This window comes from Podarcis bocagei (assembly GCF_964188305.1).
Source record: "Podarcis bocagei genome assembly, chromosome: 2".
In the NCBI taxonomy this organism is placed as follows: domain Eukaryota; kingdom Metazoa; phylum Chordata; class Lepidosauria; order Squamata; family Lacertidae; genus Podarcis; species Podarcis bocagei.
In genome coordinates this window covers 61,179,196-61,315,974 of record NC_138126.1, presented here as the reverse complement: position 1 = coordinate 61,315,974, position 136,779 = coordinate 61,179,196, and the positions used below count along the sequence as shown (strand labels likewise).

The 136,779-nt window shown below is 42.9% G+C and overlaps 3 protein-coding genes and 2 long non-coding RNA genes across 9 annotated transcripts; 3 read left to right on the top strand and 2 right to left on the bottom strand.

The window, feature by feature from the left end:
* Positions 1-7,615: 7,615 nt before the first annotated feature.
* On the bottom strand, positions 7,616-20,600 carry MON1A (MON1 homolog A, secretory trafficking associated). Of its 2 annotated transcripts, none has more exons than XM_081180196.1 (6): positions 20,074-20,600; positions 14,876-15,046; positions 12,117-12,584; positions 9,484-10,249; positions 8,422-8,569; positions 7,616-7,958 (listed from the first exon to the last, which is right to left on the bottom strand). In XM_081180196.1, exons 2-6 carry the CDS (start codon positions 14,997-14,999, stop codon positions 7,818-7,820), a joined length of 1,647 nt encoding a protein of 548 aa, XP_081036322.1. In that variant the 5' UTR covers positions 15,000-15,046; positions 20,074-20,600; the 3' UTR covers positions 7,616-7,817. The 2 variants fall into 2 exon arrangements, with proteins under 2 accessions (XP_081036322.1, XP_081036321.1); XM_081180195.1 differs by having other exon boundaries at positions 14,876-15,020; positions 20,074-20,599.
* An 8,166-nt stretch (positions 20,601-28,766) lies between these two features.
* RBM6 (RNA binding motif protein 6) lies at positions 28,767-90,328 on the top strand. 4 transcript variants are annotated; one of them, XM_081185826.1, is made up of 21 exons: positions 28,767-28,908; positions 32,729-32,836; positions 34,297-35,611; positions 36,003-36,092; positions 36,836-36,905; positions 45,736-45,809; positions 75,220-75,294; positions 77,383-77,443; positions 78,116-78,397; positions 78,669-78,829; positions 79,679-79,776; positions 81,712-81,754; positions 82,220-82,277; positions 83,776-83,867; positions 83,957-84,109; positions 85,376-85,465; positions 86,341-86,601; positions 87,503-87,577; positions 88,559-88,656; positions 89,054-89,183; positions 90,067-90,328. In XM_081185826.1, the coding sequence occupies exons 2-21, from the start codon at positions 32,793-32,795 to the stop codon at positions 90,190-90,192; spliced, it is 3,396 nt and encodes a 1,131-aa protein (XP_081041952.1). In that variant the 5' UTR covers positions 28,767-28,908; positions 32,729-32,792; the 3' UTR covers positions 90,193-90,328. The 4 variants fall into 4 exon arrangements, with proteins under 4 accessions (XP_081041952.1, XP_081041953.1, XP_081041951.1 ...); XM_081185827.1 differs by having other exon boundaries at positions 28,802-28,908; positions 32,788-32,836; XM_081185825.1 differs by lacking the exon at positions 28,767-28,908 and adding an exon at positions 28,955-28,973 and having other exon boundaries at positions 32,788-32,836; positions 78,122-78,397.
* LOC308582616 lies at positions 64,767-75,212 on the top strand. Its single transcript, XR_014005760.1, has 3 exons — positions 64,767-67,726; positions 67,783-67,892; positions 72,268-75,212. It is a non-coding gene; the product is annotated as an uncharacterized lncRNA (long non-coding RNA).
* A 2,871-nt stretch (positions 90,329-93,199) lies between the features above and the next one.
* On the top strand, positions 93,200-114,997 carry RBM5 (RNA binding motif protein 5). The gene is made up of 25 exons (XM_081185834.1): positions 93,200-93,355; positions 94,289-94,344; positions 98,299-98,524; positions 98,987-99,148; positions 99,283-99,352; positions 99,787-99,860; positions 101,964-102,047; positions 102,850-102,910; positions 103,065-103,130; positions 104,248-104,408; positions 104,830-104,927; positions 105,124-105,211; positions 105,350-105,427; positions 106,302-106,374; positions 106,754-106,842; positions 107,226-107,304; positions 107,775-107,866; positions 108,490-108,651; positions 109,120-109,266; positions 109,345-109,419; positions 110,084-110,263; positions 110,902-110,976; positions 111,689-111,786; positions 111,872-112,001; positions 114,357-114,997. Exons 2-25 carry the CDS (start codon positions 94,328-94,330, stop codon positions 114,480-114,482), a joined length of 2,511 nt encoding a protein of 836 aa, XP_081041960.1. The 5' UTR covers positions 93,200-93,355; positions 94,289-94,327; the 3' UTR covers positions 114,483-114,997.
* Positions 114,934-132,647, bottom strand: LOC308582624. The gene is made up of 2 exons (XR_014005776.1): positions 132,499-132,647; positions 114,934-115,533 (listed from the first exon to the last, which is right to left on the bottom strand). It is a non-coding gene; the product is annotated as an uncharacterized lncRNA (long non-coding RNA).
* Between the last annotated feature and the right edge of the window lie 4,132 nt (positions 132,648-136,779).

Here is a 136,779-nt window from a genome sequence, read left to right as displayed (position 1 = left end):
AGATTCATTTTGGGGGTGCTTTAAATGTATGATGTGTATACATCCTGATTAATACTTTCCACTCCTGCCACCTTGCAGCTCAAAATCGCCTTCTCCCATTGGTTTTCTCACAGGTGAGGGAGAAAAGGGACACTTCTAAAACATTTTGCTGCCTGAGGAGAAATAGCAATGTCTCCCCCTTACCCCTCCCCATCCCCAGTCAAGAAGCATAGTAGTCATTCAAGGCCAACTTAGCTATTTGGCTCCTGAAAACTTTACAAGCAGCCTCTCGCTGAGGCTGCTTGTAAAGGCATTAATATAAATAAGGAACAATTCACTGCGCTTTTACTACACCCCAAATCAGCTGCCTCTTGTCTCATGCTGCCCAACAGAAGGCAAAGCGGTTCTTGTTTTTGAAATATGCAGTGGTAAATACAGAATGGATGGGTAGGTGGGCTGCTACTGTGTAATATGGGTAAGGTAAAGACCCACACATGGATCCTAAAGTTGATCGGTGTTATTCCCTCCCTTGCACACTTCCTCCCACCCAGGCACAGTCTGCCAGACAAGGCAGAGCCAGAACCTGAGAGTTGCACTCTGTGCAGCAAGTAATATCTCCAGGTGAATAACGTATTACCATAATGTTCACAAGAGAAACACACCTGGCAGGTTGACATGCATCTGTATGCTCACAAGCCCACATGCCCTCAATGGCCTGGTGGACTACATAATGCTAGATTCAGCAACAGCAGCATCATGGGGGAAGAGGGTACAAGTACGAGGGGAAGATTATTCTGTGTTTTGAAATCATGAGAGGGGTCCGTCTACAACCTACCGTCTTTGTGCATAGGGAGCAGAGTTGCTTTCAGCGAACAGAAGGAAACAGTTCTAACTTTAAGATGGCTTGCGGGAACACTTTTTATTTACAGTATTACCTCAGGTTAAGAACTTAATTCGTTCTGGATGTCTGTCTGGGTTAGCGGAGTCTGTAACCTGAGGCATCTGTAACCCGAGGTACCACTGTACTGGGCTCTAAAAATCTAGCACATTTTATGAAAGAAGAGAACTATCAAAGAGGAGGGTCACCCAGGCATCTCAAACCATTATTTTTAGCAATTTTCTTTTCCTATATGGTAGTAGATTTTTAAATAACTAGTATTAATGCAACATGACTGCATCTTATGACCCATAAATCAAATTGCATCTTATCAGTCTTTATTTCTCTGTTTTCCTGATTATTTCTGACCCATTTCCTTTTTGGCTTTTTACCCCTGTTGCCTTTCCACATACAGTATATATTTTTATTATCTCTATTGTGCTTTTGTAAATGAATTATTTGCATCTCCCACAAATGTCATGTGACAGCAGCCATTCCAATAGGCGGCTGCCTGCCTTTGTGGGCGAGATGGGAGCAGGCCCCATTCCATTGGCTTTGCTGGAAGGCCAGCTCCACTAGGTTCCCCTTCCCCCAACCCATTTCTGAATTCTCCATTCCTGAGCTAGTACTTATAAGAACCGCTATTTAAGAATTGGTGCCTGAGTTTGCTTTCCCTCTTCCTTTAGTGTTGTGCATTTTTGTAAGCCCACAGGAAGGGGCTGTCTTCCTTTATTCCACATAAGCTGCATTGAAAGGTTTTTGTGGTGAGGACTGAGAGGCTGCAAGGTAGACATGCTCTAAATAAATAAAGAAACCTTACAGATCTGGGATTGCTTTCTCCCACACACGGCAGACACTAATTCCCATCATCTTACCATAACAGTAACTGTATCCCAAAAGGTATAAACGTTTTAGTTATCAACTGATCTGCAAAGAGTTTCACAATCTTGCCCTACATTTTTCTTAACAAAGCTTATTAAAATGTGATTTGTGTTGAGAAGATTTAAATAAGTCAATGTAAGGGTTGTTAAAGTTGACAACTATTTTACAAAAGGCATCAAGAGCTTTCTACACAGGAATTGGGTGAAAGTTACAGATAGGTAGCCGTGTTGGTCTGCCATAGTCAAAATAAAAAAATTCCTTCCTGTAGCACCTTAAAGACCAACTAAGTTAGTTCTTGGTATAAGCTTTCGTGTGCATGCACACTTCTTCTTTTTATTTTGAAATGGGTGAAATTTATTGAAACCCTAATAATTGCTCTAGTACAGTACATATGGGGTGCAGGTGGTGCTGTGGTCTAAACCACAGAGCCTAGAACTTGCCTATCAGAAGGTCAGTGGTTCGAATCCCCACGACGGGGTGAGTGCCCGTTGCTCGGTCCCTGCTCTTGCCAACCTAGCAGTTCGAAAGCACGTCAAAGTGCAAGTAGATAAATAGGTACCGCTCCAGCAGGAAGGTAAACGGCATTTCCATGCTTTGCTCTGGTTCACCAGAATCAGCTTAGTCATGCTGGCAACATGAAGCTGTCTGCGGACAAACGCCAGCTCCCTCAGCCAGTAAGATGAGCGGCGCAACCCCAGAGTCATCTGCAACTGGACTTAGCGGTCAGGGGTCCCTTTACCTTTTTATAGTACATATGGTCATGGAGCCAACCAGAGGGCAGCACCCTGGGCTTAATATTTGGTGGTGCCCAGAACCTGCTGCAGGCTATAAGTGTTGCTGAACCAATTGGGAGCAGTGACCATAGCACTATTAAAGTAAACATACCTGTAAATGGCAAATTGCCAAGAAAATTCAACATGGTCACATTTGTCAAAAGAGAAAACTTCCCAAAAATGAGGGGATCAATAAAAAGGAAGCTGAAAGTCAAAGTCAATAAGGTTTTTTCACTCCAAAATGGCAGGGTGTTGTTGAAAAATACAATATTAGAAGCTCAACTGAAATGTATACTACAGGTCAGGAAAAGAGCAAGAGGATGCCAGTGGGGTTAACAAATAGTCAAATGAGCTATTAGAGGCAGAAGTCTTCCTTCAAAAACTGGAAGTTTTGTCCAAATGAGAAGAGAACAAAAAGGAACACAAACTTTCGCAAAAGAACTGCAAGCAGGGGTGTGCATAAGGGATGAACAGCAAAACTTCTCTTACACTCTTTTGGAATTGATATCTTTGCCTAATCCTAAAGCAAGCCCTATCTGGGCTGGCTCACCCTTGATACGACATGTACCAACTGCAAGTTGCACAACCTAACAACGAAAGTAACAATTTTACTGCAAATTTCCTGAAACCAAATGGTTTACGGTAATTAGCAAAAGGTTAGGTAAGGTTAGGGGAGATGTTATCCAGAAAACTCAAATGATGTACTTTGGATTAATGAAAGAACTATTTAGAGAGATTTGACATGATATCTGAAGGACAAAAATGAGGGTGGATTAAGTAGGATTTTTAGTTGGGTAATTGAGGTTTTCTCAATGGAGGTTCCAATATACTGAAAATGAAAGTTAAAAGTTATTAAGGAATTGATCACGAATATTGTAACTGTGGGACGCGGGTGGCGCTGTGGGTTAAACCACAGAGCCTAGGACTTGCCGATCAGAAGGTTGGCGGTTCGAATCCCCGCGACGGGGTGAGCTCCCGTTGCTTGGTCCCTGCTCCTGCCAACCTAGCAGTTGAAAGCACGTCAAAGTGCAAGTACAGTGGTACCCCGCAAGACGAACGCCTCGCGAGACGAAAAACTCGCAAAACGAAAGGTTTTTTCGTTTTCGAGTTGCCTCGCAAGACGAATTTCCCTATGGGCTTGCTTCGCAAAACGAAGCTTGCCCCGGGGACAGCGGGTCTTCTCTTTTGAAGCAAGGGGCGGCGGGGAGAAGCGATCTTCTCCCTGCAGCCCCAGGTCCGGGGACAGCGGGAAGCGCTTCCCGCTGCCCCTGGACCTCTTTTGAAGCAAGGGGCTGCGGGGAGATCGCTTCTCCCCACCGCCCCTTGCTTCAAAAGAGGTCCGGGGGCAGCGGCAAGCGCTTCCCGCTGCCCCCGGACCTCTTTTGAAGCAAGGGGCTGCGGGGAGATCGCTTCTCCCCACTGCCCCTTGCTTCAAAAGAGGTCCCGGGGCAGCGCGAAGCGCTTCCCGCTGTCCCCGGACCTGGGGCTGCGGGGAGAAGATCGCTTCTCCCCGCCGCTCCTTGCTTCAAAAGAGGTCCGGGGGCAGCGGCAAGCGCTTCCCGCTGTCCCCGGACCTGGGGCTGCGGGGAGAAGATCGCTTCTCCCCGCCGCCCCTTGCTTCAAAAGAGGTTCGGGGGAAGCGGCAAGCGCTTCCCGCTGCCCCCGGACCTCTTTTGAAGCAAGGGGCTGCGGGGAGATCGCTTCTCCCGGTGCTCCGAAGCGGGGCGGGGGGGTGGGAACACCTTCCCCCACCGCCCGGCTTCGGAACGGTGCTCCGAAGCGGGGCGGGGGGGTGGGAACACCTTCCCCCACCGCCCGGCTTCGGAACGGTGCTCCGAAGCGGGGCGGGGGGGTGGGAACACCTTCCCCCACCGCCCCGCTTCGGAACGGTGCTCCGAAGCGGGGCGGGGGGGTGGGAACACCTTCCCCCACCGCCCGGCTTCGGAACGGTGCTCCGAAGCGGGGCGGGGGGTGGGAACACCTTCTGAAGGCTGGCGGGGGGCAAAAGTCTTTGTCCCCCCTGCCTGCCTTCCCAGGGGCTTTTAAATCGCCCTGGACAGCGGAGAAGTCCTCCGCTGTCCCGGGGTTTTTTAAAATGCTGGGGGTGGGAAGAAAAGCCCTTATCACCCCCCCCAGCCTTCAGAAGAGGTCCGGGGACAGACTGTCCCCGGACCTGGTCTGAAGGCGGTTTCCCTAGGAACGCATTAATTGATTTTCAATGCATTCCTATGGGAAACCGTGCATCGCAAGACGAAAAACTCGCAAGACGAAGAGACTTGCGGAACGAATTAATTTCGTCTTGCGAGGCACCACTGTAGATAAATAGGTACCGCTCCGGCGGGAAGGTAAACAGCGTTTCCGTGCGCTGCTCTGGTTTGCCAGAAGCGGCTTAGTCATGCTGGTCACATGACCCGGAAGCTGTACACCGGCTCCTTCAGCCAGTAAAGCGAGATGAGCGCCGCAACCCCAGAGTCGGTCACGACTGGACCTAATGGTCAGGGGTTCCTTTACCTTTACTATTGTAACTGTCGAAATCTAAAGCAACTATATGACTTTCTAATTCACATGTGTAGCAGAAGATGTGACCTTGGACTCACACACTGTCAGCACAGGAAATTTGTTCATTTTTAAAATTCCATTTGGATCGATTTCTTGTTTGTGTTGTCACTGCCCTGATCAGTAAGAAAGCTTTCACACTGCTGACCCTTTGCTGCCACCCTGTGGCTGTCGTGTTCCCAGCCTTTTAGAGACAGGAGTTGACGCAATGCTTTTGCTCATTTGCTTTAATGAATTACATTGCTATTGGTATGTCACATTACCCTTCTCTCCCCCCACCATCCCCCGTCTCTCACACAAGCTTAAACAAGCTTAAAGTATTGAGTTCCTACAAAGTCTCACATCTAAGCCTGGGGTCACATGGAGACAGTGAACTTGGGCCTAGGGCTGTACAACTGCAGCATGCATGCAAAAACTGAATATCATTCCAAAAAAACATCATTCACATGGAAAACTGGATGTCAGGGAGAAGAGGTCCAGCCTGGCCTTCTCCCTTACATGCTATTTCTCCATGTGCCCAAAAATGTTATATTCCTTTTGTACAAAGGAATGTTTGGTCACGTGAGCACCCCCCCCGCCTGCAATCTGAGGTGGTACAACCCAGGTAAAGGTTTACTATCTGTCTGAGATCATGGCCACGGATAAATAATGCCCAGTATTTGGTTGAGGTAAATGAGACTTTAGAATAACTGTATGGTCTTCTCTCTGTGCATATTACAGAGGTCAACCCGAGAGAGAGAATTCTCTTTGCTGATCTACTTTGGAACTTGGAAGACCTAAGCACAATCCTTTGTATTCTCCCAAACCTCTCAAATGTAGTCCACACCTTCTTTCCTGATTTTGTTGTTTGCTATGTTTCTTGCTGCGTAGAATATCAGCTATACATGTGCCTCCCTCCAGATCTGTCTCTACATTTCTTATAATGAAGCAATTACAGAGTGGACTGCAAGCACAATTGCCACTTCCATATGTATGCTTTTCACTAGACTATTTGTTATTCCTGGAGCACATGGCATTCTTTAATTATGTGTATACGGTATGTGGAATGCGATTGCTTCACCATGGATGGGAATAATCTCCTGTTACATCACAGATGTGTTGGGCATGGGGAGTAGAACTTAGCTCCTTTGTCGCCCGTGAAATTTGCAAGTCTGCCTCCTGAGTAGACTGCATAGCCTCCGAGCATTCCTATAACACGAGGCCAAAAAAGCATCTCTGTCTTTTCTCTTCCTATTTGCACCTTGTAGGAATGTTATTAACGAAAGTACAGAATGCAAAATATAATTGCAGACAGATGTAAGAAAAAGGTGGTTTAAGCTTGATGTGGAAAACACCTTTGCCTTTTTGTCATCTAACAGTGTAAATCATTCTGTCCTTGGGATGGATAAAATCTGAGCTTTTGATTTTTTTCTGGTATGTCCTCAGTCTGAAAGTGATCAGTTTAAACAATTGTTAAACAATTAAAAGAGTCTTGCATTATCCACACCTATCCTTGAACTTGCAGCTTTCCTTTGTGGTTGAAATTATGAGTAATCTAATAAAGAAAAGTCTATTGGGCACCCAGAGCCGTGCAACTGGGCACACGCCGTGCATCTGGGGGTGGTGCAATCCGCCCAAGGGGGTGATCGGTGCAGTGGCGATCCACCCAGGGAGGATTTTGTCACCCCCCCCCGGGATGACACCCGGGGTAGTCCGCCCCCCCTACACCCCTGTCTATGTGGGCAGCATGTGGAGTATAACAGCAGAGGTGTGGATACATCAGAGCTTTGCAAACTAGGAACTTGCATAAAAACTAGAAGGAATCAGTGACCTAAGCCAATCCCAAAGGGAACTGTGCAGCAGGGAGCTAGACTGTTCATAAAATGCTCTCTTTGCTCCCCAGTACGTGCTCCTTTGATGACCCACTGCTTGAGGTGAAAGGCAGCGTGGCACAGGTTGGACACAGAGGGCATTTGGGAAGTCATTAAAGATTAGGGAAGCCATGGGCAATGAAGTACACTGGACTCCTTGATGCATTGGCTTGGGCAACAATATAGGAAAACAATTGCCTGATAGAAGCTTGTTAGGAGAGGAGGGGAGATGTGGACAAGATTTGGTTTAAGACAATCTAAAAAAAAAAAAGTGACAGAAATTACATTCTATGTTTGGGATTGTCAGGGAACTGCCATCAGTACTGGAGGGGGAGAGTGAAAGCCAGAGGGATTCCAGAGAGCGTCCAGGGATCAGGAGGAGCAGCCCATCTTCTGGGGAAGAGAATCAGCGTAGCACCAGTGGAGAAGGGGAGCAGCTGGGGGAAGTGGCGAGGCGGTCTCATGACTCCTTGCCTGGGACCAGCGGGGAGAGTAGGGGTCCTCCGTTGCCCATGCCCTCCCTGTGCAGAAGGCTTTCGCGCAGAGAGGGTAGGCGGGGACTAGGCGTCGAAGAACTTCTTTGCTGGAAGAAGTTTAAGAAACGCCCACTCACGGATTCTGCCAGCGATTGAGTCAGCCACGGGTGAGTGGCTGTCCGGACAGAAAAGGTTCACTTTGGCAACCCAGCCAGGTGTTTAAAATGTAGTACAAACTGAAATGCAAGTCTCCTTCCCAGATGCTCCCTGTAGGCACAAAACTCTGTTCTTCTCAGACCCACCTTTTCTCCTCCTCCTCCCATTTCTGCTTGGGGAGGGAATCTCTGAGAGAGGATCTAGTCTCCCCAGAGGCAAGAGGACGTCCCTTTGGGCATTCACTGGCAGAGGACACAGGCCGCAGCAGTCAGTAAGTCTGGGGTGTTAATATAAAGAGCCGGTCTTCTTCCTTGCGGATCCACCTCATAAGTTTGTTGACAGCGCTGACAGCTGCTGCTTTGGTTCCCAGGGGGCTGAAGCATACGTAGAGCTCAAAGGCACTAGTTACCTGAAGAAAGGAAATGTTAAAGCTCCGTTACAACATGCCAACAGTGCAAGCCCACTCTTCTAGAAGAATTGTTGCCGTGGTGGTTGCCAAGATTGAGGTTTTGGTATTTTTCACTGGTTCAGATGTTGTTGGTGAGAGAGGATGTTAATAAGAAGAAATGAGAAGAAATCTGATGTGAATTATTTGCTGCTTTAAATCTTGCATGCTCTTTTATCCATCACACTTACCATGCAATTTTTAAAGATTAAGTTAATGGACATTGGGAAATGAACCCAGAGGACAGACCCGCAAAGAGCAAATGTACAAAAAAAAAAGCATTTGTTGCAATACAAGCTAGCATCCAATTCTGATCTTATAATTCTAAATTGATGAACCTAGATAATAAGCTAGTACATCCAGTTACAGCCCCAGGTTTTGCTTTTACTGTGATTTTTCTAGCAACTGCCGCTGAGGTGTAACTTACCCAAGCCAGGAGATTTTCATTAGATCCAGTGTAATAGATGTAGCTCAGAGGACGGGAAGAATTATGGGCCCGGCTGTGTAAGTACTGATACAATCCCAGAAGTCTCTCTTTTTCCTCCTCAGTGATGTAGGGAGCATCAATCTCTGGGCTGGAAAAATAAATTTCCCCTTAGTTAAACCTCTCGTCATGAATGGAAATGGACTACAGCAGAATAGCTTCTTTTCATAGGACAAAAGGAAAACTATTCAGAAATTCAGAAACAAGTTCAGAAAGAAAAAGATCTGGGGCAGAAGACAGAGCTAAGGAACTAGCTAAATGTATTCCTGGTTATCAGATGAGCTGTCACCGAAACAGAATTCTTGCAGTTCAAAGTCTGGACTCACTTTTGATTCTAGAGGTAAAGCCAGTGGGCCATGCAGTGTCGCAGCGATATGTTATGCATCCTATGAGCTAAACATGGAGGCCATCCTGACTGGTATTGACTATTGTGCCACAGAGAAGGGTAGACCAGTCAGAACAAGGTTACCTGAAAGACCACCTGCCCTTGAATATTATTATTATTATTATTATTATTATTATTATTATTATTATTATTAATTTTTTTGATCGCCTTCTACACAATTGTCTTTAAGGCACAAAACCAGCAAACCCTCCCAAACAGCAAATATATTTAAAGCAAAATTAAAACAATACAAAATAGGCCCTTTCCCTGACCCATAAAATTGGGCCCTGTACTGAATTCCTGTTTTTATAATACTGGGGTTTTTTTATTCTGTATCTCTGGGTTGTATCCAAGCAACTTTTACTCAGAGTTACTCTGTCCATTAATTTCAATGGGTCCACTCTGTGAACGACTAACATTGCCTACAACTCTGTTTTTACGATTCTGTCCTATTGTTTCTGTGTTGCATTTCATATATCACTTAGATATCTTTTAATGCTTAAGTCATTTAGAAATGCTTTTAAATAAATAGATAAATCCCACTCACCCTTGCCACTTAGCAAAGCATCAGCTAATATTTATGAGCTGAAAGAAAGATGCGACCCAAAACAGCTTCTCACCTGGTGAAGAGTCCTGAGCTCTTCGATTTGTAGATGAAGTGTCGGAGGTCTGGGATTCCCACCTGGGAGACAGTGTAGAAAGGAGTGCACAGCGCCTCCACAAGGGCATGATAAACACCGCGCTTCTTCAGCCGTTCCTGGAACCTGCGCTTGCAGTCAGACGCTGTGAAGAAGTCCTCACGGTCAGTGGAGATCAGAAGGAGACACAAATCCGTGTCCTGCGCCAAGTAGGAAATGTGAGCATGGAAGAAACCGCTGGAGTTGAACTTGGGCAGGCAGATGGGAGTCCAGGCTTCTCCTTCTCTAAAGGAGGAGGATGAACTGATGAGGTTGAAGAGTAAGTGAAGGTCAATCGGATGCAGGAACTGGTCCTTTTTTCTCACCAGAGATACCAGCTGGTTCTTGGATAAGAGGATGGAGAAGACCAGGCTTTTAGCTTTGGCTTGCTGGAGGCAGGAGCTCACGGCATCCCTGACTCCAGCAGCCATAGGGAGGCAACGTGCAGCCCCCATCAGAAAGCTTGGGTCCCTCGCCATCAGGTCTAGCAAGTTGTCCGTGATGCGCTCGGAGCCTGCCAGCAGCCTCCTCAGGTCATAGTTCTGCTTCTGCTGGAAGATACGGCTGAGCTGGGTCCACGTCAAGAGACTAAGGATCTGGTAGTAGATATAAAGAAGCTCCTGAGCAATTTCTTGTTCTGACTGCCGTGTCTGAGCCACAGCAACCAGCACCAGGGGGCTCCTGCGCACAAACACCACCTTGTACCCATCTGCCAAGAAGGCAAGGATGGGGAGGGAGAAAGCGAGAAGAAGCACATCAGTTTCTTTAGAACACAGTGGGAAGTCCTGAACACAAAGGAGCTATGGTTCTTTTGAGGCAACTTCTCTGAATCCATAGATCACTTGTGGGGGAATCTCTGGCCTGCAGGCCTAACTAGGCTTGGCAGGGGTCCTAATTTGGTCTTGGAGTCTGTTTTCCACAAGCCACTCCCACCTATCCCACAGTCTGCAGCAAGCCCCTTTCAAGTTGTCACCTGATGCCATAATGATGTCAGATGATTGACAGGTGAGATGTCCCACCCGCCTATCAAAGTTGGCCCATGTCAAGTGGGGCAAGGAAGACTCCAGCCCATTGGCCAGACTTAGTTCCCTAACCTTATTATAGATGGAGGGAAGAAAATCAATTTCCTTAAAAAGCAAATTTCCTTGAAACAGTGTGATAAAAAGCCTACACTCTCCTGGAAACCCAGTGTTTAAAACCTAACAAAGAATAGGAAATACAGAACTCTATCGCGTATGCAGTTAGCAAGGTTGCCTTGCTATGGCATAAGGAAACCATCTTTACCAGGGGATCATATTTTAACTTCATAGAGTGACTTCCCATTCTTAAATATCTACTTCTCACCAGGTTGGTCAATTTGCATCTGAGCTCTACTACTTCAGATTGCAGGTGAGGGTTCGTGTGACTGACAGCTACTCTACTAAAAAAAGCTCCTATACATAAAAGAAAAACCCTAGACGTCATGGAGAAGGGTTCTAACCTAGCCTTCTCTCTGGTGTGTGTGTGTGTGTGTGTGTGTGTGCGCGCGCACGCGCATGTGTATTTAACATGCATGGGTTTTTTGTGATCCCCATCAGCAATTTAAAATGATATGGTCCAAGCTTGGATTTCCCTGCTCAATGAGAATTAGGGGTAAGAAAACAATAAAAGAAGGCAGGGAGAGCATCTAAGGTAATTGCTAATGGTTAGGGCAGTGATTGTCAGGATTTAAGGATGCATACTTATAGAATAGGGACGCGGGTGGCACTGTGGTCTAAACCACAGAGCCTAGGACTTGTCGATCAGAAGGTCGGCGGTTTGAATCCCTGCGACAGGCTGAGCTCTCGTTGCTCAGTCCCTGTTCCTGCCAACCTAGCAGTCCAAGAGCACGTCAAATGCAAGTAGATAAATAGGTAGCGCTCCAGCGGGAAGGTAAACAGCGTTTCTGTGTGCTGCTCTGGTTCACCAGAAGCGGCTTAGTCATGCTGGCCACATGACCCAGAAGCTGTCTGCGGACAAACGCTGGCCAGTAAAGCGAGATGAGCGGCGCAACCCCAGAGTTGTCCGCAACTGGAGCTAATGGTCAGGGGTCCCTTTACCTTTACTTATAGAATATTGCCTTTGACTGGTATCTACATGTAGATTCCCCATCCCAGAGACTGCAGCACTGTCAACATGGTTATCAACATCCATAGCTAGCAGTCTGGAAAGGCTCTCTTGACCAAACATTGATTTAGATAATCATTTTTACTACACTTTGGCTTGAGACTTGCCTTTCAAATAAATCTATAGCTTCCTTCTCTGGCTTAGTTTTGAAGCATTTTCTAAATGGAATGTGAAAATGGCATATTGTTCTCTTCTGATTATTCTGTGTACAAGTTGGGACTTGCAATCGGATATTCGATGACATCTCATATTTCCTAAAGCTGCTGGGTTAGAAAGGAGCATAATAAAAACATGTCCCCATGCCACTCTGGCAGGGGGCTATCCTGGGGAAAGATCATTCGCACTCCTTGCTCCTGTTTCTCAGGTTCTTTTCAAAATGGTAAGATAGCGGTCTCTTGGGAAGAAACCCTGTCAGTGTGACTCCTAAGTACCTGCATGAATAGACCTGATGGAATTCTTCTGTGCTTCAAGGAAGGACACCAGAGCCATCATCACACCCATGGTGCTGGACAGTGCCTCTTCAGACCCATAGCGGGAATACACCGGCTTGCCTGCCTCACTCAGAACAAAGACATGCTTCTGGTGCATGCGCCAGGCATCCATGGTCACATCTTCTTCCTCCTTCCCAGACAGCACAGAGTCTCGGCGCGAGGCCTGCGGCAAGAGCTCCAACTTGTCTTCTTTGCTGTGCCTTATCTCTTCCTCCAAATCCAGGGCTATGCCAGTGAGCTGGGTGCTCAGTTCACTGAAGTCCTTGCTGATCTCCTCCATCTTTGCCTGCTCACCTTGGCGCTCTTCGCTTTCCTCCGGGCTCTGGGGAGTCGCATCCTGATTCTCGGTGCTGGTCAGGTCTTCATAGGACTTGGCATGAACAAACATGGCTCCCTCCTGGCCTGCCCCTTGTAAACAACATGCCAGAACAAATACTGAGTTACTCCCTGGAAGGAGCAGATAAAAAGCTACAACAATGGCATCATCAAAGAGTGAGTAGGAAAACTCATAAATGCCCACAAGACACATACGATGGCAAAAATCTCCCAACATTTTACTTAACCTTATGCCAGAGTTTTTGTTCCTGTGCTCCTCATCTAGTGGGTTACAAGCTGAAAACCGCAGATTGCAATGGTTGTGCCATGCTGTAAGGAAATATCCTTTGGTTAAATAGCATGCATGCTTCCTAATCCATAATGAATGCTCCTCCTTAGAAAGCACTCCAATTCTATAGCTTTCTTTAGAACACATAGGGCCTTTCATTTTAACATTTTGATGTGGTAACTGCACTGTGGGATAGCAGGAAATTGAGGTCCTTGTACCCAAAACCCTTTGACTCCCATCTAAGTATCTGATATTCATTATCTTCCATGCTAAAGCAGAGCATGTGCATTCTTTAGGTACATTCACTATCTATCACAAAGGAACTGCTTCACTGAGCCTTTTGTAGTAGTTTTACAAAGAAAGAAATGAGAAAACAATTCTCCACAAGCAGCTGAAAAGTACATGCAGGTTAAAGATGTATTCCTAGGAGCACTTTCTTGGAGTAAGTCCCATCAATAAGTGGAATTTACATTACGAAGTAAGCATGTTTGGGATTGGCTACTTGTTGATTACAAAGCTGACCTCAGACAGGTTTATTCTCACCATACAGCCATGTTGAACCTGCAACAGGTCTATTGGTCTATATCCGGTTCTGTGCAGACAGAAGAAACACCTTGGTGCATCTGTAACAGCAAAACCAGATGCTTTCATCTGTCCCAGCTGCAACAAAACATGTCTCTCCCATATCGGTCTCCACAGTCACTGTAGGCACTGTAACTCAACAATGGTTTCACTTTACCCCCAGTGGTGCCTCTTCTCTCGAGACAGACGAATGACAACAACTGTTCTGGATTACCTCTTGCTTTCCAGCAGTGCAGAATTTAGTTAGCTCTGTTTTGTGTCCTCTCCTTGTTTTGATCAAGGGAATATGACATTTATTATTGCTGGCATAAGGTGTGGGCGGTCAGGAAATGCTGCCTAAGGAACAGGTCGACAGCTTCTGGTTTTGTCATTATGACACAGTCTGTGTTTATGCCAGCCTCAGATGAGCGCTGTTGGCTGGAGATTTTTTTTTTTTTGTCAGTCCACAGAGTTGATCAGATAATGGTGCCTGACTATAAGTTCATAACAATTTTGGGAAGTGGGGTGGAGAGATCAGCAGGCAGTGAAGAGCCCAAATTACAGAAAAAATGTTTTTGTGTATATGATGTATACTTGATTGAAAATAGATTTGAATACGAATTTCCAATTTTAAACCAAATTCGGACTCAGCTTAAAAAGTAGGAGACTTATAAACCACTTAATCAAAGAGGTCTCAAAGGGTGTGTTCCCATTACCCCCTTAGACTACAGGGGTCAGCAAACCTTTTCAGCCGTGGGCCGGTCCACTGTCCCTCAGACCTTGTGGGGGGGCAGACTATATTTTCCTGGGGTGGGGGGAAATGAACGAATTCCTATGCCCCACAAATATCCCAGATGTACATTTTAAATAAAAGGACACATTCTACTCATGTAAAAACACGCTGATTCCCGGACCATCTGCAGGCCGGATTTAGAAGGCGATTGGGCCGGATCCAGCCCCCAGGTCTTAGTTTGCCTACCCATCCCTTAGATTAGAGGATAGTGATGTTGATTTCCCCCCTGGTGCATTTCACACCTCTTGCCTCCCTAGCTGTTCACATCAGCACAGTTTCCTTAGTGTCAATTTGTTTCTGTTCACACCAGGGAGCGGAATAGGTATTCGCAAGAGGTGTGAAGCTTGAGAAACAATGCATCGAAGAGTAGTATTTTATAACCAAGTACAGGATAACATGCATTTGGATAATTTCGTGTGAACACAGATTAAAAACCCAGTACTGAAAAGGCAGTGAGTGCATAGGAAATAGCAGGGGGAACACAGTATAAGCGGTGCACAAAGAAAATTGTAGATTAAACACAGCACCCTTTTGCATTGCCACTCCGCTGTAAGCGTGCCAACTGTGGAACTGACAAAAACAGGTGTCGTGGGAGGGGAAAGCGCTAAAACACTGGCCCCAAATAAAGGGGAATGGGACAGAGAACAGCCCCACCTGCCTGGCAAAGCTTTGGATTGGGTGGTCCCTCTTCCTTTGCTTCGCCCTCCCCAGCCCCCTCTAAATTGCTCTGCCCACACCTACCTGGTTCTGTTCCCTGCATGAGACCTGGGGTAGGACTCTCTGACCTCTCAGCCTGCTTTCTGTCGCATGGGACCAATGAGCCATTGGGCACATCTCCATCCTTCTTGTGAACATCAGCAGCCATCCCTTGGAAGCTTGTGGGGACCTGCAAACAAGCAAACAAAAAAAGACCTGCTAGCTTTTATTCCCCAAAGCAGTGCAAATCTTATGCAGTTACCTAACCTGAGTGACAAAACAAGTGCATTGGAGCACCTCCATAGCATCGGATTTATATGAAGCAGGACGTCAGCCTGGAAATGCTTCGGGTTTAATTACACCATAGTTATCCCATATAGAGTGAGCATTTTCTAACTGCGTAGTGCAGCGTTTGTTTCTTCTCAACACCTCCCTATGAGAAAAGTTACTATCATTTTCACTTTACAAATGGAGAAGGGAGGCTAAGATACAGTGGCTTGCCCCAAAACCACCCTCTGAATCCATGACTGAGCAGATATTTGAACTCAACAATGCTCTCAAGACCTGGAAGTATGGCTCTGGCCAGCAAGCAATGGGGACAGATGTTTCAACAGCAACGGCACTAAAACCACATGATTCAAGTGTTTGGTAGGGATGGCTAGATCTGTTGATCCCGTAGTAAAATGGTCAGTCTTTTCCTGCAATGTGTAACAATCGAACAGGAAGCAGGGGCAGTGGTCCTTATTCACAGGACAATTAAAGTATCATATGTACAGAATAATGTTTTTATTTGAAACCGTGAAGCGCAGGAGGGTTTGGTAATGTACTCAGTTATACTGTATATCTCTCCTTACTGATGAACAGTCTGCTTCTGCAAGAGACTCCTCATGTTAACACCAGCTCAATAAAAATGTGTCTTTTTCATATTGATTGGTTAAATGTCAACCATGTCCCATCGGTGTTTGCCTGTGGTTGTTAAAATCAAATGATAACGGAGGAGTCAAATCTTTATGAGATTAGGTGGACAAATCACAAAAAGACTCAAAAGCAAATGAAAATGGGTTCTTTCATTTGCCTTTAGGTTTCACAGCTATTAAAGCACACGACTTCCATATTTTCAAACTTTTGACGGCACACACAGGATGGGAAAGACATTCTGGTTATTTCAGTTAAAGCAGAATTGGTTACAAGCTGCATGCTTTTAGTCTTCAAACATCTAGGCACATAATGAAATAAATTAAATGGTAAGAGCTGGTAGCACTGAACACCCTTTTTCGTTCCATCCCAGATACCTTGCTATCCATAGCATGTTGAAGAACTTTACACACTGGGGAATTTTCACCTCCTGATGATGTAAAAAAAAGTGCCATGTATGAAGATGGGTGTTTATGTTAAGTTGGTTGGCAGCAGGGTGTTTATTTTATTTTAACATATGTCCCTTGTAGTTACTTATTTTTAATCTCTGTCATCTACCACAAGACTTTGGGATCTGCTGAGCTAACTTGTTACAGTGCAACCTAAACCTATGTACTGTGAAATAAGTGATACAGAGTTCAATGGTTCTTACTCCTAGGTAAGCAAGTATAGGATTGGCTGGGGAAACCCAGCCAGATGGACAGGGTATAAATAATCCTATTATTATTATTATTATTATTATTATTATTATTATTATTATTATTATTATTATTATTATTGGATTACAGCTTGAATAAACTCATGCTACCATCTGACACACTTTTTCTGGGTGTTAATCCCAATGAACACAGTGGAAATTATTTCTGAGTCAAGGTGCACAGGATCTGCAAGTGGTTAACAAAATAAATAAAGTTATTATAGATCAGTGCTGAACTGAATTTAATTTCAACTGCATTGCTTTTAAAAGAGGGGGGAAATTCCCACTAAACAAGATTAAAAAATAGGTAGAAATGGAAATCCAGAACTAAATTTGTACTTGACTGTTGGTATGAGTTAAGCTGATCTGTTTCCTTACCACCTTGTCCCTTTCTCCTGCTCTCTCAGCCATCTTCCTGGAACAATGGTTAACTGACTTGAGCCATTACCCCACCTGCTTTTGTGACTGGTTTGCTTTTTTCCCTTGTGCAGCAATGTAAATTTTCAGCACAAATTTGTGCAATCCTATGCATATATTTGGAAGTAAGACCCAGCGATTTCAGTAGAATTTACTTCTGAATAAACATGCAAAGGTTTGGACTGCATGCTATTTCAGAATTCTAGGTCTGCAAACCAATGGCACATAGCCAGCTGTACGCTTTGAAGTGATGCTTGGCCCGAGGAAACACTGCTAAACAACAAAAACCAAAACACAACTAGCTTAAATGCTAATAGGCTTTAATGAAAGATAACATATTAAAGAATTTGAGTAAAATACAATGAAAATTTAAGCATGAATTTTACTAAAATCTATCAAGGTTTAAAATATTTAATGACATACAGAGAAAGATAAAATAATATACACAATATATATTAAAAACAAATAGCTACATTAAAAAAGTTCTTGGCAAAACAGAGCAACACAAAATTCAGCAAATGAAAAGAGCAACTATTTAATAGGTGTTTGGTTCAGAATACATACTTAATCTGCATGTATTAGTATGGTGGAAAAGTCACGGGTTCTGCATTTTTTGTTAGAAATTGGGCTTTTGTGGTTTAACCCAGGAATAGGGAACAAGTCATAGGTTAGCAACATCTGGTTCCCTATTCCTGTATTAGACAAGAGAACTCCATTCTTACAAAAAAAGAAAAGAAAAAGCAGAACCAGTGACTCCCATCAATCCTGGCTATTAACCATGCTAGCGATGGCTGCTGGGAGCTGGAGTGCAACATCATCTAGAGGTCAGAGGTTCCCCTCTGGTCTATCAGATAAATCATATGACAGATGTTTGTCTCTTTTTAGAGAGGAAGTATTATTCCATACAATAACTCTGGGTGATGTGCGAGAAGCATAGTGAAGAGATACCAGGAGCTAGGAATTCCTCCAACGTCCCTAGGTGTGTTTTACCTACATTCTGCAATTAGTTCCCACGACACACCTTTCAGAGGGTGGTTTTGGACGGCCTGCAGCTTAATTTATTTATTTATAAAAATATTTATATACCACTGTATCATAAAGATACACGTAAAGATCACAGCAAATTTCAACAATATAAAAACATACAACCAAACAATAAAATTTACTGATGAGCTGAAGTATCTTCAGCAGACCACTAATTAAGATAATTGTAGCTTATGATTATTTCTTAACAACCTTGAAGGGCTTGCAAGTTTGAGATTCTATAAACTGTAATTAATCAAGCCGTAACATTTTATCAGGCCAACTAACTCCTTATTTAGAAATTACCAAAATGTTTATTTCAACAGGACAGAGATGAGAGGAAACAATCCCTGTCTCTATTCCAAGACGTTTGGATCACCCCAATTTGTATCCCCAGTTGCATCAAACTTTTTTTCTTTACATAAAAGAAACTCACTGTCTTATGTAGCACAAAGTAAATGGTCCCCAACTGGCCAGACTTGGGGTGGTGGTGAGAACCTGCCCATCCACCCAGATTTTGTTATCAACATGGGCAAGCTAAGACACACGCCCAATTTTATTCCATTTTGCCTCCCAAGGTTCTCAGTGCAACACACATGATATTCTCTCCTCTTTAATCCTCATCACAACCCTGGGAGGTTGGTTAAGCTGAGAGATAGTGACTGGCCCAAGGTCACACAGTGAGTTTGTGGTTGACTGTGACTAAACTCACAAACCCAGTGAGTTTGTGGTTTAAACTGGACCTCCCTGGCTCTAGTCTGACACTCCAGCTACACAACACTGGCTTTACTTTCTCCTGGGTGAGCTGCCATTCACCCACAAAGACCTGGGAGACCTGAGTTCTGTTCTTACCATTGCTACAGAGCAGCATTTGAAATCTGCCAGGTGCATTTTGCACCTGGCTATCGGTCACTTGCGATCAAGTGAAGATGCCCGGGTGCCAGGATGGCACCTGATGTCTCCACCATCTGGAGGTGCATGCCTGGGGATCCTTGGACCTGGTCTGTTTTCACACACTGGCAACACATCCTGTAGAATTCGATCCATGATATTTTATCTGCACAATCAGAATGAATTACAGGAACCAAAAAGTCATACAGTGGTACCTCAGGTTAAGTACTTAATTCGTTCCGGAGATCCGTTCTTAACCTGAAACTGTTCTTAACCTGAAGCACCACTTTAGCTAATGGGGACTGCCGCTGCGCCGCCGGAGCCCGATTTCTGTTCTTATCCTGAAGCAAAGTTCTTAACCTGAAGCACTATTTCTGGGTTAGCGGAGTCTGTAACCTGAAGCGTATGTAACCTGAAGTGTATGTAACCTGAGGTACCATTGTATTGAAAAATACAACTTTTGAGCCGCCTGGCCCCAAAATGGCAACTAGGCATTCCGTTTTGGCAACTGTAACCCTGGTTTAAGGAGCCATTTGGTGCTGAGCATATATACGTATTGGAGTTTCTCACACTGCTACAGAGTACAGACTGAGTGTGTGGACTTGGACAAGCTACTCCTCTTTCAGGCTCAGTCGTTTCCCTATACAATGACAATAATGGCCATTTATAACAATGAAAGGTATCAGCATGATAATGGTTATAAAGTGCTTTTGCAGCTGTAAAGCGTAACATAGGCATTTTGATATCAGTATTACAGCCTTTTGCTCTAGGGTGAGGAGGCACACAGGGCCACAGGTTTGATCTGCTGCTACTTGGTAGAGTTAATTGCTCTGCAGACAGACATTCAGCCCAGCACATTGCTCTAAATCAAATAATTATTTATGCTTTTGTACAACTTCTAAGCCACACTGAGAGCACCAGCACACAATTTAAGTATGGGGACATAGCCAGCCCTTCTCAAGAAATGTCCCTGACTTTTACTTTTGCTACATTTCCTCCTGGGCTGTCTCTCTCTGTCGGAGAAGAATCTCCTAGGGAGCACAGTGTGATCCCAAACCACTCTGGTTCCTTTGCTTCTGGTTTCCTGAGGAACCTTATCGTCGTTGGCTTTGGTAGTACAGCAGCCGGATTTGTACAAAATCCAGTTTGGAAGAATTTCAGTTTCCCCGATTCCACAGCGGGCCATTGATGTTGCTCAAATAACGTGGAATATATATGCAAGGCTGAAGAAAGAAATCCACAGGCCCAGCCCCTGTATGTGCCTTCCTGTTTGGTCTAGCAGCACACAAAGGATACTTACAGCTTTGACAGGAACAGCCTGCGGAGGAGTGGAAAGCGCCAGTGAGTGTCTGCTTCTGCAGCTGCCTTGCCGGTGATGTCTAAGCAGAAAGGGAAGAGCATGAGCCTCCAGGGGAAGAGGAGAGGGGGTTCTGCATGCTGCTATCTCCTCTGGAGACTCTGATGCTGCACAGTCACAGGCATGCTTCCCAGTCTAGCCAGCTGAGTCTGCCCTCGCCAGCTATAGCCAGGAAGGTACAGTGCACTACCTACTTTTCCTTTCAAAGGTCACTTTCTGGGCCACAAGTCCCAGTGCATCTTGGGGAATGTAGTTCCAAACTCTGCAGTTACGGTGCTTCAGTGGACAAAATACGATCTCTACAGAAAATGGAAGAGACTTCTGGTTGATGCACATCTGCCTAGATGTGAAAATCTGTGAAGATTTAAGCTTTCTCTCAACATAGGAAACCTTGGTGTCTGTGTTTGATGGTAAAAATAGGAGTGATTTAAGTATCACTTAGTTCAAAGCACTCTACATGCATTCTATCTTGAATCCTTATGACAGCCTCGTAAGGTCAGCTGGCACTATTAATCTCATGATGAAGATGGGGAAATGGAGAGGAAGTCCTGTTTCAAACTATTAAATCCTGTAAAATGTTCTGTTGTAATGTTTTTATTAGGTCACATCACATTTTTAAATGTTAAGGAGGAAAAAAAGCCGTAACAAACATGTGGCATGTTTTTTCAGAAGTCTCGCTGGGTTTTATTCCCAAATAAATATGTTTGTGATTACAGCCATGCTGCCACATTACTTAGAACTGAATTCTCCTGTGTTCATTCAGATTTACTCCTAGAGAAGCATGTATGATCGAGTCTGCTACAAAAATAAGTTGAAGGGCTTTGAGCTGTATGCATTAAGATCTGTAAATCAGAATGTTCACATTCAGCCAGTGTACTGTAGTGGTTTGAGTTCTGGACAAGGACCTGGAAGACCATGGTTCAAAACTCCACTCAGTCATGACGCTCACTGGCCGACCTTGGGCCAGTCACTGACTCTCAGCCTAACCTACCACAATGGGCTGTTGTGATTAAATGAGAAGAACCATGTATAGCATCTTAAGCTCCTTGGGGGGAAAGGTGTGATATAAATGCAATAAATAAATAAATTTAGCTCAGTTAACTCAACCTTGGTAGTCCTTACAACTTCCATAATCACAGTTCACACAACTTTTCAGTTCAGGTTTATACAGAGGTAAACCACATCCAATACAATGGGACTTACCCCCAAGTAAGTATGTGTGGAATGGCAGTCATAGCTATTTCCTTGCACCAGTTCCAAATTATGATCTGTGAAATAACCTCCACAGCATGTTGCTCTTGAATGATCCCCACCCCGCAAAAAACCTATTGTGTTTGTCCTTATAGCACTATTTTGGAAATCACAGTAATTAGGCACTTTAGGGCTGGTGCAGAAAAACTGGTGGAGGTAGGCAAGATTCTATCAATTGAAGATGCAGAATTGCAACATCTGGTGTGAAAATGCTTAAGAACTTAAGGATCAGACCAAAGGCCCATTTAGTTTAGAATCCCTTTCCCTACAGTGGTCAACTAGATGCCCCTGGGAAGCACAAAAGCAGGCAATAGGTCTCTCTCTGTTTCTCTCCCAGAAACTGGCATTTGGAGGTCTGCTGCCATTAAGTGGTTTAAAAGAATGAACGTAACATTTTATGAACATGCCACTAGTATCTCATTCTCGAACTTGGAAACTGGTGACAATGCTTCCTTACCTCTGCTTGACAAAATAGTTCAGAATAGTTAATTACATTGAGAATATGAATGTCTTGTCAAACCCACATTTAAGAAAGACTAGGTGTACGCCTTTCAAGAGAGACAGGTAAAGTGTGAAATGCTTATTGAGGAGCCTAAAGTGGAGGGGAAAGGAAACATAGTTCTACTGTTATAGCCATTTCCATCACCTCTGTGATGAAAGGGCAGGGCTTGGCCTACTGGTTTCTGGGGGAGATGTGTGTGCATTCCACCCCACAACTTTACACATTCAAGCCTCCATCAGCACAATGAAACCAAAGGACAGGGACAGGTTTACTGGGCCTTCTCCTGCCCTGTGCTTGATAAGGCTGAAGGCCTCCTCCACTTCCTGTGTCTTAGTGCCGCCTTCCCTTCTGGTTTGCAAACCTAACTGCATTCTGCTAACTATGCTTACTTGCACAACCCAGACCCATCTCCAAGTCATGGTAGTGTGTGACTAATACACAAACCCTCCACAAGTGTTATTAAGTGTTATTTTGTTACTCTCCACCCCCTTTTTCCAAGGTACTTAAACAAATATATATAAAATGTAAGGTAGCACTGCAACAATTAAAGTGTTCAGTTTCGGTTTCAGTTTCTGTTAATTGGTTCTCGTGAGAAACTTGCAGATTCTAGCTTCACCAATTAACTCCAGCTGGTGTCAATTTACTCTTGGCAGAAAGCCCAGGTCTGCTTGACCTAGAAACTACTCACTCTGATTGGTTAACGAGCAGCACTCAACTCTGTTATCTAGGGATTGCTAGCACAGTTGATGTGAGGTGTGTTAGGAGTTAGAAGTGCTGTGTATGGTTATGAGAGAGAGAGAGAGAGAGAGAAAGAAAGATAGGATTTATTTTGCTTTTATTTGTATGCAGAAACTCTGCTGGTTTTATTTTTTCCTTTTAATAAATCCTGTAAATAGTTATTCTGAGTCTAGCTGACTAGTCATTACCGCCGCGACTAGCTTCCTCGCTGTGCAGGAAAACTCTGCTACGTTTGGGCTAAAGCCAATAGGGCTATGCCTGACACTCCAAAGTTCCATGAGGTTATGGGCATTGTGCTGCCAGCCTGAGTTGCGGTGGTGTCAGCATCAACGGCGTTGGTTCCAGTAGTTCCAGAAGTTGTTGTTCTCTGGCTGGTTCCTGACCGTGGTGAGCTGGTGACGCAGCGGACAGAAGGACAACAGCTGCAGCGTGTGAGTGCTGGGTGCTGTGGTTCCTGTTTTCTCTCTCGGTGGTCGTGAGTAGCTGGTTCCGGGTTCCAGGGACATCGCTCTCAAGATGGCCTCACAACCAGTTCAGATGGCTTTTGAGCGTCTGAATGACTCCAATTACTTGCTGTGGTCGGAACGCATGCAGGCAGTGCTGCAGAGGGATCATCTCTGGCAAGTGGTGAGTAAGTTTCCTACGAAGCCTGATGATGAAGACCTCGATAAAGACCAAAGAGCAAGGGCCACAATTGTCTTGGGGCTGGAAGATTCCCAGTTGCCGTATGTGAGGGGAATCAAGACAGCTAGAGGTGTGTGGCAAGCACTTAAAGAACTCCATGTGCGTGAGACAGCGGTTTCCAAGCTGTTCATTCGCAAGGCATTGTACAAGGCAATGTTACAGCCTGGGGTTACAATGCAGGAACACCTACACAGTTTACAGTTAAAGTTTTCTGCGCTACAGGAAAGAGACTGTGCGTTAGACCAGCAGGAGAAGGTGGCTATCATTTTGAGTTCTCTCCCGGAAAGCTGGGATAATTTAGTTTTGTCTCTAGAAGGCATGCAGGAGCATGATTTATCAGTCAGTTACGTTACTGGGCGTTTGATTGAAGAATGGCAGAAGAGGCAAGAAAGGTCGTTGGCTGCAGAGGCTTCTACAGGTGGGCGGTTTGGAAGGAGTTCTCATGCCGTGCCAGAGGTGGAGCAAAAGCAGCGTACTGGTGAGGAGTCAGCGTTTGCTGTTAGGCGTTGTTTCCGATGTGGGTCTTCAGCGCATCTAAAACGACAATGTCCGGAGTTGGTCAAGTCTCAGTTGCCGGTGCAGGAGCAGAGACGAGATCAGCAGCAGCAGCAGTGTAAAAAGAAATTCTTCAAACGAAAACAGTCGGCTCAGCTGGTGACCGGCGAGGTCAAGATTGCTGATGAGAAACAAGCGGTCTGGGTGGTCGATTCGGGAGCATCTCGCCACATCGTGAACTCAGATGACTTGTTTGTTTCCAAGAACTCAGCACAGCGCAGCCAGGTGGCTCTAGCAGACGGAAGTACTTCCGAAGTGATTTCGGGGGGTGCAGTTTTTGTTCCTTGTCTTCGTGAATGCCTGCAAAATGTACTTTGTGTGCCGTCATTAAGGAGCAATCTGATGTCTGTAGATTGTTTGCTGAAAGCTGGGTTTAAAGTGTATTTTGAAGGAGACAGTTGCATTATTAAGAAGGCTGGTGAGATTTTAGGCACTGCTAAGTCAGAGGGAGGCTTGTTTTGGCTTAAAGCAGGATCTCAAGTTGCAGCAGTAGTCAGTAAATCTCAGCCTGCTAACAAAGCTATACATGACAACTGTGTGCACTTATTGCATAGGAAAATGGGGCATGCTTGCTGGAAAAGTGTACTAAAAATGTCTGAATTGGCTGATGGGGGTAATTTAAAGAGTTGTAACAAGTACCTTGATTGTAATGTCTGTAAAAAGGTTAAAACCCACAGAGTCTCTTACCCCAGAAGTGACAGAGTTAGTGAGTCACCGCTACAGCTGGTTCACATGGACGTAATTGGTCCATTTGCTGTAAGCAGGGGTGGATCGCGTTTTTCACTAACAATTGTGGATGACGCCACGCGTTATTCTTGGGTTTTTCCCATGAAGAATAAGGGTGACGTGTTCACTAAGTTTAAAGGCTGGGTGGCATCTGTGGAAAGATTTCTGTCTGTTAAACTCAAAAGGATACAGACGGACAGAGGTGGCGAATTTATGTCAAATGCCTTTAGAGATTGGTTGCAAAAGCGTGGCATTGGGCATAGAAAAACAAACAATTGTTGTTTTTTCCCCAGAGGAGAATGGCGTTGCAGAGCGAAAAAACAGATCTTTACAGGATATGATGTTTGCCATGCTTGAAGATGCTGATTTGCCCATGTCTTATTGGGGGGAGAGCATGCTCACCGCGTGTTATCTCCAAAACAGGCTCTTTCACCAAACAATAGGTACAACCCCATACTTTAAATTGTTTCAGAAAAAACCTAAAATTGACCATTTGCATGTGTTTGGATCAAAAGCCTGGGTATTAATTCCGAAACAAATGAGAAAGAAGGGAGATCCTAAGACCAAACAGTTAGTGTTTGTGGGTTACCAGGAGCTGGGAAAAGGTTTCCGCTTTGCTGAAGGGACAAATGGCATTGTGATCTCCAGGAATGCCAGTTTTTGTGAACATAGTGGCTGGGAGAGACTACATGCCAATACTGAGGTTTGGTTTGAACCTTCCCAGGAGCTTCATGACTCTGAAGGTAGACACAGAGAGTCAGAGTCTGAGGGGGAGGAAAGTTCAGATAAGAGCTCTCAAGAAAGTGGAGTTAGCCAAAGACCAGTTGCTAAGCAACAAAAGAGGGGTCATAGTTCTGAGGAGGAAAGTGGGTCAGAAGAAAAATTTTCTCCCAGAAGATCTAAAAGACAAAACAAAGGAGTGCCTCCAGTGCGTTTTTCCCCAGATACTGCAAATGTGTTTAGTGTAAGTGCAGAACCCAAGAGTTTTCAGGAGGTGTTAAAGTTACCAAAGGAGGAGGCAGAGCTCTGGAAACAGGCAATGGAGGAAGAGATGTCCTCTCTGAATGAGCACAAGGTCTTTACACCAGTAGCAGCGCCTGAGGGGGCAAAGGTTGTAGGCTGCAGGTGGGTGTACAAAAGACTTAGGCCCGGTTAGGACACATCTAGGGTTGGAAGTGTGCTGGGCCCAAGATGGCAGCTGCCTAATTAGTCAGCAGAACAAAGTTAAACAACTACTGACTACATACAGGATGCAGGATTGCAAAGGGGCAGCGGTGCCTATGGATCCAGGTTTCATAAAAACACTTCACATAGATGAGAGTCCTGAATTTGAACATCCTGATTTATATCACTCTGTAATTGGAAGTTTATTGTATCTAGCACAGTGGTCCAGACCTGATATTAGCTATGCAGTAGGCATATTAAGTAGATTGGTCTCAAAACCCACACTAAATGCCTGGAAAGGGGTAAAACAAGTTCTGAGGTATCTCAAACAGACAATTGGCTATATGTTACAATTAAATTCTTCCGAGGACGAAATGTTGAGTTGCTACTGTGATAGTGACTGGGGAAATTTGCCAGATAGAAAATCTGTCACAGGACTAGTCATAATGGTCGGTGGAGCTTTAATCAGCTGGCGGTCACGCAAGCAAGACGTTGTAAGTGTGTCATCAACGGAATCTGAGTACGCCGCATTGAGTGAATTGTGCAACGAGGTGATTTATTTCAAGCATTTGTTAGCAGATTTAAATGTAAATTGTGGAGAACCAGTACAAGTTTACATTGATAATCAAGCTTGTATAACCTTAAGTAAAACAGAGGGTTTCAAATCGCGTTCCAAACATATCTCTGTAAAATACCAAAATGTACGTTGCAGTGTACAAGACAATGTAATCACCTGTACTTATGTGTCAAGTGAAGAAAATGTAGCAGATGTGTTAACTAAACCATTGGCAAAGGTAAAGAACAAGCGAATGTGCAAGGGTTTAGGTTTGCTGGAAAAATAATCTCCTACATAGGTGTACTTGGTGTTAATTGTTCAGCAGAATCTGTGAGGGGGTGTTCAGTTTCGGTTTCAGTTTCTGTTAATTGGTTCTCGTGAGAAACTTGCAGATTCTAGCTTCACCAATTAACTCCAGCTGGTGTCAATTTACTCTTGGCAGAAAGCCCAGGTCTGCTTGACCTAGAAACTACTCACTCTGACTGGTTAACGAGCAGCACTCAACTCTGTTATCTAGGGATTGCTAGCACAGTTGATGTGAGGTGTGTTAGGAGTTAGAAGTGCTGTGTATGGTTATGAGAGAGAGAGAGAGAGAGAGAAAGAAAGATAGGATTTATTTTGCTTTTATTTGTATGCAGAAACTCTGCTGGTTTTATTTTTTCCTTTTAATAAATCCTGTAAATAGTTATTCTGAGTCTAGCTGACTAGTCATTACCGCCGCGACTAGCTTCCTCGCTGTGCAGGAAAACTCTGCTACGTTTGGGCTAAAGCCAATAGGGCTATGCCTGACACTCCAAAGTTCCAAACCAAATACTGAGTGCAACTTCATTAAGCATGCCTTAGTTTATCAGTTTTATTGAAAAAATAAAAAGACGGTGAAAGAAGAGTCTTGAGGTCAGCCTCCAAACATATTCAGTGAGAAGCCTTGTCCAAACAACACGTGGAATAACAACAAAAGTGTTTCAGGTCATGTGTAGAATACCCGCCCAAACTTTGATATATTATGATAACTTTATCAGAAAGCTTCACATAAAATTCTGCTATTCTTCAAAATAAATCTGCTTCAGCCCTTCTTCTATACGACTGGAATGTTTATACAACCGCAGTACTGACCAACTTTATCAACAGCACAAATCTTGTCGTTGCCGTCATCGTTCTTACAGGCTCAAACCATGAATATAAAGCTGCAAGTCCCAGCATTACACAGCGACGATAGAGAAAAGGAGGAAGTGGGTTGCGGAGCATCCTGGGAAATGTAGTTATAAGACATACACTCCTCCGCATTGAGCAAGTGAGTTCTTTTTCTTTATTTCCTCTTTCCAAGCAGAGCATTTAGGGCGTATAGGAGCATTATAAAAATACAAATATTAGAATTACAATTCAGTTGTCTGATGATTGATTTCCCGAGTCCTTCTGTAGCTATCTTTTTCATATTCCATGGGGCATAAGTGAGAGCTGTCCACACAAAACAAGTGGGACCGGACCTGCAACAAAATGTTAATTAATTTATGGATTTACATTTACTTGCTCTTCACCATATTCTAGTTCAGAGTGATCTTGTTCACGGTTCAACCCAGCCTTCGTCCACGAAACTCCATTGCATTTCCCTACCCCTGTAACAATCGATCAGCGTCCTGCAGCTACTGATGCTCAGTCCTCACTAGGTTGACTTCTTATTTCCCCCAGGGTTTTCTTTTGCCTTTTTTGCGTGTGTGCTTTTTCAAACCTTGGGATTACTCCGAGTACCCTCTTGTACGTGGCTGCTGTCTGGTAGCAGCACGCAGATAACAAAATTGGGATATAGAATAAAGAAATCCAGGATTTTGGCGTAGCTGTGATTTGGTAGCAGCAGCAGCAGCACTTTCTCCACCTCCAGCACCCGACAGCAAATCACGCCTTTTCTAACTTAGAGCTATTATTATTATTATTAAGCTTTAAGACAGTTAAAGGTTCATTTCTTTTTGTTGATGAAATTTGTATACCACTGACTGTAAGAAAAACTTTTAAAGCGGTTCCCATGCCAGTGCATTGTTTCCAAATTGAAGAGCGTGCAACTTATACCCGTTTTAGTGCAGCTCCCTACTAATATTTTCAGTGAAAGGCGGGCTGACATTGCTCTAGCATTCTTGCAACAAAGGGCTACCTACGTTAATAAGCCCCACCCAGCATCCTACTGCATAGCTTCATTGACTTGACTACAGACCCGTTGGGCTTTAAAGTTTGAAAGCACTCGACCAAAAAAATAAAATAAAAAGAAAATTCGGCAAGAAAGCTTGCTTTTTAAAAATTTTTGGCTGCCACACGCAGCCCAAACCCAGCGACGCTAAAATCCTGGATTTCTCCATTGTTTTCTTTGGGCAGCTCCCACTTCCGCCTCTTGGAGAGACCCCCAAAGATGGCTTCCGAAGCTATCTGGGAACCGCTCTATCCGCCTTAAGTCTATGGTTAGCCGTATAGGCCGCTGCGCGCGTGCCCTGGGATGGCTGGGTGCGCTTTGCAAGGTCACATGGTTGAGCGCACCGGAATTTCCGGTTTCTTCTGGCTCGGCGTTGTGGCTTCGCTGTGGAGGCCCAGAGTGGCCGAGCTGCCCGCCTTGCTTGTGGTGGGTATCTCTCCTTCGCGCTCCCGCTCTTTCTCTGGCACGGAAGGCCCCGCCTGCCTCGCTGGGCTTGTGCGGCCGACTACAGTCCGCCTTGGGTCGTGAGGGAGGCGGGTAGGGAAAGCCCCCCCCCTTTGTCCCTTTTGGAGCAGCGAGACCGCACGCGGGAAACGCGCCTGGCGCTGACAGGGCCGCGGGGGGCAGGGCGGCGGGGAGGGGAGCCTCTTGCCAGGGGTACCGGTGACTCGGACGCATCCTCAGCTCGTGGCATTTGCTGGGTGGGGGGCAAGAAGAGGGGGGCGTTTGGGCCGTATAAATGCTCTCCCGGCAGGGGGGGGGGCTGGAGGGGTGTCCGCTTGTTAACAGTGAAGGAGGTAGACCCAAGTTCTGCACCCGGCGACGGCGAGGACTGTTGGTTTATTATGTTTTTTGTGTCCTTTTTCTGTAGTTTTGTGTTGTGAACCGCCCTGTGATCTTCGGGTGAAGGGCGGTATGCACATTAAATTGACAAATACGTAAATAACTGGGGGTTGCGATGGGTTTCAAGCTTCCTGTGAGAACGCCTTTGGAAGGTTCCCCTTCAGTTACTGGTATCTTCAGTTGATAGGGTTGTTCAGAGGCCTCTCTTCCTTGGCACTTTGGCGAGCTGCTGCCAGTGTAGGCTAAGCTGGAGGATGTACTATGGGATTGGCTTGTGTAGTAAGATTTCCTGTGCTGTTAAACTCTGTCAGGGAGATGTGGGGCGCTTGCAGATTTGTGGTCCAGAAGTATGATTGGAACTGAAGGTGCAGAAACAAAAATAAAACCCCTGGCTCTAGGAATAATTGTGCAAGCATCTGGGAAGGAAATGAAAAGTTAGTAAATTTAAATGATCTCAGGAAAGCGTTTTTATTTTTAAAAACGTGTTCATTGTTTTATATAGTTAATTGTGAAAACAGCAGATATCACCGGCTATCTTAAAAGGGAGCCTCCCACCTTCCCATGTCTCACACGCCAGAATGCTAGCAGTAACACACACATACACATATGCATTGCAGGGTGTTGGACTGTATGACCCCCGAGGTCCCTTCCAGCTCTACAGTTCTATAATTCTATGATAATCTAAAAAGCTAGTGCTCTTCCCTTTTAAAAATATTTTAATTTTATGTGAAGTTGTGCAGATGTAATCATATCATTTTTACACCTCATCCCTAACTGGCCTGTTGGGAGGAAGAGTGGGATAGAAATTTAATAAGTTAAATACAACTGTCTGCTTGGAAGCTACTTCTGTTGAACTCAATTGTATCTACCCCCAAGATGGTAGAATTAGGAGTGTGGCCTTAATTAATTGGCTATGAGTAATGACTGTAGTCTTGGAATCAAAGCAAATGTGGTTACACTTTGTTCCAGTGACATGTTGTTGCTGCAGGCAACACATAAATGAATGACAGATTCTAATTATGCAAACCATCAATAACCCTTTACCTCTCCCTGAGCTCCTTAGAGTATGAGTGGGATACAGAAATGAAATAAATAAAAACTATTTGGCATTTCCCCCATTATATTTACTGAATATCTGGAAAGACTTGTTGATGGATATAGAGCATATTATTGTTTTTATTAGTTTTAATATGGTAGAATTTTTATTCAGAACACACTATTTGAGTATTGGCTTAGGAACACCTAATTCTGTAGCCATATTTTAATTTTGTTACAGCTGCACTTATATGCTGCCAGAAGACACCCATTCCAAACTGGCTTTAAGCAATTTAATATAATAAATAACTGAAAATGCAAATAAACAAAAGAACCAGTTTTAAAACAAGCATTAATTATTACAAATCATCAGCATCAAAAACACTCAAAATAAGGAAATCAATATATTGAACACTTTTTAAAGTATAATTATTATTTTAAAAGTTATATTTTTTAAAATAACATTGCATCACATTGAGTTCTTGGAAAACAAAGGACATACCTCTACAAATAGTTTGTCTGCCATTAAAAATTGTTGTTGTTTTTTAAAAAAGTTGTGTGCTTTCAGGGCAAAAATGGAATATCATTGGATTGAAATATTCACCTAGTTTCTCTTGTGCTGCCATTTCTAATCGCTGCTTTCTGTCCTTTCATTGTTGTGCAGAAAATATCCTGTTTGTCCTGTGTAAACTATAGCAGTTCATTGTTGCAAGTGATGGAAAGTTGTTTGCCATTGTCAGAAAATGTAGTAATTGGTTGTTGCTAGGATAACATGCAGTTAGTTATCAGTTCAGTAGTTATTCTTATAATGCTCAAATCAATGCAAGTCATAAGGTTATTTGTGACTTTCTTTCAATACAAACTGTTCACAGGCTAGTTGAGGCACAGAACATGTATAGGAAGTGACACATAAAGAGAGGGTTTGTTTATCCTGCTGCTCAGTCTTTTCTTTCCAGACTGCTCCACCCTAATACTCAGCTGTGCTGTTTTGCAATTTATCTTTGTTAATTCTACCTATAATTCAGGTAGAAATGTATACTAAATATGTTTTTTCCCCAGTGCACTTGTGTTCAAGGTATCTAGAACTCAGCACATTTTTGCTTTAGTTTACTACATTATCATATTTACTTCCCCATCTATAAAAAGACAAGTTTCCATGCAGAATTAATGCTAGAGCAGGGTTTTTTTTTTACTTATCAGTATCAGATTAATAATATTTATTCCCTGCACTGGAATATGTATTGTATTAAGTGAAAACCCGCCCATTGGTTGTGGAATTCATATTTATAGATTTATTTTTAAAGCCAAGCCCTAGAATGTATGCTGGAAACAAAAGTTTTTTTGATATAAACATTGGAAACAGCCCAATTGGACAATGTGGCATAGTGCTGGCCACATATTTGCCCATTTTGAGTCATATTATTCATTTGCAGAGTTCTTCTGAGGAAGACATAATGCAGCTAGTATCATGGTTGTTCCCGTATGATTAATAGTGGTGGATCTGATCTTTCTTCTTCTTTCACCTTCAACATATTGTACATCGATTTAAATTGGGATACATACAGACTTTTGTTCTTTATAGAGTGGGTGTTTAAGGCAAATTGTGGTGGAGTTCAGGAAGTGCTGTACATTTGCCAATATCCAGAATAAAGAGCATCTTGCTAGTGTTTTTGGCAAAACACAGGTGATTTATTTGTGGGCAGTTAGGATGGACTGGAAGTGGCTCTGAATTTCAGGTATGCTGGATGTGTGTAAAGTTCAGTGAAGATTAGATAAGAACTCCTCTCTCTGATGTGCAATGTGTTTTGCTGGGCCTCCTTCCTTACTCTTACTTCCTCTTCCTCTGCTCTTTCCACTCTCCATATCTCATCTCCTTTGACACTTATGGAGCAACTTCACACAATAAATTAGCACCTGTTGCTTTTCTTTGGATATGACCCATGTTGTGGTATTGATGCTATGTTTTAAATTGCTCTAATCAGAATGGGCTTATTTTATAATTCTGATTGAGTTAAATGCTGTCTGTAGATGTGCAGGATTCACTGAGATGTTGAAAGACCTGATGAACGTTCTAGACTGTCATTGATTTAACCACTCTTGTGAAACATAGGACCTTGCAAACCTCTTATCAGTAGAGGTGATGGGGAAATGTTTTGATTTAGAATAGTTAAATCTCACAGTTTGCAATGGAAATTCGCACTGTTTTTCAGTTGCACAGTGGTCAACTGCTTAGCTTTTGACTCTTACCTTGTAGGTTCAAATAATTCAAGAAGTTGAACTGGGTAATATTTGCTGGTTTAAAAGATAAAATTTATTAGCCAGAAGAATGCTAATTTAGTTGGCTTTTTATCATACTTGTATCTTGTAGAAAACACAGCTGCAGTTTGACAAAAACAAGAACTCTTTCTTCTGTTTGTCTTATCACAGACAAAATGTGGGGAAACCCTCGACCAGCCAACAGAATGGGTCCTTTTCGGTAAGTGTTTAACATGAAATAAGTTTTTGTGTTTATATCTGTCATGCATTAGGCTAGTTACCATGTAATAAGATGACACAAAATCTCTGTTTCATAATTGGTAACCACTTGTGACAACCCACTTGCACAGCATCCTTACAGGGCTTGCCCTTCCCCTCCACCAGCTCCTTCCCAAGGTTTCCTAGTGCTGCTTTTTATGTAGTCAAAATAACATCTCGAGTACACATGAGGGAGGTACCATTAGTTCTGGGGGAACCATGGTCATGGAATGCTGATGAGAGGAAGAGGATAGAATGGAGTATCCTGGAAGCAGATGTAGCTGGTGCATATAACTCAGTGTACACTTGGAAGGTATGAACATTTCCGTTGTCAAATTGACAGTTATATTAACAAATGCCTACAGGAACTATTAAATGTGGTTTGGGCAGAAAGTAGGTTCCAGAAAATAGATTCCACTCGATGTTGGGACACTATAAGGTCATGGAAGAGTGTTTATGCTTGTGTTTATATGTGCAGGCCATGAACTTGACCCTCATGGCCAAAGCTACTTTGCTAGGCTACTAGAACTGTACATTATGCCTTGTGTTATTGTAGGGCCTTGGAGTTTCTAGGATCAAATGCTCCTGGAAACTTTATGGCATGCATGCATATGCTCTGACACAATGAAAAATCTTGAGAGAAACAGCTATACTGACAGAACCACATTGATAGGTTTGGGGAAATGTCTTCAAAGAGTAATGGGTAGTAGCCATCAGCAGACGACAAAGATGCTTTGCTTTTATGCATGGGTCTGCCTACTAAATACGCATGAGACATGTTAGATGGGTATGCAGTTGTTATGGTGCAGATGAAGGAGCACATGAGGAAGGTGCAATATGCACTACTGCAAATTGAGATCAAAGTAAAACAATGGTGCGGCCCAAGAAAGTATATAAAATCTCATAATTGTCTCCCTTCCTTGATAGTATGTTAGTACAACTAACACATGGCCTGGGCAGTGTCATTCAAATACAGTATTGAGCTTGTCCACAAAGGCCTTGTTAGATGAATATAGCAGCATGAGCATAGTTGCTCAACTGCTTAAGATAGTGATAAAACCAGATTTAATGGAAATTCTTTATTTGGAGGAGCATCAAGGACAAATGCGGTGGCTTCCTTAATGGATAATTCCAAATGCCCCAGCTGTATGTACTGTGAGACTATGTAGATTGTTACCTTCAATGACTCATTAATATTTCAGGTATTCCATGTTGAGTTCAACTGGGAATTATGGTGAATGGGAGTACGCAAGTTTACTTGTCACGCCTGTCGTATACTGCCTCCTCTTAAACTACCAAACATCAATATCTTCTGCGGATCTTACTGTTGAACAGCTCTGTAAAAGGTTTAGAGAAGACATGCTGATGTGTAGATTACAAACTCGAAGGACATTATGAATAACACTGTCTTTATTTCTACAGTGGGAGCCAAGAAGAAAGGTTTGCTCCCGGGTGGAACAGGGATTACTCTCCTCCTCCCCTTGATAGTCTTGCTCAAGAAAGACACTCTGGCAACTTCTCTGGCAGAGAATCACTTCCTTTTGATATCCAGGGACACCCAGGCATCCTCAATCCTCAGTTTGCCAACAGAGAGGAACCTACTTTCAGCTTTGGAGGTAGAGATGGACCACATAGTGACTTCAGAGGTGGGGAGGGACATTTGCATGGTTTTGGAGGCAGAGATTACCCACCTGATTTTCAGAATAGAGATGAGTCACACTTGGACTTCAGGGGCAGGGTGCCACTTCTTCCAGATTTTAGAGGCAGGGAGATGTATCAAGGAGATTTCCAGGATAGGGAGGGGCAGTCTATGGATTATAGTGGAGGGGACATTCCTCCAATAGATTACAGGAATAGGGATTCTTTCCGTATGAACTACAGGGATAGGGAAGCTCATAATATGAGCTATAGAGGCAGAGATGATGCTCCATCTGATTTTCGTGCAAGGGGAACATTTGATTTAGACTTCAGAAACCGAGATGGATCTCACCCACACTTTAGGGCAAGGGACATGCCTGAACAGGATTATAGGGGCAGGGAGCAGCCATATTCAGAGTTTAGGAAAAGAGAAATGCCTGATATGGACTTGAGGAGCGTGGGTGCAGCTGACCTAGACTTCAGAGACAGAGATGTACCCCATTCAAATTTCAGAAATAGGCCAAAATCTCAGACTGATCAGGATTTTAGGGGTAGGGATGTGCCACCTCCTGTGGATTTTGCAGACAGAGATGTGCCCTCGGTGGACCCAAACCTTGTGGACTACCAGCATAGCCTTTCTACAGTGCCGCCAACAGATAGAGAATGTGAGGTAGATGAGGCTGGACTTGCTGCTAGGGAGCGGTCTTCCTTTAGTGTTCAAAGCAAGGAGTTTCCACATTCAGAACCAAGAGCCAGAGAAGAAGAATCTCAAAGACAGAAGCCCGAGACTGACTCGTCACTAGACTTCCAAAGTAGCTGTGGTCCTCTTCCCACTCTTCAGGATCAAGATAAGCCTTCTCAGGCCTTTGTTAGCAATCAGGAGTTCCCTGCGGGTGAACAGCAAGTATCTGAACCATCTGCTCTTGGACTTAAGGAAAAAAGTGACCTGGATTTCCTTGGAAGGCAGGATACAGACTATAGGGGCATTGAGTATCGAGATGTAGATCATCGACTGCCAGGAAGTCAGATGTTTGACTATGAACATGGCAAGTCTTTTGCAGAGGGCAAGTCTTCTAAAGATTCTCAGCCAGATCTTCAGGTATGTGATTCGTTGGAAAGCTTGTATCTATAATCATGTGTAAACATATTTATGAAAGCTTTGGAAGAATAAGTTAATTACAGCCTCCCCTCCTTTGTATATTTAAAACCTAGTTAAGCTACTGTAAGGTAATATTGCAATGATATCTGATAACGTTGAAACTTTCTCAAATCTAGTAGTCTTCCTTTGCTTACTAGTAATTCAAATTCCACATTCCTGACTGACAGGGGACTTCAAACAGTTTACATGTGAAGCTGGTTGTGCTTCAACATCGTGAACATTTTATATAAAAACAAGACAGTGTTATTTATTTTAAATCATTATAAACTGTTTAGTAAAATGATAGGTCTTCATTATTGTCATTAAAGTTTCCTTGAACTTTTTCTTTAAGGACCAAGATTATAGAACCGGCCTCAAAGATATAAAACCAAGCAAGCTGATTCGACTAGGAAAAGTGCCTCAAACTGCAACAAAAGATGATGTAAGTATTTATTTTGCTGCTTGAAACTTAATTAGAACAGCCAGTATTCCACAGTAACAGTTTTCTCCATATGTTGTATTATTTTTTTTTTGTTGTTGTTGATTAAATTTATATGCTGTCGTTCATCCAAAGATCATTAGGTGGTTTACAACATAAAAGCACAAAATGCACAACATAATAGTGAAAACAATAACACCCCCAACACACGCATTTAAAGGCCATATATAGTTTAACAGCCAAAGGCCTATTTGAAGAGGATTGTGTTTGCCTGGCACCTAAATGTATGTAATGTGGATGTCAGGCAAGCCTCCCTAGGAAGAGCATTCCATGTGGGGGGCCTCTGTGTAAAAGGCCCATTCTCGTGTTGCTGTCCTCTGGACCTCTCATGGAGGAGACACACAGATAAGGGCCTCAGATGGTGATTGCAGGGTCCGGGTCAGTTCATAGGGGGAGAGGCGGCCATTGAGGACCTGAAGCATTTAAGGCTATACAGATCAAAACTAGCACTTTGAATTGGATCGGGAAACTAATTGGCAGCCAGTGCAGTTGGACCAGGATTGGTGTTATACACTGGTCTTGCACCAGTGAGCAACCTGGTCTTTGAATTCTGCACCAGCTGAAGTTTCCAAACTGTCTTCAGAGGCAGCCCTGTGGTAGAACAGAATGTTCCTTTAAAAAAAATGTTATTGTATAGGGTTTTTGTTTTTAAAAAACTTAACCTGAAACTTTGTTTGCTTCTGTAGATTCTTAATGCTTTCCAAGCATGTGTTGGGACACCAGTGAAGAATATGCGCCTGAAAGATTATACTACAGGTGAGAATTTATTCAGTGTCTGTTGGGTGGATTTACATTTCACCTTGCAATTATGGCTTCCTTTTCTGACATCCTTACTACTATTGATTAAACAGCCTTTGGGTCATCTAGTCTTCCCTTGCCTTCTTCAGGGTTGAGCCCAGGCTTAGCAGAGGTGATTTACAGCTGACTTGCTAATTCTACATTAGCCATGGAAAAAACCCAAAAACACTCCTAAGGAAGCCTTCTGGAGATGGCAGTGGATTGTTTCTAGTGGATGTTCTTTATTAAATCTTCTAATTGGGCAAGATTACTTGCCCTGTAACATCCTATGTACAAATAGTCTTCTCTTGAGATGTTGTGGCACCTAATTCCAGTATCTTCAAATACTGATAGCTCTAAATAGCTCAGTGGAAACGTTTCTATACTTATATACTTCCCAAGTTTCTATACGTTGGGTTGGACTTCTCATTTCAGAGGATGGCTTCATTAAAATCTCCTGGCCTCAATCCGTAAGTTCCTGACTTGTCCAAATGAAGTTTGGTTAGGGAATAATTAGCAGTTTTCTTGGTGGGGTTTGGGGAGGCAAAGAAAGATGGACAAGGTTAAACATGAAGGTAGGGAATGTGAGACATTAATATTATAGTTCCAGAAGGGGTGAGAGATGCAGGAGGAAAAATGGGGAGATGTTCTGGAACTTTTCCTTTCCTTTTCCTGCTCCAGTCTGATTGTAACAGAAATCTCTATAAGGATTTAAAATCTGGAGCTTCTTTAAAGCAAACAGTCCTGTAACCTACTAGTGTGTGCTGCATCCTTAGTACATGTATTTCCTGGATCGCTGTGATGTGGGAATCAAATAGTTTGCTTATATATCCTCAGTCTGGATAAGGGCACTGAAAATATCCACAAAGTTGCAAATTTTTCTTTTCAGAAGTTGTTCTTGGAGTACCTCCAAACTGCTTTCAATATCCTGAGTACAGAATCTGTTTGGAGACTTTGCATCAGTTTAAAGGGAAGCAAAATTCAAACTGCTTTTTGAACTTGGTGTATAAAGAGCAGTGTCTTTGTGCTATTAGGGCTGCTTCTGTGAAGGAAACTGGGGGGCTGTGAGGAGATGTAACAGCAGGCCATCATTGGCACTCTGAACATGTACCTTAGCATCATGCAGTTCCTCTGTCGTTTGCACATGGAGATCAGAAGCTTCTTATCACCGTTTTAGGCAAAGCACAATTTGCAGTTTGTCTGAACCCAGCAAATGAAGCTTTCTGCAAAATGCCTGTAAGTCAGGTTTGCAAACTATGAGTTGAACATCGCTTGCAGTAAATCCATAGTTTAATGTTTGGGCAAAACTGCAAATAGTGGTTTGATGCAGATCATGGCTGGAGGTTACTTATTTTCTCATGTGGGGATAGGAAGCAGAGTGAAAGCTTAAGGCTTGTTTTTGTGATGCCAAACCATGGGTGAAATTCAATATAGCACTTAGGCAAACATTCTGTCCTCCACCTCTCCTCCCTATGTCTCCTAAATCTGTTCTATGGGTTTCCCCAGGCCTCTGGAGCAGATTTGATGCTGGCATGGGGTGCGTGTAAGGAGAAAGATCCATTGTGCAAGCAGAAGTGTTCTGTTTGCACAATTATTTAGTTGAAAACCACCCCATGTTCTGCTGTTAAGTCTGAGTAGTTTAAGTAAGTCTGTTCTGCTGGATACAAACATTTGTCAATATATGGAGATTCTCCCTACAGTGTTCTTAATCGCAGTGACAAAGAGGCCATCCAGCGTAATAACCCCTAACTGGGAGAGAAATCATATGATCCGTGCTTCTCTGCTTCCTTTATGTATTGCCGTTTACAACAAGATTCTATTCAGATTTATGATTTTTTAAAAATATAATAATTAAAGAAATATTTACTATAAAATATTTATTTGGAAATGATAATTTCACACCCTTCTGTATTTCTACTCCCAGAGAGGTTGACTGCTAGTAGTAAATAGTTAAAAACAATACAGCATCGTATTGAAAAACTAGAATTAAAGCATAGGTGTGTGCAGTTTTGTTTTACTTTCGGTGTCAACTGATTTCTTTTTGAAATGTTTGAAGCAAACCCTTTGAGCTGAAAAACAAATCCTTGGAGTTGAATCCCAGTGTTTATGTTTCTGACAAGTATGTTGGGAAATAGAGAATTGGGATAAAGTAGGGTTGAGTTCCGTTTCATGAGTAACTACACTGAATGAAAAGTTCACTAAATCATTAGTAAAACAGAATTTAGAGGAGAGAAATTTATTTTAGCAATCTGGTATGTATAAGCAGGCATAAAATATGTGTTTGATTAGTATCAAGGTGTAACTTCTCTTTGGATTGTGACGTGGGGGGGGGGGGCGGGGAATTACAAATGTGGCTGGTGGGATTTGATTTCCAACAGTCCTCAGCACTGCTTGAGAAGCTGTACCCAAACTAGGGAGCTGAGAAATCCTGTCAACCATTTACAGAGCTTTCAGCCAAAACTAAATTGAATGCCATGTTCTGTGTGCTGCTGCAATACAGCAGAAAAAAATAATATATAGAGGGGATTCTGGGTGCAGAGAAAGTTCTGTATTCTACAGACATCTAGGTTTTCTGGGAAGAAAATTCTATTTTAAGCCACCTTATATATTTGTCAGAGCAATAAATCTAAATATTTTGAAAATGATAGGATGTAGAAAGGGATGAAAATATTTGAATTATGTTCATATTTTGATAGTCAAATATGTTCTTGAATTACAAGCAACTGAAAGCACTTTGAGATACGTATTTTGCAGCTATGATTTGATGTTTGTACTGATGCTTGGGGCGGTTTATCAGGAGGTAAGCCCTGAAGGGGTGGCATGAAGGTAGAGTTTGTGCAAGAGTTTGTAAAAAGTTATCTATCTATCACAATCCATGTGGATTGAGAACTTCTCATGTTAGCTGCCTTGTTAAAAAATATATATGAAAAGGTGGAATATAAATTTAACAAATAAGGTTTGGTGAATACTTTAGGTTATAGTGAGTATTACAGGTTATATCTTTTCGATGAAAGATCTTCATTCAGTCCTTCTCTTACCCGTTTTTGCCATAACTGAATTCTTCCCCTCATCTTTGGCTTCCCTGATATTTTTCTAACTCAATGAGAAAATAGTTGCATGTGGAACTGAGTTTCCTCTGTGTAATGCATTCTAAAGTTCTGGTAGGCAGGGAGTTTGCAGCTTGTTGAAAACATGGTATATTTAGTTCATAATTCATGTAGCCTCTTTAGGCAGGTATGCTATGTTGATGTGACCAGATAGCAACTGTAAGTCTCCATGTGAAAAGTGAGCAAGTATGGCCTGAATCTATCCTCTCTGATAACGTGACATAAGATATTTGTTCTTACTTCTCTTAAGGATGCACGCTTCACCTAGCCACATCATACATGATCAATTTCATGCTCTTGTTTCTGGGATTTGACTAGTTATAATTCAGTCTGTGTTCTGCCATATATTTTGGCAGCCTAGATCTGACAGGATGTTTAAGCAAGCTAGAGGATTTGAGCATGATGGTAGACGGTTGATGATTTGAAGCTCAAAGAGAAGAAGAGATCTGTACAGTCATACCTTGGGTTAAATATGCTTCGGGTTGAGCATTTTCGGGTTGCTCTCCGCGGCAACCCAGAAGTAACGGAACACATTACTTCCAGGTATCACCGCATGCACAGAAGCTCAAAATGACGTCACACACATGTGCACGCGCAGGCGCGGGTTGTGTTCGCTTCAGGATGCGAACAGGGCTCCAGAACGGATCCTGTTCGCATCCAGAGGTACCACTGTATATGAGTGGGAGAGGTGGGATGGTTTTTCAGTTCGTGCCTTAGTGCATTGAAGCATCTCATTTCCCCTATTTAGGGTATGTACATCACAGGAAAAGAGAACTTAATGTCATTTTTATTGCAAGCAGCTTGAAATTGGACATATGGCCTTTTGTTTCATATGAGTCAAGAAATATTTTAAGGAGTAGGTTGTCTCTAATAATGCTGACCAGTGCCATCATATCCAGTGAATGAGCTTGTGAGCAAGTCACTTCGTTTTCTAGCCAGCATTGTGGTTGCTTGTTAACTCCCAAGAATGATGTGGTCATCAAGTCTAAAACTAAATAAATTATTGAATAAAAGTTTCTTTTTTAAAAAGCCAAACTCCCAGTGTTGCCATTTGTCTGAAATATAGTTAAGACAGAGCCATATTCCATTTGTTTCATCAAACCACAGTTCCATGGTTTCAATTTCATAGAAATTACATGTGATGTAATTTCTGCATACAAAATTTCATGTCCTATTTTTTAAATAAGAGATTAAACCACAGTTTCTTTTTCTTTGTTTGTTGATATCATGGATAATTATGGCTTAAATAAGCCAGGTTCTATGAATGCAAGCCAAGGGACTAGGAGGGAGTGTGCAGTCATGTGATCAATTCTCTGGCCAATAACCATTATGTCTGAACTGAATCCTTATCTCTCAATTTATTAAAAATGATATGGTGAGTTACATATAGTCAAGTGTAAGCTATTGTATGGAGGCCATTTCCAGCAATCTGCTATGCCGATAATGCATAGACCAATCTGAACCTTTATGTAAAATACCCATAAGCTCAAATACCAGTGATGACTGTGAGAAATATGTGTTTAGAAAGAAAGATATGTAAGATGATAGTCACCATTAGAGAAATTCATACCGCTGTATAGTTAACATAACACTTTTTTGAGGTTTCCCCTGCTATGAACTTCTGAGCACAAACTAAGCAAGTTGTTGTTGTTGACAACAACTTGTTGTTTTAAAAAAATAGCTAGTATGGAGTGGGGAAGAGACCAAATAGGGAACATATGGATATTGTGGAGTTTAACCTTAGGCCCCTACCATGATCCAAAACATTTGTATGACTTGTTGGGAGTGGTCATTAGGAGATTTGGAGCAATGAATTAGTTCTCTGATGTGTTTTAGTCTAGTACTTGACATAGACTGGTCTGAATGCAGTGGTGGGCCAGGTGAGTGCCCGTAATCTGAAGCTGAATTTTGACAAGATTGAGGCACTGTGCATAGGTGGTTCCTGGGTCTGGGAATTGAGGCTGATGTTGCGCTTACCCTAAAAAGGGGCAGATACGTAGTCTGGGTGTGCTCTTGGTTACTGTGGCTCAACTAACCTTTGTGGTAAGGAGCACCCTTCACTATCTTAGGTTGATACACCAGTTACAATGGGTTCTGGATGGGGATAAACTACTTGCTGTGATCCATGTGTTCATAACTTCTAGGTTGGATTGCTGTTATGCAATCTCTGGGTTGCTGTTAGGTTTGGTTCAAAATCTGTAGTTAGCGAAGAATGGTTTCTACACTGCTGAGTGGAGTCTCCTGTTTCACCCACAGCATCTGTGTGGAAAGAACTGCACTGGCTGCTGATCAGTTACTGAACCAAATTTAAGCTGTTAGTGTTGGCCTTTAAAGCCCTGAGTAGCTCAAGACATGGATATCCCCTATAGACTGACCCAGTCATTACTGTCTGCTGAAGGGGCCCTGGAGAAGGGCCTTTTCTGTTGTGGCGCTTACCTTGTAGAACGCTTTTTCTGTTCAGATTTGGTGGGCACTGAAGGTGGCATGTTGCCTGCCATGAACTTTTCCTGATTGCTAGTGTTGTTTCCTGTTGCCGTTGGCTACTGTGACGTTGTTATGAAAACTTGTTTTTATTTACTGTGATGTTTTTACTGTGACTTACTGGGTTTTTTTAAGGTTTTGTGTGTTATGATTTGAACCGCTTTGGTATTTTTGAAAAGTGAAACCTAGTCTAAAAATCCTGTTAATAAGCAAATAAATTTAAAAAAAAAATGCTTAAACCAAAATCCAAATAGGCAGTGCATAGAAAGTTTGAGGCAATTGTCATCTTCATCCTGCTTTGAATTGCTGCGAAATCTGTTCGGAGTGCTGTGTGGATAGTACTGAATTTGTATGGCAGAGAATGAGCTTGAAAATCGCTGCTTGGTCACAAAGCTTACTAAGTGGCGTTGGACAGGCTGTGAGAAGCCAACCTAACATATACTTCAGGGTTATTGGGATAAAAGAAAACTATTTCCATATTTCAGTGTAAATTAAAATATAAACTCATTAAAATTGCATGCAACTCTTGCTGGCCTTGTGAGAGGTCTAATAAATAAACATTTTATTTTTATTAAGATCTTAAAGTGGGAGATTGTCGCAGTACATGGAAGTAAAAATAGATTTAATGACAGAAGGCATTATCTATCGTTTGTGTAGAATATGATTAATTTCAGCATTAGTGTTTGTTTCTAATAGAAAGTCACAACAGTTAGTCTTGTGGTAAAAATGTGTCACAAATTTTCGATTGGGAATTTATAGATCTGTACAATCCTTTCCCCTAGTATCTTTACCTGATGGCAGCTGTATTGCTGGGGTGCGTGGAGGCAGAGGAAAATCTGTTGCTTGCAAACGTATTTCACTAGAATGCAAATTTTCACACTATAAGTAGGTAGACAGATAGCATGAGACTGTTTTTAGAGGTTTTGTTTACAATCAAGCAGTATATAAATTCTGTTAAATAAAAATAAAATAAAATGTAGTTTTGCCTTCAAGAAACCTTTATAAAGCTGCTTAATTGATTGTGCAGAATTCAGCAGTTTATCTTCCAGATACATGGGCATGGGAAGTACTCAATCAGCTGCCCCCCCCCCCGAGGAAATAGATAAAATCTAACACTGTTAGCCAAAATTTAAGTTACAGATAGGTAGCCGTGTTGGTCTGCCATAGTCAAAATAAAAAAATTCCTTCCTGTAGCACCTTAAAGACCAACTAAGTTAGTTCTTGGTATAAGCTTTCGTGTGCATGCACACTTCTTCAGATACCTATCTGATACGTATCTGAAGAATACGTATCTGAAGAAGTGTGCATGCACACGAAAGCTTATACCAAGAACTAACTTAGTTGGTCTTTAAGGTGCTACAGGAAGGATTTTTTTTATTTTAGCCAAAATTTAAGTTATTAGTGACATGGAGTTACTGCTGAATATGACATCTCCTTTAAATATTCTGCCCTTCAGTTGTGTAGCAAGTTATGTCATGACATCCTCTTGCTGTAAATTTGCTTAACAGCTGCCACCAATAATATTGGTTAGGGATGGACACACAACATACAATGTGATGACATCACAATATGGATAAATGTTGTTGTACATTATGGAATGCTGCTTAAAAAATAATCATCATTGACATTATTAACAACCCAAAAGGGCACTAGCAGGGTATTACATCATAGTAAATAGAAAGCAAAAGAAGCAATAAATAGTAAGAAAAGGAAATGGTAAGAAACTAATATAACTCAAGTCATCCATATGTCCTGAGCTGACGTAGATGGTGAATCTTGATCATCAAGGTCCAAAGCATAAGAAAGAAAATCCCACCAGATGGCATAGAAATGTTCTGGATCCTCCAACCCCCAGTAATTGATGTGTTCTTTCTTTCCCCCACCTTAGCCAAATTCCATAGGTTCTTATATCACACATCCCTATGCTACCTGTAAAAAGTTCAGCGCTGAGTGATAAGGAGACCGAAGCATTGCAAACTAGTTTTAGGACACAGCATCTTTCCAGTGATTTCATGGCAGAGGAAGGTGGATATCTCCTGATATACAAAGATGATGTGTGTGTGTGTGTGTGTATGTCACATAGAGTTTCTGGTATTTGTTTGCTTGTTTTCTTTAAAGAAAAAACAAAAACAAAACCTATTCATACTCCTGTGCCAGTTACTTATCTGGGCTACACAAGGCCTTCTGTTGCCTTAATTTGTTCTATCTGCAGTACCAGATCGGACAGAGTTAGTACATAATGTTTAATGTTTCGTATTATTTGTGAAAAGAACTGAAGCATCTGAGTAGATTAAGCAGTCAAAACAAAATGTTTTATTTTTGTTTCATTGTGAATTATTCCATTGCAAACCAGTTCTTGCAGTTTCAGCCTTGGAAACTTTGCACACTGTTCCCTGCTTAAAGTGACACATCTTCCCTTGATTAAGCCTTGGTATTAATTTAGATGGTTATGAATCCTTGATAATTTTGAGGTAAGGACATCTTTATGTACCCTTCTGGCCTCCGTTTCAGGCAGATGGGTGCATCGCTTCTTGAAATAACTTTCATCACTAGAAAATACTATTCTATTAGTGGAATATGGTTAACTAACCATTTTACAATATGGTTAAAGAGATTACAAATGGACCTCTCCAAAAAAATAATTGCTTGTCCTTTAACTTGGACTACCTGTGAAGACAGGAACATTAACATTTTAGGGTAGTCTTGTTAATTTCCTTGCAGTGTTTTAGAACTGCATTAGATCAGTTTAAAAATCAAAATCAAAAGGGTTAAATAAATGATCTTCACTTGGGGTGAAAAAGATTCTGAGACTAATACTATTACTGTAGTAAAAAATTAACAAAAACACTTTGACTTCTTGGTTTCACAAGGGTTGAAATGATGCCACTGAAACCAGACTCTGCTGCCTGGACTTTTGAGATGGGTGTTATGCTTTTTTAATAAGTGTAACTCTGTAGTGTTCAGTGTCTCCTTAATTTCTAGGAGAATGAGCCCTTTACACTTTTGTTGGCTTTTTAATGGAAACCCACATTGCCTACTGAATTTTACAATGTTTAAGACCAGATTTTTAAAAGCACCAACTATTGCCTTTGTTTTGTTTTATGGGGAGCATAGGGTGGCGGTAAATGGGTGTGTGCTGAAGGGAAGGGGAAACTGGGTACTGAAATTGTGGCTTTCTGGCACTAACGCAAATCCCGTCTGTATTTAAATGCTGTCCCCAGGTTACGACTATGGCTATATCTGCGTGGAGTTTTCCCTCTTGGAAGAGGCCATCGCCTGCATGGAAGCCAACCAGGTTGCTTTACACTTCGGTCGAAAATGCTGCTAGAAGAATATTTTTGTGGGGAGGGTTGACACCTAGTGATTTTTTAAAAAAATAAAGATTCAGAGAAAGTCTTCCCCCCCAAAAAACTGTACAGCGTAACAGCCAATATGCTGATGTATTGCAGAAATCTGGAGAGGCTTAATGTTCCACAGAAAGAACTTAAGTTCATTTTTTTCCTAAATAGTCTGCCTCTCAAGTTGTGCATGCTTTGCAGGCTTGATAGTTTCTAAGTGTGGTAGTTAAGGAAAGGTTTCCAGTTCTGGTGGTTGTTCTTATGAGCTTGTATATGTGGTAGATTTCAAGTGACAGTAGCTAAACTGCTAATGTCAGATGTTTCACTTTCTTGATTGTACAGTAAAATGAAAATCTGTACTTCCTCTAAGCAAAATAGTTATGTTTGAATATGCTCTTGGGAGTGCAGACTCACACACACCCCTCTACGTGTATTCATGGGCTAGACCACTAATATGCAGCTCTGAGTGAAAAATCCAATTTGCATGCCTCATTTGTCTATGTGTTTTCATCTGGTTGGAGGGGCGGGCTTTGTCTGTTTCCTTGAGTATTCATATTTATATTTTTATGCAAGTTGGAGCTGCATAAGAGAAGTCTGGCCTGTTCCAGCTGCACCTGGTTAATCTGAATGTCTTAACATTTTCTTAGAAATAGAAAGTCGCTAGCATAGCTCCAAATTATATCTTTGGCTAGGTGTTTTTTTATATAGATAGATAGATAGATAGATAGATAGATAGATAGATAGATAGATAGATACAGAGTGCTATAAATAAAAAGTAGTCAATTATAGCAGAAAATTGATCTTACAATAATACCCATGGCTTGGAAATTTTAGAAAATAAGCCCTATGTTTTCCCCCCACTTTTAAGAAATTGATCAAATTCTCAACTATTTTTACATAGTAAATTCATATTTCTTGTTACTCAGTTCTTCATATCCAGCTTGAGAAATGTCTTCCAGTTTCTGGCTGCTACGATTCTGGAAGTGATTTTCTCACAAAAATAATGTAAGCTGGAAACACTGTGTCTGGGTAATCTCAGTGAACAGATTGATGCTAAATGTGATGATTTATACCCAGTAATTTGAGAAATGAAATTTAGGAATCCTCGCCACGAATCTGTTCTCATAACATGATTATCAGATATAATGACCAGAGTGCTTCCCTGTTCCAACAGCTGTCAGGTACCTGTTTATACATATTAAAGTAAAACAGCCATTTGAATGTTGTAGTTATTTTCTGATAGCATCCTATTTTTGTAGAATCTATGGATTGTCCTTCTAGATATTGGCATTGCCCATCCTTTTTTTGTTTACTGTCCCCCCATAGCTCAAAAACTCAGGGCAGCACTATATATAAGCCTGATTATAACTCAGAATATGAATTTGCTTTCCTTCTTCAAAATTGGCTTAACCAATAAGGAAGATGATACTTTATTATTATTAACCATTTATCAGTCACTTTGTACATTAAAAAGTCTCAAAGTGACCTGGCAATGTTAAACATAACATACATAAGCTCTGTAGTTCTTGGTAGGGGGGTTGTTTCTTAACTCTTTCAGATGTTCCATAAATTCTCAATCACGACTGAATTTGAAATATTACTTTGGAATAAGAATTCCTTATACCTTTAGCAGAATTTCATAGCTGCTGTTCCAGTAGTCTGTCTGCAGCTTTATTCTGAACTGTAGCTAGGTCTTTTTCTCTTCTTCTTATTTGCATTTATAGTTCATCCTATTCTGGACAGATAACAAAAGATAACTACCCCAAAAGAGGAAGTGATGGCAACAAATTTGGATGACATTAGAAGAAGATTAGACAAATTCAAGGAGGATAAGGCTATCAATAGTTACTAGATACAATGGCTGTGTTAACCCAACTACCTGAGGCGATATACCGTATTTTTCGCTCTATAACACGCACCCGACCATAACACGCACATAGTTTTTAGAGGAGGAAAATCCGTAGGCATGCCACCCGTAGGCATTCCCTCCATAACACGCACAGACATTTCCCCTTACTTTTTAGGAGGAAAAAAGTGAGTGTTATGGTGCAAAAAATACGGTAATAATAATAATAATAATAATAATAATAATAATAATAATAATAATAATTTATTATTTATACCCCGCCCATCTGGCTGAGTTTCCCCAGCCACTCTGGGCGGCTCCCAATCAGTGTTAAAAACAGTACAGCGTTACATATTAAAAACTTCCCTGAACAGGGCTGCCTTAAGATGTCTTCTGAATGTCAGGTAATTATTTATCTCTTTGACATCTGATGGGAGGGCGTTCCACAGGGCGGGCGCCACTACCGAGAAGGCCCTCTGTCTGGTTCCCTGTAGCCTCACTTCTCGCAATGAGGGAACCGCCAGAAGGCCCTCGGCGCTGGATCTCAGTGTCCGGGCTGAACGATGGGGGTGGAGACGCTCCTTCAGGTATACAGGACCAAGGCCGTTTAGGGCTTTAAAGGTCAGCACCAACACTTTGAATCGTGCTCGGAAACGTACTGGGAGCCAATGCAGATCTCTCAGAACCGGTGTTATGTGGTCCCGGCGGCCACTCCCAGTCACCAGTCTAGCTGCCGCATTCTGGATTAATTGCAGTTTCCGGGTCACCTTCAAAGGTAGCCCCACGTAGAGCGCATTGCAGTAGTCCAAGCGTGAGATAACTAGAGCAGTGTTTCCCAAACGTTTTTGGGCAACGGCACACCTGTGTACTAAAAAAAAATCTCGCGGCACACCACCATTAAAGCCCCGCCCCGTGACGTCAGCGCGCAGCGTCACGCCGGGAGGGACGCACAAAAGTGAACGTTTTTTCCCTCGGCAGCTCCTCTCAGCTGCGCTCAATCCGCCTCCGCGCAGGCTGAGGGAGGGAGGGAGGGGCGCGTGTGACCCGTCTCTGCTGGGAGACCAAACCCAGCGAGACAGAGTCGTGCGGAGGCGCCCAGGCAGCGCTGCCGGCTGCGAGGAGGAGCGCCAGGCAGCAGCAGGAGGCGCGGCCTCTCCTCGCCGCCCCCGCCCCGCCTCTCGCCGCCCGACTCGCCCGCCTCCCTCCAGGCATCTCGCGGCACACCAGCCGGTGTCTCACGGCACACTCGTGTGCCGGGGAACACCGGTTGGGAAACACTGAACTAGAGGTACCTCTGAATGCCAGTTAGTGAAAGTGATAAGTGGGGAAAGTGCTGTTTGGCTCAGGTTCAACTTGCAGGCTTCCCACAGAGATCTGATTAGCTGTTTTGGTAGCATAGTTTAGATTTGTATTAAATATGATTGGCATTTACCACAGTGCTGCCCACCAACAAGGTTTTATTTTCAAAACCCACATGTCTCTTTCACCAGTGGCCTGGAAACAGTTTCCCTGTTTATTCTTCATCTCACTTAAGCTGCAGCAACCTCAGATGTTGTTTCCAGTAGCCGTGCAGCCACAAACAAGCTTCCCACCATTAAAGCTTCTTATTCCGCAGAGAGTCCCAAATTAATCTGAGCAGTGGCTCTTGTGTACATATGGCTCAAAAAAGCACTGGCACAAGGTTAACCGTCAAACATAAGCAGAGGGCATACTGCAGAGCCCCTTCCCTTCCTTTGGATCAACTTTTGATTTATAATTTTTGGATGCTTTCTGACTCAGGATTGACCAGGTTCAGCTTCTGCCTGTTCATTAACTGTAGAGTTCGTGTGTGGGGGTGTGTGCTCTATATCAGGGCAGAATTTCTCTTTGACGTATTGTACATGAAGACCCCTCACCCTCAAAAAGCTACTTTACTTTTTGTAGGAAGTATGCCCAATGTAGGAAGTATGCCCAATGTACTGTCTTCTGCCAGTTTGGACTGCTGTAGCAAAACCAGTTAAAATATGTGGGTTTTTTTAATGTACCAGGAGAGTTTTAGAACCTCTCCTATTAAGATACAAAGAAAAGCCCAGAAATTTATTCCGTGTCTGGCCATATCGGTGAAGGCACCCAGGCGACAGGAGCAGGGGGCTACTAAGCAGGGTCTGTTGATGATGATGAAATCCACAGGGTTACTGTTGTCCTTGTCACCAGAGGGATTTATTTGGCATTCCAGGCACTTTTGTTGTTGCAAGTGCATTGCCATTTAATTCAGGGTAGAGAAATGAGTAAAGCAAACGATAATTGAATGTGTCTCCTGTTCTCACTGATAGAACACCCACTGTGTGATATTTGTAAAATTTTAATACCATGACTTTCATGGTGGTCTGTTGTCAGTTGTCTTGTCATTTGGTTTTGACATCACTTTCTCTGTTAGTATGTTGCTGCTGTCCATTTGGGGTGAGATGCCTTTTTAGGTAGGGAAGAGGTGGATAAAGTAATGTGTCTTATCTAGTTTGCATTGCCTGCATACACGAAGCTGAATTGTTATCTCACTACCAAAATGACTTCAGAGTTAATGAACTGGCTCCTTCCTTCTTCAGACAACAGCCTTGAAAAGGAAAGAATTTAGCATTTGTTCTTCATAGAAAATTACTGAGTATGCCATTTTTTTTAATTGAAGAATTCAATTATTTCAAAAGGTTATTTCATTTTGAGGACATGTTTAGCTCCCTGTGTGGGACGGAGGGAGCAACCTGTATTAATTTTCAAAATCTCAGCTATCCAGAGTATTCATGTGCTATTTTTCTTTATAGTCACCAGGAGCCGAGGAAGATTAAAGTGCTGCCAGTTCTGCCTTGTCTTGGTTCCTATTCTAAAATAGCCAATGTCTGCCATTTATTTTAAGCATAGATTACCTGTGATTGAAAACGGAAGAATATTTGCATTAGATGATGGCATTAGTATAGTTGTCGTGGTACTGTTGCCGGTCAGTGAAACAACTGAGCTGACACAAGGTTGTGTTACAAGGTTTATTTGCTATGCCTGAGTTGGGTGATCCATTTCAAGTTAGTTATAGCCCTTGTAATACAAAGGATATAAATTCCATAAACCAAATTGATAAGCGTTTTCAATTTCTGACAGTAGTTAAGTAGCTGTAAGCACAGGCAGATCTTTCTCTTACCATTTTCTGGATCATTGATAAATCATTAGAATGAGCTGGATAAGGAACTGTAGAAGAACCACAAAATATGTTCTCTTATCTTTCCTGTGAGGCCTGATTCATGTTAAGTTTGAAGCCCTTTGCCAAGAGTGGTTCTTAACTGTGGCCCATGAACCACTGATGGTGTGCAGGCAATTTAAGTCAATTTAGAGCATTGACTTAAGGATGAAACATTGAGGCCAGCAGCTCATCTATGATATGTTTGACCAGTTGCGACATAAAAGGAAGAGAACTTTATTGGGAAGAAAGGTTGGTGAAGTGTGTGGCTGCAATTCTTGCAGTTCTTCTTTTACTTGTTATGTGCAGTCTGTGGCACATTCACTTGTTAGCTGCAGTATCCAGCAGCGGTTTTGCACTAGCAGAAAGCACATGATTGTGCATAGAGGGGTACATTATCTTTTTGGGATTGATCCTGCCAGCTCCACTCCATGCCTTCTATGCTGCTCCTAAAGGTTGGGGAACTCTCTTGAAAACGTGGGATATGGCATGGAAGGCTGTCGTGGGGAGGAGGAAATACTAAAAACTGGATGGCCCAACTTGCATGAGCAGAAGCGCTTTCCACTAGTACAAGGCATCGTAAGTTACAGCCCAATATCTTTTTCCAGTAAAGAGCTTCATTTGTGTGCATCTGAGGTCTCAGACTGAGCATTTATTTGGGTATCCTTGTGATATCTATGGAACTACTGTGGAAAACAGTGTGAGACGACAAGTTGCTCCTGCAGCTAATTTTGTTGGCACCAAGTGGCTAGGATTTCTCAATGGGAACTCCTTTGTGCAGACAATCCCCAGCCATAGCAGGGCTAAGTGGTTCACCTGATGCCATGGTGATGAGGTATGATTGACAGGTGGGCAGCCTCATCCACTGGTAAAAGTGGTCTTCAGGATGGGATCTCAGAATGCAGCTTGTCCCATCTTACAACATCTCCATTAGCTGCCATGTAAGCACAGCCCCTGACATAATCTGAAGATGGCCCATTCTTCCACCCCCACCAGTTCCTTTCTTGCTTTTTGTTCCTTCCCCAGTGGCATTTAGGATTGGGAATTTTAATCTGAGATAGCCATGGTGAAAATTGAAGCAGGGCAGTGGTATTCTGGGCTAGTTAATCCAAAACAGTTTTTTCTCTGGCTCTGTCAGTTATTTGCTCCTGCTCGCTCACTACTAGCATGTGCCTTCCCTCTTAAATAGCAGATTTACTCCTGAGGGAGTGCACCATCAACAAGGAAAAAATAGGCCCTTGAGGGCTTTACAGTGGTACCTCAGGTTAAGAACTTAATTCGCTCTGGAGGTCTGTTCTTAACCTGAAGCTGTTCTTAACCTGAGGTACCACTCTAGCTAATGGGGTCTCCTGCTGCTGCTGCTGCTGCTGCGCCGCCACGCGATTTCTGTTCTCATCCTGAAGCAAAGTTCTTAACCCGAGGTACTATTTCTGGGTTAGCGGAGTCTGTAACCTGAAGTGTCTGTAACCCGAGGTACCACTGTGCAATCAACCTGAATTGAGCTGAGAAACAAGTTTGTAAAGGGGGGCGGGCCTAAGACCAGGATATTTTAAGTGTCATACTCTCCTGCCTGAGTGTTAAAGACACAGTAAAAAGCCCTTGTCTGTATATCCCATTGCTATCAGAGGTATGGTAGGTGAGCAGCAGAGATAGGGCCTTCTTTCTGGTAGTGCCTAGATGGTTGAATGCTGTCCCTGGTGAAAGCTCTGGACTCCTTCCCTACTTTCATGCAGGTCCACAGCTAAGGCCATTTCCCCCCCACTAACCTTTTAATCTTTGACTGTTGTGTCCTATTAATGTGGCTACTTATACTCTTATGTTTTGCGGTGGTTTCATTGTTTTAAAGCTACCTTTTGACAGTGTTGTATATAGCATGGAAAAACAGGACATAAATATAATGGAATTTTTAAAAAATGTCACTAGGGTCAAATACGTGAGAAGTTGGCATAATACAAGTTGGACAATGTTAGGAGAACTACATGAGAAAAATATTTGCCTTTTGCTTTCATCTATGTGTAAATACTTTGGCGATCGTATCTTTGCATAATTGGATTGCGTGTGCTGGCAATATTGTGTTGCATATTTTGCCTCTGTACAAAGGGGGAGTCGTTTGGTTAACCAAGAGATTACAACAGTCCTTTCCATGTAGCTTTTACACTTCTGTCTTCTCTAGTCACTCTTGTTAATCTTTCGGCAGTCGTTTTTGTAAAGCAAAATCTTATATCAATATAGGATCCTGCTGAGATTGCACTAAAGAGGCTTTCTGTCCTCTTTCTCTGGTTAGGGGAACCTCTTATTGCTGTGGGATTTGGAAGAGGTGTTCACGCTGTACAGTGGTACCTCGCGTTAAGTACTTAATTTGTTCTGGAGATCCGTTCTTAACCTGAAACTGTTCTTAACCTGAAGCACCACTTTAGCTAATGGGGCCTCTTACTGCCGCCGCGCCACCGGAGCACGATTTCTGTTCTCATCCTGAAGCAAAGTTCTTAACCCGAGGTACTATTTCTGGGTTAGCGGAGTGTGTAACCTGATGCGTATGTAACCTGAAGAGTATGTAACCTGAGGTACCACTGTAGTAATATGACCACAAAATAGTGACCATATTCATCTGTAATGCTAAAACAAAAACACAAACTAATACAGTAGCCCCCTCCCACAACACAGTTAAAAGGACATAGAATGTTAACCAGCCAAAGGCCTGTTTAAAGAGAAATGTTTTTGCCTGGCATCTAAAAATATATAATGAAGGTGCCAGGCGAGCCTCCTTGGGGAGAGCATTCCACAAATTGGAAAGCCACTGCAGAAAAGGTCTGTTCTTGAGTTGCCGCTCTCTGGACCTCTCCACTCTCATGGAGGAGGCACATGAAGAAGGGCATCAGAGGATGATCACAGGGTCTGGGTCAGTTTATATGAGGAGAGGCTGTCCTTGAGGTATTGCAGTCCTCAGACATTTAAGGCTTTATAGGTCAAAACCAGCACTTTGAATCGGGCCCATAAACTAATTGGCAGCCAATGCAGTTGGGCCAGGATTGGCGCAATATGCTCAAATGGACTTGCCCTTGTGAGCACCCCGGCCACTGAATTCTGCACCAGCTGGACTTTCTGAACAGTCTTCAGAGGCAGCTCCTTGTATAACACATTGCAGTAATCTCTTTGAAACACAGCATTTTGGCGAGGGGGAGGAATGAGTTGTGCATTGGGTAGTGGCATGGTCGTGAGTGTGTGCTGTTCGTGTGGTTTGTATGTGTGTAGCATGTCTCTGTATACATTGACCATGCCAGTCACTGGTATGTGACCCTTAAGAGGGGTGGCCTATGTCAGTGTGGTCACTGGGCTGAAGAAGGTTCACAAGCCCTGACTGATAGGCATCACCGTGCAACCCGGTTATCTAATGCTGTTCTCTGAACCTGCCACCCTAAGTAGGAGTGGAATCATAGTAAAATACTATCCCCAACTCTGGAGATGCTCTAGTCCAGGCTTTCTCAACCTTGGATCCCCAGATGTTGTTGGACTACAACTCCAATCATTCCTAGCCAGGAGGACCAGTGGTCAAGGATGGTGGGAGTTGTAGTCCAACAACATCTGGGGATCCAGGGTTGAGAAAGGCTGCTCTAGTCAGATGCCATGGTCAATTCTATCAAAAGCCACTGAGAGATCAAGCAAGAACAACAGGGTTGTGCTTCCCCTATATCTTTCCCATAGAAGCTAATCCAAGGCCAATTCTGTCCCCAAACTAGTCCTGGAGTAAAATGGGTCCTCCAGGAGGGTCTTTAGTAGGGCCACCAATATCCCCCCAAAATCTAAAGTTGTAAAGTGCTTTACCACCAGAAGTGGTATTTGTGACTAAGGGACAATTCTCAACTTTCTCAGAGTCCAAGTAAGGGTTTGTAGGAACAGTCACACTACTGCCCCCTTCAAGGCATTAGGCACCACCCCCTGGCTCAAAGAAACATGAACGATTTTCTTCCCACATAATATACGTGGCATTAAAGTGCATGCTTCTAAGCCTTATTTGTACTACAGCATGACTGGACATGCTGTTTGCCCTTGGCACACACTAAGTCGAGTAGTAAGAAGCTAATCTCTTGGAGAGATGCTCTGAAGGATTCTTGTACCTCCTCTTTGGGGTACTGGAGTAACGATCAGGTTTTCTCAGGGTAACAGCTGCGCGGGTCAGCCTACTATGCTGCAACTTACAAAAAACATTTCTGGTTGAAATCATCCTTTCATACCTTATATAAAAGAATGAAGCCCTGCTTCTGATGATACAGGGATGTATTTTAGTTATTGCCAGAATGAGAGAGTATGAAAACCCTTTCCTGTCTTGACAGAACATCAACTAAGACCATACTAAGACACAGAATGGCAGTGTCCAAGGGAAGTCCCATCATATTGGTAGTTTTGTGATTTTTATGTCCCCCTCCCTTTAATTTCATTATTCAATAAGTGCAAAAACCAAGCAATATGCAAATCACCAGCAGTGAATGTCAGGGTGCAGACTGGTCATTGTTCACCATCTTATATGGGTATATTAGCTTCACTTGACAATGCTAGCATATACAGACTAAGTGTTTGTGTACTGTGAAATATCGGCATAGCTTCTCATAAAACTTTCTTCACTTCAGAAATAAGTCAGTGGGCCATGTCTTATAAAGAAGGGTGTTAGGCCTCCCCTGGTCCATTCATCTGAGTGCTGTCTTTGATAACTTTCCCTGCCTTAAAGTAGGGTGTCACAACTATGCATGGAACTTTCATAATGCAAGCCTATTAATAAATAAAGGACACAGTTGTAAGAACTGAATGTACAGTTGCTTCCCTCAGGCCAAAACAATGCATTGCAGTAAAGCAGAAAAATAGCCCTGTGCACAGTCCCTCGTGTGCAGATTGATAGTACATAAGCAGTGTGCAGGGGACTCTTCTTGTTCTCCTAAAAGAACTAGTAGCTCTTGAAGGCTTGGAGGTGATGATAATAGATCTACTGTTGAGGCGGAGGTTGTAGCCATGAAGATGATTAAGTTCTTATACAGTGGAATCTCGGGTTGCGAACATGATCCATGTGGGATGCACATTCGCAACCCGCAGCGTTCGCAACCTGCGTCTGTGCACGTGCGGGTTGCGATTCGGTGCTTCTGCGCATGCGCAAAGCGTGACCGCCGAAACCTGGAAGTAACCTGTTCCGGTACTTCCGGGTTTCGGTGGTCCGCAACCAGAAAAAACGCAACCTGAAGCGTCTGTAACCCGAGGTATGACTGTATATGTTTAAGACTATTCTGTTGTATGTCACATATAGGTTGGAACATTCTTAAACAAAATCATCTCATTTTGTAGCTTATTCATTGACGCCTTAAACTCTATGCATCTTGTGCCATAGGAAAAAATGTGCTTCTTAGAAAATCTTAGTGAAAGCAAGGACTTCAAGTGTGGAGACATTTCAGTTTTTTATAGATCACTTTTATTTTGTGTTTGGCATTCATGGTGAAGAGTCCCTTGATATCCTTTTTATGACATGCTGTAACTTCTTAGAAGAACCTTGGCAGATTTCCCATAGCATTGTTTTCTTTCACAATTTAGAAGACACAGCACAGGATGTCTTTCTGTCAAGTCAAGTTGCTTTCTTGAGACATTTCATCCAGGCTGTTCCTTTTCTGTGCTTTCTGTGCTGGCAGAGAAATGAATATTTGAGTAGCTGCAATTGTTCATATACAGCTATCCTGTTGTGACTGTCCTTCCATGGTTGGACTGAAAATTAGTGTGCATTCTGATTGCCTGATTGAGCTTTTCACAAGAATCTGTCTGGTGATGAAATGCGTGGTGTAAACATGCCTAGTGAAACAACTGAAGAAAAACTTTGCTCCTGCTGCAGCTCGTTTTTACTGTGTATTGGTTGTAGTTAAGTGATTGTTTCGGCTGTTAGGAGTCCAGTGGATCCTGGCTTTTTTGTTTAATTTACTGGTATGGTTAAAGGAATTAAAATCATACATGGCTCCAAGTAGCAGTGAGCTACATGGTAGCAATCCATGACAGAAAGTGTGCATCTACAGAAACTACTCACTGGCTGCAACCATGCAGCATATTACAGAAAAGAGCTTGCAGGGTCATATCCAGATTACCCATGGGATTCCGGACAATATCAACTTTCCTGTAGCAAGAAGTGAGCGAGTCCTCTTTGCTATAGAGGTAAGTTTGAATTACCCTAACTGACTGAGTAAATCCTATATAGGAATGATGCAAGGGTAATAGCAGGAATCTAAAGGGCCATGTGTAACCTCCTGGGCAGGGCTTTCTAGCCTTCTGCCTTTAGCATTTAGGATTTTGGGTAGCTCAGTTGGTTAAAGCATGGTGCTGATAACGCCAAGGTTGCAGGTTTGATTCCTGTATGGGACAGCTGCATACAGTATTCCTGCATTTCAGGGAGTTGGAATAGATGATCCTCATGGACCTTTCCAACTCTACAGTTCTGTGATTCTATTACCTTTGTGTCCCTCAAAAGCTACCCTGAATGTCAGAATACCTTCTCAAGCAGATTTCCATGAAGTGTAAAAGCCAACCATTCTGCTGACGTTGTTGGATGCTAGCCAAAATATTTAGGTGCTATAACTCACATGTGGGCAACTTGCCGATTGCAAGTTGGAACCTTTCAGAGTGCCCTATGTTGGTGCCCGAGTTACTCCCACTGCAAAATTCCTAATGCGAATTATGCTGTCCTCTCCCAGCTCAACAAATAGGAGTGTGTGTGTTTTTGGTGAGGAGAACTGGGTAGGAACTGTCCTTTCATGTAAATTGTTCTCTCCTCAGCCCATCATACACTACTGACGGTAGTGTGGGTGTAAATGGATGTGTGTAACTGTGATGGGGTGGCTGTGTATGTGTGAATAAGCATAATTGTGATGGGGTATGTGTGGCCCTGCCCACTGCCTTTTCTCACCCCATCTGCAGGCACACAGCTACTGGCCACCTAGTTATCTTTGGAGAGAAATAGCATGCTCCACAGCCTTTGTGCTTGGAGGGATTACTAGTGCTGCTTCTATCCTCCCCTTTTCATTTGGCAAGTAAACAAAGCGGCTTACAAAAGTTTTTAAATATGCAATAAAATATACACTGTATGCAAAATCTAAAAAATGAAATCATATAGTTTAAAACCAATTAACCAGATTAAGAACCAGAGATACTTGAAGACTAAATCAAACAGTAGAAGCACGCTGAAATCAGAGGTCTTCAGCCACCTTGAAAATGTGTGTCCAGTGTATGGAGAATGTTTAGAAGTTCCAGGTACTTCTACTTCAGTGCTCTCCACAATTCCTTTCTATTTTGTCACAAGCTGAATAAACTGTGGAAAGTAAGCGCCACAAACAGTTTTGCATTCAAGATAATGATACACAGTGCTATCTGGTGAAATCCAGTTTGGGCTCTGAGAATTATCAACACTCATTGTGGTTGGATCTAGACTTCTGTTTGTGGAAGGACCGAGCTCCAGCAGAGGGTACCGCTGAAGGGAAGGGGGAGCAGAGAAAGTGATTTTTGGCATATTCTTTTGCAGTTCCACACTGTTAGAGGGGTCTTACAACTCTCCTGAGTATGATTACCAGATGTCTCCAGTTCCCGGGGACAGCCCCCGGATTTACCAATCTATCCCCAGACAAAATCCATCCGCTGAATGTCCCCAGATTTAATGTAATGTCCCCGGATTAATCATATGCCTGGGGACTTCCAGACCCTCCCCAGAGCCCAAAGCAATCATTCGCTACCGCTCCAGAGAGGGTCTCCTACCCTGTCTCTCCTGCTTGCTCATGAGGAAGAAGGTGCACCTTTTCATGCCTTTAAAGCCCCCTTTGCTGCATTCTGCCTGCTTGTGAGCTGATGCTGCCTTAAGCCTTCCCTTCGCTCTCCCAGACAGAGGCTGTTGTTTCAAAGTTAAGGGTGGTGGAGGAGGAAATTGTCTTGCTTCTTTTGCTCCATTCTTCATGTTTGTGAGCTACATTGGACTGCCTTCCCTCCCCTCTCTCTGTGTTATTGTCTGTCTCCCCATTTTTTCCTCTTCCCAATTCTCCCTTTGTCTTTTCACACATTTGGTTCCCCAACCCTATATATCATTATGTGCTGCTGCTTCATTTTTCTTCCCTTGCACCCACCCCCACTAGCAAAAAATAAAAGGGGAGGAATGTTTTATGTTTATTTGGGGGGTGTTTATGTTGATTCCCCCTAAACAGCTTTCCTGTTCCCTTCTTATTAAAAAATGAACCTTAAAAAATTAAAATGAACCTTTAAAAAAATTAAAAGAGGCTACCTCTACTTGCTTGCCTCCCTCTCCTTCCCTTTGATAAAAAGGGAGAGATTGGGAGGCTGGGGGGTACCTTCTGTATCACAATAGGTGTAAATGAAGCAGGGAAGCCTTATGTTCTTTTAAGTTGTGGCTGCTCTTGTTATAATAATAATAATAATAATAATAATAATAATAATAATAATAATAATAATAATAATAATAATAATAATAATTTATTATTTATACCCCGCCCATCTGGCTGGGCTTCCCCAGCCACTCTGGGCGGCTTCCAAAAGAATATTAAAATACTATAATACATCAAACATTAAAAGCTTCCCGAAACAGGGCTGCCTTCAGATGTCTTCTAAAAGCCTGGTAGCTGTTGTTCTCTTTGACATCTGGTGGGAGAGTGTTCCACAGGGAAGGCGCCACTACCGAGAAGGCCTTCTGCCTGGTTCCCTGTAACTTGGCTTCTCGCAGTGAGGGAACTGCCAGAAGGCCCTCGGTGCTGGACCTCAGTGTCCGGGTAGAACGATGGGGGTGGAGACGCTCCTTCAGATATACTGGACCAAGGCCGTTTAGGGCTTTAAAGGTCAGCACCAACACTTTGAATTGTGCTCGGAAACGTACCGGGAGCCAATGTAGGTCTTTCAAGACCGGTGTTATGTGGTCTCTGCGGCCGCTCCCAGTCACCAGTCTAGCTGCCGCGTTCTGGATTAGTTGTAGTTTCCGGGTCACCTTCAAAGGTAGCCCCACATAGAGCGCATTGCAGTAATCCAAGCGGGAGATAACCAGAGCATGCACCACTCTGGCGAGGCAGTCCGCAGGCAGATAGGGTCTCAGCCTGCGTACCAGATGGAGCTGGTAAACAGCTGCCCTGGATACAGATTTGACCTGTGCCTCCATGGACAGCTGTGAGTCCAAAATGACTCCCAGGCTGCGCACCTGGTCCTTCAGGGGCACAGTTACCCCATTCAGGACCAGGGAGTCCTCCACACCTGCCCGCCTCCTGTCCCCCAAAAACAGTACTTCTGTCTTGTCAGGATTCAACCTCAATCTGTTAGCCGCCATCCAACCTCCAACTGCCTCCAGGCACTCACACAGGACCTTCACTGCCTTCACTGGTTCTGATTTGAAAGAGAGGTAGAGCTGGGTATCATCCGCATACTGATGAACACCCAGCCCAAATCCCCTGATGATCTCTCCCAGCGGCTTCATGTAGATGTTGAAAAGCATGGGGGAGAGGACAGAACCCTGAGGCACCCCACAAGTGAGGGCCCAGGGGTCTGAACACTCATCCCCCACCACCACTTTCTGAACACGGCCCAGGAGGAAGGAGCGGAACCACTGTATAACAGTGCCCCCGGCTCCCAGCCCCTCAAGACGGTCCAGAAGGATGTTATGGTCGATGGTATCAAACGCTGCTGAGAGATCCAGCAGAACTAGGAAACAGCTCTCACCTTTGTCCCTAGCCCGCCGGAGATCATCAACCAGTGCGACCAAGGCAGTTTCAGTCCCATGATGAGGCCTGAATCCAGACTGGAAGGGATCCAAATGGTCCGCTTCTTCCAGGCGTGCCTGGAGTTGTTCAGCAACCACTCGCTCAATCACCTTGCCCAAGAATGGAAGATTTGAGACTGGGCGATAGTTGGCTATCGTGGCCGCATCTAAAGATGGTTTTTTAAGAAGCGGTTTAATAACCGCCTCTTTCAGCGAGTCTGGGAAGGCTCCCTCACGGAGGGAAGCATTCACCACCCCACGAAGCCCATCGCCCAGTCCTTCCCGGCTAGCTTTTATAAGCCAGGATGGGCAAGGATCAAGGAGACAAGTGGTTGGTTTCACTCGTCCAAGCAGCCTGTCCACATCCTCGGGGGTAACAGATTGGAATTGATCCCACACAACTTGACTAGACAGGACTCTAGCACTCTCCCGCCCCGGCCCTGCTCCCACGGTGGAGTCTACCTCTTCTCGAATCTGAGCGACTTTATCTGCAAAAAACTTTGCAAAGTCATTGCAGGAGATCATGTTGCCCGTACTGGGCCCTGATGGAGCAGGTGGTTCCGCTAAATTGCGAACCACCTGAAAGAGTCTCCTGCTGCTGTTTTCCGCAGATGCAATAGAGGCGGTGAAGAAAGTCTTCTTTGCCGTCGCTATCGCCACTTGGTAGGCTCGACATTGAGCTCTAACCCGTGTCCGGTCAGATTCAGAATGGGTTATCCGCCACCGGCGCTCTAGCCGTCTCAACGATTGTTTCATTGCCCTCAGATCCGTGGAAAACCACGGGGCTGTCCGGGCTCCATGCAATCGGAGAGGGCGCTTTGGAGCCAAACAGTCAATAGCCCTGGTTAACTCCACATTCCAGCGGGCCACCAGGGAATCAGCTGAAAGGCCATCAACATGGGATAAAACATCCCCTACCACTCTCTGGAAACCATTTGGATCCATTAAGTGGCAGGGGCGGACCATCTGAATCGGTCCCGCCTCCCTGCAGAGGGGAAGGGTCGCGGAGAAGTCCAGTTGCACCAGGAAGTGATCTGACCATGGCACTTCTTTGGTTTCGCTTTTACTTAGTGTCAGATCACCAACATCCATAGAGGTGAACACCAGGTCTAGGGCATGCCCGTGGATATGAGTTGGGCCAGACTTATTCAGGGACAGCCCCATGGAGGCCATGCTTTCCACGAAGTCCCGAGCGGCCCCTTGTAAGGTCGTGTCGGCATGGATGTTAAAATCCCCTAGGACAACCAAACTAGGTGTCTCCAGGAGGACATCCGCCACGACCTGAAGCAGCTCGGGCAGGGAATCCTTGGTGCAGCGGGGAGGTCGGTACACCAATAGGAATCCTGTACTACCCCTATTGCCCAACTTCCAGAACATGCACTCAGAGAACTGGGTCTTTCCAATAGGACGCCTGGTGCAAACTAATGACTTCCTAAAAATCACTGCAACCCCCCCTCCCCGCCCACAAGGCCTGGGTTGCTGTGCGTAAGAGAAACCTGGTGGACATGCAGCGGCAAGGACAGGCCCATCTGCTTCATCCAACCAGGTCTCTGTCACACATGCCAGGTCAAATCCTCCATCCACAATCAGATCGTGGATGGCAGTGGTTTTATTCATCATTGACCTGGCATTGCACAGCAACACTTTCAGGTCATGTGGGTTTCCCTTGTTGATTCCAGTATCCTTCCGGTCAGGACCAGACCTGGAGGCAGGGATAGTCCTCAGACAACGACTAAGCCTGCTTCCTCGGTAATGACATGGTCGGGTCTTAGCGTAACTCCTCCTCCTACCCATGGTCACTGAGATCGGTTGTCCGAGTGCATCCCCTCCTGTGGAACCTGCCCCAGCCATTTTGTTTGCTGGGACCCACTCCCAGGCAGCCCTGACCCCTCCCCTTAAAATCAAATTAAAGCCTATACAAAAAACAAACTAACAGAACAATAAAACTATAAAAACAAAAAACAAAGTTACAAAGTATAAAAACAAAAAACAAAATTACAAACACAACATAGTTAAATTAAACAAATTCCCCCACCCAACTAAACACCCCACCCCCACCCCCGAGGCCTCCCTGGAGCCCCATAAGCTGCGGAGGTGAGTATGGGGCCCGCCCCCAGGCCCAAGGTGGAAAATGGGCTTCAAGGGGGAGCGGTCCTCCCCACAAGCTCACGGCAAAGCGGCAGCAGCAATGTCCCGAGGCCTCCTTGGAGCCTTATGTGCTGAGGTGGAGTATGGGGCCCGCCCCCAGGCCCAAGGTGGAAAAAGGGCTTCAGAGGGGAGCGGTCCTCCCCAAGACTCACCGGCAAAGCGGCAGCAGCAATGTCCCAGGCCTCCTTGAAGCCTTATATGCTGTGGTGGAGTATAGGGCTCGCCCCCAGGCCCATTGCTGCTGCCGCTTTGCCGGTGAGTCTTGGGGAGCAGTCCTCCCCAAGACTCACCGGCAAAGCGGCAGCAGCAATGTCCCGAGGCCTCCTTGAAGCCTTATATGCTGTGGTGGAGTATAGGGCTCGCCCCCAGGCCCAAGGTGGAAAAAGGGCTTCAGGGGGGAGCGGTCCTCCCCACAAACTCACGGCAGAGCGGTTGAGTTACCTCCATTGCAGGGGGTTGGCCTAGATTCCCCTCAGAGGTCCTTTCCAAATTTGTGATTCTGTGATCATCCCACAGTCGTTTTCACTGGTGCCTGTGCAGGAGACGCCTGTGTGGGCAGGGCAGCAGCAGGAGGAAGGGGTTTATGCTAACACTTACTCCTGAGTAAGCCTGTAGGGGATTGTAGTGCAAGGACGGAGAGGGAGGGAGTGGAATCACAGCTAACCCTCCAGAAAACAGGCTGGGACCCAGAGGAAGGCAGCACAACAGAGGAGACCACAGAAGAGAAGATATTACTTCTTAATTTTTAAAAAATAACTTTACACACACTATCTATCTATCTATCTATCTATCTATCTATTTAAAGTGTCCCTGCATTCATTGAAAAAAATCTGGTAACCTTACTCCTGAGTAGCTTTTCCATGGACAGGGGGAATGAGTGCCTCCCCACCTCTTAACAGAGGAGTCTCATGGATGGAGTTCTGCCAACCCATACAGTGGTACCCCGCAAGACGAATGCCTCGCAAGACGGAAAACCCGCAAGACGAAAGGGTTTTCTGTTTTGGAGGCGCTTCGCAAGACGAATTTCCCTATGGGCTTGCATCGCAAGACGAAAGCCCATAGGGAAATGCTGGCGGTCGGGAGCAAAGACTTTCGCCCACAGCCGGCCTTCAGAAGAGGACCTCTTCTGAAGGCCGGCGGGGGGCAAAAGTCTTTGCTCCCCCCCCGCCTGCCTTCCCCCCCGCCTGCCCTGGGCGATCTTAAAATGCTGGGGGTCGGGAGCGAAGCGTTCGCTGCCGACCCCCAGCATTTTAAAATCTCCCCCTGTCCCGGGGAGATTTTAAAATGCTGTTCCGAAGCGGGGGGCGGGAACAGCTGCCCCAGCCGCCCCAATTCGGAACGCTGTTCCGAAGCGGGGAGGGGGGGGCGGGAACATCTGCCCCAGCCGCCCCGCTTCGGAACGCTGTTCCGAAGCGGGGAGGGGGGGCGGGAACAGCTGCCCCAGCCGCCCCGCTTCGGAACGCTGTTCCGAAGAGGGGGGGCGGGAACAGCTGCCCCAGCCGCCCTGCTTCGGAACGCTGTTCCGAAGCGGGGCTGGGGGCGGGAACACCTTCTGAAGGCGGGCAGGGGGCGAAAGTCTTTGTCCCCCCTGCCTGCCTTCCCAGGAGCTTTTAAATCGCCCCGGACAGCGGAGAAGTCCTCCGCTGTCCGGGGCGATTTTAAAATGCCGCCCGCCAGCATTTTAAGATCGCCTGGACAGCGGAGAAGTCCTCCGCTGTCCCGGGGTTTTTTAAAATGCTGGGGGTGGGAAGAAGAGCCCTTGTCCCCCCCCCCCAGCCTTCAGAAGAGGTCCGGGGACAGACTGTCCCCGGACCTGGTCTGAAGGCGGTTTCCCTAGGAACGCATTAATTGATTTTCAGTGCATTCCTATGGGAAACCGTGCATCGCAAGACGAAAAACTCGCAAGACGAAGAGACTTGCGGAACGAATTAATTTCGTCTTGCGAGGCACCACTGTATTTGTTCATTTCACTGGTGCCGGCTTGCGCCTGCATTTCATAAAAGTTATTGCTGTCATCTTTGTCTATTCCTGGATTTTTATCTCATGGATCCAAGTAACTGACATCTGGGATCTCCTTAATGACAAGAATATTAAGGACTGTTTTTAAAAGACCAGTTTGAAAGCTCATGGTCCAATGGTGGGTACACGTTGTGGGTTAGATCTAGTTGTTCATTGGGGTTCTGAAAAGAAGTAACGGTCAGGGCTTTTCCTTGGCTACAACAATGAAGCAAGGGCATAAAATCCAAGTCCCTGTAGACATTACTGTCTTTTTTAAGGGCAAACTATTCACTGTGGTGTAAACCACTGAGCCTGGACTTGCCGATCGGAAGGTCAGCGGTTCAAATCACCACGATGGGGTGAACTCCCATTGTTTGGTCCCTGCTTCTGCCAACCTAGCAGTTCGAAAGCACGTCAAAGTGCCAGTAGATAAATAGGTACTGCCACGGCGGGAAGGTAAAGGGCGTTTCCGTGCGCTTAGTCATGCTGGCCACATGACCCAGAAAAACTGTCTGCGGACAAACGTCGGCTCCCTCGGCCAGTAAAGCGAGATGAGCGCCGCAACCCCAGAGTCATTTGCGACTGGACTTAACTGTCAGGGGTCCTGTACCTTTTTTAAAAAATTTGGAGATAATGAGAAACCTTAATTGTTTGAAAGACAAGTACAACTGTTGCAAATGGAGTCAAATTCCAACTCTGTTGGTCTGTCGCAACAAAAACAAAATCTGCCGGAACCTTAAACACTAACATGTGTTTGTGGCCTGTCTTTCCATAGGACAAAGCCCACTGTTAGATCCATAAGTGGTAATTTAAGGGGCCTGGTATATAGCAAGTTATGGCAAGTTCAGAGGGGAGAAGGGGGAAATGTGTGCATTAAAATGAAAGGTCAAAGAGTCAGTAGAAGTTGGTATGTCACAGTACCCAGGAGAGCAGAAATGGAAAATTCAACCAGTGTGGTGACATCCACTCATAACTAACAGCCACTGGTGATGAAAAGATGTAGCATGGTCACCAGTTTAAGTGGACACCTACAGAAGGGGACCTTTCTTTAATGAGTAAGCTGTTCTTAGGATTTGTACAGTCCATCAAATGGCTAGATCACTGCAGCAAATATTGTCCCTCTGTAAGGTATTTACTCACAACTGATCTTGCTATATCTGTTCATGACTAGTGGGAAACATGGATCTTGTAATAATTTTATTGGGTTCCATGCAACCTGTACCATGCATAGGAGTGACACATCCACCGCTATCTCTTCTGTTTTTTGTCCTAGCTTTGTTAAAACAATGGTCACACATTTTTTCCCTACTTTTCTTGGGCTCTGGTCCGGAAAATAAGTATGCTGCAATAAATTTGTTACATCTTTGAGAAGACCCTCTGTGGCAGGAATAGTCAAGATGATGCCTTCCATATATTTTTAGTCTTCAGTTCCCAACATCACTCACCATTGGTCATGCTGGCTGTGGCTGTTGTGAGTTGTAGTCCTGTAACATTTAGAGAGCACCACACCTTTGCACTAAGGATTGTGTGAACATGGGTGTTTGCAATTGAGCAGGGCTTGCAGAAGATGTAAGTGAAATTCTAAAAATACCACTGAGAGCTCACAAAAGTTGTACCAAATGTAACGGCAAGGATTCCTGTATATAATATTCTTCCAGACTATAGTTGACCAATTCAGGTTAGCAAAAGACGAATCTTGCATCTCAGAGAAAGCTGCTTTTTTCACAAGAGCACAAGGGACTATTGGAGCGGCTATGTACTTTGTCCTACATTTTCCATAGTTGCCATAAGATCTTGGCAATGGCAATAAAAGGAAAGCTCATACTAGTAACAACTAGTTCAGCTGTGGCCCTTTGATCCACAAAGGTCTAGTTTTAACATGCAACACAATTGAATGAGTGTTCATCTGTTGGTAGAGGCATTATTTTTATTTATTAAAAATATTTATAGTCTGCCCTTTGTGAATGCAGATACAAGGATGGGGTACAGAACACAAAATAAAAACCAACTAATCAAATTTATAAAATAGACAAGACATAGTAAAATACACCATCAAAGAAATAAAGCAACAAATAGTTCTGCAACTGTAGAGACCCTAAGCTTATCTTGTGACACCCTCCTCCCATTAAAAGAGTTTCCTAAAATTCTGTTACTGCTCAACCTGAGAGTGCTTTGTAAGTTATCTCTCTGGATTCTCCAATATGGTACTGTCACATCTCCTTAAGTCTTCCTCAAGAACTTTGGCCTCCACTGAGTATCTGAGTTTGGAACTTTATCATCTTAGGTTCAGATTACAATACTTGTTTCTAAGCCTCCTGTGACAAAAGGGAACCCCTTGAATTAGAAGTTTGAAAGTTTGTTTTTAAAATGAACCTATGCGCAATTTGGGAACAAACTCTGTATTTTTGTGTTTTGGTTTTTATTTAAATTTGACCTTTCAGGTTGAACATATTTCCAAGGTGGCTTACAAAAAGCATTTTTTTAAAAGACCACCACCACTAACAAGGGGGTAGTCCGGTTTTATTCAGAGCAGATCAATTGAAAATCATTGTACCTACCTTAGTCATGTTCATTAATTTCGATGGTTCTGCCCCGAGTAAAACTTAGATGAATACCACCCACTGACCAAACAATATTAGAAGTCATCAGGATCATTACCACAAGGCATTTGGGGTTGGAGAAGGTCTTCTCACAGGACAACAGATTAGCCTTGAGGGTGGCCCAACTAGAGTAGGTCATGGTGAGGTGGCCTTTTCCTGCTATGTCTTCTTTCCTATAATACCACAGGACAGTGTAAGAGCAAGAGAGATACAAAGCAGAGTTCACACTGCTAAAGATCTGCGTGCCTTGGCATGGTTATCTTGGCTAAATGAGGAACTGAAAATAGTATATACTGAAAATGCATTGGTTCTTCATTGACAAAGTCTTTGGGAATAGCACTGTACAAGTTGAAATTAGCGGACATTCAATCTTTGGGAGTTGGGTCTGAAGTTCAGGAACCTCTCCCTGCCCCCATTTTCAAATCTTTGAAATGCTGACCCTGTGTTTTGTCCTTTGACAGCCATCTAATTCCTATCTGCATGATCACAGTAAGTGCTCTATAATGGTGTGCCCATATGGGGTGACTGAAAATAGAATCTAAATAAGAAGATGTTGAGCTATAAATTCTATTTTTTATACATTTTGCTGTGATTAATGCCCTCTCCCCCAGGAGACCCAAACTGTGGCTCCATTTGTAACTTGCGTATGTCTGCTGCTTCTCTGTATGTGTCTATGACTAAATTTTATTATAGCATGTGTGTTAAGATTTCATACCAGAACAGCATGGAGAGCCTTCCTCTGCTATTATGACTTTGGTGATTTGCCTCTTCCCAAGCATGACTTTGGCCAGCATTTCAACCACTTCCTTGTACTTCTCAGAGTGCAAGCAAGAGAAAGTAGTGTTGGAAGTATTCTTCATTGGAGAGCATTCTAGAATTTGTATATTTGAGCCCTATGTTTTTCAAGTGGTGTTTTTTTTTTAAAAAAAATCATTTTTAACGATTTTCCAATAAAAAACATCCAATTAAATATCCAGTCATAATACTTCAATTAAGTGGTGTTCTGATGAAACCTGGACTTCCTCACTGAGAAGAAGATAACAATGGCATACAAGCTTGCCCACTAGAAGTTATCTTCCCCTGTGATGTGCAGCGATCGGGATGTGTGCATTGGTGTCCTTTAAAATGCACTGTTATTTCACACAGGACCATGATGAGTATTGGTAAACCTGGCAAGGGCTGCTTCTGAGCAAGATGTGCAGGCTAAAACACACTCCAGATTTTTCTGCAGCTGACAGAGAATTTAAGGCATATGTTTGAGGGTTGCTCAGCAGGTGTTGAAGTGTAAAATATTTCCTGAATTTACATTCTTACAAATAGATTTGGGAATAAGTCCCATTGAATTCAATAGGAATGTTTCCAAATTTTACCTTTTACAAAAATGGAGAAGACCCCAAAATGGCTGAAAACGTATTTGTAATAGGGAGTGGCCATACGCAAAATGGGAAAATGTCCGAAAGCAAGTGCTAAAATGCTATTTTGGTTATAAGGTGTTTAAATATTAAGGGTGGAATCCAGTGGGAGCTCTTGTGCTCTCAGAAGGGCTTTTGATTCAGTGGACCCATCTGCTAAGAGAGGAAGGCAGTTTTTGCCAGTGCCCCTGCAGCCCCCCAAATTGGATTTTCTATTAGCAGAGGCTTTTGCTGGATCAGAAGCCTTTCTGGGAACACCTAAGCAATAATTGGCTGCCCGTTTGCAGGATGCTCTCCGCAGGGAAGCTTGCCTGGCACCATCATTATATATCTTTAGGCACCAGGCAAAAACATCTCTATAACCAGGTCTTTAACTGTCTGTGAGCTTTAAGAAATGGGTGGGATGTATTAATGTAAAACACTCTGCACTTGGTTTTAATGTTTCTGTGGGGGGCTTGGTTGTAAATCATTTTGGGTTCCCTTGGGCAAGATAAAGTGACTAACAAATTTTAACAACAGGAACAACGATGACTGGATTGCACCCTGAGCTATTAGTAAATATACTGCTTAAACAAACAAGTGTGATACTTCTTTAAGACTGTAATGCTTTTTTTAAAAAAAAGTTTCCTATCACTGCCTTTTAAAATTGTGGTGAATGGGAAAAGTGTTTTAGTAATATTTAGAAGGACTTTTGAGAGCCACATTTGTGGTAATAAGTACATTTTCTTATTTGCTTTAAGCAAACTAATTATCCATCTTTTTGTAAGAGTGTCTCCAACACTGAATAACAGCCGCAGTTGCTTTAAATCTCGAATTGTTTTGGCATTCATGTGTGTGCTCTCCCATCTAATTCCCTCAAAGTCTTCCCTGTGTGAGTAAAAGAGCTTCCTCTGTGTGGAGCACAGAAGAAAGAGGAATTTTTCTGCGGGATTGGAAGCCCTGGAGAATTCACAATGATCAGCCAGAGTTTCTGGCAGCTTAAGACTCATGCTGAACTGACCAGCCAGAGGGGATTTGGGCAAAGAAAAGGAGACAAATTTAAAGATAGGAGTTGTTCAAATGAATTGTACCCTAACCTAACTCAAGCATGACATAGATACTAGCGTGGACAAAAGATAGCAAGATGTTCACACACACAAAGCGAGACAGTGTGAAACATCCCACATCTAGCCTACTGTATATAAATATCAAATTCACAGTGTTAGGAACTGCCTGGAAACACCCTCATTTAGCTTGACACTGACTCTAGGCTTTCCCTATTCTGTTCAGTAATGCACCCTTGCCATAATTTAAAAGAATGGTGGTGGGGAGAATACCTGAAGCAAGCAGCAGAAGAAACTGGGTGCTAGCATGTCCTGTTGCGTACAGTTTTATAAACATGTTACCCACTTGGTTAAACAGGCGGCAGTTTCCTCTTCTCACCCCTTCCTGTGTGGTTCTCACCTGTCCCAAATGTCTGGATTGATGTAAAGGCAAGCTGGTGAATTTAGCAGCCACCCATCAGATAGGGAGAACAAAGGGAGGAATGTCACACTTTCAGTTTTTCCATCAGCACAAACATTTCAGCTCACTACATGCATGGATCCCTCCTCTCCTCCCACCACATGCTGTTCTGGGGGTTTGTCTGATCTTCCCCAAGCCAGTTTGTGGGTGGGTGGGAGAATGGAAAGCCGCATTGTGCAGGTTTCTATTAATAGGGCCCAAATTGTAATGATCAAAGTGTGCCATCCTTTTTTAAAAGTTGTGGAATGATTCAACATTAATCAACCTTAGCCTTGAGCATTAGACTACATGGATTTTGAAAGTATTGTAAGATATAGTGTGAAGAGTTGGGCAATATTCATTTCTGTTAACATTGCAATTCAGAAGGATTTCTCTGTGAAAATAATACTATTTCTTGACACTAATTTTTATTTCAAAATGGCAGTTGTATAGTAACTGTGTTGTAAACCGATTTACACTTAAACTTGAATGATTAATTCCTGAAGATGTATTAAGACCACATATCTAGATTTCAATTAAGGAAACAATGGCAAGGGCTCCAAGCATTACACAGCTGCTAGTATATGGAAGTGAGCTTTAGGCTTGCTTTTCTTAAGCAGCAGTCATCCGTTCCCCCGTCCCCGTCGCCCCCCCCCCTCTCAGCCATATTACATGCCATGAGACGATCTTCAAAACAGTTTGAGATACCGGTGTGTATATCAGATCTTTAAAATTAAGTGTGCAACATTCCAGGTATTTAATTCCTAGTTGTTGCTTTTTGTAGAGCAAAGCAGGTTTGGAAGGACAATTCTGTACTGTGCTTACACTTACCTGCACATGCCTCTTTCCCCACTTGCTTTTTCCTCACCTCATTCATGGGGTTTTAGAAACATATCGGCAGTGCAAGGAGAGGGGTGGTTGCAGTGGGTGAAAAAGGTTTACTATCTGTGCTTCTCTGCTGAAAATGCAATGCTCCGGAAGCTATTTTATGCATCTCTGTGTTTAACATGTCATTTGGCCCTTATTATTAATGCTTTATAATCCAGAAATGTAATGGTGTACATTTCACACACACCCATCGGCCCTTCTTATTTCTTATTTTTATTTTTAAAAAGAAAGAGTATGTGAGTATGGCTGATATCCAGTGATATCTGCCCACTTGTTCAGTGACAACCCACTTGTGCAAATGGGACTTCCTGTTTCTTTTCCCCTACAGTCCTGTGTGCCCCCAAAATCTGTGACAGAGGGTCCCCCAACCCTCCAGGGCAGTTGGGGGCTGCAGGTGGGAGGGGAGAGAAAAGAGAAGTTCCTTTGCGTGAGCAGATGCCTGCCCATGCTACATTGGCTCTCACCCTTTGACCAGAATGTGCCATTTATGGTGATGATCTGTCTGGGAATAAAACTCAGTGTATCAGAGACTGCTTGAAAATCTCTGCATATAATCTGTTTTGGGAATGGAAAATAGAAGCAGCATAAAGACACGTCTTGGGCAGAGCGCGGTAGAAGGATGCATGTGAGCAGGGGGGAAGGCTAGGATAAAAATGTAATAAGAAAAATTATTCTTAAAATAAGAAGTGAAATGTTAAACATCACTTAGGTCCTTCCTTTAAAAATGTGCTAAAGTACAGAGATGAGTTTTAAAGCTAAAGTCTCTGAGATAGAAATAGAAAAGGGTTCAAAAAAAACTAAACCCACCCAACACCTTTCCCCTGGAGTGTTGTCCTGTGATGGCAAGAAGTTGGTGAGCAGGCTAATGTAGTTTCTGACTTCTTGAAATTTTGAGGGATCCAAGGTCAATGCAGCATTGCTAACACAGCCACTATTAAGCGGTTCTTATAAAGAAAGAAAAGCTTGTTGTTGATGACTGCATCTGGTAAGTAGTAACTATGATTGTTAATAAAGCAATATAAAAAATATGCTAATAAGTAATATAGCTATGTTATTGTTCATGAATGCTTTTTGTGTTTCAGGAGATCAGCTGTTTCCAGGTTGGAATCCACCTCACATTTAGAAATATGTGGAGCGCAACGAAACTGTGATCTTCAGTTTGAGAATCTGAATTGGAACATCAGAGCATAAAAACACAACAAACCGAAGAAATTCGTATATTACTGCTGTTAACAAATTAGCCTTGATAGACAGGAAATACTTTGCTTGTCATAATCTGATTTAAGTAAAAAATTGTTGTAAAAACAAAGGCTCCTGGTTTTTCTTTCATTTGTGTAGGACTAGAAGAATACATGCATTTTCATTTAATATATGACTGATAAATCATGCTTTGAGTAAGCATGATAGCTAAAAGCATTTGGAAATAACAAAATTAGCAGAAGTAATGCTTGGTACCTATTTAGAAGTGTACATGTTTGCGTAAGACCTCTAAAAGATTTGATGAATACAATACAGACATTTAGTAGCAAATTTGCATAGGCCCAACCCTTTAACAATTTAATGAGCACAGGAGGGCATCAGAGTTTTAGCATCCGAGTCTGACAAAGTCTAGGTTAAGGGGGAGGCATGCTGTACCGTGTTCCTGTCTGTGAAATGAGCTAACAGCCGGGCCAGAGGTTATCCCCAGAGGAAGATACAATTTAGGGAGCCAATCAGAAAAGACCCTCAAATTTTGAAGGGAAAAGGTCAGAGTAGATAAAAGGCTGTTGTCTGAATGGGCTAGCGGGAAAAGAAAGGAAGGAAGAAAAACTAAACTCAGGGTTGACCTGGACTTGGAGGAATTAGAAGCAATATATCTGTGTATGTTGCTTAGTCTTAGCTTAATAAAACTTTACAATTAGTTTAACTTGCTTGATCTGTCATAGCTTGCTTTAGTTTGGGTTGACTCCAGAAATGCATGTCTTCAAATATGGTAGTAGGATATCTGCTGGGGCTACACTTTACTGTTTCACCACAGAATCCTCACAGATGATAAAATTGACTAATGGAACTTGAAGGGAGATGATGTCTGAACCAAATTATAGAGAACAAGTTTGGATTTGGATATCCATGGGGGGGGGGGAGATACTGGTTTTGTTCCTAATTTAAATAGAATATTATTGGAGTCACTTGTGAATACCACTTGGGATGGAAATTACAAATCTATCTAGGGAGTGAGTAGGAAATTGAATCAAGAAAAACAAATTATATCTGCTAGGCACCTTTTTATCTTTGCTGTCATGGGACATATGCAGATCTCCCGTAAATAGACGTTAAAGACGCCCATCTTGGGAGCTTTTCTTAAAACGACTTCGACTCTCTTGCCTTTATTCCATGGAACTAATATTTGAAGGGCTGTCATATATGGTAAGACCCAGTTTTGTACCATCAGATGTGACAGGACTCCCCCCCCCCCGTAGCCCTTCATGCACACATCCCATCTGCTCTGGCAGGTCTGCCAACCCACTGGAGTTTATAACAGAACTCTGGAGTGATCGTTCCTTTGTGTTTTGTCAAAAGAAGGTGCCGGTTTTGTTTCTTCCTGTTTTTCGGTAAAGAGCAATGTGTTAGTGCCAGAAGCATTTCCTGTATTGTAAAATGGTGCTAGATATGTGTCCGTCACCTTTTCATCATAATTATATCGATGACAGGTTAAAAGTGTAGAGAGGCGGGTATTTTACTTTCTTCTAGTCATGCTTTGAAGGAACCGACTGTTCTGATTACAGGATATTTCTTTCGTTTTAATAAACTTGAGTACCACATATCAGCTGAACATTAAATCCTCTTATGTAGGCCATCACAAGTTTTCAGTGCTTAATATTTCATAAGTTGATTCTAACTGGCAAAGTGTCACCTGTTTGCTTTCATCATAAGACGAGCTCTCCTGAGAATCTCTTGAGATGTAACCTACCTTTTCTGACAAAGCTTTTAAAGGGAGATGTGTTTTAAGATATTGCTTAAGCCTTGTGTTCAGCCTGCAAGTCAAGCATCAAGCTTGCCAATGAAATAAATATGCATCCGAGACTTAAGATACATGTAAGGAAAAAGTAATTATTATTTTTTAAGCCCTAAGATTTTCTGCACTACCACACACCATTTAGGATCAGGTATGGGGTAATAATGATAATAATTTTTATTATTTATACCCTACCCATCTGACTGGGTTTCCCCAGCCGCTCTGAGCAACTCCCAACAGAGGACTAAAAACAGAATAAAACATCAAATATTAAAAAGTCCTCTAAACAGGGCTGCCTTCAGATGTCTTCTAAAAGTCAGATAGTTGTTTATTTCCTTGACATCTGAAGGAAGGGCGTTCCACAGGGCAGGTGCCACTACTGAGAAGGCCCTCTGCCTGATTCCCTGTAACCTCACTTCTCACAGGGAGGGAACCACCAGAAGGCCCTTGGTGCTGGACCTCATATGACTGGGTAGCAGTCATATCAGCACAACATAGCTCAGTCAGGGTTGTGGGTTCAAGGTGAAAGATTCCTTCAGGGGTTGGACTAGATGACCCTTACGGTCCCTTCCAACTCCAAAAATCTCTACTAAAACATGCTGTTACATGTCTGTGCCACAGTGACATGGCAGGCAAACTAGACAAGCAGTGGCTTCTTTAGGATCAGAGTGTAAATGTCTTTACCATTAAATTTGCTTTATTAAGTCCAGCCTGTATTTGTAGCATATGGCTAAAACTTAGTTTGATCATCTCCATTTTCTCTTAACACGCACATGTATAACCTTTATTAAAGGCAATACCATTTGGCCTCTTCTTTGTAGAGTTAACGTGTGAGATTTTTGCTCTGTCAGCTTATAGCAGTATAGAATCAATGTATCTGAAATGCAAGTCATCTTTTCCTTGTTTGTTTTCATTCATTTCCAACATTTCAGGTGTTTAAATCAGCCACATGACTTTCCCCAATAAAGTCCCTCTTCAGGTTTGGTTTTTTTGTTACGTTTGGCATGTAAGTTCCCCTTTCTCTTTTTGATTTTAATAGGGACACCTTGTGATTGGTGGTAAAGACGTGACTCTGGAATACAGCCAGTCGCCTGAATTCTGGCACTGCAGGCGTGTGAGTATATGGAAAGAGAACTGCAAGTTATTTCAGAAAGAGCATTGAGAATTAGACCACAGATACAGTGTGTTGAATGCTATCCTGTTGGTGTGCTACTTTCTGGGGGAGAGATCTCCAGCTGCTAAGAATGTTGTGGGTATATGTGTACCATCTCTCTGCTGAGAAAATAAATGTGATTTTTTTGGATGTGGAATCTTCCTAAGCCCACATGGGATGGTGCTGCCAGGGTTTCCCCATTGGCAGGGGAGGGAATGTGCACAAAACTAGACGCTTTCTGAGTTGAGAATTCTTCCTCGAATTAAATGAGGCTTTTGTGAATTGGCGTCTAGCATAAAAATCCCAGAGGTATTTCCCCCGTTTATTTGCTTTATTTGTTTGTTTATTTCATAAAATTTATACACTGCTTGACTGTAAGAAGAAGAAAAAAAACAACCCCTCAAAGTGGTTTACAACTTTGGTAAACAGTAAAATAAAGAAAAAATTATAACCCTACTTTAAAACATACAAAAGTTGAAGTCCTAAAACAGATTAAAATTACCTCAACTTCCTAAGTATCTGGGTAGGCTTATCTAAACAGCAGTGCGCAAAAAAGAGAGAATACAGTGAAGGCACCTGCTTGATCTCAATAGGCAAGGAGTTCCAAAGTGTAGGAGTTGCCATACTAAATGATCAAGCTCTTACAAATGCAGAATGGGCATTATTTGGCACCTGCAGTACTTTAAAAACAGACATTAAAAGTAAGGAACCTGCACTACTGCAAAATGTTTTGTAATATATAGGGCTGCTGTAAACCATGAAGAAAATAAGCTTCACAGGTAGCTTGATCAAGAGCAGGTTTTATTACAAGGAAATTCCAATGAAGTACATAAGACTTGGATATTGCCAATGAGGAGTGATGATAATCAACAGCTTTGAGATTTTGTTCCATTGAACTCAAGACCTCTTCATGACATAGGCTCTGGTGCTGCTTGCCTAAGGCCTAAACTACACTATGAGCAGATGCATGGGAGCTGCCTGCTTGCGTCTCTACAATACAGTGGTGCCTCGCAAGACGAAAATAATCTGTTCTGTGATTCTCTTCGTCTAGCAGTTTTTTCGTCTTGCGAAGCAAGCCCATTGACGGATTAGCGCTATTAGCGGCTTTTAGCTTATCTGCTGATCGGATCAGCTGATAAGCGGTTTAGCGGCTTAGAAAAAGGGGGGGGGGGAGGAAAAAAAACCAGCAGGAACTCGCAAGACATTGTCGTCTTGCGAAGCAAGCCCATAGGAAATTCGTTTTGCGAAGCACCTCCAAAACGGAAAACTCTTTCGTCTAGAGAGTTTTCCGTCTTGCGAGGCATTCGTCTTGCGGGGCACCACTGTAATGTGTAATTTGGGGGGGCAGGGGGAGCGTAATGTGTCATTCTGTAAGTATCCTTCCTCTCCCCCACCTGCCCCAATTCATTTAGCTGCTGCTTTCAAGGGTTGGGTAAACAGTAGCATGACAAAACATCATGCTTTTTATCTGCACAATACCATGGAGATTGGGGCAGATGGGGCTCAACAACCTGGGAAGAAGAACCTCATCAATCTAGGAGAAGGAAAACTCTGGTCTCAAACCTCTGCTCTCTTGCGGAATATCTTTGGGACAAGAAAAGGCTCAGGAGTGAACCCTACACAAATCCGGAATGGAGCCCTAAGACGTTTGGATAGCGCCTTGTATGCCTCCTTCCGGGAACTCCTACAACCAAGCTGGTGCCAAACATATTGCTCTGCTTCCCTTTGGACCACATCAGCGAGGTCTTGTCATCGGGGCAGCCCAGGACCACCATATGTATTGCCTAATGCAGTGGTTTCACTTCATCCCTAGAGGCGCACTCCATTGTCTCTCAAAACAGACAGATGCCACCAACCCTGGAGATGTAGGTAGTAGCACACACACACATTTTGATGCAACTTTCAGCTTATGCTTTAATAAAGCAGTGGTGCAACTTTCAGCTTATGCTTTAATAAAGCAATGGCATTTGTATAAGAGCCAGGAAGTATATTGGATGGAGAAAAATATTTTAAGTGTCTTTCCCTCATGCTGTGCCTCTTTCATTGCAGTGTAAAGTGTCCACAGTAGGGTATCGGTCATCCTGTTATTACTGCAGACTCCCAAGAGATGGTGAGCCTACTTTTATTTAATTGACATTTAAATAAACAAATAGTAGTGTGAATACTAAGTGAATAAAAAACTGAGATGCACGTGGCCCTCCAGATGTTGTAGACCGCAACTCCCATTGGCACCAACAACATCTGGAGGGCTGTAGGTTCCTCAACTATGATGTTCTAGCAAATATTGCCAGCATTATTTGTAGAGTTATTGTGTTCCTTTCTGCAGATGGTTAACTTAAAACTAGTCAAGCACTCTCCTTGACAGAGAGATTGGTTCGGACTTGGAACAGTCTAAGTTTGTATGAGTTGCAATACTTTTTTTTTTTTTTTTTTTTTGCTTGAAAGTGCAGTGTTTCATCCAAAGTCTCTCTCTTCAGTAATGCTATGTTGGCAAGCTGGCACTACCAAAGACCGAGGAAGGGAAGAAATTACCTCCCAAACTGTTAAAGGCTAATGATGGAGATTTAGAGGAACAAGTGGTGCTACTCATGTTTATGCTGATCCTTGTATCTGGTTTGTTAGTGTGATCCTGTCTATCACTGGTGTAAATCACTAACAAGTCTATAATATGTAGACGGCTAAGCTGAAAACAGTTTTCACTAGTACATATAAGGGACTAAAAGAACAGTTTTAATACAGTGGTTACTGCAGACAGGGCTTCACTTGTTTTACTTTTTGCTAGTAACAGAAGAAAAGGTTGAAAAGGGGGAGGAAGAGTTATCTGAGGAACCAACACCAGAGGAAGAACCTCTTAAGGACCCTGCTCCCCCACAGGAACCTTCTCCTCAGAAACCTCCTTCTGAGCAGGGAAGTCAACCTCAGGAACCTGAACCCAAGAAGGATGAAAGTAGGGAACAAGAAAAGAAAAGGGACTCTGAAATGTACCCACCTCGAAGGGAGAACCAAGAACATGGTTCAAGAAGAGAATCCATGGAAACCAAACATCTGGAGGATGAGAGTAAAAGTAAGTAGATTATACTTGCAACCATTTGGTCTCACTGACTGAGTTCATAATGGACACTTGGACTTGAGTAACTTGCAAAAAGAGGCTTGAATTGAAGCTTGCAGTTTAGAATTCTCTTTGTGTTCTGTAGCATTATTGATTTTAGCACTGAGTAGTCTTCAAGTCAGCTGAGCCTAATACCAGGAGCTTTTGACACAGGATGACAGAAAAGATGAAGTACATTTCTCCTCCTGAAGTAATATTTCACTTTCTCCTTGTAACTTTGTAACAGCAATTATGCTAAAACGCATCCCTCGCTTCACTCCGCCGGAAGTGATTGTAGGACTTCTGGCACCCTACGTCCGCTTGTCTACTTCAAGTGTGCGTGTCATGAAGAACAAAGCCGGTCGGATGGGCTACACCTATGGCTTCATTGAGCTGGACTCTCATGCTGTATGTTGTCATTCGCCACCCACCACCACACAGTATAGTATTGACAATTCTATGGTAGACATACACTTGTGCAAACAGTGTCACCCGTCCTGTAGCCCCCATGTGATTCATGGGGAAGGAGAGGAAGAACAATTCTGTCAAATCTGGAGCAACACTGGATGTTTTCCTGTGCCTTTATCTTCTTATGTGACGGAGCCCCTTTCTGGCTTGTGTTTTTGTGTATAATGTTTAGTTACAATATTGGAACAACTTCTTCTGCCTTCCCTGTCCAAGGCTAGCCAGTAGTGGTTGCATAGTTAATGCATTAAGAGGATGCTCTTCCTCCTGATGTGGCCATAAAGCTTCCACTTTATAGTTTATTAAGCACAGCTCAGTGTTGTCTCCAAACACAAAACTGTGGTTAACCTTAACTATGGTTTACAAAAACAAGCCAGCTTCATAAATCATAGTTTGAAGTTGACTTGCTTTAGAAAACCATGGGAGAGAGTACCTGTTTTGTTTCATTTCACCTGTAATTCTGAGCTATAGTTAGTCAAGCCTCTGAACTCCTTGTGGCTATGTGTCATAGTCTGGGTTTGAGCTTTTTCTTCAGGGCATAAAGGCTGGGCCAAGAGAAAGAGTATGCCTCAGATCAACTGGTGTCAGAGGGAACTGGTGACCAAGAGGAGAAAAGTGAGAGCTCCTTTGGGGACGGGTGGGACTCACTTGGACTTAGGGCCGCTAGAGGAACTTGATGGGTGGGGGTATAAATAATAAAATTATTATTATTGTGACAACTTATTTCTGGCTTAGTGGCTCAAACTTCTCTCCCCCCCCCCCCCACGCCCAACTGGATTCTTGTCTCCACAGGAAGCAGTCCGCATAGTGAAGGTTTTACAAGATCTGGATCCCCCAATCAGCATAGATGGCCGTGCTGTGGATGTAAACCTAGCCACTGGAAAGAGGAGGTAATAGAAACCTCACTAAAAATACACAATTATGACTCTGTGTTATCAACATATGCTTTTACACCAGGCACCAAAACATTCAGATTGATGCTTGACTATACATTTGAGGGAAGTTTTGCAGAGGACGTTTTTTACAAAACAACCAAAACAAAACAGTAGCATTATGACTATATGCAGTTGAATCTCCTTGTTAAGATGGCTGTGCTATTGAACTCAGCTCATAGTTCCTTTGCAACAATGTGGTGATATCACATCTAAGCCTGGTAGGTTTCTGGATGAAACATCTGCTTTGGATCCATTCCAGTCTGGCTTCCACGCTGGCCATGGGACCGAGACGGCTCTGGTCGCCCTAACAGATGATCTCCGCAGGCAGCTGGATCGAGGCGGGTTGGGGCTGCTGATTCTTCTAGATCTGTCAGCAGCCTTTGACATGGTCGATCACGAACTCCTGGACCACCGCCTTGCCGACGTGGGGATCCAGGGCACAGTCCTTCAATGGCTGCGCTCGTTTCTCTCTGGTCGGGGACAGAGGGTGGCGCTTGGGGGGGAATTGTCATCGCGCCACTCCTTGGTGTGTGGAGTGCCTCAGGGTGCGATTCTCTCCCCGATGCTTTTTAACATCTTTATGCGCCCCCTCGCCCAGCTTGTCCAGAGTTTTGGGCTGGGTTGCCATCAGTATGCTGATGACACCCAACTCTATCTGTTGATGGATGGCCATCCTGACTCGGCCCCAAACACACTGACCAGATGTCTGGAAGCTGTGGCTGGATGGTTACGTGGGAGCCGGTTGAAGTTAAATCCTTCGAAGACAGAGGTCCTCTGGCTGGGGCGGGACGATATGGGATCGAGGGGGCAACTCCCATCTCTTGCGGGGGTGCAATTAGTGCCAGCACCGTCCGTTAAGAGTTTGGGTGTAATCTTCGATACCTCCCTCTCTATGGAGGCGCAGATTACAGCTATAACAAAGGCGGCATTTTTTCATCTCCGCCAGGCTAAGCAGTTGGCCCCTTATCTCTCTCGCCCTGACCTAGCCACTGTGATCCATGCGACGGTCACCTCCAGACTGGATTATTGTAACTCGCTCTACGTGGGGCTGCCCTTGAGACTGACCCAGAAACTCCAGCGGGTGCAGAATGCCGCGGCGAGACTCCTTATGGGGTCTTCGCTGCGAGATCACATTCATCCGGTACTATACCAGCTGCACTGGCTCCCGGTGGAGTACAGGATCAGGTTTAAGGTGCTGGTTTTAACCTTTAAAGCCCTATACGGCCTAGGACCCTCGTACCTACGGGACCGCCTCTCCTGGTATGCCCCACAGAGAAACCTACGGTCTGCAAATAATAACATCCTCAAGGTCCCAGGCCTCAGAGAGGTTAGGCTGGCCTCAACTAGAGCCAGGGCCTTCTCGGCTGCGGCTCCAATCTGGTGGAATGCTCTGTCACAAGAGACTAGGGCCCTGCGGGACCTGACATCTTTCCGCAGGGCCTGCAAGACAGAGTTGTTCCGTCTGGCCTTTGATCAGGGCGCAGCCTGACTCCCTCCTCTGGCAACCTGCACAGAATTTTGCTTAATTGGTTGCCATCAATTTGATTTAATTAATTTTTATAATGAAATATTTTTAGATTGTGTGACTATTTATTGTGTGATTATTTGATTGTTGTTAGCCGCCCTGAGCCCGGCTTTGGCTGGGGAGGGCGGGATATAAATAAAATTTATTATTATTATTATTATTATTATTATTATTATTAAGCCATTTGGAAGGTAGCCATAGTGAACATGAGCAACAGCCGACTGAGCTATAAAGCCAAGCTTCTTGTTGACCAAATTGCCCACTGAAACTAGTAACGTTAGAGTGAAGCAAAAGTAACGCATGCATGTAGCATCTTCAGAAAACTTAAATTGGTATAAATTCAGATGTTCTCTTTCTGTTGCTAGAAACGAATATGGAGACCATGGTGATGTTCCACGCTATAGCCAGGTATGGTTGTAGTACAATCTGTGATGGCACTCTGAGGGAATTGACTCCTGCCTCTCAGCTATGCGGACACTGAGGGATTGAAGAGTTTGATTTATGAGTGTTTGCTGGCATTCTTAACTGTTCTATAGAAGTTGCCACTAGGGAAATTACCTGTATTTTCCAGTATTGGTTCAGATTACTGCCCTTCCAATCTCCCTCCATGATGAGCAGGAGAAAGTCATCTCTTCTGTAGGCATTTCGGTAATACACATCTGATCTGACTTAGCGCCTTTTGATGTCAATAGAGGACCACATACTGGCTTTCCTGAGTTTCACATTTAGGTCAGAGAAGTATACATAGGTGCCTTTTATTGCATGACAACCCAGTACATGCAGATTAGTCTGGAGTACTTTAAATTGTGAGGGAATGTCCACCAGATGTTCTGCTTTCTTGGTTTGTGTTTTTAAATGCCTTTTCTGTATTAGGGCAAACGGGGCACAGGTGACAGGAGAGGCGCTGACTCACAGAAGCGAAGATCAGAGTGTAAGACTCAACTTCATTTTCTTGTTACTGTGTTCTTCTGGTCACTTTCTACTTGTGAAAGCTCAGTGTCCTTATTCCCTTTTTAAAAATGTTCCTTATATAGGGTTATATCCAACAAAGCACTGATGTGAATGTTCCATCAGTATAGATTTCTACTTGTGCAACAGAACATTCTTCCCTCCTCTTCCCCCTGTGCACCCCCTAAATCTATTCTAGGGGTTTCCCCAAACATCTGGAGCAGATTTGGGGCAGGGGGGAGTCTAGTTGTGAAAATGGAAATCCTTGCGCTGACAAGATGTTTTGGTTGAATTCTGCCCATAGGATTGTTGACATTTGCAATAACAATTAGAAGTTTTTGCAAATGCACTTTTCAAAGCTGAGTATGCTTTGAAACAAAACATTTACACCAGCCTTAAATTTCCTGTTTTTGGATTTTGTATGGGACATCAGAGATTTTTCAGTAGAAATAAGTGTTGATCCTATGTTTGACTTTCATTCCGACTGCAAAATCTTGCAAGAACTTTTTCTGACTTGAAAAATTCAGCCAAATTGAGTGTAGAACCATAAGGCTTCCCTGCGCTAAATGTGGCTTGCCTGTGAGCCATATCTGGCTTACCAAGTCATAGGAAGTAGACATTGGTCCCCATCAATCCTGATGGGATCAGGAGATCAAGCTATCTATCCTTTAGAGAGCGATTGGGAGATAGAATCCCTCTGCTTGTTCTTTAGAGATCTACTCTAATCTCTAAACGATGGAAACGATGCCTTATGAGGAACGGCTAAGGGAGCTGGGCATGTTTAGCCTGGAGAAGAGGAGGTTAAGGGGTGATATGATAGCCATGTTCAAATATGTAAAAGGATGTCACATAGAGGAGGGAGAAAGGTTGTTTTCTGCTGCTCCAGAGAAGCGGACACGGAGCAATGGATCCAAACTACAAGAAAGAAGATTCCACCTAAACATTAGGAAGAACTTCCTGACAGTAAGAGCTGTTCGACAGTGGAATTTGCTGCCAAGGAGTGTGGTGGAGTCTCCTACTTTGGAGGTCTTTAAGCAGAGGCTTGACAACCATATGTCAGGAGTGCTCTGATGGTGTTTCCTGCTTGGCAGGGGGTTGGACTCGATGGCCCTTGTGGTCTCTTCCAACTCTATGATTCTATGATTCTATACTCCAAAAGGTAGCCAAATGAATCTTTTTTCTCTGATCTCAGCACTGTGTACCATAGCACTGATATTGAAGATTAAGCCTAGTCTTTAAGATGAGAAGCCAGCATTTTCCCTCTCCTTTAGCACTGGAGTGGGGAGTGCTGTGAGTACTGGTTTTGTGTATGTGGTTCTGCATGTGTTTATATTTATTTATTTATATTTATTATCCTGGCAACCCTTTTGGAATCTCCCCCCTCGAACACCAGAATGTCTTGGGCCATCTCTGTTTTTATTTAAATAATGTTTGACATCTTCAGAAGTATATGTTTGTCCTTACTTCTTTTTCCCCCTCAGCTTCTTCCGATGTGTCCACATTCATTTATGATCCAGACACTGGAAACTATTTTGACCCCATTACAGGGGTATACTATGATCCCAATACTCAGGTGAGGGCATGTGCATGTGTGAGCTCACTTAGCCATTTCAGTGCCAGGAAAAAATACTCTCTAAACATGTGCCAAATATCTCCTTCCAGAGAGATGTTCCAGTGGGTCGAGAAGCATCTTCATCCCCACCACCACATACTGGGAGGAGGCGCAGGAGCCAGGATAGGGCAAGTGAACGAGATGAGCCATCCAGTAGAGATAACCGAGAGAGAAGAGAGAGACACAGAAACAAGTCGGCCAAGGTAAAATACCTGCGCCATCATCATTCTTATGAACTGTACAAATTGGCATGGTCCAAAGATTAATGCTGCCATAGTCAAAGCTTGCTTTTGCAGCTAGGCAAGTCTAGGAATTTGCAAAATATGCAATAGATAGGGTTTAGCTTAACCTGTAGATAATCCAATTTCCTTTTAAACTCATAATCCTTTTAAGGCACCCAGCTTCTTCACGAGCACAAAAACTCATTTGATCATAAAAACAAGCAGATCAAACACTCTTTCAAAGGAGGGCACAGGTTTGTGGATCCAGAAACCAAGTGCTATTAAACCTAAAGTGTGTATTTTAAAAGATGCAAGCAAAGTAACTAAAATATAAAAACCATTATTTGTAGAAAATACTATGATTCACTGGACTGTTGAAATGGTACATTGCAGATCAGACCACTTTAGTGTACACAACATTTTAAAAATGACCATTCTTGAAAACATACAATCCAACTTTGTCCCTGAAGTTGCCAAGAGAGCAAAGCCCAGTTCACATCCAGAACTGAGAGTTCCAGGAGAGGTGTTAGTAAGCCCATAAGTGGGCATAAGTAGTTCAGTATAACTGTCAATAATTATTTTCTTCTTTTGAGATAAAAGTTCTGAGAGTGACAGAGGACTGTAATTTGATTTAGAGGCTGCTTCCTCAAATTGCTCAAGCTTCCAGTTTTCCTGTGACTCATCCTGAACAAATAGGAGAATTTTCCAGTAGTAAACTGGATATCTTAAATACCAAGTTTCCATGCACAATAAATCTGGTCTGATTCTTGTTGTGTAATCTCCAGGGAATCTTACATGCTAAGAGTTACCCAGTAAATGAGTGCATTGCACTTGCCCTTGTTTAAAAGCTAGTTTGACTTGATCTGAACAGGGAGGGAAGAGCAACATTAATTGAATTCAAGAACAGGAGCTGAAAGCATATTTTCAACATCTCATACAGCCAGTTGCAGATTTCAACATTTGGCATACGTGTTCCTCCTTACATCTTTGATGCGCTGTTTGCCAAGTATCTACCAGCTACACAATCCCTTTTGAACACCCCTCTGACTTTCAGCCACAGTTTGTCATTCTTTGATGCAGAAGAGTATAACTGAGCATAGCAAAAATGAGAGAGACAAGAAACCATGTATCTCCTTTATGCTTGTTGCTGTAAAGGAAGTAAAGGTACTAGTAAGAAAAATGATTGGAGGCAGGCAGTGGGGAAGCCGAGCTGGCAATAAGTTTTAACTCCCAGTCTTAATGTTTCAGAATGAGAATCCAGAAGAAAAACTTCCTGCAGAAGATGTCTTTAAAAAACCACTACCTCCAACACTGAAAAAAGAAGAGAGTACACCCCCAGTAAGGACTTTACTTGGCATTTGTCATCTGGAACATTTAATTATTATTTATTGATCTTATCAAGTATGAGGCTTACTGTCCTGCTGAAATTTGTCTGGTGCATGTTGTAATAAGCTAGTCAGTAACAATTCTTAGCATTGTAGCAGGGAAAGTGCCCTGTCCCCCTCTTTCTTGCAGCAACACTGAATGGACTGCTGTGTGGTTAGGGGGCCTCTTGGACTGTATCCCTAAACCTACTTTCAAGTGGGAGCCATTGAACTTAGTGGGACTTACTTCTGAATAAACTTGCATGTATAGGATTTTGTTGTCAGTGTTTCTCTTGATGGGCTAAGTTGTTTAGATTTCATTTCTCTTCATATCAGGCTTTTTAAAAATTGATTGAAAATGAGGAGAAATTGTAACAGATTTCAAATTGTCCGTGTAATGTGCATCAAAAAAAGCAACATGTCAACAGAAGCACCATGTGCAAGATAGCAGTGCTAACTTAGAATTGGTCTACACATGCAGCAGAATGTTGCATTCAACTTGTGAGCTAGTTGAATGGCCTATACCGTTTCAGTCTCTTGTTTCAATCAGGGATTGAGTCAAAGTCAAATTTATGCAACAATAGTACCAGTTCCCAATTATTTTTATTTTGCATGCAGGCACTCCTTCCGTTTGTCTTCTTACATTTTGGCTATCAGTTTCCCCCCTAGTGAGTTCATGGTAGAGGTGAGATTCAAACCAGGGATTTCCCTGATTGTAGCTTAGTCACTTAGCAACTGTACTAGACCAGTAATACATCACTTAAGGCATCTAAGACCTCAGATCCACTGAATTGGCTTTGGTTTGTATGTGCTTCTCATTCTGCCCCCCCCCCACTCCCGCCCCTTCAGCCAAAGGTGGTGAATCCTCTGATAGGACTCCTAGGAGAATATGGTGGAGACAGTGACAATGAGGAGGAGGAGGAGGAAGAAGAGGAACCACAGCCACAGCCTCCACGGCCACCAGTGCAACAGGAGGAACGGCCACAGAAGCTTGAAAATGATGAAGAAAAGCTGACTGACTGGAATAAGTTAGCATGTTTACTTTGCCGGAGACAGTTTCCAAATAAAGAAGTCCTGATCAAGCATCAACAACTTTCCAATCTTCACAAAGTAAGGGAAAAGCAACCCGTTCAGGAGAATCTGCTATTCATGCTTTATCTTGCATAAAATAAAACTTCTCCATATTTCACAAGCGCCTCTCACAGATGTAATTTTTCCTGATTTCTCTTTCCTTCCTGTATTGTGTCCTGCTTGAATGCACTCCTTTCTCTTTTCAGTGCTGTGATCTGTTAGTGCTATGCCTGCTTTTGGAAACAGCTTCAAATCCTGGTTTCAGATTGTGTTAACCGCAAGGCAGGTGTAGCATTAAACCATGGTTCATACTGAAAAGGGACGGAGGAAAGAGGATGGTACATGTGAGCTTGTGGGAGATATCAGAAAGTGTTAGATGATCATTATGATCCTGTTTTCCCTTTCCCAAAAATGAGCTCAATGCAAACCTTTCCAATCCCCTTCTCAGCAGAAATAAAAATCAGAACAACAGTGAGAAATCAACAACAGTGTTAGATTAGCCAAAGGCTTCCTAAAAATCCCAGGTTATACCTGAAAGGGAACAGTCATTGCCTGCTGAGTTTCTCTGGGGAGGGCATTCCACCAAGTTGGTGCCCAAGCTTCATTTGGCAATGACACCCAAAACAAGGCCTCAGGTGGCCATTTTTGAGAGAATGTAAAGCTGTCTTTTTAGGAACAGCAATACATGGAATGGATATGAATAAATTTAATTTCTTTGCTTTCATTTTGTACTCTTAGGTATATTTATTTTGTAGTAATATGTACTCAGCTGTTGGAATTCAGTATAGCACTTCGTTTTATTTCCAATTGTTTGTCCATACATCCTACTATCTCACAAAACTTAAGAAATGGCTAAACATTTTACATGGCTAGAATAAATATTTTTCATTGCCTGAAGTGAGACAGTTCAAAAGCTATTCATTCATTTTGCTTCTTACAGCAAAACCTAGAAATTCATCGTAAAATAAAACAATCGGAACAAGAGCTTGCGTATTTGGAGAGGCGAGAACGTGAGGTAATTACATCTGCTTTGTATGGTCCTGTGCAGCTGTGGCTCTGCATAAACAAAATACTAATTCCCTGTGGGCCCCACCAGTGCTTACTTGCGCGTGTGTGTGTGTACACATACACACACAGTTTGGCAGGTATCTAGATTCTAGGCTTAAGTGACTCCTGAAAGTGAATTAAACAATCATCCATCATCTATCCAATTTTTTGTCATGCCGTGACAGCCTTAAGCAGCACCATCAGTTGATATTGAGAACTTTCCTTTGTGTGACCTCTGTGCCTCCCTGAGATTTCCCTTGCCATCTGGAGAGTGCTGTTGTTTACCTTGTTTTTCTGGGTGCCATTAGTCTACCTGCTATTTAGAAATAAAGTCAAGTGCCAATAAAGGCTCCAAGTGGGAAAGAATTAAGCAACCTGATCGTGTAGGAACATGGTTTGTTATAAACACCCAGCCCTGGGGACTCTTCTCTTAACTGTGCTCAGAGACTACTCTGGCTCTCGTCTTGCCTTGATAGGGAGAGACACAAAATGGATCTGTCAGAAGATGTAGACTCTGACTGCTAAATTTATGCCCACAGAAAAGTCTTGCTTTCAGTGTGCAGCCGTGTTCTTGGATCTGAATGTCAGGCCCCTCTCTGCCTTAATGCTAGCACTTCATTCCACACTTCCAAAGAAAATTAAACACCCTGAAAGATAACCAAATGGTTTCAATTTTATGGAGATGCAAGATCAAAGTGGCTGATACTTGTGCTTTGATATTACATTGATAATACAAAGTTAATAAGATGGGTAGGCTCTTATAGATGCTTGTTTGGAAATGTCTGGAAAATAAAGCAAGATGCTCTGTTGCAGTGCTGAGGGACTACTGGGGAATTTTTCTCCACTCCTTAGGTTAGTTGCACAAATGTATAATTTTTAGTGAATGAGTGCATTTTGGGAGGGAAAATCTGTGATGCCATCTTCACTAACTCTGCCTTTTAATATAAAGGGAAGGATTAAAGAAAAAGGAGGTGACAGAAGAGAGAGATTTGAGGAACGGAACTCTCCAGAGAGAAAACGACCGAAGAATTTCAGGAATTCTGAAAGGTATTGGGACGTTCTTATCTCAAAGTTGTTTTTGCCAGCTTATTCCTTAACAGGGAAACAGGCTGCTTTGCAAAGTGTGATCTCTTTTTGTTAGAGGCTCAATGACTATCTTACAGGGATGCCGTAGTAATGGCTTTGCTGCATTGACAGATGGTGGTGATGGTGGGAACTGAAGTGCCTCCCAACTCTTTCAGTTGTATCCAGCTAAGTTCTATTCAGAATAGATCTATTAAAATTAATGCACCCTGGCCTAGATGCTCATTCTTTAGGCAGCTAACAGCCCGGCTCCTAAAGTTTCTTTGCCTCTATAAAACACGCTATTGCTTATACAATAATTTCTATAGCAGATATGCTCCTGAAAGTTTATTCATGCCAGCATACTTACATTTGTTTGCAGTGACTACAAGCCCTCAGACAGAGGAAGACTGGAGAGCAATAATAAAGGAAGCCGTATGATGCAGGCTATGGGCTGGAAGGAAGGTTCAGGTCTGGGTCGCAATGAACAGGGCATGACGTCACCAGTGGAGGTAAAATTCTTGTGTTTGCAAAGGCAACTGTTTTGAATTATTGCATCTTACGACCATTAACAGTATTCCTGCAATATCTCTCCATACTGGCATCTGAAGTGCTATTAGTGGAAGTGAGGTAAAGGGTCTTCTTGGTTTCAGCACCCAGGATATGGAATATCCTGCCCTGGGAAGTCAAACTGTCCTCCTTATTAGCAGAGTCTTCACATGAAAACATTGCTGTTCTAGTTATATTTTTTGTTAACTCCTGTTACGTTAGCTGTCTTGAGCACTTAACTGAAGTGGAAAGTGAGGGATATGGTTTTTTTTAATGTGGTTGGCAATACTGGAGCAAGGTGGGTTGTGGTGCTGAAGGTCGGATTCAGAAAAGGATCCCCAAGAATAGAGGTGGCATAGCATGGCCACTTAAAGGACCAAACACTCAGTGTCCTTATTTACAGCATTTTAAGGCAAAGCTAGCTGGTATTAAATTATGTATTCCCTGTACATTATCCTTACTCAAAGCAATATTGTTAAGCTAGGATTTAAATAGCTTGAAATGGCTTTTGATTGTTCAGGTACTCACTTGACCATGTAAAGAGCTAAAACTGTCTAGGGATAGGGGTGAGTGCAAGTCCTGCCCGCAATGTCCCTGCATGGGGGCTCCTTTCTGATTTTTGCCCAGTGAGTGGAAAGACATGAGGAGCCTCCATGGGTGGGGTTTTGCGGGGAGGGGCAGTTTTCACCCTCATGAATTTGGTGAATGCCTGAACTGGACCTGTCTGTAACATGCCAAGCAATGTTTATTCCTTCCCTAGTGATAAGAAGTGCACTTGGTGAATGTTCTAGGTGCAAGTACAACTAGCTGCTTTTTAAATCTCTCTCTCTCTCTTTATTTTTCCAGGCTGAAAGTCGAAAGAGGGGAGCAGGATTAGGGACCCAAGGGAGGCCCAGCAGAAGGCAATCGAATGAAACGTACCGAGATGCTGTGCGGCGAGTCATGTTTGCCCGCTACAAGGAACTTGAATAAACCTGGAAAGAAATCCCACCATACCCAACACACCCCATACCCTTCGGCCCTTCTTTGTGTCTGTCTTGTTTTTTGAATCAATGTTTTTTTGCTGCTGAAGTGTGTTTTTGTTTTTGGAATAAAACAAAAAAGTCAATGTTTGGTCTCTTCTTTCCCTCTTTCCAGATTTTTGAGCTGAATCTTACCGGGGAAATAGTTTCTGTTCAAATCCCTTTGAAATGATAGTACATTGTTATATAATAGCAGCCTCATTCTTTCTTTCATAAAAGGAAAGAAAATAAGATTATTGATATACAATGAACAATATGGAAATATTAAAGAATTAATAAATGACTTCATAAGAACAGAAAGGGAAATCGAAAGCAGTGCAATGTTACCAAAATAATTGATACAGCACAATGTATAAAGAAAATAACAGCAATTGCATAAGATTAATTGCCAAAACAGTAAAGCAATTATAGATGGATACAGATATTATATAAAATTACCAAGCTCTACATTGCAGCCTCCTAATACTTACTGCAGCCCATCTATTTCTAAAGCACTGTAAGTTTCCTACCTGTTCTAGCCACATGATATTTTAGCATTAAGCTGAAGAGAAGAATCATAGTTGATCACCAGTCGGGTATGCTGCTGGTTTTAGCCACAGGCAGTGCAACCCTAAGCATAGCTACTCAGAAGCAAGTCACACAGTGTTCAGTGGGATTTAATCTTAGGTAAATATGTATAGGATTCCAGCCTGGAATATGCTACAATATTATGAGAACCTAGTATTTTTTTCGCCCATTTGATGAGTGGGCAATATCAATATCCTCTTAACCCATGATTTCACAACAAATGCCTCCTTTGGGGCAAAGGGTTTAATTCTTACTAACCTGGGGTGCATTTAAACAATGTTTGGAATAGAAATGTTTGGGAATAGAAATACACAAACCATTTTAGGCCACCATTTTCCTGTTTACAGCCTCCACACCCACTACTGTATCCCTGCTGGGGAAACCTATACAGTGGTACCTCAGGTTAAGTACTTAATTCGTTCTGGAGGTCCGTTCTTAACCTGAAACTGTTCTTAACCTCAAGCACCACTCTAGCTAATGGGGCCTCCTGCTGCTGCCGCACCGCCAGAGCTCGATTTCTGTTCTCATCCTGAAGCAAAGTTCTTAACCCGAGGTACTATTTCTGGGTTAGTGGAGTCTGTAACCTGAAGTGTATTCAACCAGAAGCATATGTAAGCCGAGGTACCACTGTATATGCATCAGTATGATACCGGTCTTACTTCAGAACCAAATAAGGGTGTGCAGGTGAGAGATTGTAATCTGAAAAAATGACCGGGAGTGGCTGAACTTCTGAGTTGCTGCAGTTCTAGTCAGATTTTCCTCCCTGTTGTTAAATCCACAGGTCCCAAGTCACATCCAGTTGTGCTTGGAGCTCAGTGCCAATGTTCTCACCTAAGCTGCATAAACAAGCTTAGGATGCTTTTCCAACTAATGTGCTTGGTTGCACATTTAGCTAACAATGCTTTCAGTTTGTACAGAAACCATAAAACTTCCCCTCCCTTTAAGTTGATAATTTGAATTTCAAACTATCTTCCTAAATACCAAAAATGACACATTCTCAGTGTGTGTGTGTGTCCTTATGCAGCTAAGACAGCACCATCCATCACACACAGGAGGCAGGCTTTGGGGGCATCCCGGGGTTTGCAAAAATACAAAACGTATTTAAGAAAGAAACCCCAAAGGTGTGGCAGCCAGGAAGCAACCCATTGTGGCCACATCTATTAGAGAAGGTCAGGGCTGGCTGAAACCAGGAACAGGACGATCGCTACACGTGACAAAATGTTGCTGCAGGTTTCACTTGCGGTTCCCTAAGCATTAGTCCTTTATAAATAGTAGCTCAAAGCTTATTTTTGGAAAGTCACCGTTTTGGCTGAACTCTTATTTCTACAGGTGGAGTCATTCTGCAGTGCAACGTGTCGCTCCTAAAAGTGGCTGTTGAGGGATATTTTGGTATTGAGAGGCATCCCACCTCTACCCACCCGCGCCAGCCATTTTGGGAGGGTTAGAATTGGGGGGGGTGTGTGGTAAAATTGGGAGATCGCTTTCTCGCTCGCCCCTTACGTGGAGACCATCTTCCCTGCCATTTCATACGGAGAGTAAACAAGCGGCAAGCCTTTTATTTCCCTGTCCTACCTGCCCTTAGTAAGCCCGTTTATGTATTTGCAAAAGGACCAAAAAGAAGACCAGAATCCGCCTTGACTAGGCGCGTCTGGAGAGGGAGGGGCGGCGCCGGCTACAAAGCGACTCAGTGGAGCGACGGGCGAGACGTTTCCCCATTCCTGTGTACAGTATATGCTTCCTCAGCAGTAAGCCTCACTGTGCCCAAGGAGACTTAATACCAAGTAAATGCGCACAGGATCGCACCCATTACGTGCTTCGCTTGTTTCTCCAGAACGTGGCAATTCTGCAGAAGAAAAGGCTTTTCTATAGACTGTATGTGAATTGCGATGTACCATTAAGGCGTGTGTTAGAAAGCCTACTTGAATATAATTTCGCCATTATTATTATTTTTTTAAAAAATTAAACATCATCATGGTGTATTCACACGCTCCAGACTTCTGTTCAGCTCGCCGGCTTTATGAAATGGCCGTGATTGCCGGCGATGTAAATTTCACAAAATGGTTGTCTGCCCAGCGGGATCTTTGCAGTCGCGGCACATCACTTTTGCACAAAGCAGGCTCCGTGGCCGGCGGGGAGTAAACCCCGGGAGATGCTTGAGTCCTGGGTCTACTTGGGAGCGACAAGCTTGCCGCGGTGGGTCTCGCTTCGCATCTCTAATGCCCCATCACGAACATTTTTGGGCACAATCCCTCTCTTCCCCCTCCCTGTCTCCCCCCACCCCGCGAAACGCAATAAACGAAGGTTGGGCTCCAGCACACCGACGCTACCCAGCAGGCCGCGCGGAGCTCAAGGCTGCCTCTCGAGCTCGCGGCTCGCTGGAAGCTTCCAGGAGGAGGAGCGAGGAGGCGGGGAGCGCGAGGGATTGTGGGTAGAAGACGGCGAGCTCCCCTTCAGCGCCATTTTGTGGTGTTTGACAGAAGCTGGTGTGGCTACTGCTGTAGCTGTTGCGGTGGCAGAGGCGGCCCTTGGCCTATTTCCCCTCCCCGGTAGGTACTGAAAATCGGGTATCCGATGCGGAGACGGCTATATAGTCAGTAGAGAAGAACTCGGGAAGAGTCCTTAGTCTGATTTGGGAATAACGAATTAGAATTTATTTTTTTTGCCTGTTCATAAGACTTTTAAGCCGTAACTGAAGCCTCCTACAGCTTCAGAGGCGCCAAAGAGAGAAGAGACGCTATAGGGAGCCCGGTTTGGGGGGGGCGGAGGTGGGCGCGGCAGTTTGGAGCGCCAACCGTCCGCTTTCTGAAGCAGGGGAAGGCTTAGGAAATGCTTCTTCGGTGGGAAGGAGCTTCACTTTTAGGTGTCTTTTTAAATGCCTTTCCGTCCCTTCCTCCGAGTCGCCGCCTCCCCTTCATTGCGTTTGTGGAGAACGCCGCATAATTGCTATTGTCCCTATTGTTGGTCGCCGCAGGTGTGGTCGCGTCCTGCGTTTCTCTCTCTCTCTGTCTGCTGCGGAATATCAGCCACCATTAAACGCCGCCCTGTCAGCGCCAGTCTCTTGCAATGCCCAGCGCGAGGCACCCGTTGTAGAAAGGATTCTTCTGGTTTAATTTAACCAAGACCAGCGTGGCCATTCCGCTTCTGACTTCTCTATTCCCTCCGAACATAAGCGTACCTTAAGAGTCACTTTTTGTGAATATCTAAATATGCATTTTAACACCTCTGCAGATAACCCTTTTACAGCGATTCCCTGATTATCTTGTTACTGGTTTTCTTTTTTGCTGCAGACTTAGCATTAGGAGCGAGGTTACTGAAAGCTATTTTTAGTTCAAAGTACGTTGTTGTAGGGGTGTTCATTACTAGGGTGCCTGACCAGGTTTTTGTAGGCTTTACTTTGGAGCCTTGCATTTCTGCAGTATGCTTTAAAAATGATCGGTTCGGTGTCTGCATTGATTGTTTCTTCTTCTTCTCCTAAATAGACAACTCAATTCACTAGAAGCAGGAACTGAAGGCAAGCCATGGGTTCTGACAAACGGTAGGCAAAAGCAAACATTTAAGTATTACATAATGGTGGCTGCAATTTCAGAGATGTAGATTGATGAAATATGAAAAACTCTTTTTTCCCCTGATGTGTTCCAGATCTATGGTATATGAATGTATCTCTTTAGCAATCTTCAGGCGTTACTTGCATGATGGGAACATGTGTGGCCAGGGCAGCTGCATGGTCACTTGTTTAGCCCTGCCCCAAGTTGAATAGCCCCTGCTTCTGCCTTTTTGAAGCAGAGTGCCTATTTGCTCTACAATAGAAAAAACCTGGACAGTCAGGGTTCTAAATTGTGTAGGAAGCTTGCATGCACCTCGTTGGATCACACCAAATATCCATCTTGTTCAGCATCTTGTTTTTACAGTAGCCAGCAAAATGCCTGTGGTAGCTTGCAAGCAGCACTTGGTTTTAGCAGCACTCTGCCCACATACGATCTTTGGCAACTGGTATTCAGAGGCATATTGCTTCCGGTGTCATGAATTTGTTTAAATCTTTTTTTAAAACCTTCCAAGATAGCCCTTATTAGACCTTGTAGGAATGAATTCCATAGTTTTATATGCTGTGGGGAAAACATTTTTTATTGCCAAAATTTTCCCACATTCAGTTTCACTGAATGATCCCAAGTACTGTGAGAAATGCTTTTCTCTATCCCCCTTCTGCACATCATTCATAATTTGGTACGCCTTTATCAGGTCCTCCCTTACTTTCCCTTTTTAACTTTAAAAGGCCCCACATGTTGAAACCTTTCCTCAGAGGGGGTTGTTTCATCCCAATGATCATATTCAGTCTCCCTTTTTCAGCTCTAAAACATTCTTTTTAGGAACAGAAGCCATAATTGTACTCCATATTCAGTGTATGGTCAAACCAAAGATTTGTATAACCATAATTATGATATTGGTAGTTTTATTTCCAGTGACATCCTAATGATCCTTAATATGAAAATAGCATTTTCACCGCTGCTGCACAACACACATTTTCATCAAACTATTCACTATTACCCCAAGGTTCTCTTCCCTGTCAGTTTACCCCAAGGTTCTCTTCCCTGTCAGTTACTACCTGTCCAGATCCTATAAACACATGTGAAGTTGGGATTCTTTTTGCCCCACTGTGCATCATTTTACACTTGATTATGTTGAATTGCATTTTCCATTTTAATAGCCATTTACCCATTTTGGATGGATCCTTTTGGAGCACCTTTCACTACTTTTTGTTCTTAACACCTTGAATGATTTGGTGGGATCAGCAAACTTGGTCACCTCACTGCTCACCATAGATCCATCCACAACAAAGAAATAAAATTTCTAATTACTCTAAATGACAGTGCCCTTGAACAGTTGGCCATGGAAAAGAACAGAAGGGTGGTGACCCCTCTACTTGATCTTTGGCATCCAGCACATTTTGTGACTTGTAAATGTTATTGAATTGACTACAGTGACCATAATGCTTTCAAATTGAACATACATGTAAGTGATATGTAAGTTGCCAAGATAGTCACACTTGACATCAAAAGAAAAAGTTCACATGCTTGGGGGTTGTTCAAAACTATAATAAAAGCTCAGCTAAAATGTATATTGCAGGTGAGAATGGGTACCATCAAGCCAGTGTAACTAACTAGCAAAGTCAAATAATTATATGGAGTAAGGTTTCTTTAAATAAGTAGAAGTCCTATCCAAATGAGAAAAAGGAACACAAACTTGGCAAAAAGAAATGCAATTGGACAATGAGGGATGTAAAAGAGCACACTGCCAGTAGCCATAGATAGCCCTCTATGAATTTATGCTGATCCCTTTTTAAAGCCATCCCAGTTGGTAATCACTGCCTCCTGTGGATAAACACTTTCTTTTGTCCCCTAGTGCAGGGGTCAGCAAGGTTTATTTTGCCTGGGCTGGATCAGATCTCCGTGGGTCGGATCGTGGGTGTGCATGAGCGCACCCCCCCTGCAATTTTCGGCAGTCAAACGACCTCCGTGGACCACTTCCAGCCCATGGGCCTTAGGTTGCTAACCCCTGCCCTAGTGCCTGAAAAATCTAAATCCCTCCTACTGTCATCACTTGTATTAACCATGCATTGAGATTAATCACCTGTGCCTGTCTAGCACATTGAGTATGTAGCATTTCAGAGAAATCTGCCTTGAAGTTCTTAGCTTTCAATCTCCAGCCAAGCAACCTAGAATACAATCCCTGCTTCAGAGTATATGTCACAAGATGATGGGAGGACCTGTAATCTTTGAATCTGGTCCTAAATGCACAGCCACTTTCACCAAATGTCATCGTGTGTTGATGCTTTCCCTGTATGTGTTCACCTTACACAGGTAAAGTAATAAAAGCTGCTTTGATTGTTTTGATGGAAAGGAAGAGTAAAAATGTGTTTAATAAATAAAAGTGTTTTTTATAATGCACTTGAACCACTGTGTATTAACATAGAAAAACAGTTGTGTATTTAACATATTAAAGAAATACACAACACAGCTAAAAATTAGCTAATACATTAGTTACAAGAACCTGAGCAGGAGAGATTGTACAATACTTAGGACCCAACTATTTGTATATTTTACCACACCAGTGTAAACAGTAAATAAGGACATACATCCCTGTAAATTTAAATCATTCCTGAAAGCTAACGATTTTGGAGTTCATTTTTTAACAAATAGATTCCTTATTTTTTGTCTTTACCACTGTTAAGTAAGATGCATATTAAGTAATTTTTTTAGCATTCTAGCTGTGTCCCAAATACTATAAACCAAATCCCCAAACAGGCAGGTAGGGAAGTTGTTTTCCAGTGAAATGCTATTGAGATTTTAAAAGCAGTTAATGTATCAATCATTTCTACAACTGTGTTATCCTCTTAAGTAATTTACAGCACAATCCTGTACATGTTTTCTTAAGTCCCGTCTCCCCCAAAGCTTATTACCTAGGAATTGGCTTTGGGGTTGTAGCCCTAAAAACTAAAATCCTGAAGTAACCTTTTATTTGTTCAGTGTAAAACAGCCAAATTCCAACATTTACTTTTTTATATACTTGCAAAAAGAGAGTGCAATTTTCATGCTGTCTTCTATAGTGTTAAATAGTTAGTCAGTCATCAATGAATTAGTTTTTTTTTATAAAGAGGTAATCACAGGAAAAAATATTTGATTTTTTTTTTGCAATTTAGCATTCTTTACAAAAGGACACTTATTAGTTAGGATTTCTTAAAACGAATGTCTCCCTATAAAGTCACAAGTGCATAATAATTCTTATTAGTCAAAGTTGTACCTGAAACTATCCTGGGCCACCTTTATATATTCCTGGGTAAGTCTTTATGAAAAGGGAGAATCACATACAAATTACAGGCAGCAACCATTTTAGGCACAGCTGATATGTGTGTGACTGCAAACATGTGCATTGTGCTGAACCCAGAAGTAATACAAAAAGGGGTGGGGTGTTTGCAGGCTTTTTCAGTGGTGTTTCAAATACCATATTGGCCTGAATATAAGCCTCACTTTTTCCAATTTCCAACCGTGAAAAGTTTAAGTGTGGCTTAAATTTGCGACCTTACAAAAACTGGCTTTTACGATATTTCTGCTGAAACAGACATACGGTAAAACGGAACAGGTATGAGTCCCTGCTGAATTTTAAGGGAGTGGCTTATATTCAGGTATTGTCTCTCTTGCCCCCCCCCCTTGAATATTAAAGGTGCAGCTTATATTTGGGCCAATACGGCATATGTGATTTCACTTTAAGGTGCAGTTACTTAGAATGTAGCCCCCACATAATTTGGGAGTTACTTGTATAGCCATGTTCTCTCTCCCCCCCTCTCTCTTTTTAAGCCATTGTACTATGATGCCCCAGTGTGGCTGGGGCTAATTGGGGCTTTATTTGTTTTTTGCATAACCCTGTTGATCTGTTTAAAGCTTTGCTGATTAATTACATTTTTCAAGCTGTCTGACTTGACCAACTCTTTGTGTAGTGTGAGCAGAACTGAACGGAGTGGAAGATACGGCTCTATCATAGATAGAGATGATCGTGATGAGCGGGACTCCAGAAGTCGTCGACGGGATTCTGACTATAAAAGATCTAGCGAGGAGCGCAGAAGTGACAGATACGATGATTACCGGGATTACGATAGTCGGGATTATGATGGCAGAGATTATGATGGTAGAGATTATGATGGTAGAGATTATGACAGTCCTGAGGTGAGTGTAATGTCTGTGTGCATGGAAAGTTTTGAACAACACATGTTTTAGCTTTGGTTACTGTTATGCAGAAATGGGAAACAGGTGGCCCTCCAAATACTCTTGGTTAGCATTTTCCATCATCCTTGACCATTGTCCATTCTGGCTGGGACTGATGGTGGTTGGAGAACCTCGACTGTTGGAGGGCTACAGGTTCCTTATCCCTGGCATAATGAGTGTTTTTGTATTGTGCTGTTTCCTGTGTTAATGAATGATACACTTTCTAGCTTTACTTACTATATGGAGCTCATATGGTCAATATTTTTTCTGGATACTGTAGAAAGTAAACGTTTTATCTTATGTTTCTCAAGCAAAGAAAGGATTGTTTGAATATGGATTGAATGATTTTCACAAGTCCTGATTTTTTTTTAATGGATAAAGTGCTATAGAGTCAGCTTACTAAAACACATGCTTACTTGGCAGAGAGAGCGTGAACGCGAGCGGCGTAATAGTGACAAATCAGAAGATGGATATCATTCTGATGGGGACTATGGAGAGCATGACTATCGAAATGACATTAATGATGAGAAAGAAAGCAAGACCATCATGTTGCGTGGGCTCCCTATCACTGTTACAGACTATGATGTAAGTAATACTTAACTACTGTCTTTAGAATATTTGGATTGCATTAGAATAAATGCTGAAACAGTTTATATAATCTTGAAAAGCACTCAATTTTTAATATTAATAGTTTTTTAAAAAATTAAACTTGCATACAGATTCGCGAGATCATTGAGTCCTGTGAAGGCCCTCGGCCTGCGGATGTGAGGCTGATGAAGAGAAAGACAGGTGAGAGTGTTAACCTATTTCTTGGCAGTACCTTCCTCTTCCCCAGGCCTAAAACGTTTTCCCCACACCTGCAAGTACAATCAGAATGAAAGGTTTGCCATGGGTAAGGAATTTAGCCTTTTGAAAGGCTATAGATAGTGGAAGAAGCCTTCAGATTTTTATATATTAAAGGGTATGGTAAGTAACAACTACTGTTAATTTGTTTTTAAACTTTAGTAGTTCATTGCATGGTTACCTTTAAACATGGATCCCATTCAGGTGTTAAGGCAGCTTGGTTTCCTTGCCATGGCAAAACAAGAAGCAAATTCAGAGTTGACGTCGCATTTATAAAACTGCTTTGTCATGAAGTAATGAAGCAGTTGGAGAGAGATTCACCTGTTTTAAAGGAACTGACTAACACAACTATCCCGTCTATATCTGAATGCTGTCTCTAGGTGTAAGCCGTGGTTTCGCCTTCGTGGAGTTTTATCACTTTCAAGATGCTACCAGCTGGATGGAAGCCAATCAGGTTGCTTCACTCACAAAGTCTAGATTATTCCTGAAAATGGAACAAGTCTGTACAGTTTTTAAAAAGGAATAAATGAAAGGCTGAAGGAGTGGTTTGTTCCAAAACCATGACTTCCTAAAGATTAAAAGCTTTGTATATGTTAAAATTTTCGAAATGTGTTATAGTGCTAGAGAGCCCCAGTAGATTTGCCAAACTGCCTGTTATAAAATCAGCATATTACTATTCTGATAATAACGTAGCATTTTACCTGACTGATTTGGTCTCTAAACATTATTTCCATAGTAACTTCTCAAGTTTCAAACCATACAGGCTTTTCTGAATGCAGTAATACTGCATGTGTGCTTTATGCTAGCACTAGCTGTGAAAGGGCAGTCTATTAAACTGCAGCTGCACTTTTATAGTAACGCATATGCCCTTTCAATATTACTTAACAAATGAAAGTGGAACATTGTGGAGTATTACTAATGTACTCAACAAAAATTTGTAATTAAAATAATAGTGAAATAATCTCCCTGCTTATTTCCAGTGCATTGGTATGCTTCTGGATTACTAATACTTCAGTTTTTCATAGTGAAACTTCTCTCATACTGAATTGCTGTTCAGCTAGACCTGTGCAGCTGGTGGAGATACTAAAAATCTATAAAGAGCAGAATTACAATTATTGTGGCTTAAAAAACAAGATTGAAAATGCATCTTTCGCTGAATTTTTCCACTTCTGACATCCAATAACCAGAAGTATAACGAGTATTTCTCTGGACTTCATATCATGGGCAACCACCACAGCAATTAAGCCGAAAGAGTACCTAATCCTTGCGTGCATTAAAGTGACTTTTATGGTGTCCATAGCATGCATTGGTGACGCAGATGGGTGCCTGAATTAACATTAACTGGATTTACTAGTAAACCCTGCACAATTTTTAACATATACAAAGCTATATCAGTATTCATCTTACTGAATAAATTTCAAATTCACTCCAAAAAATAACCACACATCCTCTAGCATTAGGGAAAAGTAGTCAAGTCTCCCCAGTGGCCCTGTTGCCAACTGTCAGACAAACATTATTTACTGTAAATATGCCAGCAACGTGTGTGTGCATAACCCAGTTTGTTCTGGGTCCTTCAACCTTCCCCTTACTTGCCTAATCTAGCAATAAAAGGATGAAATCTTCACCCTAGAGCTACCAGATACTTTTAAGTTTCTTCATGCCATTTATATTTAGAACTTTACTTTCTGACGTAATATTTTAGCTAAAAATTAGGTTTAACCTACACATCTTGACAAAGGTGCATCTCTCTGAATGAATAGCTGTTAATGGCTTACAGAAATTAGGGGAGGGATAGGGGAACTATGTATATGTAGGAATCAATAAAGTTTAAGTTGAGAAACTTGGCTTCTTCGTATACATTTAAGCAGCTAATCGTTTATAACGTCATTCTAACTTTGAAGGGGCACTAAGCAAAATGAACTGGTGCCCTATTGTGAAATTTCAGTAGCATTGTAGTTATTTGAAGAAAGCTACTGTCTGAAGAATGCAAATTTCTTACACAAGCTTTTATGTGAACCGATGAATTAGTCAAAAAAGATTCATACTGAACGTGTGTTCAGTTCATGACCTTTTGTTCAGCCTCCAGGAAGCTAACCAGGGTCCTCTTGGGAGAAATTACTGTACTTTCAAGGGGCACTTCATGAAGAAAGCAACTGAAAACAGTCCATTTGTTTTGAAGTTTTAAAATTCTAGGGTGTTTGGAGTTGGGAAAGAAGTGAAGCAATCACTTGACAATATTTTTAAAAGCGTGTTGCTATGCCAGTAGGACTCGGTCTCCTTTGAGACATTTCCTGGTTCCATGTCAGCGCTTAGTTTTGGCAGCTTGATCAACACTCCCTGATTCCGTTTACTTTTACTGCACATCCCATTTTCTTACTGCCCGTGTCCTGCAGGATTGAATGGGCAGAGTGTAGGAGGCGGTGGTTGGTTCTCTACGTCCTCCCCATATGTTGTCCATTTAATTCATGAGCACTGAATCCTCCGAAGTGTGCTCTGCCATGGGAAAATGGACATCTGTGCCGTGATACAGGAATAACTAAATGTGCTTTTTTTGCAGAAAAAACTGTTGATTCAAGGGAAACAAATTGCAATGCACTACAGTAACCCCAGGCCTAAATTTGAAGACTGGCTTTGCAACAAGGTAAAGCAATGTTTCACATCTTTCCTAGCTGCTCTTTAACTTCATTAATCATTATTGACTACACCCATGGAAGTGACTTAAATTTTAGTAACATTTAAAATTCAGAGCTATTACAGCAAAATCTAAATAATTTATAAGGCTTGCCACAAACAGTTCAGCAAGAATATACATACCCAGAGAATGATCTGAAGGTGTGTGAGGCTATTCCTTGCTGAAGCTAAGCAGGTCTGTGTCTAGTATTCAGTGCCTGGTTTGGTGACTTTTCTGGGAACCACTAGTATACTTCCCTGGGTTCCACATTGGAAGAAAAGCGATAGATAAATATGAGAAAGTAGAAAGGTTAACAAACTTTAAAGGCAAAAGCCACTGATTATTGGCTTCATGTAGAGATGGTATGGTGTTCTAAAACGATGAGAAATTCTGTGTGTTTTCCCTTCTCTGCTCTTAATGCACGTTCCAGGGCTATAGACCCATGCAGCTGATGGAACTGTGAGCTCTAGCTCTTCTCAACACTGAACAATGTTTACTCCAAATTCAGTGATTCTGTAATATTTCAATAGAAAGATGGGCATTGCCAAGAAAATGTATAAAGGATAGGCTAGTTTATTTTATAGAGGCTACTTGCAGAATTGCTATTTGTGTGAACGGATAAAGTTTGTTGAGACTGGTATCTGAAGGCTGCAGATTATGATTATATGTGGTAACAGTTTCACGTTAAATTAATTGGTATAGATGTGGTATGCTACAGCAAGCTTCATCAGCTGAATGATCTAAAAATGTAATGGATTTGTTTGTTTGTTAGTGCTGCCTTTACAACTTCAGGAGGCGTCTAAAATGCTTCCGTTGTGGAGCAGATAAATTTGGTAAGTTCTATTTGAGTAACTTAAACTAAAGATATTTTTATTTCACAATTATAAATTATGCATGTTATTCTTACTCTGACATAGTAGAGGCGTCTTGATGTAACAACCTAAGTTACTGCATGATTAAAATTATTTTTTCTGATTTGCAATAAAGATTCAGAACAGGAGGTACCACCTGGAGGACCAGAGGCTGTTCAGTCTGTAGACTACTACTGTGATAGTGAGTAAAGTCTCAAGTCTTCTGTTATACTGTGGGATTGGTCGGCAAAAGTGTGTTTTGCAAGACAAAGTCCATTTCCTGCCAAGATCCCCATAGATTTGATTCAGTATTTTCATTTTCATTTCAGAAGAGTAGACCATAGGGCAGAAATCCGAGGTGCTGAAGCACAGTAACCCAGAGATTTATAAGAAGTATTGATATCGTTTTAGCTGAGGACACTTGAAACCCAAATTTAGCCCTCACAGCTGTTGCAGGGCTTTCTTTACCCCATTCCTTTCCCCGCCTTCCCCAGTCTTCAAGCATGTTTTTCTCTGTTGATGTTTTTTAAACTGATCTTTCTCTACCACCACTCTAAGAGCACATACTCCTCTGCTTCTCATCCTTAGTACATTACTCTTCTTTTTCATCAGTGGCTCAAGTTTCAAAATGTTCTCAGATTTCAAAAAGCTTTGCTGCAGATTTTGTAAGCTATTCTTGATAAATAAATTTTCTAATTATGAAATGTTGAGCATAATAAAACATTTTGGCACTTTGAGAATTGGTTTTCTCTATGTTTTCCCTTCACTCACTGCCTCTCCCTCCCCTTTTTGGGTCCCTTTCTGTAGACAAGAACCCTCCCCCCCCTCATTGTTTCCTCCCCTGCAATCATGTCATTTCCTATAAGACTCGATTCTCTTTATTGGGTTCTTCCTGCTCCCCATTCTTAGTACATATAGGAAAGGCCTACTCTCTAGCTTTATATTTATACTAAGAAGTTCTAACATATAGGCAACAACCGATTTATGTGATTCCAAGGGACACACGCCCACCCCAGAAATCGCTAGAAAAGAGGGGGTGGGGCAAGCTTATACACACTCCACCATTGTGTACAATAACCCTGAACACAACTCCCACATAAATCAGGGGTTGCTTGTACTCATTATTTAAAACTACATCTTACTAATGTATTCCTGTGATAGTGAGTGTAACGTATAAATGACTAGGTTATATCCATATACCTTAGGTGTTATTACAAAATATTAATACAATATTTTTTAATTTATGAATTTGGTGTATTCTTACACTTAAAGGGTAATATATGGATCATCTTGTAATAACTTGTTATTTGTTCTCCTAGCTCTTATTCTCAGAAACATAGCCCCTCACACAGTAGTGGAATCGATCATGACAGCGCTATCACCATATGCTTCACTGGCAGTAAATAACATTCGACTTATTAAAGACAAACAGACCCAACAGAATAGAGGCTTTGCTTTTGTACAATTGTCTTCAGCAATGGTGAGAACATACTTTATTTCACTTTGATACTGAATTTCGTATATGGTCACTGGAAAAAAGTAAAAGTATTCCAGTTCAGTGAGATGTGCAGCATCTTGAGCAACTGCACCTTCTCTAGCTTTGTAGAGGTATGGAATTAAAGCAACTTTTGGAGGATCATCTTATTGAAGTACCACATTTATGGCTTACATAGTACTAGATGAGTGGACAAGACACTTCTTAAATGTGGTGAGAAGGGTACAGCGTTTGGTCATTTTATCAGTCAGAGGCATTGTATCAGACCATTAATACTCATAATAGAACAAAATCTTGTGTAAAGGTATGTAGCCCACGTGATGTGCCTGCCTAGCTCAGTGCCCTTCTGAGCAATAATTTTGTGTTTTAATTTGAGCTTTGTCCAATACCTGTAATTTTTTTCTAGGATGCTTCTCAGCTGTTGCAAATTTTGCAGAGTCTTCAGCCACCTCTTAAAATAGATGGCAAAACAATTGGTGTGGATTTTGCCAAGAGTGCCAGGAAGTGAGTTTCATTAACTGCTGCTCTTTCATATTTAAAATATATGTCAAATTTTCTCCAAATAATAAATAATTGGAAATTGGTATTGCTGCTATATTTGCAAATGTCAGTGATAAAACGGAAATGAAAAGGTGTTTTGAAGCTTTTTATGATAGCAGGTTGTCTGTGAAATGTTCTTAGATGTTTTTCTTGTTTTTAGGGATTTGCTTCTCCCAGATGGTAATCGTGTCAGTGCTTTCTCTGTTGCTAGTACAGCCATTGCTGCAGCCCAGTGGTCATCAACCCAGGTAGGGGATCTGAGTCTAAAATGGATTGTTGTAAATGACCTTGCCTTATTCCATCAATTTAAGAGCCATCTAAACAGCCTTTGTGTTTGGTTTGGTTTGGTTTGGTTTATTTACTTTACCATATCCTTTAATTTATAGCCTCAAAGTGGAGAAGGTGGACCAGTTGAATTCAACTACCTCCAGTTGGGACAGGATGGCTATACCCAGTACACTCAGGTTCGTATGACTAATATTATCTTAGGTTCACAAGTGAACGGAAATAAGTTGACAGAAAGTTTCCTCTCTTTTCCCACCCACTCCAAAAAGCCCATCCAAGGCTGTGAAATGGGGGGCAATGAGCTTCTGGGAGGATAATGAATCATCCCAAAATCGGATTGGGCTCTTCCCCAGTTTTTTTTGCAATTAAGCTGAACCTTAGACAGCATCATCTATAAGATTCCCCAACCCTCCAGGAGGCAGAAAACAACATCATTATTATGCATTTCTTTTCTATACCACTTTATATTTTAAACGAGGGGGAATCTCAAAAGCTGTTTACAACACATTAAAACATCAAATAAAACAATCCAGAATCAAACATTACTGAAGAAAGTCAAAGTATACATTCAAAACAACATAACAGGAAACTGAAGATTTCAAAATGAAACATTACAAAGGCAGTAAACCACAGAATGCAAATTTAATGCAACAAAAATATCTTAAACATTTCGTAAGAAAACATTGCTAAAGGAAGTCAAATGTAAAATGCACATTTAAAACAGCATAATTAACAAGAGAATATCTTAAGCATAGACCGCATCCTGCCAAGGGTGGTTCATGGTGGGTGGTAGCTGTAGCAGCTCAGGCCTGATGACCTGGGTCTGCACTAAAGAGAGAATCAAAATGGTCTCCGACCTCTTCAGCAGCCTCAGCTTTTTGTAGCTGGAGTCAGTCAAGGCCCACCCTCCCAAAGCTGGGTGGAAAAAATTCCACAGGGCTGGGAGCAGGACTTCTAGGACTTTTCTTCTATAACTTTATTTCTGTTAAGAGCCAAGCCTGTGTATTTATATTATGAACCACACAAGTAATTTTGTCTTAATTCTTTACATAGTGTTCACAGGATTATCAGCAGTTTTACCAGAATCAAGCAGGAACATTGGACACAGATACAGCTACAATATCAGGTAACAGTTTCCTCTTCCTATTACTGTGGTAAAATTCTACTTACCCATGTTCCTGTGCAAGAGCTGTATGGAATACTCAGTGCTGGTCTCTGCATTCAGTAGAGTGGCATACAAGGGTAAACAATGAGTTTGTGTATTTGAACAGTCTAGAAAATCTAAATGCTCTAGTTCAGGCATGGCCAAACTTGGCCCTCCAACTGTTTTTGGGACTACAATTCCCATCATCCCTGACCACTGGTCCTGTTACCTAGGAATGATGGGAGTTGTAGTCCCAAAACAGCTGGAGGGCCAAGTTTGGCCATGCCTGCTCTAGTTGAGTAACAAAGTGCTATTGTAGTTTTTCAGATTGCTTTGCTGAACTTTTAATAACTATTGCCAGGTACTCCAGTGACAAGTGCTACTACAGCAGCTGTTGTTTCCCAGAGTCCTCAGTTATATAATCAACAGAACAGCTCTCCCGATTCTCCGGTAAATATAATCTGTATTCTGTTGGAGTGAGATTTTATCTTATAATAATTTGGAAGGTACATTTGGCTGAAAGATATTGGTGTGGCTTAGTAAAGCTTGCATGTATAAACTCCCATTTTGGAAGTATTGACCTGTATGTAGTATGCTGAATAGGTTCATTTAAGGCAGCCTTCAAGATCTAGTGAACTCCAGATGTTTTGAACCTCAGCTTCAGTTAACTGCTTTTGGCCATGCTGATTTTGCTGGTGGGAATTGTAGTTAAAAAAAACCATCTGGAGGGCACCAGGTTGAGGGGGACTGAGTGTAAGTTTTTTATGTTAAGTTACTGAACAGTTGCAGCTTTTAAAGATCCTATTTTTAAATTGTCCCCCCCCCCCCCATAGACTCAAGTAGCACAGCCAGGCACTAGTGCGCAGGTGCCATCAGCATCTTCAACTGGCGTGGTCCCTGGCACCAAGTATGGTAAGCAAACTTCCCTTCCAATGGTCAATGGAAATAGACAGCAGTTTACACTCATACGTATTGATAGTGCTCATTTTTAGGACAAAAGTAACCATGTGGGTAGGATGAACTTGTTTTTAATCCGCTGTAGTGTTTTCCTAAAGTGAGAATATCCAAGACCTTGGGGGGTTGGGGGTTGGGAGGCAAAATGAAAGGGCAAAGGCACTGCTGGAAGGAAATGAGTGATACAGAAAACAGGTAAAAGGGAGTTGAGAACGATTATCAGAATTGCTATGAGCAGAATTCCAGATGATGCCTGTGGGTGTCTCAGACCTAGGGTTGATCGAGACTAGCTAGTTCATTATGAGCAAGTTGGTCAGACAACTGCTGCTTTATCATATTTACTGTTGCGATTTGTGGTTTTCTTGACATCTAAGTAATGGTGATTTAACACATGCAGATAATAATAGCTCACATTTCTAAATTTTCAGCTGTTCCAGATACTTCTACATACCAATATGATGAATCATCAGGTTTCTATTATGATCCTGTAACGGGGCTCTATTATGATCCAAACTCCCAGGTAAACAATGCTCCCAGCTCTTTCTAACTAAAAATAACATGGGGTCATAACCTGTGCCAAATTGTGCATACCTTTTGGAAACAGAGTGTCATTCAGTACTGGGTTAGCAACTTGGGGAGTAATCTGTTTCCCAGGCCTTGAACAGTTACTGTCAGTGGAGAGTACTTGGTAGAAGGACCAATTGTCCAGCTTGGTATTAATTTGCAGTAGTGACATGTGCATTCATGCATGTGCTGTTCACAGGCTGCCATGTAACCATTTGATTGGTATGTCTTTCAAATCTTTGGCATTATTTGACACAATCTGAAGAAGTGTGCATGCTCACGAAAGCTCATGCCAATAACAAAATTAGTTGCTCTGTAAGGTGCTACTGGAAGGAATTTTTTTATTTTATCTGAAACAGTGTTTGCACAGACAATATTTCAGAAAATCAGAGGCTGCATAGGGGGTTTTCTCTGTCGATTAATAATGTGAACCCATAACAATCCAGATTTAACTCATACTTCTTCTTGGTTTTGGTATCTGTCTCTACACCAGTTGCATATGAGGAAATTTTATTTTTTTGAAAGGTAACTTGATCTATAGGATATAAATATGAATAGATATGGATTTTTCCCCCTCAGTACTACTACAATGCGATAACACAGCAGTATCTTTACTGGGATGGTGAGAAAGAGACCTACATGCCTGCAGCAGAGGGTACATCTTACCATCAAAATAATGCATCTTCCACAAAAGAAGGGAAAGAGAAGAAAGAGAAGCCCAAGAGTAAAACAGCTCAGCAGGTGATGATCAGAATGACAGCTTTAATTGATAAGATCAAAGTTTGCATGTTTGAACACAAAACACTCTTTTTACTTCAATCACATAATAAAAATTACATGTCTTATTAACAGCATTAAGTGAAAAACTGGATAGCTTAAAAGGATTTGGCACCATAAGGCAGGTGTTACATGTTTACAATATCAGTGGGTCCCAATATGCTCAAATCACTGACAAGATGACACCTCTCGTGAACCTAGGCAATTTAGTAATATAACCTTTAAATGCAAACTAAACACTTAAGTTGGTTATGTAAAGATTTCCAAATACATGTCTTTGCACACTAGTTTGATAACTCATTTGACAAAATTGAGTTGCATGTGAATAACCTGAAATCTATAGGTGCGGAAAATATGATATTGTATGCAGATACTAAATTTGATTTGTTTTCTTGGTATAGACTTAATTTATGTCAATGTTTTACTATTTAGATTGCTAAAGACATGGAACGTTGGGCTAAGAGTCTAAACAAACAGAAGGAGAACTTCAAGAATAGCTTTCAGCCTCTGAATGCAAGGGAGGAAGAAAGACGAGAATCTGCAGCAGCTGATGCTGGCTTTGCTCTGTTTGAGAAAAAGGTAAAGGTTGGTAGGATTTAATATCTAAAAAGGATATTGTATACAGTTTTTGGGCTTAACAGTTCTTTCTTTCTTCAGGGTACCTTGTCTGAGAGACAGCAGATAATAACAGAAGTTATAAAGAATGGTGGTGAAGATGATAACCCACTGAAAGTGAGTGAATAGAAACTTGCACTGACATTAGTGTTTAAGGTTTTTGTTTACATGCCTAATTCATAAATAAGTTTTGGCGAGTGCTTTCTTTGAGCTGCGAAACACATGTTCTTTTTGTGATGGAGCAAGAATCAGAATTGATTTTTTTTTTTTTTTGCAAGCTTATATTTAGTGGTCAGTCTTATTTCAGCTAAACATATTAATTAGGCTTCCGTGTCCTTTATGCAATAATTTAGAAGTTTGCAGACAGAGGTACTGAAAACAGGAAGGAGTATTTTGGGACCCTTTTAATCTCTGGAGTTGCAAAAGGGCTGTTGGCCATTGTGATGAAACTTTGTTGGTCTTAGCTGGGAAACTGATCTTTACAGTAACTCCTTTCTTTTTAGGGTGTTCCTTCTAAAAAGGAAGTAAAGCAACATCTGAGAGTTATGGGATATGGGACATTCAGTAGAGTTCTAATCTTGTCAGGGAAACAAATGGAATTTACACGTTCATAGGGTGCCTCTTTGTCAGGCATGTTGAGTTGTAGAACAGCAGTGGCCTGAGGTTTCCTATATCAACCCTCTAGTGGTAGAGCCCATAACAGTCTGTCACCTGCCCTTTAGTGTGATAGAACTTGGCAGCTTGTATTTATTGGGCTAAAATGACATTACTCCTCTTCCAGCGTGGATTGGTGGCTGCTTATAGTGGAGACAGTGATAATGAAGAGGATTTCTTGGAAAGGCTGGAAAATGAAGAAGAAAAACTAACAGACTGGAAAAAAATGGCCTGTTTGTTATGTAGAAGACAGTTCCCAAATAAAGAAGCTCTAGTCAGGCACCAACAGCTCTCTGATCTTCATAAGGTAATCAACTTCTTCAAACAATAAATTTAATATTGCAGAATGTTATAGTTGCCACCCAAAATAACTGAATATCAACTTGTTCTCTTGGCTTGGCGCGGGGGCGGAAACATGGAAAGTGGTCAAGAGGATTCTAGACAAGTGGAGAGTTTCTCTTTTCCCTCTGTAGCTCGAACCTTGTCGTCTTAATTATAGTTACTTATATCTCACCTACTAAGTAATACTAAACTCCATTTTAAAAAGCACAATAAGCAATATCAACATAAAAAATGTTAGTATTTTTTCCACAGGGTAGTTGATGATAGAATGGCCCTGGCTTTGCGGGGTGGGGGACAGTAGTGAGCTGGAGCGCACTCTTAATATTACTATGCCTGTCTATGTCTTCTGTTGGGATACTTCCCACAGGGTTGTATCCCACATGATTTGGGGGGGGGGGGGGCACAAATTTTGTCTGTCTTTTTAGATACACAAAATAGTATGTGGCATTGAGCTCACTTGCAGTGTTTTATTACTTATGGATATTGCTTGTTAGGAATAAAACCGTGAGGTAGTCTTAAATCAGATTATTATTATTTTTAAAAAAATAGCTTCCTGTGCCAGGCTCAATTATTCAATTTTGATTATTGTTTTTTCCTATAAAGCAAAACATGGACATCTACAGGAGATCGAGACTATCAGAGCAAGAGCTCGAAGCCTTGGAAATGCGTGAGAGAGAGGTAAGTGGTATGTAAACAAGACAATAGATTTTGAGGTGTTCTTTCAGCCCCCAGGCAACATTCCACAAGCATTCTGTTGCGATCCCCAAGATTTGGGTTAATTCTATTGCTTTCAAAAAGAAATTGGAATGATAGAAATGCAAACTATGGTTCTCAAACACGAAATAAGTAAAAGATGGGAAGTCCTGGATTGAAACTTGGTAGTTGAAAAAAGCTCAAGGGGAAGGAATATATCTTTCCAACCCCTAACATTTAGGAGCTGCCAGTGTCCTAGTTTTCTGCAACACAGAAAAAAAATACATCTTGTTCACATGTGTCTTTTGGGGTGGGGAATAAAGATTTTAGATCAACTAGTTATGCAGCCAAAATCTGCAGAATGATTGCCATTCATGTACTTTATTAACTGTTGCAATCTGGTTCAGAACTTTTTGTTGTGCCCCCTTTATTTTGTCAACGTTAAAAATGGGCAACAATTCTTAATTCTGAAAGTAATTGAATCCAGTAGCAATAGAGTGGGATCAGTCTGTATGATGTGCACCCGTTCTTTCTTTTTTTCTCCACTGTTTGGATATTGTACTTGACTCTCTTGCGTTCTATGCTGCCTACATCAATAGATGCCACATTGTTTTGCTACTTAGAAGCAGAAGGGTACTAGAGTATGTGCTGGGGTTGATAATGAGTTCAGAAGTTGATGAAATTGATATAATTTCAGATGAAATACAGAGACAGAGCAGCTGAAAGACGTGAGAAATATGGCATACCAGAGCCACCAGAGCCAAAGCGGAAAAAAGTGTTTGATGCAGGCACTGTGTATGTATTTGAAATATTTTACCATTTTACATTTAAATTAAATTCTCTAAATTTTCCTTCGTTTAACTGTGTGTTTGTTTTTTAGGAATTATGAACAGCCCACAAAAGATGGCATTGACCATAGTAATATTGGCAACAAAATGCTTCAAGCTATGGGCTGGAGGGAAGGTTCAGGATTAGGAAGGAAATGTCAAGGTATCACAGCCCCCATTGAGGTAAGCAGGGAGGAGTTGTATATGGTTGTCATCCTACATAGTTGAAAAGTGGTTTAAAAATCTGAATTACGGGGACTTCCGGGGAGGTGCCTCCGGTAATGGCGGAATTCCTCTGACCGGGAGGAATCTGCTCCGTGGGAATCTGGGTCTGGCCGCCACGGTGAAGGCGGAGACCCGTTAAAATCACAGGCGGGAGAAGCCTGTGAGCGTGGGATTCGGCGGGCACCTTTTGCGCCTCCCCCACTCTCGGGGAACCCCATTTTTGGGGGCTCTGGAGTGACGGGTGAGCGGCGCGGCGCATGGAATCGTCTGCTTCTTTCACGGAGCGAAGCCGCATAGCTGTTGCCGGAGAGCGCTGACCTTTTCCTGTGGACAATTTGACTTTAAAGTAATTACCCGTGAGGAGAGCTGAAGCGGAAGAATTGGATTTCTAAATGTTTAATTTGGTACTGTAACAGGGACGTTCAAAACAGGAAGTCCGCCTTCCCCTTTTGTAAATAGACTGAGGCAATGAAGTTGCAAGCTGAAGTCCTGGAAAGCCTTTTGTAAAAGATTAAATTTCCATCAGTAAAGAACATTAAACCCCCTCTTGGAGGCAGGAGTAGAGAGGGGGAAGTTGCGGGTTGAGTATGTCTGTGGGAGAGAGTGAAGAGATTTAAAACACCGCCGCTCTGACCCTGAAAACGGGCTGCTAGCAGGACTGACGTCTTTTGGAATGTTCATTGACAGCTAGTTAAACAAGAGAAATACATTGTTTCTACTGTCTCCGGCTGCTTTAAAAAGGAGTAAAAGTAATTGAAAATTGAAATTAATTGGAAACTAATTTTGGATTGTTTAAAAGAGGATACTATTGACTATTACAAATAGAAACTGTTTCCCCCTAGTGGAAGCCTTTGAAACCGGTTGTTTTACAAGAGCTGGGCTAGGGGAATTTCCAGCTGCAAGTTAAAAACCGTGAGACTCTGGGACTGACCTTGAATCTTTTAAGTGTTATGGTAAATGGAAGAGGAAAAACAGACTAGTCAACTGCTGACAAAACATTAAGGTCTGGGAGGACTTGGCAACAATCCAGGAGAGGTCCATCATCAGGCCCCTCTGCTCCTTCTGTTGCTGCCTTTGTACCAGTATATTTAAAACCAAGAGGAATGTCGACAGAAGAGGCTTTAGTGGCTGCATTATATAAGATAAATGACTCATTGGACCAGCTTAACAGGAAAATGGACACGATAAATGTGAAAGTGGATGTTTCAATTACTAGTATTAACCTAAATACAGAAAGTATAAATAATACCAATACAGAAACCACCCAGAAATTGATACAGGAACCTACTTTGATACGGCAAACTGCGGAGGAAGCCAGGGAAAAAGCTGTTGTTGCTGAATGTAAAGTAACACAACTAAAGAGAAAGAGAGCCCCAGCCCTACAGAGGCAATTTGATGAACATAAGTTGACGTGTGCTATGACTGAACTTAAAGAACTTAAAGAAAAACAGACGAATTTGAGGATTAGAGTTCACCTTTGGTGGACATGCCCAAGGATTAAGACACTTTGGGAGATGATTCATAATGAAATGAAAAAGGTATTTAAATATACACCCTTTTGAAGAAACCAGAGGCCTTTCTCCTGGGCATGTTCGGCCAATTGGTGTTAAAGAAGGATAGAACTTTTTTCACGTATGTAACAATAGCAGCAAGAATACTCATTGTGAAGTACTGGAAGACACAAGATTTATCTATTCAGGAAGAATGGCAGATGAAGTTGATGGACTATATGGAATTGGCGGAAACGACTGGCAGAAATCCGAGACCAGGGAGAAGAGTCGGTGGAAGAAGACTGGAAAAAGTTTAAGACTATAGAAATACTGTAAAAATAATGAATGTTAGAAAAATGTTGGAATGAAGTTATATGGCTCTAGTAGAAATGCTATAAGGAATCAAGTATAAATAGAGGAGGAGAGATGCTCAGAACAAGTGTGGCAGTGACAGATTTAGGTGACTTTTTCCCATTGGGGGACACACTTGCTCACACCATTTTGTTCTCCTGTTTCTTTCTGCTTTTATGGATGTGACAGCCATTTTGTGTTAACCATGGCAGATGTTTTCTGAATAACACTCATGGCACTTTCCAAATGTGCCCACTGGCCCCAAAAAAGGTTGCTGAATTGGGACAGCATACCTGAGGAATATTTTTTTTTGGGGGGGGGGGTGGATCATACTTGCTTGGCTAAAAAGTGAGTTTAAATTATTTTTCAGAGGTGGGGTGTTGTTCACCCATTGAGACTTGTGATGAATGAAACGTAACTTCTGTGGTCATGTTTGTTTTGCTGCTGCTAAAATACCTGTGTTTCTTTGCAGGCTCAAGTGAGAATGAGGGGAGCTGGGCTAGGAGCAAAAGGTAGTTCTTACGGTGTCTCTACAGCAGACTCTTACAAAGATGCAGTACGGAAAGCTATGTTTGCTCGATTCACTGAAATGGAATAAGCACTGTCCATCTTGGAAGCAGAAAAGCATGAAACATCTCACCCTATTTCCCCCCAAACAGACTGTTAAAAACCTTATGACCTTGGAGGCATTGCAGTTACTTTAGTTATGGCTTGAGTTTCTAGTTTCAGGATTTCCATTAATTCCAGTGTGTAATGCTTCTCTTTGTGGATCATAAAACACAAAACACCACAGCTTCATGTTGGACGAACCATAACTAGATTAAAAGGGGGTGCTGGATCTTTATAAATTTTTGTATATAGTGTAAATTTATGTGTCATGCTATTAAATTTGTGTAGTCAAAAACCCACACCTGTCCTGTGGAGCAGTTGAGGAAGTGTTAATGTGATTTTACACTGTTATATCTGCCTACTTTGTACTGTTTCTCATTTTTGGCAAAACTTTCCTGTATATTTTGTAAGATATGTCTTTGTATAGTTTTTTTTCTCTCTGAAGATTTTGATTATAGATGCCAGTCCAGGCTTCTTTCAAGAAGAAATAAAGCCTAAACCAAATTTTGTTTCTTAGCGGGGAAAGTTGATTTGTGGCAAAGAATAAGTGACTATGTCTAACTACCTGTTTGCTGATGATCACAAATAGATAAAATACCTTTGGTCCTGCTCTGAAGTATTGAGAAAAGGATCTGTATGTACCCAAAAAATGGCACCTACTGCCCTGGTTCCCATGACACCAGCAATCACTAACCAAGTTATTTGAGCTCTTATCACATAATTGGGGTTGTGTTACGGGAATATATCCATCTGGGGATTAACAAATAGGAAAGATTTAGGAAGACTGCAAGTGTGCCAGCAGAACTCCAGGAAAAGAAATGGGTCAGGATCCTATGCCCAAGCAACTATATAGCCAGTCCCCTACTGCCACATCAATTTCCTTTCCTTCCTAGTATGGGATAGTGGTTTCTCCTACCTTCTCTGCTCCTGTTGGATGGTTTTTCGCTTTCTTTGCTTTATTCTCACCTCTTGTTTCTCTGGATTGTCTCTCTTGGTTCTGTTTCTCCACTTCTGGTGGCTTTGGCAAGAAAGCATTCCTCCTGAATAAAGATACAAGCAAGTGTAAAGTGCATTGGAGAGTTATTAAACTGAATGCTAGAGCTGCAGTAGTGCAGTTCACTTCAACAGGGGATTCCCTAGCCCCTGAGCATGGCTCAGAGCTTTATTCAGTTGCTGTCCATAGAATCCATAATGCATTCTTTAGGGAGCCAGCACAAATAGGCTGGCTACAGATGCAGTAGTCAATTTGGACTTCAGCAAAGGGCATAATTGCTCTGCTTCTTAAGTGAGTAGTTGGTGTCTTGGATGGGGGAGCTACTGGTGTATCCCTTTAAATTCCACTAGAAGGCTTCTACATGGCATTTTGCCTAGTGAGGATCCCTCCAGGTGTATCCTTGCAGAGAAGCACAAGCCAGAGTGCAGCAGGCAGCTAGCTGCCAGTCTTTTCTCTATTCCCTACTTTCCTTCCCATGGAGATGGAACTGCTTGGCCTTTGTATGATAGCTATCTTCAAATATCTAAAGGACTCTCACATGGAGGATGGAGCAAGCTTGTTTTCTCCTTCAGAAACTAGAGAGTCTGAACCAGTGCATTCAAGTTTCAAAACACGAAACCCTGTAGGAATTACCTTTCTGTGAGAGCTGTTTAACAGACATGAGAGGGGGTGTTCTCCCATTGGAGGCTCTTAAGCAGAGATTGGATGGCCACCTGTCATGTAGGATTTTGTTGAGATTCCTGCATTGCAGGGGGCTGGACTAGACGACTCTCTGGGCCCCTTCCAACTATGATTTATAATCTGAATTGAAGTAGTGCCCTAAGACAAGTTCTACCTACATACCTTAGAGTAGGTCCTGCCACATCAGAGTCAGATTGTCAATCCCGGTTCCAATTCAACCTCACCCCTCCCAGTGATGACATCCTTTAGTCGGTGGCTCAAGCACCCTGTCTCAGGAAGGGAGAGGTTGCAGGAAACCAGGGGAGTAGATGCTCAGGTCCTGCTTGCAGGTTTCCTACAGACATCTCATCAGTCACACAGAGAACAGGATGCTGCTCCAGATCAACCATTGGCATGATCCAGCAGACTTATAGTGTTACGAGATTCACTTCTGAAGAGGATTTCCAAAACAGGCCTGCCTTAGCAGGTCCTGGTAGGGTCAGTTGATTCAGAATGGAGCTGTCGGAAGCAATGGCACAGCAGCAAGTAGCTGGAGCTCCATGGCTTCCTTCTGGCCCATGGGTTTTGCAGGCCACCTGTTCCTGCATCTCATGTTTGCCCATGTGGATAACATCCATCAGGGCATATTGGGGGAGGAGAGAAGAGAACTGGGTCTCAATTTTTTGCACAGGAAGCAATAAGAACATAAAGTGGACCCTTGCTGGATCAGACCACAGTCCTGGAGCAGGACTGTGGCCTGATCCAGCAAGGGTCCACTTTATGTTCTTACAGGAGCAGACCTTGTTTTGCACACCAACAGAAGTTCCTGGAGAGTTCAGAGGCAGTCCCACATACAGCACCTTGCAGTAATCTAAAAGGGAGGTTACTAAGGCATGGATTATTCTAGCTAGGTTACATGTGAGGGCAGGGGCAAAGTTCTCATTATCAACCTAAACTGCTAAAAAGTACTCTGTGCTAGTACCTTGGGTGGCAGAAAATGAACACCACTCCCCCAGAGTTAGGTCTGATTGTTTTGAGGAAGCATAACCTCCAGAAGAAGAGGCTGAACACCACTCACTGGGTACACAAAACGGGGGTCAGCTCCTCTTTCCAGTTTTGGACATATATTATTTGGGTAGCTGTGGTTGCATACATGTGGTTTTTGTTTGTCTTTCGGCACCTCTTCAAGTACACCTAAAAGAAAAGCTGGGGTTTTTTAAAACATATTTTTAAACATATTAAAAACATATTTTAAACACATTTTTTCCAATTCATTATAAATCATTTCCCAGAAGGCTTTTGCAACCTTACAAGATCATCACATATGAAAAAGTTTCCTTTCTCTTTACATTTCCAACATATATTGGATTCAGACTTACACGTTTTTGCCAGCTTGCTAGGCGTCAAATACCATCTATACATCACCATGTAGTTTTAAAGTGTAGCATGCTATAAATTTTAAATCTTTCCAAATTCTTTCCCATGCTGCCATATCAATATTATAACCTATATCCATTGTCCAATGTATCATTGATGATTTGACCATTGCATCCTTCCATTTCACATTCTAATAATAATTTATACATTTTAGACATTATCTTTTGATTATTCTAATTGGGAGGTTTGAGTTGTAAAGACATTTTTTTATCTATCTAAAATATCTCATTTAATTGGCGATATTGTGGCCAACTTAATATTCCACTTATTTCTTCAAACTTTTTTAGTTTAACCTCCCCTTCCACCTCTATTAGCAACTCCCTATATGTTACCCAGTCCACTTCCATATTCTTTTTCTCCCACCGCTATGGCTTCTACTGGTGAGTGCCACATTGCTGTTTTCTTTTCCAGCAAGTTTTTTATATTTATCCCATACTCTATATATATATATTTACTAATTATATGGTTGGTGAAACCCAGCACTTTTTTCTGGGGGTACACAGGGGTACACATAACCCTAAACATTTTGTGAATCTAAGTTTGGCCTCATTGGGCATTTCAATATGAGTAGGAAAATGAGAGTACCCCTAAACATTTTTTTTAGAAAAAAAAAGGACTGGTGAAATCTTTGTGTTCGTTTTCCCATGCCATAAATATGCATACCTGCCAAATTTCTTATGTCCTTCAAGATCCAAAACCTGCATATTCTTCAATAAAAACCGCTCCTTTAACCAGCAAAGACAGGATGCCTCATAGTATAGTCTTAAGTCTGGCAGCAAGAAGCCACCTCTTTCTTTTGCATCAATTAAAATTTTATATTTTATTCTTGGTTTCTTCCCTTGCCAGATAATTTTTATTATGTTTCTTTGCCATTCCTTGAAGTATCCTGCATTACCAATCATTGGAGCTGTCTGAAATAAAGTCATCCTCGGCAGAACATTCATTTTTATGACTAAAACCCTTCCTAATAAAGTTTCATTCTTCCCCATATTTCTAACTTTTTCTTGATTTCTCTCCATGTCTTAACATAATTACCTTGAAACAAATTTAATTTCCTTGCTGTTAGCCATACCCCCAAATATTTTACTTTTTCCTCTATCAACAGACCTGTTTTTCCCTCTAGTTCTTTTTTCCTTCATGTGTTTCACTAACATTTTGGTTTACTCTTGTTCATCCCACTAACAGTATCTGTTTGCTTCTCATGATGTATCTATAATTCACCCTCTCAAACATTTTTCCTGTATGAATATCCCTTCCACCTAATAAAATGTACAATGTGACGTATGCGGACAACATATGATAAAAGGGTCTACATGGTGGTTGGGAAGATTACATATACAGTGGTACTTACATATACAGGTTACATATACTTCAGGTTACATACGCTTCAGGTTACAGACTCCGCTAACCCAGAAATGGTACCTCGGGTTAAGAACTTTGCTTCAGGATGAGAACAGAAATCGTGCTCTGGCGGCACGGCAGCAGCAGGAGGCCCCATTAGCTAAAGTGGTGCTTCAGGTTAAGAACAGTTTCAGGTTAAGAACAGACCTCTGGAACAAATTAAGTACTTAACCCGAGGTACCACTGTATATGGAATAAAAATCTACACCCACAACCCACCACCACCATTGCTGCACCCAATAATAAGCTCTGCTGTTTGTGGATGTGTTCCCCTTCTCTTGGTTAATAATATCATTCTGTGAGTGATTTGTTTACACATCCAGGAGCACATGTTTATCTTAACTTTTCTGTTCCTGTTTTTCAAATACCCACGAATTTCATTTCCATCTGGGTGTGTCCCAAATGCCTATCCATGGAATCAGGACAAGGCAGGGTAGAATAGCGCTTGGCACAGAATCGTCGTCTGCACTACTGCGTAATCCCCACTAGGCGACAGCAGATTCTCAAGAATGACAGTCCCTCCTTACCCCTGCTACACAGCGCTTTCTCATGTGGCTTGCTCAGAAAAGATACATTTGTCTTTACCTACCAATAAACTTGCAACCAATAACAGATACTGCATCCAATATAGCTTTATCCATGGTAGCAGATCCACAATAGCCATTGAACATAAGCCCCACTCCTCCAACCCAAGTGGCACTTTAAAGGACCTAAAGTCTATCATCTTCTCTCACTAACTTTCGGGAACCTCACTTCCACAGAAAGTACGGGTGTGTGCATGTGTGTGCCAGTGTATGGGAGGAGAGGGAAATTATTTCAATAAGCTACAACTTACTGTGATAGAATGCTATGATTCTATTTGATATATTTGTGTGTCACTGCTGGCAGAGGAGGGACAGCAAAACCCTTGGACCCAATTGTTTTAAGATTAGATTATGTTGACTTCAGACGCCCTGTGATGATTCCACTAAAGCAAAAGGGCTGCAAGCTTCGGTAGGGATTGTGGGCTCTTGTCCACAATATCCTTTATTTTCTTCTTTGGGATGCAGCCGTAGCAGATGTCCAATGTCTTCTCCACCTGCCACTAGTCAGTGAAGGGCTCACAAATCTTTTGCTGTACCACAATGCTCTGTTACATATTGCAGAAGGAGATCCTGGCAGGCTGGATAGAAGGACAGACAAGGGAAGAGTTTCCCAAATGACATGGGCCCAAGCACTAGATGGGGTTTATACCTTGTGTTGACTCTCTATTGGGCATCCAACTGATAACATCATGAATTGGTACTCCCTGCCATGCCCTGGACAGCGCTGGCATATGCTCTGCCACTGTTCCAGTATGAGCACCAGTGGTGTGGTTGGTTAAGTTGCCACTGCAACCAGGACTGACTGGCTCAGATTGAGCAATTAGGCAAATATCTGCTCCCAAAAAAGGACCTGAGGTGACATGCTAGACTCATGTTTCTCTTGGTGAGAAACTGTTGGCACAGAAAGGGCAGGTGTACTTCAAAGACTACATGGAGACTGTGGCAGTGGTGTGCTTCCAAGCCATTGCTGGAACCAACAATGTGGTGGAGTTCTCAGAGGTCACTGCCAGAGGAATACCAATCGAGCACAGAATCATCTCCAGAGACAGGATCTGAGGCTCAAAGGGCCATTCGGCAGGAGCACCTGCCAAGACTTCCTTCTCCAAATGATGCTGTAAGCCTCGGGGAGTGATTGCAACGTGCTGCTTAGTGGATTTTAAACAGCACGGGCAAGAATCCATGTTCTGCTCCTTGCCAAGACAAATCAAAAACCAATTGTGCCCATCAGTGGTAGGGACCACAGTGCTGTTTAACAGATGACTGCTGCACCATCAGTATGCAGAAAAACTAAGGGGAGGGGGAACAAATCAGGAAAACTATGAATTATAGCCAAACCGCACAAAGAATCCAGGAAAAAGAACAAGGGAGATCCCTAACAGAGAAAAACTAAATTCTAAATCTCACTGTGAAAATATATATTTTTTTAAAAATTCCTGAGCTGCTCTCTTGACAGTTAGAAAAGATCTGAATGGGTGGCCATCCCACAATTTTCAAGGCTTGCACAGGCAGGAGGGAGGGGGAAAGAGAGGGAGAGAGAGAGGGGAAAAAAAAATCCTCTCAGGAGGAAGTTCAGAGCACAAGCTCCCTGATCACAGCTGCAGAATGCTCCTTGAGAGGGCTCTGAAGAGATGCAGAGCCTGTGTGTGTGACTGCACAGGAAAGGGGGTCTCCTGGAGGAAACAGGGGGCATAGGAAACTGTCTTACAGTGAGTAAGTGGCGAATGACCAGCATGCTCAGTACTGTCTACACAAGAGTTTCCCTCCAGATGTTGTTGGACTTCAGCTCCATCAGCCCCAGCAAGCACTGCCAACACTCAAGGATGATGGGAGCACTGGCGGAGGAAGTAGGGGGCAGGGGAGTGCACTGTCACTGGCAGTGCGATCCCGGTGGGGTGCCATCGTGGCTGCCCCCCCCACGCACTGGGTGCCACGCCCCCGCAGACGGTGCACCATGGCCCTAGGAGGCGTGGCATGCCCCCAGGGCATGTGCCAGCTCTCCGCCCCCTGGTGCCGGAGCATGAAGCTCTGCCACTGGATGGGAGTTGTAGTCTATCCCCCCTACCCCTGATCTACAACTGACAGTGGGCTTCCAGGGTTTCAAACAGGAGTCTTTCAAAGCCGTAGCTGGAAATGCCATGGACTGAACCTCAGAGCATCTCTGTGTGAAACAAGTGCGCTTACAACTGGACATTTCCCCAGGGTCTTATTACTAAAGGAAAAGTCTGCAAAAGTCCTGAGAAATTGCCATTGAACAACAACTGGTCCATATAGTCCCAGGCCCCCTTCAGATTGTTGCTATTTGCAGGTAAGATTTAATGGCATACCAGCAAAATCAAGTTGCACTATTAAGGTGGAATTGGTGTTCTTGCAAACCCACTGGGGGCGGGGGGAATCCACACACCCTTGCCCATGAATTATTTTGTGGCAAGGAAAATGCACTGGATACGACATTGCCTAACCTTCCCGCTAACAAATCAGAATGACTATTCATAAGCAGTCAGCGTCATATAATCTCCACACAAATTTTGTGCTAACAAATCAGTATAAACAGGTTGTCTGGAAGTGAGTTCAGTGAATAGTCTTAGGCTGAGGAATGATTGCTGAACATCTTAGGCAACAGCGTGTACATATAGCCTCAGTGAATAATCTTAGGTTGAGAGACAAGGGACCCTGATGAGTTTAAATCTTACTTCTACTCAAGTAAACGTTTCTCTCTCTCTCTCTGTGGGTACAGAGCGCAACCTAATTGTATGGGCTACAGTGAAAAGATAGAGAAAAGTCACTTCAGAGTCTAGTCTCCAACCCAGGGATGGTAAGATATTACAGTAAGGTTACCAGATTTTTTTCAATGAATCCAGGGACACTTTTCAACTTTAGTAGAAAGGATAGGATTTTGTCAGGGGACTGATTTGTAAATCCAGGGACTGTCCCTGGGAAACGGGGATGTTTGGTAACCTTATATTACAGCAAACAAGCTAGTCACATTGTTAAATACTTTCCACCTTCTTATAGTTTACTTTCTTACATCATGGGTAAACATCTTCAGAAATAGATGAAGTAAACTAATGTATATTTTGGAAGCTAAATTCATAAGCTTATCCTTGTGTTTGTACACTCAGTTTGAAAGTTTCCATTTCACTAAAAGCTGACCTTCAGTCTGCCACAGTTTGAAGTTCTAAAATATCAAGTTATGGAAGATTTGAATCTTCTAAAACGCCAGTGCCTGCAGCATTTCAAAGCCTTTGATTTTACCATCTTTGAAAGCTAAACTGTATTTGCAAATGATAAAATCAATAGTTAAGTTGTTGGCATCCATCTGTCTCAGGAGACAATGGTGGAGTACACCTTCGGGGGCGAAGTCAAACTGTTGGAAGGTTGCAGCACTTGCTGTGGCTCTGGAGACCAATATGGGAGAGAGATGTTTTGTTGCAGCTGGGGCAGATGAAGGCATCCAGTTTTGCTGCTTCAGGTGCAACATGACATTCCTTCTCTCTGTGCTCCTACCAGCAGTCATTCCCCTTCTGGTCACTGCTATGAATACACAACCTGACTGTCTCCAGACAATGTGGTCATCTGCAACCCGCATGACAGGGCTGATGTTGCCAGCCTTCATGTCATGTTTGCAGATACCCAAATCAAATAGAAAATTTAATCCAATGAATTCAATTCAGCCAAAATTAAGGACAAAAGACCTATTGGCTGACACATCTCTTTGTCATGGGAATCTACTTGATGTCGTATTTGATGTGTTGTGATGTATGTCTGTAGCAGAAGCTGGGTTCATACTCTGGGTCTGCGGCTACTCTTAGAATTCATTTTCTCTCTAAAGTAAGCAATCAGTAAAAAGTCTCCTCTTTCCTGGTTCTACTGAAATGCTAATGAAATATCCTTGACACATCAATAGCAGAATTAAGTCAAACTAGTTTCCTCACTGGAAGGGGAAAAACGGGGGTGGGACCACTGACTGTATCTTTGCAACATAGTCCACAAACATGTAAAAGGGAAAATATTTGCCATTAACTTCAAGAAAATGTTTGACTTCATCTGGCGCCCAGGGTTGGTGTTGAAGCAAAAACATATGATCTAACTAAATCTGTGCACAGATCCATCAAATGAAGGATGTGTACTGAAAACAAATTAGAGACTTCAGACAAGCGGGGTGTAAACAAGAGAGCCCTTCTCAGCTCAAACTTCTTCTTTACTAAACACATCGATAATTTCCCAGCCATCTTGAGCTAATCATCAAGCTCAGGAAGACGAGGCGAAACAGCCACCTACACGCTATCATGACGTTACCAGCAATTGCTACAATCTCATCACACATAGAGCTGCAAATGCATCTGATGGAAAACTAGTCCAAACCTCAGCAAAGTAAAGTTCCACTCCAAAGAAGTGGAGATTGAACACATCTTAAATTATACATACCTGGGTCTCATAATTAATGCATTAGGGCACTATCAGAAAGTCGGGGGGGAGTCTATTGTGTGTTTTGTGCTGGCTCCCCCCTTTTTTTACACAACATTGAATATAATCCTTCTGTTTATCATCGTTGACGGCTGTGAAAAGCAGGGAAATGTGCAGGGGGGGAAATTCAAAAGAATCCCATATTCTTTTGATTTGCAACAAATTCCCCTGCTACCTGGGAGCTCCAGCAACAACTGACAAGAGAGGGAAAGGTGGATGCTTTTCATTGCTTCTTATCCTAGCCATCAAAACTTTCCACTTTCTGGCAATTCCTCAATCAAACTAAGACACTCCTCTGCACAGAACTCACGCCAAACATTTAACTCAATAGCTGACAAAAGCGGATGTCCGTCAATCATGCAAAGAGATTCAAGAAGCTTGATCAAGAGTTAAAAGCAGCCACTTGCGGCAGCTTGATCAAGAGTTAAAAGCAGCCACTTGCGGCGGAGATAATGGACAAATGCTATCAGAGTCTCTTGCACTGCTACAGATTGCAGCATTCGATCAGCAACCCTCATGACAACGACCAGTTGTGCCAACAAATGCAGTTTCGTGCCCACTAGTATGCACATTTGTGAGATTTAGCCAAAAGTGGGAGCCTGCTATGATGTGTAACCAACCACGTGTTAAACTGGTCGCCTGTATGTTCTTGCCAAGTGGCCTGGGCACTGTGTTCCCCAAGGTAGATGTTATGTACTGAAGTTCTCACCCTGGGCCAGCGGGGGGATACTGTAGATAGTTATGCAAATGAAGGATCGAAAGTGACATTCAGTGATTGGATAGTTTTAGAAAGTTGTTACAGTAACGTACTGGAGCTCTATATAAGCAGGCTGACTGAACCCTTCAGTTCAGTTCTGTTCTGGCCTGTGAATAAACAAGAGCTGTTTGAAGAATCGCTGTGTCGTCTGATATGTTCACCCACAACTTAACAGTAGAAGCCCCCCTGTTCCAAAAAGGGTTGAAATACTGACCCTACCAACGCGGTTCCTTCTCACTGAATTGTCAACCAGTCAGGAAAGAGGGTGACTACAAATCCGGCCCTCAGCTGGTTTGTTTGGTTTTTTAACCAAAATAAAATAAAATGAAAAAATGAAAACTGTGTTGTCTCAAACCAAAATGGATCTGATCTTGGGAATCTGTATCTCCAGCATGGAGGAAATGCTGGGAACTTGCACATCCTGTTCCGCCTCCAGCGAGGTAACAATGGAAACTTTTCTTAGTGGTCTTGTGGCTCTGCTCTTGGTGGAATGGGACAATAAAAGAAGATAGTTCTTTCTGCCTGGGCAGTAGCAGCAGCACCCCCTTCAGGAAGCATCTGGTCCTGCAGCTTCTGCCGCACCCCCACTGGCAGAGAGCCAGGCACACAGTAAGTGCTTTGATTCTCTTGGTGATTGTTTCTAACTGGAGGGAAATAATTTCACGGCGAGAGTTTCCCAGCATGGAGATTTAGCCGGTCGATAAAATGCATTTCCTCATCTCACTCTCTCTTTAGGTCTATTGATCTTGCTCAAAAATACCTTCCTCCTGGCAAGGGGAGATGAGTCAGACCTTGAACTTTCCTTCTTTAAAGTAAAGAGAGAAGAAAGGGAAAACAAAGAGAGAGGACTAATGCAGGCAGTTTTCTCCATCTCCAAGCAGGCTGCTCCAATCAAAGAGCGATTCGTAACATTTCTAATATTAAATGTGCGAGGAGAGAGAGGAGAGTTGAAATGAGAGCTCTGACGCAGAATGTCACCCAGGTCACCACAATGAGCTCGTCCTTAATGATCTGCTTGCCCCATGAACAAGTCTGGGCAATCACTGATAGTGTTCTGAATGAAGACTGACAAGGTCTGGGTGTTCTATTGTTTGTTGGGTGTGGTGAAATGGGGGCCATCCCTCCCACACATTGGAAGCTTCCACAGTTAGAGAGGGGAAGAGGAAAGTGGGGATTGTGTCAGTCAAATCAAATAGTTCCAAGGGCAAAACTGGTGTCTGGAATCTTTGGGGCATCCAACTCGGGGCAAAATTGCATGATATGACGGAGAAGAAGAGGAGGAGTTTGGATTTGATATCCCGCCTTTCACTCCCCTTCAGGAGTCTCAAAGCGGCTAACATTCTCCTTTCCCTTCCTCCCCCACAACAAACACTCTGTGAGGTGAGTGGGGCTGAGAGACTTCAGAGAAGTGTGACTGGCCCAAGGTCACCCAGCAGCTGCATGTGGAGGAGCGGAGACACGAACCTGGTTCCCCAGATTACGGGTCTACCGCTCTTAACCACTACACCACCCTGGCTCTCGGAGATGTCTGCATGCATCTTCGCTTGCATTAAAAGTTTAAAAATAGCTGTTGGGGAGGAGTATGTGGGACCCTAACAGGGCTTAACACTTTCTGTGTGTGTATGTGTTTGTGTTTTCCTCTCAGTCTATGCACTCCTTCAGGGGAAGCATGAGCAGGAGGAAGCATCCACCCCAATAGGTTGCTGGACAGACTTGCTGTGAGACCTTGTCCACACCAACATTATGTGTCTGTGGCTAGGGGGACCTATCTCCAGGGGTGTTGCCTCTCACCAGTTCCTGGGAAATGCCAGAGGCTGCCTCCTTTGCCAAGGTTCAGTTCCTGAGCTAGGATGTGACAACGGACAAATGTGGCAAAGTGTTTATATGAGATGATGAGTTTGCAAGTAGCTATTATATGTACACGGCTGTATTTCTTTGGAATTGCAAAGCATTTAAGTCAGAAGTCAGAAATTTAAAGATGTGCAGTTCTTGAAGAATAGGACAAAGGAAATACTAAGATTGGGAGGAAGCAGATAATGGTTTCAGAGAAACCACGTGCAACTGATTAGGTTGCTTCTGCTATGAAAAGCTTTTACAAACCAATGCTGCTTTCATATTCACTTGGAGCCAAGGTGCATGGACAGTGTCATCACAAAATTTAGTCACTGGGTAGCACTGGACTGCATTGTGTTTGGGTGGAGTCAGAAGTTTCCTGTTGCTCTTTTGCTTAATAGAGACAATAAATGTCTTGTCTAGCTTTCTGACTGGTGGGCCCTCTTAAGAGGACGGCAGGTCTAGTCTTTCCTGGATTGTGTTCTTGCTTCAAACGGATTTCACAATTGATTGACTAAGAAAGGTTTTCAGTATTCCCAGTCACCCAAGGAAGGAGTTATCTAGAGTGCCAAACTGTTTTAAAAGGCTCATTGTCCTTTTTTGGGGGGGGGGGGGCACGCCATTTTGAGTACTGCTTTGATTGGTGTCGATGATTTGTGAAAGGCCACGTTTCTGTGACAGGCCACCCAGAATATATAGATGCTCACAAAATTATCTGCCGCCAAATTTTGCCTCAGATTGTGTGTTTCTTAATTACCCATTTTTGTTTGTGCAGTAGCACTAGTGGGTTAGTTATATTCATCATTTTCAAGATCGAATTCCCGGACTCTGAAGATTGCTGGGCCTGCACAGTTTAATCTTGCTTGCAGCTTTCAGTTCCTTCATGTATTTCTCATTCTGCGTATCATGTGCATGAGGAAATGTGTGTGCTGAAACAGTGCTCACTTCTTGGAGAATATATTTTGTATACCTGAACACAAAGTGTTCCCTCCTGTTTTGTTTCTTCATGGGTGTGCAGGCTGCCCCTTCAGCAACCCTTTGGGGATCTCACAACAGGAAACTCAAGCAGTTCTAGCATTTTTAAATTGCTTGGGAATACCTAAAACCTTAACCATTTGGAATCAACTGAAATTATATAATCCATAAGCTTTTGTCACCAGAAGTAATCTGTTGCATCTGCCATGTGAAGGAAGATCAGATCTGGTTGGCCTTAGAGCTACAGCTGATAAGCAGAGAAAGGTAAATTATGACTAAATCCAGCTGGAACCAATGGGACAAGTTTGTTTCTCTTGTTATTTACAAACAAATTTATTTCTGTGTGCCAGGTCAACCCCTAATTATGCAGCAACTGTGGTTCCATTTTGCTACCAAATTAATGAGCATGAGACAATCAAGTTCAGTGTTAGAAAATTCTCTCTCTCTCTCTCTCTCTCTCTCTCTCTCTCTCTCTCTCTCTCTCACACACACACACACACACACACACACACAGAGAGAGAGAGAGAGAGAGAGAGAGAGAGAGAGAGAGAGAGAGAGAGAGAACTTTAACACTGAACTTGATAACTTTTCTGCCTAGTATTGGACTATGATGCATTCATTATAATGCAGCAGAAAGTCTTAGGGCTTGTACAAAGGGTGGGGGGAGAGGAATGCAAAAGACTCCCTTCTTAACTGTGCAGAACAACATGTTTGTTTCTGTTATTACTCTCCCTGGCAGACCCAATTTCGGCCCCCGGTTTTTTGGTGTGTTTTTTGCAATGAGTCAACCTACTAGTTGAAGGACTTAGCTGACATTAGGACTTTTCAAATAAATAAAAAAAACCCAAACAAATAAAGGTGCCTGCTAAAACCCTAAAATAAAGTTGCCAGAAAGGAAAAAAAACCAACAACATGTGCAGCTGAAGTGTGAATATTTATTGCGATGCTGTTGCAGGCAACTATTGGACAGTCCTTGTGACATCACTGCTTACAAGTAGCGCACATGCCACCCCTCATCACAGCTGCAGTGTTAGAACTATTTTTAATCTGCTTTACATTTTATTCTTACTTCAGTGAGTTCTTGTTTCAATGAGAGCCCTTAGCTGGTTAGACAGATGAGCACTCATAGCCCTTTAAAAAGAAAAAAAGAGCATGACATTTTCTGCTCCCACACAATACTCCTACACAATACAAACAGCATTGCAATTCGGGGATGGGGTGGGGAGAGAGATAGAGATTGTGCAATAGCCCAGGTACAGCAGCACACAGAGAGGGGGGAAACCTACTGGGAAATCTCCAGATGAAGTAGATGGCAATTCTGCCCCATTGAAACCAGTGAGATTTAAGCACACTTTTCAGTGCTCACAAACTTCAGCTGGATTTATTTATACATTATGCATGTCATTTTCTCTAGGATTGTGCCCACATGAATTCATCCTCAGTGAAGCATGCTTTCTACCCCCAACTGGGACCAGCTATGGTGAGAACAAGCCAAGATAAGAGCATACCACCTGAGGTGCAGAATATCCACTGAGAATAACCCAGGGCAACCTCCAGAGGCTCTTGGTGTTTTGCAGGAGGGATTTAATTGAATACCTGAACTTTGGGCTTATGCATGTAGGGACCTTTCCAAGCATCCTTTCTTTGGTGCATCCAAAATGATTTGTGCTCATGTAGCAATACATCAAACTCTCCAGAGATTTGTTCTCCTACTTTGCTTGTGCTGAAGTGTGTTCCAGACAGCAACTGCTGTTCTTGTCCATTTCTGAACTGCTTGCTAGGAACTGTAAACCCTAGTATACCGTTTCCTTGGCCCAAAATCAGGTGCAGGCTCTCCCAGGCAGCTCTTAAGACAGGGATTTCCTGGTGGTGGTGATGGAAGTCCTGTGGACCATTGGCCACCCCCCACCTTATCCCCGCAGCCTATGTTTGGTGCTGCAGTAAGCATCTGGGTGGGCACAGCTGGGTTAGATCGACTCCCCCCAGGCTCCCCCTCCCCAGGTCTCAGAAATGAGACCATGCGATAACACTGGGGGAGCATTGCTAAACAACAGATAAATCGGAATGATGTGTGGACAGTCCATTATAAACCCACTTCTAGTGCACTATTGCTGCATCAATGATACATGAAAAAAATACACCTGCAAAAAACCATCGGTCTGGAGGGACCCTAGGTTAAAGCATTCTGTTACCTGGCACAACAAATTGCCCCTGGGTTACGGAGACCTACCTGGCCTTACGGAGCAGTCAGGCATTTAGTGTCACCAGGTCCCATGCTCTGGAAAACTCTTCCAGCAGAGATTAGGTAGGCACTCTCACTGTTACATTCCAGGCATGTCTTGACCCTTTATGCTGACCAGCCTATTTGTTTTAATTTTCCTAAGATTAGCTTGTTTTAATGACTATTTAGTATTGTTTTTATGTTTGATTTTTATTGTCTTTGTATATATCTTTGTACACCATCTTGATAGTTTGCATGAGATGGCGGCATATAGTTTTATAAATATGTAAAAATAAATAAAAACACCTTTAAAAAAAAGAAGAGGTTTGCGGTTCAGAAAGTGACAGGGAAATGCATTGTAAAGTGTGGGGTGAATGAATGAGTGAGGGGAAGATGCATTAACTTCCTGCGAGTGATTCGGTATAACTAATGTTCATGGCGTTATAACTGCCCTGTAAACAATCACAACAAATGCTCAAGAAAGATTGGCTATAATGTAACCTCCAAGTAAGCTTTGTGCAAGCAGATCAACACAAATGCTCAATAGATGGGGGTCATCGGGGCAGCAGGTGGGGGCTGGTGAGGGCCGGCTTTAGGTTTGATGAAGCCCTAAGTTCCTGAAGGTAATGGGGTCCTTTTTATGTCCAGCTGTCCTTTGTCAACAACAAATTGTCGCTGTTTTTTGTGTTGAATATATGCTATATGGTAATTTATAGGCCCATTACTTACATCATAGGAGCCTACACCAGTGTTTCCCAACCTTTTTTGGGCAAAGGCACACTTGTTTGATGAAAAAAATCTCGAGGCACACCACCATTACAACCCCGTGACGTCAGCGCGCAGCGTCACGCCGGGAGGGACGCACGAAAGTGTAAGTTTCAATTTTTTTCCCTCCCCCTTGCCGGGGAACCTCCAAGCTTTGGGGGTGGGGGGGGGAGGAGGCAGCAAAGCGAGGCAGGAAGGAGAGCGCGGCTTGGCTGGGTGAGCTTTGGCAGGGGCAGGGAATGAGAGCCGCGAGGCGGGTGCTGCGGACGAAGGCGCTGCCCGCCGAGCTCGCAGGCAGCCAGGCAGGCAGACGGCGAGAGCCCCGCGCTGGGCGGCCTCTCCTCACCGCCGCCGCCCCGCCTCTCGCCGCCCGACTTGCCCGCCTCCCTCCAGGCAACATCTCGCGGCACACCAGGCAACATCTCGCGGCACACTAGTGTGCCGCGGAACAGTGGTTGGGAAACACTGGCCTACACAACACAAAACACTTTTGCTGTATGTAGGTTTTATTTTGTTTTTTATCTTATATTTTGGAAATGTACATCCAGTTGTTTTTTCCCTTTAATTTTTTTGGGGGGCCCTCAAGAGAGTGGGGCCCTATCTATAGCTTGTTTAGCTTATATGTAAATATGGCATTGGGGCTGGTCCAACCTCTTGTGCAACACAACCTAATAGCTTGAATTGCAGAGGGGAGGCAGAAGAAGCTTGCTCCCTTACCTTTTATGATGTTTTCAGAAGGCAATGGGAAAGGCATAATTGTCTAAAACCTGAGATGGAGCTTGTGGATTTCATTAAACTTCTGCTAAATATTAACCACCACCACCCGAACCCCAGTGACCTCCACAGAGACCTCCAGCTAATTCTATTTGCTGTATATAAAAACCACTTTCTCTCTTTCTAGAAGTAAAGAAAACATAAAGACAATTTCCTTGTCAATCCTGTCATCACTCTAACCCGGTGTTTACTTCATGTGGAACAGGAGGTGGGAATTGAGTTATCCTTTACCCATCCTGGGCAATTGAGAATGCTAGTTTCTAGACCCTGGACTAGAAATCCATGGATTTCTGTAAGCTGCAAGAGCTGGCAAGAGAACACAAGCCTGCCTTTGCCGAGTCCAATTCTCCATGTTCTAGCCACTAATCTCTACCACCTCCTCACCAGGAGACGAAAATAGGCTCCAGGAGTTCTGAGTCCTCATTCCCTTGTTTATAACAGCTTGGCTCTCCTTCCTTCCTCTGCAGCTCCCACTCCGTAACTATTACTTCTTCCTTGGGGAGGGCGGGGGGAGTCAAACGGAATTACAAAGTGTTGGCACGGTCTACGCTCGCTCCACCTGGATCAATAGATTCTTTGAAGTTACAGCAACACATCGCTCCAGCTGACTGCAAAGTTGTGGCTCGAGTCGAAAAGCGCCTTAGGCCCTGGCTTCTCAAAGAGAATTACAAAAGGCAGTACCTGCACTTGCTTGGAACATCACAAGCCTCGTGACTGACAGCAGAGAGCCTTGAAATTGGGATGTAGCAACCTTTTCCCACCCCTAAACTTCATCTTCAGTGTTTGTGGTAACAAATCCAAAAGGGCTGGCTTCTTAACCTCCCTCCACAACCACAAAGGGGCTCAAGACATCTGGTTTTAATAAAAGGAGAGGCTGTTGCAAATCATGTGATTTCTCACACCGGAGCTCTAAAAACACAAACGCCCCCTCAAACAGGGCAAATAATGATGAAATGGGCCTGCCAATTTCTCCTCTGCACATTTTGATTTGAATATTCCTCAGACTTGAAATATCAAACCCAACCTTCTGATATTAGCTGTGTATAGTTACCAAATGTGATACTTGGTTCCAGTATCTAATGTCTAATGGATTACTTAGAGGAGTATTCAACAGGTGATTCTCCTTAACTCCTGGCCTACCTGGCAGCAAGTCATTCCACCAATCCCCTTTTCCAGGGTCAATCCACATCTCCAGTGTCCAAACCAAAGCAAAGTCCTGCAGAGATCCTGTACCATCCAAGCTGAGGTCCATCAACATGGGCAGTTGAGCAGACACAGCACCGTTTGTACTTTACATGCTGATTGCAGCACCTGGCTTGATGAGGCATGTGACCCTCACCTGTTCCAAGCCTATTCCAACTGATGAATAACACACCTCCTCCCAGAGCTAGCGAGCCCCACCTGGCCAGCTAGTGAGCTGGGCTGTGGGCCCTTGCCTGCCTCAGCCTCCTGGAGTGCCACTCCTGCTGCTCCTTATGCCTCAGAGCCCAATGTGTTTGTGGAGACTGGGGCCCCTCTGGCTTTGGCAATGGGTCCTGCTGCTCTGGTTCCTGTGCATTGACTTCCATGCCTTCACCATCCTCCATCACCCTATAAGTACTTACTTACTTACCCATCCCCTGCTTGCCCTGGTGTGCTACACCCCTCGCTGAGATCCTCTTCCTCCTCCCCATAGTCCTGACGGTAATATGCAATGGTATATAGTTGTTGCTTTGGGGGAGTTCCGCAGACATGCTCTTTATTGTGCATTTGTGGTGGTTTGCGCTCATGATGCTGTTGGAGTGGTTTTATGTGATCCAGTTTTTGGCACTGTTTGCTCCTGCAAAAGGTTTCAGGCAGACATCTTGCTTCCTTGCCGAGTAATCCATGTTCTGTAGCTTCCTGCTGAGTGAAATCCTTTAAGTTTCCAGACCACAAAGTTCCAGGGGGCAGGGCAGTCCTACAGAGCAAGATGGCACTAATGAGGTAGCATAGGGGAAGCATTCCAGAACCACTAATAAAGCTAAATGATGTATAAATCCACCACCCACGCACCATTTTTGCATCAATGATGTGTTGCAAAATAAATGAGGAAGGAAGGAAACAAGGAAAGAGCCCATGATTTCATTCACAGAGGGGGAAACGCAATGGATTGTCAACAAAACCACACTACCAACAAGCAAAATGTAAGCAATGGAATTTGAGAAAGACCACTTTGAAGGAAAGTCTAGATTTCCACAGGTATGCAAAGGTCAAACTAAACATTACATTGATAACATGGTTGGTGTTAAAGTGCAGGGTTTTTCTTTCACAAATAGCAGCTGTGGGGGTGCTTATCCAGAACTGGACCGGGAGTGGGGTATGAATGAAAGTCCCCCCTGCAGCAGGTGCAGTTTCCCCTTCTGAGTCTGGATGAGGAACAGTCTAATTTGATTTGAAGGGAAAAGGATGAACATCTGGGCAAACCACATTGTTGACATAACATATAGTTTGGCCCTAAGACTGTAAATAACATTTGTGCGTTAGGATGGAAACCTTAAAATGACTGCCATGATGACTAAGAGGGAACAAGTTGTCGAAAGCTCTTTATCTGTAAAAGTCACTGTTAGTTCAGAACTCATGTTTCATTTTCTCAGCAAACATTCGTTACACGTATTTTTTGTTTTGTTTTTGAGTGGGGGAGAGCACGTTTTTGCTCGGCTAGTAGTAATAAGTGGAGGCAACTCTGCAGGTTTGTCCCGTACACGAGTTCAAATTTAGAACTCAATCTTCCCTTGAAGTCTTAACCTTTAGAACGCTACCAGCAGAGCGGGAGGGAGACCTTTGATCTAACGCTGCAGACATGAGGAGTCTATTATTGTAACAGTGGCCTTTGTGCTTGCGATGCCTAAGGTTAGAAGACTGGGATGCTGCTGCTGCTGCTCCTCGTGAAACAAGGGCTTTGAACAAGGGACATTTTGTCCTGTCTGGAAAGATGTCTGCATGCTGAGCCCTACCGGAGGAAGCCATTCCTTTTGGGAAGGCAGACAGCTCAGGGCAAAGCATCTGCGTCGCCTGCAGAAGGTCCCAGCCAGTGGCGTAGCGTGGGTTGTCAGCACCCGGGACAAGGCAAGCAATTTGCTCCCCCTAACCCGTGGGTTTGCGCCCCCTCACCCTAACCCCCAGATGTTGCGCCCGGTGCGGCCGGCCCCCCCTGCACCCCCCACGCTACGCCACTGGTCCCAGCTTTAATCCCCAGCATCTCCATGTAGGATTGGGAGAGGACCCACCACAAAACCCACGAGAGCCACTCCCGGTCAGTGTAGACCAGGGGTAGGCAACCTAAGGCCCAGGGGCCAGATGCAGCCCAATCGCCTTCTCAATCTGGCCTGCGGACGGTCCGGAAATCAGCGTGTTTTTACATGAGTAGAATGTGTCCTTTTATTTAAAATGCATCTCTGGGTTATTTGTGGGGCATAGTAATTTGTTCATCCCCCCCAAAAAAATATAGTCCGGCTACCCACAAGGTCTGAGGGACAGTGGACCAGCCCCCTGCTGAAAAGGTTTGCTGACCCCTGGGGTAGACTAAGGTTACCTATCATTCCGACTCATTTCAATGAAGTGTTTCCGGTTTCACTGAAAAAAATCTGGCAATCTTAGTGTAGACAATGCCAAGTGAGATGGACCGATGGTCTGACTCAGAGAAGGGAAGTACAGTGGTACCTCGAGTTACATACGCTTCAGGTTACATATGCTTCAGGCTACATACTCCACTAACCCAGAAATAGTGCTTCAGGTTAAGAACTTTGCTTCAGGATGAGAACAAAAATCATGCAGCAGTGGCGCAGCGGCAGCAGGAGACCCCACTAGCTAAAGTGGTGCTTCAGGTTAAGAACAGTTTCAGGTTAAGTACAGACCTCCGGAATGAATTAAGTACCTAACCCAAGGTACCACTGTACATATGTTTCAATGTACGTCTCTTCCCACCCGCTGGCCTCTACCCGCTGATACAAAGCTACTGGGTGGGAAGAATGTCACGAGAGGCTTCCAGAAGAGGCTTCCACGAGAGGCTTCTGCACATTTCCATCTCAATCACCACACAGTGCCTAATGCTGGAGACACTTCCCTGCTAATATAACAAGTCCTGGGGCTCAAAAGAAGTGCAGCTACTCACCACCATCATTCTCTTGTCCAGCCTGGTAGATATGCATTGGATTGAGCAGCTTTGTTTCTGATTGGGGATATTATATTATATTATATTATATTATATTATATTATATTATATTATATTATATTATATTATATTATATTATATTATATTATATTATATTATATTATATTATATTATTATATTATATTATATTATATTATATTATCAATTTTCTGTTTTACAATTTAAAATACTCATTTAAACATCCTTAAAATATCAATCGGGATGCGGGTGGCGCTGTGGGTAAAACCTCAGTGCCTAGGACTTGCCGATCGTATGGTCGACGGTTCGAATCCCCACGGCGGGGTGAGCTCCCGTCTTTTGGTCCCAGCTCCTGCCCACCTAGCAGTTCGAAAGCACCCCTAAGTGCAAGTAGATAAATAGGTACCACTTTATAGCGGGAAGGTAAACGGCGTTTCCGTGTGCTGCGCTGGTGCTGGTTCGCCAGAGCAGCTTTGTCACGCTGGCCACGTGACCCGGAAGTGTCTCTGGACAGCGCTGGCCCCCGGCCTCTTAAGTGAGATGGGCGCACAACCCTAGAGTCGGACACGACTGGCCCGTACGGGCAGGGGTACCTTTACCTTTAAAATATCAATGACTTCCTTTCTTCTATTTCCATGGTTCGTTTTGCATATCGTAAATCCCTGCATATTTTACAAAAACTAAACCATTCAGTATTGCATCCATCAAAACTTATTTACACTGTTGAATTTATCTTAATATTTTCAGGTATACACAACCCCCCCCCCCATATATTCAATAAACGTTTTCCAATCTTCTCTAAACATATATTCTTCTTGTTCTCTTATTCTGTATGTTAAGTCTGCAAACTGCGCATAGTCTGTTAGCTTAAGTTGCCATTCTTCCTCATTTGGGACATTGCTCATTTTCCATAGGTTATTTATCTATTTGTAACCTGCCCTTTACTTGAAGGTCCCTGGGTGAGGTAATGTACAAGATATATTAGAACCACAAGCACAATATTAAATCTGAAAGAAAACAAAAAACAGTGCCTTAAATCAGCATTACTGATACAGTCCAAATGAATGGTCTTGTTGGATTATCATGCTCTGGCCAAAATGTTAGCTCTTCCATTGTGACATCAATTCGCCAAGCAGAGAGAGCACCGTGAAGCCGGGGTGGACTCAGGTTCTGTCTTCTTGCAGTGAGGTCATTGGAGCCCTGCTGGTGTTTTGTGATCGAGGCTTTATTTACACATGGGCCCAGGCTGAGCATAGATGAAGATACTGCTG

What these genes read in the sequence shown, in the direction of transcription:
- MON1A (XM_081180196.1), bottom strand. Translation starts at nt 14,999, where the DNA reads ATGGCTGCTGATGTTCACAAGAAGGATGGAGATGTGCCCAATGGCTCA. An exon ending in CATGCAGGGAACAGAACCAG is followed by an intron (nt 12,585 to 14,875) that starts GTAGGTGTGGGC and finishes GTTGTTTACAAG; the next exon opens with GGGCAGGCCAGGAGGGAGCC. An exon ending in AGCTCAGGACTCTTCACCAG is followed by an intron (nt 8,570 to 9,483) that starts GTGAGAAGCTGT and finishes TTATTTTTCCAG; the next exon opens with CCCAGAGATTGATGCTCCCT.
- RBM6 (XM_081185826.1), top strand. Translation starts at nt 32,793, where the DNA reads ATGTGGGGAAACCCTCGACCAGCCAACAGAATGGGTCCTTTTCG. An exon ending in AATTCTGGCACTGCAGGCGT is followed by an intron (nt 75,295 to 77,382) that starts GTGAGTATATGG and finishes CTTTCATTGCAG; the next exon opens with TGTAAAGTGTCCACAGTAGG. An exon ending in TGGAGAGGCGAGAACGTGAG is followed by an intron (nt 87,578 to 88,558) that starts GTAATTACATCT and finishes TTTAATATAAAG; the next exon opens with GGAAGGATTAAAGAAAAAGG.
- RBM5 (XM_081185834.1), top strand. An exon ending in GCTGGATGGAAGCCAATCAG is followed by an intron (nt 99,861 to 101,963) that starts GTTGCTTCACTC and finishes CTTTTTTTGCAG; the next exon opens with AAAAAACTGTTGATTCAAGG. An exon ending in TGGAAATGCGTGAGAGAGAG is followed by an intron (nt 110,977 to 111,688) that starts GTAAGTGGTATG and finishes ATATAATTTCAG; the next exon opens with ATGAAATACAGAGACAGAGC.